Raw genomic sequence first — 122,291 nt, 5'->3', positions numbered from 1 at the left:
CCCAGGCAGCCCCCAGGAGCTCTTCCCTCTGTCATGGGCGGTGTGGCAGCTGCAGGCCAGACTGCGGTGTGGCAGAGGCTAGGTGGTACAGCAGAGAGGGCACAGTGGCTCCCAGCACAGGAGTCTGGCTGCTGTTGCTGAGTAGGTGGGGTGGGTGGGTATGCTTTCTAGACCTTGGGGTATCCGCAGACTTCCCCACTCCTTCAGGGGCTGTCAGAGTCCCCCTCTTGTTTTTTGCCTTAGAGTCTCCGCATGAACAGAGATGGCAGGTGAGGTCAGTGCCTGGCTGTTGTGGACCACCAAGGGGGGCCTGTGGGGCTTTTCCTCCCCCACCACACTAGAGCCCCCACATTTTCTGGCAACCCTCACACACTGCCATTCTTTTTTTTTTTTTTTTTTTTTTTAGAGACAGAGTCTCACTTTATGGCCCTCGGCAGAGTGCCGTGGCCTCACACAGCTCACAGCAATCTCCAACTCCTGGGCTTAAGCGATTCTCCTGCCTCAGCCTCCCGAGTAGCTGGGACTACAGGCGCCCGCCAGAACGCCCGGCTATTTTTTGGTTGCAGTTTGGCCGGGGCCGGGTTTGAACCCGCCACCCTCGGCATATGGGGCTGGCGCCTTACCGACTGAGCCACAGGCGCCGCCCACACACTGCCATTCTGATGCCAAGTTACTCACAGAGTCCCCAAGGGCCTGCTCCTGTTGGCCAAGCATAGGCCTCCAAAATCAGCCCCAAGGTGGAGGTGGTAAGACCCCCATGTCACCCCTGGGGCTGCCGTGGGAGGGGCTCTGACTCCCCAGAGTGAGCTGGGCCCAGGGTGGCTCTCAAGGACACAGCCAGGACTTGCTGCTTCCTGCCCAGGGTGGGTCCCGACATGTCCTTGCCAGTCCAGGGGCTGTCTACCTGGGGTCTCTGCCCAAGGCCCCCAGAGGCTGGTGAGCAGATGGTGCCTGTGTTGGGCAGAAGCCATGGGCCCCAGGTTTGGGCAGGGCCCCTTGATGGTAAGGCCTGCAAGGGCAGGGCAGAATGCCTCACCATGGGACTCTGAAGCCTTTCATGTTTTTTGTGCAGAAGTGCCTAAGAGCCCATGGTGTTCCTAATGGAGGCAGTCACTGTCACCCACTGTCAGGCCTGCATCCTCCTTAGATACTGCCACGTGAGGCTGCCAGGGTGTCACCCCTGTAAAAGTGGCTGTCAGACTCCTGAGAGATAGCCAGAGCTGAATGAACCAAACCTGCCCCCAGCATGGGGCTTCTGTGGTGCCCTCGAGAACTCAACGCTCTGCATGCCCAGGTGTTGAGAAGGGCAGCAGCCTCTGCACACGTCACATTCACGCCCTCTCGTGTGTGCACACGTGCTCATGAACACACAGCCCGCTTTCTGTCCTATAGAACAGTGGTCACCAGCCATTTTCGGCACCAGGAATGGGTTTCAATGGAAGACAATTTTTCCATTGACCAGGCTAAGGGGCGATCATTTCAGAATGAGTCTAGCACGTTCCGTTTACCTCTGATCATCAGGCCTTAGATTCTCATGACGAGCCACAGCCCAGATCCCCCGTGTGCATGGTGTACAGTTGCAGTCTCGGCCTGTGAGATGCTGATACCGCTGGTGGTGCTGGTGGTGATGGGAGTGGTGGATGCAGCTGTAAGTACAGACAGCTTGCCCACCACTTACCTCCATCCGCACTGATCTGTGGCCTGGTTCCTAATGGGCCACAGACCAGTCCGTAGCTGAGGCATGAGGACCTGTCCAAAAAGGTAACACCGGCCACATTGGCTACCAAGTACCAAGACATGGCTGAGGAACTAAATTTTTGGTTTTTGAGACAATCTTTCTCTGTCACCCAGAGTGCCATGGTGTCACCATACCTCCCAGCAACCTCAAACTCCTTGGCTCAAGCAATCTTCCTGCTTCAGCCCCCTGAGTAGTTGGGACCCACTACAGCCACCCACCACAATGCCTAGCTTTTTTTTTTTTTTCCATAGACACAGGGTCTCACTCTTGCTCAGGCTGGTCTTGAACTCCTGAGCTCAAATATCCTCTTACCTCATCCTCCCAGTGCTGGGATTACAGGCGGGAACCACTACGCCGGGCCTGAATTTCTCATTTAATTAACCTAAGTTTATACGGCCAGGGTGGCAGTGGTATTGGCGGTACTGGGAGCCACGGAGCCAAGTGGCTCTGTTAGGATCCCAAGTGTCATGGGCCTAGTAGAGTGTTGCAGGTGCAGAGGGGAGATACAGTGCTGCTCACGGACATCTGAGCAGAACCAAGGAGCTGTGAAAGCTCTGGCCACCTCCTGGGGCAGACCACATGTGGGTGGAGTTGGGGGCACGTTGGCCAGGAGGGTGTCGTCCCCATACAGTGGCTGCTGGCCAGGACAGGGAAAAGGGAGCTCCACATGCATGTCTCTGACAAGTGACCACAAGCTGCTGTCCCACGTCGACAGTCACGCACACTCCCAGTTTGGGGACACATGTCAGAAATCGAGGTGTTGCAGGACATGACACACCCCTCCCTGGAGCCTCCTTCCTGCCTTTTCTAGCTCCTGGTGGCTCCAGACACTGCCTCATGGCCACATCACTCCAGCCTCTGCCTCTTATAAGGATATTTGTCATTGAGTTTAAGGCCCATCATAATCCAGGATTATCTCAAGATCCTGGATCACATCTGCCAAGACCCCTGTTCTAAATAAAGTCACAGTCACAGGGTCTAGGATGTAATTTGGGGATCCCCATTCAGCCCCCAACACAGAGCACCTCTGTGGAACTCCCAGGAACCGGAAATGTGCTGTTGGCCTCTTCCCAGAGTCAAAGAGAGCCCCACGTGGAGGGGGACGTGGCGCCCAGGGTGGCTCCCTCTGGGCGTAGGCTGTGGGCAGGTCACATCTCTATCTGAGATTTTTCAAAATCTCCACACTGGGCCTGTGCGACTGCTGCAATCAGAACAGCTTGTTGGAGCAAACCAGTCTGCACACTTCACTATAAATTTATGATTTCCATGGAATGACACAGTTTTTTTGAGGCAGGTCTCCCTCTTTCTCCCAGGCTAGAGCACAATGGCATCATCACTGCTCACTGCAGCCTCAACCTCATGGCCTTAAAGGAGGGCTCTTCCTGCCTTGGCCTCCCAAAGTGCTGGGACTACATGGGTGAGCCACTGCACCTGGCCACCATGCGGCAGCACATTTCTAATACTGGAGTTTTAGGACGACCAGAAGGCACATCTCGGTCAGAGCGCTGCGTGTTTAGACTTGGCTGGAGACTGAAGATTGTCATACAGAGTGATAAAAGGCTCACTCAGGAGGGCCCAGGGCACCGGAGGTCACACCCCACATGCTCTGAAGCTGTGCAGTGTCCCCATGTGGGAGTGGCTGTCTGCCCCACTCCAGGGTGGGATAGGGAAGGAGGGATAGATGGCAGAAAGGGGTGAGAATGAGGGACGTCCTAAGGCACGACCAGCAATCTCACCTCAAGGTCGTGGGACAGCTCCTCTGGATAGGCCCACCCCATGATAAATGTGTTTAATTTCCAGTGACTTTAAAAGCAGAACCCAAAGCAAAAATGCACCTATCTAATATCGTTAAAATGCTATCATTAGAAAGGATGGTAATGTATTGAAATTACCTTCTTATAGAGAAGGGGCAGGCGTCAGCCACCTCCTGCCAACTCCAGTAACTTGGGTGAGCCTTGGGCAAGCTCAGCCCTCCTCAGGGGCAAGGGCCCACCTTGGACTACTTGAGTGACCTGACCTTTGCCAAGACTGGGTGTGACCATCACCAGGTGAGGGCCTCAGACTGCTTCTGCCCATCTGGCCATCCTAGGGCTATGGAGGGAGCAAAGGCCATGGGGACACAGTTAGGCAAGGGATCCTAGACCTCTGCCATGGCTCCCACTCCCCCAGCTGTGCCCAGGGCCATTTGCAGGGCTGGTGGGGGCAGTCCAGGGGCTGCAGGGGCCAGAGGTGCTGGTGGGTCTCTTGAAGCCTAGAGCTGGGGCCAGACAGCTCTGTGTGTGTCACTTGTGTCTAGGGCCACATGGAGCCAGAGTTGAGCCCGGGGCCTTGGGGAAGGCAGTGTGGAGGCCAGGGAGGAAGAACCCGGGAAGAATATAGGGAGAGATGATGCAGGTGAGGGGGGCCTCTCACCAGGGCCAGGAGGAACCTGAGGGACTGGGAGGACAGGTCACCACCATCAGGGACCCTGGCTGGCTCTCAGGTCTCACAGCCTCCACACCCACCTCAGGTCCCACCCACCCCACATTTATAAGCCTGGTTTTCCATGTGGGATGGCCCAGGCTAGTGGTCAGAAAGTGCCAGGGAATCATTCTCCTGGAGCCTTAGGGGGTCATGGAGCATAAACAAGGCCAGGATTGAAGTCCCATGGCCAGCTCTACCCAGAGGCCACAGGGTATGAGCCACACACCCCCTCCTGCGTCAGCCCAGCTGTCAGCCTCCTGTCCTCGACAGGGACTCAGCTCAGGCCCCTTGTCCTGGGCATCCCATCCTCAGGTCTCCCCTGTGAGTCCAACAGGATGATGTCCAGCTGGGCTGGATCTGGCCAAGGCTGTTACTGGGGGCTGGGGCCCCTGCTTGGCTGGATGAGCAGAGCTGATTCTACACACCCATATCTGCTGTGGCCCAGATGAGAGGTGTCCGCACCAGCTAGGTGAGGGCCATGGGGGTCAAAGGTCCAGGGGAGCAGGGGAGGATGCCTATAGGCCTGCGTGGGGCAGTGCCCACATGGAGGAAGAAGCTGGGGGTGGAAGGGGGTTCTTGGGGGGGGCCCTTAGGAGGGTTTCCAATAGTAGATAAGAGCAAGAGCTGGGGGAACAATTCTCAAGGATAGGGTAGGGGGGTCTCTTCCGAGGCCCAGGGCTCCTGTGTTTCAGGGGACGGGGCTCTGGCTGCTGAGTACAGGACTGGCCTCAGCTTGCTGGGTCATCTCTGATCAGCCGTGCATCCCAGGAAAGCTGCCCAGAGCCCAGGGCACCTTTGTCCTGACACTGTGACAAATGCCTGAACACAGCTGTGCAGGGCTAGATGCTGTCTCCTGCTGCCAGGTCAGTGGGTGCCCTGGAGTGGGGGTGCCTGTGCCTGAGAGAGGTGCCACGGGGAGGCTGGCCAGGCCAGGACTGGACAGATGCAGCCCCTGTGGGTGGGAGCAGCTCCCACTAGAAGGGGCCCGGCCGAGTGTGGTGAGGGAGGGGCTACCCCACATCTGCCTGTCCTTTGCCCTCCAGCCCTTCCTCCCAGCTTATCTCCAGCCCTTCTTGAGGGAGGCTGGGCCTCCTGCTGGGACACAGGAACATGAGCTCCCAGAGCCTAGCAGGGCAGACCCTGGGCCCCATGAGCACCCCCAGACTGTTACACCACAAACTGGTCCCCTTCCCCTCTGGGCCTCTGGTCCCATCCCTAAAGGAGGGGTTTTATTGGGACCTCAAAGGCCCCTCCTGGCTGAGAGGCCATGACCCCTGGTGTTAACTGTCCTTTCAGCCTCTTGGGAGCCCTCATGCTCCCTGCCCCTGGTGGCCAGTGTCCGGCCAGACCCCTAGATGGCCCCTTGGACAGTGCCGAAGACTGATGACACTTCTGAGTGTGTGGTGGACGTGGGAGCAGCCCCCCAGCAGCCCTGGCAGGCCCAGGCACCCTCTCCTCACAACAGCAGACTCAGGCCCTCAGGAGCAGCCCCTCAGGACCCCAGGCAGGGCCAGGCGTGCTCTTTTCACGGCAGCAGGCTCAGGCATTGTGCGTCTCCTTTCTACGAATAAAGAGGGGACCATGGACCTAGAAGTGTCCCCAAAGGGTTTTGACCAGTTTGTCCAGTCTCTAGCTGGAGCTGCTGGGAGGGGGCATCTGCAGACAGTCTTGGAAGGAGGCTGGGAGTTTGGGAGGGAAGCGGATAGTCTAGGAGGAAGGAGGGCAGTCTGGGAGGAAGGCGGGCAGTCTGGGAGGGAGATGGGCAGTCTGAGAAAAAGGCGGGCAGTCTGAGAGAAAGGTGGGTAGTCTGGGAGGAAGGCGGGCAGTCTGGGAGGAAGGCGGGCAGTCTGGGAGGAAGACGGGCAGTCCTGGAGGAACGTGGACAGTCTGGGAGAAAGGTGGGCAGTCTGGGAGGAAGGCGGGCAGTCTGGGAGGAAGGCGGGCAGTCTGGGAAGAAGGCAGACAATCTGAGAGAAAGGTGGGCTGTCTGAGAGAAAGGTGGGTTGTCTGGGAGGAAGGCAGGTAGTCTGGGAGGAATGTGGGCAGTCTGGGAGGAAGGTTGGTAGTCTGAGAGAAAGGTGGGCAGTCTGGGAGAGAGGAGGGTGGTCTGGGAGGAAGGCGGGCAGTGGGAGAGAAGTTGGACCGTCTGGGAGGGAGTTGGGCAGTCTGGGAGGGTCGTGGCAGTCTGGGAGGGAGGCAGCAGCCTCCACTGAGAGGCTCTGCCTTGGGTCTTTCTTCTTTTGAACTGCTCGGATGGATCCCACCTGCACCTCTGAGTCCCCTACAGCCCCAGGGCCGTGTCCTGCACTGTCCTGCCAAATGATGGTGAGGGGCTATTTCATTTCAGTGTGGGCCCCAGCCAAGTGCTGGAGGGTCTGCTCTGGGCCACCCGAAGCCAACCTCTGCATTACATTCTGGAGAATACCAAGTAGAATAGAATCCAATAGAATCCTTCTCAATAGCATCTTGCTCTCAAAATTCAGAAAACTCCAGAAAGTGGGCACAGCGAGTAGGCTTCCCAAATGACTTGCTTTCTGCACCCTGCCATCCCTGGGGTGGATCAGAGTCAGCTAGTGTCTATAATCCCAGCACTGTGGGAGGCCGAAGCAGGAGGACAACTGAGGCCAGGAGTTCAAGACCAATATATCAAGACCCCATGTGTAAAAAAAAAAAGTCCAATTACAAACACGAAATGCTTGTGCTTAAATCATGCAGAAGAGTGATATGACCAGAGACCAGGGCTCAAGAGATGCTGGTCCCGACTACGGGGTCCGGAGACCCCATCATTGGACTTGGGTGGTGAGGACTCAATCCATGTCCACCATCCTCTCTGGGCACTGCACTTGTCCCCCTGCTCCCTGCCATGGAGGCCAGACTGGGGGCTGGCGAGGGTGATAGCACAGCCATCCTGGGTCCAGGCTCTAGACAAATGAAGACACAGTGTCCCCTCCCTCCGTTTTGTAAAGAGGGTGACTGCAGGGGGGAAGGTCTGTGCAGCATGAAAATGAGGCTGGCTTGGTGGTGGGCAGTGGGCCCAGTACAGGGGGCAGGAGCTCACGTGGGTGTCTCGGGGGCTCCCAGAACCTCCACTGTGAATGCAGCAGCCCCTCTGCATGGAGGGCTTGGCTGTCATGGGCCTGCCTGTCCCCAGCACCTGAAGTTGGGCCAGGGGTGTTGACAAGCAGCAGTGGGAGAGAACGAAGAGCAGAGAGCAGGAGGGGACTGGGAGACCGCGTGGGGGACGCTCTGCTCCCACCAGCTTCTCAGCTGCTGCAATGTTGTGGCCACTCAGAGCTCAGCCCTGACAAAAAACTCATACTCTGTAACTTAACTTCTCTCGCAAGGGAGAAATTGAAATTAAATTAATTAATCCACTTAATTAAGTTTAAATTAGAGGAGTGTTTCCTCCTTGGGGGACCCCTGCTCGGGCACGTGCCACCTGCAGCTACAGGGTGTCCTGGGCGGGGTTGGGAGTGCTGTGATGGGCAGGGGTGGGTGTCCTGGGCAGGGGTGGGTCTCAGTGAAAACAGCCTCGCCTCAAGCACACAGAGCAACCTTCTTCAGTGGAAGCGCCACGGGTGGCCTCCCTGGTGGAGGGTGAGCTGTGGGATGGGGGTCCCTAAGCCACATGGCTAGGCTTGTATTCCCTCTTCTTCTGGGAGCTCCAGGTTGTTGGAGCAGCAGGAGTTGCCAGGGCCTGGATAGCATCCCAGGAGCAAGGCCGTGCCACTGGCATGAGGTCAGTGCGACTTCTGGGCATCCCAGCCTGGGTGCAGCCCTGCTGGCACGTGCCAAGTTCCCAGTGAACTTGGCAGCCTTTGCTCTATGCCAGGCTCTGGGTTGGCCCTGGAGTCCAGAGGAGGGACCCCGGCCTTGGAGGCTCCCAGTGCAGTGGACGCCCCAGTGTGTAAAATTCACAGGGTGGCATTTAGCCAGAGAGTGACTTGGTGGTGTCAGGGGCACCTCCACAGTCCCCAGAATAGCTCAGCTTCCGGGAGTACAGGCACCAGGCTCTAGTTTGATGCTGGGAGCTTCTGAGGCCAGAAGGGCCTCTTCCAAGCTCTCAATGTGGGTGACTCATCACAGGCCCAGCCAGGAGGCACTTGACTTTCCTGGGCCACGTGCCCTTTGGGGAACTGGGGAACACTCCTTCTTAGATAATGTTTCCTCCCTCTCTAGTTATTTTCTTTCTTTTTTTTTGAGACAGAGTCTCACTCTGTTGCCCAGGCTAGAGTCCTATGGCATCATAGTTCACAGCAACTTCAAACTCTTGGGTTCAAGAGATCCTTTTGTTCATTTGTTAATCAAGTGTTTTGTTTTTGTTTTTTTTTTAGATGGAGTCTCACTATGTCGCCCTGGTTAGAGTGCTATGGCGTTACAGCTCACAGCAACCTCAAACTCTTGGGCTTAAGCAATTCTCTTGCCTCAGCCTCCCGAGTAGCTGGGACTACAGGTGCCTGCCACAACGCCCAGCTATCTTTTTGTTGTTGTAGTCGTCATTGTTTAGCTGGCTCCAGCCAGGTTCCAACCCGCCATCCTCCATGCATGTGGCCAGCAACCATAACCACTGTGCTATGGGCACTGGGCCCTTTTTTTTTTTTTTTTGTAGAGACAGAGTTTCACTTTATGGCCCTAGGTAGAGTGCCATGGCATCACATAGCTCACAGCAACCTCCAACTCTTGGGCTTACGCGATTCTCTTGCCTCAGCCTCCCAAGTAGCTGGGACTACAGGTGCCCGCCACAACACCCGGCTATTTTTTTGTTGCAGTTTGGCTGGGGCTGGGTTTGAACCCACCACCCTCGGCATATGGGGCCGGCACCTTACCGACTGAGCCACAGGTGCCGCCCTGGGCCCTTTTTTTTTTAAAAAAAATTGTTTGTTTTTTTTTGTTATTGAGTTTTAGGTATTCTCTACTTTTTGGATATTAATCCCTTTTCAGATAAATTATTTGCAAATGGTCTCTCCCCTTTCCTGTGGACAGTGCCTTGATGTGCACAATGTTTTAATTTTCAAGAAGTCCAATTTGTCTCCTTTGTGTTGGCGCCTGTGCCCTTGGTGTCATCACCTAAGACATCTCTGCCCCATCACAAAGCTTTCGCCCTGTGTTTTCTTCTCACGGTTTTATCATTTTAGGTCTCACACTTAGGTCTTTGATCTCTTTGAGGTTAGTTTTTGTACATGGTGTTAGGTAACAGTCTAATTGCATTCTTGCTGCACGTGGAGAACCAGTTTTCCCAGCACTATTTGTTAAAAACATTGTCCTTTTCCTGTTGAATGGTCATGGCACCCTTGTCAATAATCATTTGAAGGCCAGGTGTGGTGGCTCACACCTCCCAGGGTTTTGGGAGGCTGTGGTGGGAGAATCGCCTGAGGTCAGGAGTTTGAGACTAGCCTGGGCAATATAGCAAGACCCCATCTCTAAAAAAATAAATAAAAAGAAAAAGAGTTCGCTGGGCATGGTGGAAGGCACCTGTAGTCCCAGCTACTTGGGAGGCTGAAACAGGAGAATCACTTGAGCCCAGGAGTTTAAGAGTGCAGTGAGCTGTGACTGTGCCACTGCACTCCAGCCTTGGTGACAGAGCAAGACCCTGTATCAAACCCCCCCCCCCAAAAAAAATCATCTGGCCATGTATGCAAGGGTTTGTTTCTGGACACTCTATTCTAGTCTACTGTTCTACACGTCTCTTTTTATGCCAAGGACCACATTGTTTGCTGACTGTAGTTGTGTAGTAAGTTTTGAAACCAGGCATCATGAGCCTTCACCTTTGCTCTTTTTTAGATTGTTTTGGCTATGGTCCCTTGTGATTCCATATTAAATTTAGGATGTTTTTCTATTTAGGCAAAAAGCATCATTGGGATTTTGATAGGGATTGCATTAAATATGTAGATCACGTTGGATAGTATTGACATCTTAACCACACTATGAACATAAAGTATATTTTGATTTATTTGTGTGTCCATTCTTTCAGCAATGTCACCTCCTTCCTGGGTTAATTCCTAAGACAAGGTGTCACTCCGTGGCCCGGGCTGCTGTCCATCCTGGACTCAAGCACTCCTGCCTGGCCTCCAGGGTAGCTGGGACTAAGGGCGCCACCACACCCAGCTGGTCAGTTCTTTAAGTGGCTGGTAGAATTCACCAGTGAAGCCATGGGGCCCAGGACTTTCTGGGAGATTCAGATAATGCTTTTCATGTCTACAGTAAAATTAAAAATGAAATCAATTATCGTGAAATACTTCCATGAAAATGCTAAATCATGGCACATTAGTACGCTGCTTCTTTATGAACATATGAATAAGATCATGCAATCCTGTCTAGTCGTCATTGTGATTTTGAAGCTGTGACGAGTAGAATGATGCTCTGTGACTTCTGGCGACCGTGGTGTGATAGGAAACACCCGCAGGGTCCCAGGCTGACACTGTTCCAGTGGTTGGTTGCCCAGACTCACAATTTAGAAAAATATTAACTTTCAGTTGGGGGCCAGTGATGATGAAGATGCCACTTTTCCCATCCAGGTCACAGGCACAGCCTTCCTGGTATACTGGGAATTGTAATCGTCCTGGGCCCTGTGACAACACTATGTCATGTGTGTGAACACCTGTCACATGTCTTTCCAGGAAAAAAATTGTTGAGAATGACAGAACTAAGAAGTGTTTGGCGTCACAGCCCCAACTGAGGCTGAGGCTGAGGAGGGAGGTGTGGGCAGCACCTGCCGGAGGTTGGCTCCAGCCCTCAGGTGCTAATGTGCCGCCCAGGGACTTGTGTCTGCAAAAGGGCTACCATAGTTACCTGCTTCCTGATGGATTTGAGGAAAGAAGAGTGTAAACCAGTTACTGTGTCAGTGTGTATGTGTATGTATGTGAGTGTGTGACAGTGAGTGTAAATGTGTGTGCGTGTGTGAACATGCATATGAGTGTATGTGTGTGACTGTGTGAGCGTGAATGTGAGTGTACCTGTGTGAGGGAGACTGTATGTGTGTGTGTGAGCATGTGTGTGACTGTGTGTATGTGTGTGTCTGAGTGTGAATGCGTGTCTGAGAGTGTGAGAGCGCCACAGTGTTAGCGAGTGTCCTGTGGCTGCTGTAGCAGACCACAGTGTCCTGTTTAAAGTGAGGCACATTTACCTTCGTGCAGCTCGGTGGGTGAGGAGCCTGAAGTGATCACACTGAGCTAAATTGAGGTCAGTGAGGTGGCTCCTCCCAGAGGCTCTGGGGAGACCTGCCCCCTTCCTTCTCCAGTGTTGAGGCCACCACATTTCCCAGCTTGGGGCCCCCTCCGCCATCATCAGTGTGGGCAGCGTCTCCCTCCTTCTACCCTGCCTTGTCACCTCTGCTGACTCTGGCCCAACTGTCCTCCTCGGTGGTGGTGGTGGGGGGCTTGTAATTATGTGGGGCTGACTCGGATGAGCCAGGACACTCGCCCATCTCCAGACCCTTAACAGAATGGAAGCTGCAGTCTCCTTGGCCTGAATGATGTCATCTCTCCAAAATTCATGCTGAAACGGTGAAAGCTGTCAGCATTGAATGGGAGCCAACAATGCTAAGAGCACTGACGAACAGAGCCCGGGAAGGCCACGATGACAGAGGTCTGCAACCACAACCTTGCTCAAAGGTCATCAGAAACTGGCACAAAAAACACTTGTCCAGCCCTGGACTAGTGTCACCTTGTTATTGATTTCTGTAGTCAACACCTCGTTGTCTTTTTAAAGCCTTTGTCTTGGCTGGGCGCCCATGGCACAGTGGTTATGGGCGCCAGCCACATACACCAAGGGTGACGGTTTCAAGCCTGGCTCTGGTCAGCTAAACAATAATGACAACTGCAACAAAAAATAGCCAGGTGTTGTGGCGGGTGTCTGTAATCCCAGCTACTTGGGAGGCTGAGGCAAGAGAATCCCTTGGGCCCTGGAGTTTGAGGTTGCTGTGAGCTGTGATGCCACAGCACTCTACTGATGGAAACCTAGTAAGACTCTGTCTCAAAAAAAAAAAAAAAAAAAAAGGAAAAGCCTTTGTCCTTCACCTCCCTGAGTGGCACACAACTTGCTATGGTATGCACACTCCCAGTGCAGCACCCTCTTCCAAAGACACATCTTGAGTCTTCTTGCTGTGTAGGTTGGCTGACGACAAGCTTATTCCCATTACAGTCATGTAAGAGATGCCTACATGTGAGGGCTCCTCCCTCATGAGTGGGATCCAGGCCTTGAAAGCGAGGCTACACATGCGGTTTGGCCTTCTCTTGCCCTCTGTCCCTCCCTTGTGGGGACTCAGCAACAAAGCACCCTCACTGGACACTGAACCCACCACTGCCTGCATTTTGGACTTCCCAGCCTCCAGAACCGTGAGAAATAGATTTCTGTTGTTTATAAACGAGCATCACAGCTGGACCAAGATTCCAGGTGAGGTCACTCGTTCGCAGGCTCTGGGAGTTACACGTGGACATCTCAGGGGGCCCTTGCTCTCCCTCTGCACCCTCCATCAGCATGGAGTCCAGGGCCCACGGCTGGGGACTCTGCCAGTCTACACCTGCTGGGCTCCCCGGATATGTCTAGGAGCAAGAGAGGGACAGCAGGATACATGGGTCGGGCCCCTGGAGGAACGTGTCCCTCACCTCCTAGAGGGCAGAGCCATGAGTCCTCCACATGTGGCCCCGTGGCCTGAGAGGGCTCAGAGCAAGGGCCATCAGTAGATGATCCATGTGATCCATGAGGCTTCACTCAATCGGTCAGTTAAGACTTTGCTGTCTGAATGGTGAAGGACCATTTCACCCTGGGACCTTCAGGGCAGGCTCTGGGGCTGGAGTTGGGGGCTGTGCAGGAGCAGCAGCTTCGCTGTGCTTATAGGACATTTTCCCATCGCCTTCACGCTGCCATCATCACATCCAATAATATTTTGACTTAGAGACTAGGTCCTAGTCTCAACATTACAAAAAAGAAAAAAACGAGAAGAAAGAAAAAGAGATTGGCCTGTTTTGCCTCAGCAAAGATATTTATCTTTCGTAATACTTTGTCTTCTATGTTTCGGAAGTCCACACATGCCCACAAGTGCAGTGACCCCTCCTTGGGCTATAACTGGTGGCATCTGTGTTGTCCTGAGAGGCTGTTCCTGCTCTGTGGTGATAGCGGTTTATGGAAGGGTGACCAGAGTCCTAGATGACACACCAGGAGCTTCAAGTTGAGAACTTGTCTGTGTCACACCATAACCCTTCTAGGCAGAGTTACTTGAGATTGAGGATGACCTTGAAAAGAGGCTTCTGTGTACAGAAAACGTGAGCCAGACATTTTAAAAATGGACATCAACTTATTGCAGTTTTAAATTTTAAAACCTAAAAACCAAAATCAAAACGCTTCATTGTGTGGACCACTCACTGTGTGTCCGTCATCTGTGGGTGGACAGCTGGACTGTTTCCACAGTTTGGCCACTGTGAATACTGGGGCTGCAGACATGGGTGTGCAAGCACCTGAGCCCCTGGTTTCAAGTCTAAATGGAAATATTTGCATATGGATGCATCTTACTTTCTATTGACAGTCAGCAAACTTAAGGTGGGGGCTGCACCCCTTAGGTTTAAATCCGTGAAAAGGGGGTGGCGCCTGTGGTTCAGCCGGTAGGGCGCCGGCCCCATATACCAAGGGTGGCAGGTTCAAACCCACCCCGGCTAAACTGTAACCAAAAAAAAAAAAAAAAAAATGGGGCAGCGCCTGTGGCTCAGTGAGTGAGGCCCCGGCCCCATATGCCGAGGGTGGCGGGTTCAAACCCAGCCCCGGCCAAACTGCAACAAAAAAATAGCCGGGCGTTGTGGCGGATGCCTGTAGTCCCAGCTGCTCGGGAGGCTGAGGCAAGAGAATCGCGTAAGCCCAAGACTTAGAGGTTGCTGTGAGCCGTGTGATGCCACGGCACTCTACCTGAGGGCGGTACAGTGAGACTCTGTCTCTACAAAAAAAAAAAATAAATAAATAAATAAATCCGTGAAAAGTCCTGTAACACTCCCTGCTTCCCTCCCCCAGCTCTGCATTCCCAGGTCCTGACTGCCGGTCTTTCTTCCTGCACCCAAAGCACTAAGACCTCCATGAAACTCTGAATTCTCCCAGCTCTTCCAGAGCACAGCAAAATCAGGGTGGGATTTGGGGTATCTGTCCTGGCTTTGTCTGGTCATAGCTTCCCTGCAAGGACAGGAATGGGTTAACCCTTCCTATGGTCACTGTTGCTCTCTCCTGTCCAGTGAGTGCAGCCCACACTCCAGCATGCCAGGCCTCTCAACCCACAGGGCAGCTCTGTGAGCTGGGGCCACTGAGGCGGGTGTGGTCTTGTGGCTGCCCAGGTCCCCAAGGACCAGCCTCCCCATGTGAGAGCTGGTGCCCGTGCTCGGGGGACTCATTGAAAGTAAATGTGTTTTAAACTGGGAAATGACCACATAAACTTACAAAGTGTTTGGGTGCCATTGCGACACGTGCAGGGGCAGGCTGGGGGTGCTCAGCACTTTCTCTCAGGATGGCACCCCAGTGCCCAGCCCGTAGACCCACCTGTAAACACATGCCCAGCCATGGCAGATGGTGGGTCTGCCTCTGCACTGCTGAGCACATCTGCTTTCGTTTTGGTGAATTGGTGGCAAGAGGTGGTGTTGGGTGGGAGGCTTCAGGAGGTGTGTGTTCTGGCCTGGTGACCCATCACGGCCTGCTCTTGCTCTGACTGGCCTGGGTGGGGACTGAGCGCCCTGGTGGGCGTGTCCATCCTCAGTGAGGACACAAGACCTCTTCTGTCAGCAGTTTACCAAGTGCTGCTAGAGGTGTCTGGATGCAGAGACAGAACATCTGTGTATGGCAGAATGCTCTGTGGAGGACCCAGCTACAAGGATGGAGAGTGGGCTCACTGGTTTGGGCCCAGAGGTCCATAACATGCTTGGGAGGCCACTCATGGTGCTGAAGCACCAGCAGACACTCCCGCAGCTCATACTTTCAGTGAACCTCCTTGCTGTCCAGAACAGGTAGTCACATGGTGATGCAGGCTGGCCTGTGAGGGACACTGGGTCTAGGGCCACAGTAGAGGTGCACTGGCCTTTCCTTCTTGCTCCTTCTTCTCGGGGTCTGTGTGAGGCTGCGTCTGCTCAAGCCCATAACCTGTTAAAAGGGAGCTCTCATGTGGTTTCCATTTTTCAGAAAGGATGAGCAGCTAGCCCTGGGAGGACGGCTCTTCTCGCCACACACAAAGGCCAAAGCCCTTTCACATTGCCTCTGTTTAGAGCCACCTGGGAGGGGGCTGGAAGTCTGACCACATGGGTTGCCTTCACTCACCTGTTCTCTGCCCCCCACATGCTGGTGCCTCCTATTTGTCAGGCCTGGTGTGGAGAGTGACTCCCCCATTCCAAGTAGGAGAGACCAGCTCCGTTTTACAGATGAGGGGCTAAGCCACATGGCATAGCACGTAGAGGGCACTACGTGCAGCCAGGTCTGGACACACTCGGCAGCGTTTTTTTTTTTTTTTTGAGACAGAGCCTCAAGCTGTTGCCCCAGGTAGAGTGCTATGACATCACAGCTCACAGCAACCACCAACTCCTGGGCTTAAGCAATTCTCCTGCCTCAGCCTCCCAAGTAGCTGGGACTACAGGCTCCTGCCACAACACCCAGCTATTTTTTGGCTGTAGTTGTCATTGTTGTTTAGCAGACCCGGGCCGGGCTTGAACCCACCAGCTTTGGTGTATGTGGCTGGTGCCATAGTCGCTTGAGCTATAGGCGGTGAGCTAACTCACTGGTTTAAGGTGCTCTGATGGTCAACCTACCAGCTGTCAAAACGTGGAGGAAACTAGCACGGACAGGGAGTGTGCGTGTACACCTGGTGTGTGCACGTGCATGTCCATATGCACGTTGTACAAGTTCCCATGCAGGATGGAACTCCCCTACCACACTACCCTGCAGAGGGCCCAGGGGGCTTTCCTACATCTGAAGGACCATACTGGGCCACTTTTAAAAAACTTTATTTTTTCTTAGATCTAGGAACAGCATGGAACTAGGTCCCTGAGAATCTGAGGCTGTAGCAGGTGACTGCTTCCGGTCAGCAGGACACTTTGCCTCTGTCTCTCTGCCTTTCCTATTACATATGTAGCTAGTGAAGACCAAGAAAGACTTTTTTTTCTTTCTTTTACCAGAAGGCCTCCCCCCCCCTTTTTTTGAGACAGAGTTTCACTTTCTTGTGCCAGTAGAGTGCTGTGGTGTCACAGTTCACAGCAACCTCAAACTCTTGGGCTCAAGTGATTCTCTTGCCTTAGCCTCCCAAGTAGCTGGGACTACAGGTGCCTGCCACAATGCCTGGCTATTTTTAGAGATGGGGTCTCACTCTTACTCACTCGCTCGAACTCCTGAGCTCAGGCAATTTACCTGCCTTGGCCTCCCTGAGTCCTGGGATTACAGATGGGAGCCACCAAGCCAAGCTACCTTTTTCTCCTTATCTAAATCTTTTAATTAAGGGGAAATTCAAACATATTTGAAAGTAAAAGGAATGCCATACCCTTCCCCATCCCTCTCACCTGTCAGCGTGGGCCAGCCCTGTTGTCCCCACCCAGATCTCAGACGTCATTCTTCCCTGTGTATCTTTTACTTATCTAATTTGGAGACAGTCTCACTCTGTCCCAGGCTAGAGTGCTGTAGTGTCATCACAGCTCACTGCAGCTTCCACCTCCTGAGCTCAAGAATCCTCCTGCTCAGCCTCGTGAGTAGCTGGGACTACAGGCGCCCGCCACAATGTTCGGCTAGTTTTTCTACTTTTAGCAGAGATGGGGTCTTGGTCTTGCTCAGGCTGGCCTTGAACTCCTGAGCTCAAGCAATCCCCACTCCTCGGCCTCCTAGAGTGCTGGGATTACTGGTGTGAGCTGATATGCCTGGCCTTTTGTTTTTTAGATAAATATTCTTGGCATAAAAACCTGTTATCACCCACCACTGCATCCAGTCTAAAAGGTCAGCACTAAAGCAGCCGTGCTGTGCCCACCAGCTTCCTTCACAGTCTTGGCACTGCTGTCAGGGCAAATGGCTCCAAAGGTTGGCCCTGCCAGGCCTTTGGGCACAGCCCGTCTGGCCATGGAGTTAGCCTGCCCTGTCTGTAATAAGCGTGAGGGAGACAAATGGTCATCAGAGACCCTGTGCTCTCCATGTGGTGTCTGATTCCTGCTCACATTAGAGGAAAACCAAATACCAAGCACTGAAGTTTACGGAATCAGGACTAAAAATAAGATGTCATTTTTTACTTCGGCAAATAAGAGACAACTGCCAAGTTAATAAAGAGGTTAAATTTGACTTTTCTGAGACTGTGCTTTCAGAAACGCAGTGTAACACAATGCTGCCTGTGTGCTTCACAGCCTGCACCAGGGACTCAGGTCAGTGGGCCTCCCAGACTGAGAACCAGCAACGAGGAGAAAAAGCGGAGTGCTGGAAGCCAGCCAGAGCCCGGGGGAGAGAGCGGCCAGGCCTAGTGGGCAGCATGGCCTCCTGGGAGGGCACCCTCGTTCTGAGGGGCTGCCGGAGCATTTGGGGCTCACTGAGTTTTCTGGAGTGGTATAGGGAGGAGCCTGGAACAGAAACTCGGAGGACAATGGAAGTCCCAGTGTCCCCATGCTGGAGAGAATGCCTGGCCTCTCTCCCCTTGGATGTTTGAGGGATCCAGTATAGCCACCTCTTCCCCTGCTCTGAGCCAGAGGGCTGGTGGGGGACCGTGAGGAAGCAGTTCTCATAGCCCCATAATGAAACTTTTTTTTTTTTTGTAGAGACAGAGTCTCACTGTACCGCCCTCGGGTAGAGTGCCGTGGCGTCACACGGCTCACAGCAACCTCTAACTCTTGGGCTTACGCGATTCTCTTGCCTCAGCCTCCAGAGCAGCTGGGACTACAGGCGCCTGCCACAACGCCCGGCTATTTTTTTTTTTTGGTGCAGTTTGGCCGGGGCTGGGTTTGAACCCACCACACTCGGCATATGGGGCCGGTGCCCTACTCACTGAGTCACAGGCGCCGCCCCATAATGAAACTTTTATGGCACAGACTTCTTTTTCCTCTCTTTGTGGTTGGCTCTTTAAGCCCACAGGGACCTCTGGTCCCTGGATGCTCCCACCTTGTCTCTCCCCTGGTCCAGCGTTGCCTGGATCCTCACACACATCCTTGACTCTGACCACATCCTGGCTTCTCTCCATGCTCTCAGTGAGGGGGTGTACAGTGGGACCTCCAGCCTTCCTACACTTATGGGAGGTGTCCAAGGAGGTGGGGAGTGCTGCCTGGTGCCATGTGTCATCTCTGCAGCCCAGACAACTGTCCAATGTCTGAGCCTTCTCACCTGCCCCTACCTGCAGGACCTCCAGCCACCGTCACGCCAGGCCTGGGGCCATCAGGGGAGAACCAGCCAGGCCGCACCCCACCCTACCCTTCCCTGGCCCGCATCCCACTGCCTTTTGTCCTGCAGCCAAGAGACAAGATACCAGCGACTTGCTTGGCTCTGGTGTATCACCCCAAGGCATCTGACAGGCTGTCATTTCTCCAAACAATTCTAAGGACCAAGTCATCCTTAACTAAGATGGGAAACACCAGTGCAGGGCAGTAAGGGGGTATCAGGAGTTTGGGGCGTGACTTTGGACACATTGAATTGGAGATGCCTATTGGGCCACAGGAAAGCAACCAGGGCTGGCAGGTGGACAAACAATTCAGAGGGGGCCAAGGAAGGAGGCCAGAGCCGGTCAGTGTTGCCACAGGGGAGCATGCCTCCCCTGCTTAGAGCACCATTTCTCTGCCCCCTCCTATGCAGTATTCCCAAAGGGGTGCAAGTTCTCCCCCTGGGAACTTCTGTCCTCTGTCCCTGCCACTCCACAAGGCTGCATGTCAAGGGATGCTCACCCAACCCAAGAGTCAGTTCCAGGGCCTCCCCTGCCCCTGCCGGGGCTCTGTCTCTGGGCCTTTCTGATTGGCTCCTCTGTCCACAGCCTCCTGTTCCCTCAGCCCAGTGGACAGTGGCCTCTCCTCCGTGCAGGCTCTGAAGGCTCCCCTGTGGCAACACTGACCGGCTCTGGCCTCCTTCCTTGGCCCCCTCTGAATTGTTTGTCCACCTGCCAGCCCTGGTTGCTTTCCTGTGGCCCAATAGGCATCTCCAATTCAATGTGTCCAAAGTCACGCCCCAAACTCCTGATACCCCCTTACTGCCCTGCACTGGTGTTTCCCATCTTAGTTAAGGATGACTTGGTCCTTAGAATTGTTTGGGCCCCAACCTTGGACTTAGAAAGACAGAGACCAGTGCACTGACTCAAGAGAAATAGACAAAATCTCAACAGACTCACAAGTCAAAAGCTGGAATTAGTAACCAAAGACTGCCCATGAAGTCTAGGCTCAGATGGCTTCAGTGATGAATTCTACCAGATATTTAAACAATTGATACCAATTCTTCACAAACTTTCCCCCCAAAAACAGAAAAGGAACATTTCCCACTTATTTTAGGCCAGTAGTTCCCTGATATCAAAAACCAGACAATGACATCACAGAACTTCAGACCAGTATTTACTACGAACACCGACACAAAAACCACTCAACAAAATAGCAGTAAACCAGATCTAGGTACAGCGATGGCCTTCTGCTTCCTTCCTACGCTCTAAACTTTGCCCAGAGGAACCAGAATGATCCTTTGAAAGGGTCAGTCATACCCTTCCTCCCGTCCGCAGCAGCTCCCCACCTTCCTTAGAGAAGGGGTCAAGGCTCTCACCATGCAGGGTCTGCATCCACCGCGCTGCTGCTCACCACTCATTTCCTGCCAGCCCCTGGCCCCTGGGCTCTGCACAGGTGGCTTAGACCGGCTTCTGGCGCTGACCGCCAAGCCCCTGCCCATCCAGCCGCCCTCAGCTCCCGCCGCGCCAGTGTCCGCTGTCCCCAGAGGTGCGCGCTTTCTCCAACTCCCGCCCAGCAGGAAGCGTGGCCGGCGGGGTCCTCCGAGCGCGCCCTCCACGTGGGCTTCCGAGCCAGGTGGAGAGGTCGGGCGCCTCGGACCTCTCCCCTCCGCCGGGCTGGGGACCCCACGCCAGCACCCCCGGAGGCAGCTTCGGAGACATTATGACCGACCCGTGGCCCTATTGTGGCGTGACTTGATTTCGGGACAGCACGATCCGCGCCCCGCCGACCCAGGAGGCGAACCTGCTTTTGCCTCAGACGCCACCTTACCGAACCTGACGGCGGCCTGGAGGCCAGGAGCGCTCCCAACTGCAGCCCACTGGCCACGCTTTCGCCTTCCGAGGCCGCCGCCACTTACACCCCCGGGGGCACCCAGACTCCAGGAATAGGCTCGGCCCGCCGGGAGGCGGCTAATGCCTGCGGGTGGACGAGCCTGGCGGAGACAAGGAGAAGGAGCAGTTCTGCTGGCTGGCAGGAGCGCACGGCCCTGCCCCGCCCCGCCCCGCCCCGCCCCGCCCCGCCCCGCCCCGCCCACCGCACAGTCACGGCCCACAAAGCCCCACCCACTCTAACCAGCCCCGCCCACTCCCTTCTCGGCCCACCAAAGCCCAGACCACTCACCAAAGCCCCGCCCACTACGCCCCGTCCTTCCCCGGTCCTCTCCTCTCGCCTGAGAGCCTGGGAAGGCAGTGGGACCGCTCAGGGCTCCTACTGCGCCTGCCGAAGGGGGCGGGGCGGGGCGACGGGCAGAGCCCACTGCGCCTGCGGAAAGAGGTGGTACGGGCGCAGGCCGGCCGGCGCCCAGCGCGCCTGCGCGAGGTCGCGGCGGTGCGCGCGCTCCCGCCCGTTGGCCTCCGCCTCAGCCGCCGCCGCCGCCTCCACGGGGCCGCGCACGCGTCGCCACCGCCCCCGGCCCGCGCCCGCCCCCGGCCCGCGCCCTCCCGCCGCCGCCTCGCTGGGTCGTGGCTCGGTGCCTCCTCGGCCTCGGCTCGGCGCCCGCAGCATGCAGCAGCAGTCGCGGCGGCGGCGGCGGTGGCGGCTGTGAGGCGAGGCGAGGCGGGTCCGCTCGGCCCCCCGGTGGCCGGCTGCGGGGCCGCGGAGCCTCGGGGCACACCGGGCTCGGCGGGCGAGGGGCGGCGGCGCCTTTGTTGAGGCCGGGCCCTTTGTCTGCAGATGGTGGACGCGGGCGGCCGGGCCGCCGCCGAGGGCTGGAGGAAGATGGAGGCCCCGCCGGACGGCGCCGCCGACCTCGTGCCGCTGGACCGCTACGACTCGGCGCGCGCCAAGATCGCGGCCAACCTGCAGTGGATCTGCGCCAAGGCCTACGGCCGAGGTGGGCGGGCCGGGGTCGGCGAGCGCCTTTGTGCCGTGTTCCTGCGGGGCTGGGACGCGCCCAGGGATCCCGCGGCGACCCGGGCGCGCGCCGAGCGCGGCGGTGTGAGGGAGGCCCGGGCGCGGGCGCGGGCGTCGGCCGGGCGGCAGGTGGGATGTGCGGGGGGCGGCTGCGGAGCCTGCGGCTGCCGGGCGGCCGCGGTCTCGGGGCGGTGGGGCTGGGTTGGGCGGCCGTCCGGGCGAGCCGCTCGTTCTAAGCGAATTTTGGTACCTACGAGACACGAGCTGTTGGATTTCCCAGATAGAAATCATCTCTTGCTGGGATTGCACCTGATAACGACGAGGCCCTGCGGTTAATTCCCGTTTTGGGGAGCTGGGTAACCTTGTTATCAGGTCTGGTCTGTTAGGCCCTAATGTGCTTAGTGGATTACGACGCGCCTAGTTCGTGCTTTGGGAACTTTACGCACCTGCTGAGTCTAATAATTGGCTGGCTTTATTAATTTCAGGTGCTTTGTTTCGGGTACGAAATTAAGGGTTGATACTTGTCATCCACTTTTAATTTGAAGTTTTAATATGAAAAATCCTTAAAAAAAACTGTCTTTACCCTGGCGAAAATCATTATCCTCTCTCCTCCAGTAAGACGAAAGAGGAGGGGGAACCCTTGCAGGAGAGTTTAGTTGACCAGTTTTGAAAGCTGTCTGAACAGGCGTTCCCCGAGTGACAAGGGCCTGTCCCCCAGCTGGGCTCAGTTAGTCATAAGGACAAACACGTTTTGTAAGTTTTAGGGATTAAATACATTGCTTTACTTTAAACCGGTTTTTGTACGGTGTAAGTAGTTAGGAACTGGTTTTTGCTTTTGTTTTACAATGCCTTTTTACAGGTTTAGGTGAACTTTATTGCGTTTTGCTGTAGGAGTGAGACACTGCTGCCTGGCTACATGTTAAAAATGGAGTTGATAACATACATAATTTGAAGTGTACAGAGAGCGGACAGTTGGGTGTCTAGCAGCTGGTCAGCATTAACACCGTTCACCTGTGTAGGCTGCAGGCCCCCTGTCCTCCCCCTCACCTCGCCCCTCGTGTTGGTCATTGCCCTTGCTGGGCTTTGCACACGTGCGTGTTTGCATCACTACACTATGCTGCTTAGTTTTTCCACCTTACAGAGTGATGTCTTTCTCATTATCCCATGTTACTCTCCTGGGTCTACCTCCTCCTGATTCGCCTGCGGTCTTCTCCACTGCTGGGCAGTAGTCACCCACCTGTGACTTGGGACCCACTGTAACTGCTCCCAAGACTGGACCCTAGTGCGTTCTGGGGCGTGACTCCTGAACCCCGTGTACTCTTGTGTGTGTTTAGATTTTATGTGTGGAAAGGGCTGAGGGTTTCTGGTAGTGGGTGTTACATAGGCTCTTGTTTGCTTTCCAATTTCTTTAGCAGGGTGAATCCATGTTAATTTTCTTGAGTTTGGCTCTGGCATTCGGCATGGGATGTGTCTGCTATCTAGAAATACCCATCTCTCTCAGTGTTAGTACTGGGTTAGTCTAGTTTTATTTCTAGTTCCAGATTATTCATTAATACTGACTCATCAGGTAATGAATTAAAATCTGATACTAAAATGGGCTTTAAAGTTTTGGAATTACTAAAAAGCAGGTATTTAAAGAGTAGAAACAAGAGTAGGAACTGAAGAAGATCGCATGCCTCTAAGGACCCTAGGGATCTGAGCATGGAGTGCATCTTGCTGTGGTGACGGTGCCTCAGCCTGCATGTGCACATCGAACTCCCATTTTAGGAGGAATGGTTTTCATTCATTTTTGCCACATGAGGAGACTTTTCCATTCCGTATCTTGCGTTAGAGGGGGAGCAGATGTAATTCTTAAAATATTAAGAATCTTTATTTTTTAGTGTTTTTCTTTTTTTGTTTGAGACAGAATCTCATTCTGTCAGCCTAGGTAGAGTGCCATTGCATCATAGCTCACAGCAACCTCAAATGATTCTCCTGCCTCGGTCTCCCTAGTAGCTGGGACTGCAGGTACCTGCCACTAGGCTGGGCTAATTTCTAATTTTAGTAGAGATGGGGGTGGGGAGTTGTGTCTCAATCTTGCTCAGGCTGGTCTTGAACTTCTGAGCCACTGGAGTTGGTTACGAGTTCCCAAAGTGCTAGGATTACAGGCAGGAGCCACCACACCTGGCCAAGCATCTTTCTTTAAAGTTACAAATTTGGAAGATCCCGATCCACATGACCCCCCAAAAAAATACCTGCTTCAGCTCAGCTGAAATGATTTATGTTGTTATGAGGGCCACAGCCTGGTGTGAGATTTGCTGCTACCCAGTGTGTACCTGGGTCTTTTAGGAGACCAGGTGGGGAAAAGGTTTGGCAAGATAATGTAAAATTTGTTTTTTTTAGACAGTCTCACTTTGTTGCCCTGGGTAGAGTGCTGTGGCTTTACCGCTCACAGCAGCCTCAAACTCTTGGGCTCAAGTGATACCCTTGCCTCAGCCTTCCAAGTAGCTGGGACTACAGGAGCCCACCACAATGCCCTGTTAGTTTTTCTACTGTTTGTAGAGACGGGCTTGCTCAGGCTGGTCTTGAACTCCTGAGCTCAAGAAATCCACCTGGACTCCCACAATTCCTCAATTGCAGGCGTGAGCCACTGTGCCCAGCCCCATAGTGTAGGTTTTATTTTTCCCCTGGAACTCTTTTCCTAATTTAGGAGCATATTCTTTTGTTTCTTTGGGGGGATATCTCCATGTACCGCTTCAACTTTTTGTTTTAATTTAAATTTTTTATTTTTTAGAGACAAGAGTCACCCTTTATCACAGGTGCTAGAATACAGTGACACAGTCATAGCTCACTGCTGCCTCAAATTCCTGGACTCAAGGATTCTTCCAACTCAGCCTCCTGAATAGCTGGGACTGTAGGCTAGGCCACCACATCTGGCTAATTTATTTATTTGTAGAGATGGGGTCTTGCTGTGTTGCCTAGGGCTAGTCTTGAACTTCTGGTTTCGAGTGGTCTTCCCACGTTGGCCTCCCAAAGTGCTAGGATTACATGTGTGAGCCACTGAGCTCAGCCACATCTCCAGCTTAGTTTTTAGTTAAATAGATGTGATTCTTTCAGTCAGGATGCTGTAAACGTAAATCAGTTTTGGGGGTGTATGTTTGTGAAAATGGCTTAAATATTTTACTTGTTTTGCAATTGTTTATGTTAGATTGCTAAATAAAATGGAATGGTTTTCCATTTGTACCAAGATTTGAAAGCATGCTGAATATCTGGGCTGGGTGCTCTGAGGATGCCTTCTTGTTTTGTATTTGCCTTTCTGGGTTCTAAGTGTCTCTGAGAGGCCACTGGTTTGCCTTTTGTAAGTGGGCAGGCTCTGGGAGGGCTCACCCTTGGCCAGGCCTTGTGGAATATGGCTGTGCAGAGACATTTTCTCCAGTTTTATTCCTCTCTGGTGCCATAGCCAAGAACTGTGGGCTGTCTTGTGCTTTTATTTTTAGAACCCCCCCCCTCCCTATTTTTGGTAACTCTCTTGTTTCATTGAGAGTGTTTTAATTATTTTTTTTTTTAGAAATAATATATTGGATGTGTTGAAAATTATTTGTTAAAAGTGTCTGCAAGAAGAGGCAGAACCTGCTTAGCTGGAAGATTTTGTGGTAACATTTGGGTGAAAGTTGTAATAGACTGGTGAAAGAGTAAAGGGTGCTGTCCATCCTGCACGGAATAAAATGCCTTGAGTCTTGTTCGTTGTGCACCTCACACGTGCCCTTGGGAGACTCCCTTGGTTTCTGGCCAGGGAAGTAATATCTTTTGTTATCTCTCAAGGACAGTGTTAAAAAACCAACCCAGAGAAAGTACTAGAAGACATTCAACTATTTGCAAGAATGTTGCTGTATAGCTCAGTGGAAACCAAATGTCCCTTTGCCGAGGGAACTGAGCTGCCTTGAATCCTAGGGCATTTGTCCTTTGCCCGCCTCCTCCCCCCTGCACTCACTGCAGCCCATTCACCTGGAGAAAGGCAACAGGGCCTGGCCAGAGTTGTGATGCAGGAAGTGCTGTATCTCAGACTTCTTTCTCCTTCCTCTGATCCCTTACTTTGGACCTTGAGTGATTTACACTGCTGATTTGGAAACAGTGTTTAAGCAGTATGAGGTGGTTGTGGCCTATGAGTCTTGAGTTTTACCTGAATTTTAAGGGCTACCTACACTAGAGCCGCGGCCAGCTGCCTCGTTATGTAGACAAGACTAGTGTAGACCAGGGGTGTCCAACCTTTTAGCCTCTGTGGGCTGCATTGGAAGAAGAGTTGTCTTGGGCCACACGTTAAATGGGCACACTAATGAAAGCTGTTGAGCAAAAAAAAAAAAAAGGTGCATGTATAATTTTTGTGATATTCATCGCCATAGGTAAGCAAAAAAAGTCATGTCTTAAAACCCTAATAATTTGGGCGACACCTGTGGCTCAAAGGAGTTGGGCGCTGGCCCCACCATATACCAGAGGTGGTGGTTTCAAACCTGACCCCGGCCAAAAACTGCAAAAAACAACAACAACAAAACCTAATCATTCAATGGTCCATGCATAGTCTTTTAAAATCGTGAAGTAGGTCCCAAGTTAGTGATCACTAGTACAGAAAATGTCATACCTAAGTAGTAAACCGGGTTTGGGGTTTTTTTTTTTTTTTTGTAGAGACAGAGTCTCAGTTTTATTGCCCTCGGTAGAGTGCTGTGACATCACACAGCTCACAGCAACCTTCAACTCCTGGGCTCAGGCGATTCTCTTGCTTCAGCCTCCCGGGCAGCTATTTTTGTTGTTGTTGTTGCAGGGGCCCGGCACAAAGCCCAGCTATTTTTGTTGTTGTTGTTGTTGCAGTTTGGCTGGGCCCGGTTTGAACCTGCCACTCTCGGTATATGGGGCCAGCGCCCTACCCACTGAGCCACAGGTGTTGCCCTTGGGTTTGGTTTATTAAAATATTTTTTATTTTAAGAGTAAAAGAAAAGTGGGCAACATAAAACTGCTGGGATACTTGACGTTGTATTTGAGAAGCTAATGCGTCAATATCTGGTTCAAGGAAAGTAGCTGCAATTTTCAGTGAGTTCTCAAGGTGCTCATCAAATGTTTTGGTTCTAGTTTTACTCTCTGTGCTTCATTTTTGAAAATGTTACATTCTCAGAATGAAGGTGCTGTCAAAAAGTGATGACATGAATAAGGCGTGACTGGGAAGTGAGAGATACTTGTTCCTGGGAAGATAGGGCCTAGAAAAGTCCAGGGAAGAGACATGATTAAGTTTTCCTTTCAGTTGACTGTCAGCTTGTAGCTCTATGCATTCCATGGCAGATAACATATTTTGTTGACTGAAAATGGAGTCACAAATGCATCAAAATATTGATTATTTTCCCTAGAATCTTGAAATTTGTTTTTGAATTCTTGTATTAGGTTGAAAAGCAAGGCTGCATATTTCTACTCCTCACAGAACTATGTTCAGCCAATGTGTTGAAATGCATAAAATTGTTTGCCTTTATTTGAGCTTGCCCTAATTTCAGTTTCATTTGGCTGGCTGTTATGGTTTGAAACATTGGTCATTTGGTTTTTTCATGTTGAAGACGCATGTTTAACTCATTTGAGTCAGTGGTTAAATATACTAAAAATGCTAAAATCTGTAAGCCAGTTTTCACGGTCAAGGTCTGGCACACATTTGGTTTTTGATACCGTAAATGACTTGATAATGTGTAGCAAATTACAAAATCCTTTCAGGTTTGGCCTTCACTTAGCCATCTTGCTTCTGAAAAGTAAATACTGATTAAGGCAGCATCAGTACTTTAAAAGGATTCTTGGAATTGGCAGTGATTTAATGAAATTCACAGTCTTGATGAAGATTTGATGACATCCATTTTTAAAGCTTTTGCACGTAAATTTTCTTGATGTACTATGTAGTGGTGCTTGATCAAACAGTTTTAGGTGGCAATTGAATGGTTTTATATTTATTTTACAAGTCCCTCTCTTTTACCTACCATCTTCAGGACACCATATCTGGTAACTGACTATACCAGATATATTGACAATAGACAAAATTTTTTTTAACATTTTTTGTTGCTTTGTTTAAATCTCTTGATTTAATTGTGTCTCTTAATGGCACTCAAGCCATTTTTTCAGTGACATATTTGTCATTAATATCTCTAATAAAAATGTCAGGTTGAGTCGTATTTGTAGCATCAGTGCTGGTGATACCTATGGCCAAAGCAAAAAATTTAAAATTAGCAACTTTACTCTCCAAACTTCTTTCGATAGATTTTTCTAATTTCTTTGGTTCTCATGGCTATAGTCTGATGAGACAAATTGATTTTAGAAATATCCAGCCTCTCTTTTTAGGGCAGATTGATATCTGCGCGGCTTTCCATATATTGCTTAATCAACTCACCATCAGTAAATGGTTTTGATTTTTTCTTTTTTGCTGTTAAATATACTAACACATAACTAGCTTTTACAATGTAATCTGAGTTTGTGACTTTGTAAAAAAATTTTTTGTTGAAGACAGATTTTTTTCAGTTCTGCTGTTTTGTCCTTACAGCGCAGTCCTTCACACTCATTGGATTTGGCAGCATGTTTTTGCCTGTGCCTTTTCAAATTATAGTCTTTGAGAACTTGCACAAATTTCCTACAAATTCAGCAGAGTGCCTTACTATTTGCCTTAACAAAAAAAAGTAGTCATCTGTCCACTTTTCATGGAGCAGTCTTCCTTCATTTATGATTTTTCTTTTTGGGAGTTCCGATTTATTTTGAGATGTAGAAGCCAGGCTGGGATTAAAAAAAAATAATAATAAGGGACTATATTTACTTTTATTATGAAAATTAATTGAGGCCAGGTGCATAATTCTGGCCTATGATTCCAGCACTCTGGGAGGCCAAGGCAGGAGGATTGCTTAAATTCAGTAGTTCCAGACAAGCCTGAGCAAAAGCGAGATCCCGTCTTTACTAAAAATAAAAAAATTAGCCGGGTGTTGTGGTGGGTGCCTGTAGTCCAAGTTCCTGGGGAGGTTGAGTCAGGAGGATCACTTGAGCCCCAAAATTTGAGGTTGCTGTGAGTTATGATGCTATGGCACTTTAGACTGGGGTAACAGAGTGAGACTCTGCCTCAAAAAAAAAAAAAAAAAGTTAATCGACAGGAAACTACAAACAAAGTTTGGGCCCTTCTCATCTTGGCTGTGGGTGTGGGGCGAGGCAAGGCAGAGGCCGATTGTAAAATGCCAGGGGCAATGTCTGAGGCACCGCCAGGGTGTGGAAGTACCTAAAAAATTAAATAAGGACATTCACCTGACTTCTGAACAATCAAATAGCTAACATTGCAAAGGTGGCTGAAATATTATTGGTAATTATTGCCTGGCCAAGTCACCATGAGCACATATGACGTCTGATGGTGTCAGTTTGACTGAGCTTGGAAGACTATACACTGGAAGCCGCATGCCGCGTAAAGTTAAAACTGTGCTTGTGTCTAAATAGTGGGAGTGCGCATTTATGGCACATTGTGACACTGACATTTCGTCTACACAGTTCACGCCTAAGAACCACTCAATTGAGTTCCACCACAAAATCCCAAAATCTCATGATGTTTACATAAGTTTACCATTTTGTGTTGGGCCACAATCATAGCCATCCTGGCCCGTGGATTGGACACCCCTTGTTTAGACTTTGATTTGCTTAATTGGTATCATGAACAAAACCTCCTTATAGTCAACTCCAGGGGTAGCCATTTTTTTGTTGTGACATTTGGTTACAATGAATTTTGTGCTGGGAACCCCTTTCCAGGACCACAGCTGGCCACGAAACCTTTACGCCTCTTAGAAACTCTCTGCATTGGACAGAGGGCTTGTGATGCCAGAATGCCTTATTCATTTTTCAGTTTCATAAGAATATTACCAAGTTTTTTTAGGTGGTGATTTGTTTATATTATTGGTTTATGAGTTTAGATTGTATTTTTAAATAGTCTTCTGTTCTTGGCAAGGGATTTGGATGTTTCTGAGGTGGGAGGTAACAAAGAAAAAACTTCCTACTTAGTGAGTACCTGTTAGGTGGTACTAGATCCTGTGGGGGTCTCTGGTTGGCCTTGGTAGTGTGGCCTTTCCTCTGCATAGGTGTCCTGAAGACCACCTGTTGTCTGCTTGTGTGCACATCTCTGTGTGGCATGTTTGGCTTAATGCTGTGTCAAATACTTATCCAGTGGATAAAGTGGTTGAAACACCTTTGAAACATGTGGAATAGAAAGATGTGTTTTATTATTCTGTTTTGGTGGCCATAGATGGATGAATTTATATTTCTAAAGAATAAGTTTGTACTGTCCTGATGACACAAACTAAGTATTAGCCCAAACATCAGAAATCTGTCTTTAAGGTCAAAGTGTTATAGTCCTTTACATTTGAGTGACCCTCAAGATGGTCAACCGCTATTGTGCTTTAGGATGTTAACTTTGCGCAGATGTTCTCCAAACAGCTCTTAATATTTTTTGTTACAATATTTACTCCCCCAATAGGTCATAGGCTTCTGCTATTGATTTTTTTCTTTTTGGTGGCTGTATCAACTTTCTACGTACCAGTGCCCTTTTTGCTCCCAAAGTGAATGGTAGAAAAACTCAGATCGCTGTAATTTTTCATCTAGTCTGAAGGTGCCCAGAAAGGAGGAAATATATTCTTTTAGCCAGTGATAATTCAATGGCTACCATCTGCATAATATTTTTTTCTCCATGTGGAATACAAAGGGGAGAATTATGTCACCATCTCTTATGTTGCTTATAATCTCCATGAAATACTGGCACGCACAGAAGAAAATGAAATAATACAAGGGTTGAGAATGACGTGACCTTGCTGCAGAGCTGCTGGCTGAGCAAATGGAGACTGGAGTCCTGGGGCTGCCGTGGGACACTTAGTGGTCGGCAGGCTCTGAGGGTTGGGTGGTGTTTAGGTGGTTTCCAGGAGCAGAGGGTCATCTGGCCGTGCCCTGTGCAGAGAAGAAAGGTCTTCAGGTGTGCTGAGGAGATTACCCTTGTTGAGGTGGCAGAGGATTTGTGGACTGAAATAGCAGGTGATTAGTTTGGAAACTAGTCTGGGGCCAGGTTGTTGATGGTGTTCGTGCTGGCTGGGGATGGCTTTGTTGGGGAAGGTTTTTAAGCAGGGGAGTGGCATGGCGGGGAGCAAGCCTGGAAGATGTTAGGTTGAAGTGGGTAGAGGTCAGAGACAGGGCAACATCTGGAAGCTGGTGCGGTGCTGTTTAGGCTCGAAGTGCCAAGGACCTGCCTTGATTGATTGTAGTGGGAAAGAGAAGGGTAGATTTAGCTGAAAGACACTGTAAAAGCAGAATCCATAGAACTGGATTGGTTGATGGCAGAGAGGGAGCTGGCCAGGGGTGGGTTGTGGTCCCCTAGACTGCATGTGGAGCCGAACATGGGAATGGTGGTGCCTTCGAGGGATATGTGTAGTCTTTATTTCACGGAGTTTTTCTACTTTCCATCAATTTTATCACAGAAAGGTGATCTTTGAGGATTTTTATTTTTGAAGACAGGATCTTGCTGTGTTGCTCAGGCTGGACTGTAGCTGTGCCATCATAGCTCACTGCAGCCTTGAACTCCAAGGCTTAAGCAATTCCCTCCTGAACAGCTAGGGCTACAGGCCACACCACCATACTGGGCTAGTGATCTTGGAATTTTTATTTCTATTTTTGACTTCTTTTCTGAGCTCCCACCTAACCCTCTTTTTCTTATACTAGTTCACTTCACTGTCCCCCAGTCACTTCTAACTCCTAGTCAAAGTTAAACACCTATCAGCCCAGTTGAGTATCATGTTGTGAATTGTGGAGTCCTCAACATGCTTCTCCATGGGTGGTGACGGGAACGGGCACATACAACAGAGGCTTGCAATGAGAGGCCCAGGAGGCTGGTGCTTTGTTTACAGAAGGGAAACAGCAACTGGTGGCACAGAACAGACAAGGGAGGAAGACAGACTCTTCTGAGGGACTTGGAATATTCCATTCAGGGGTCACAGCCTGCAGCGTTGAGGGGGGGCATATGTGGCCTGGACCCTTGAGTGCAGTGTTTTAACTGGATACAAATCCTTTTCATAAAGCTGTGCATCTGGCTTCTTTCATTCAGCATAGTATTTCTGAATTGCGTGCTATAGGTATTTTCCTTAGTGGTCCACTGTATGAGCAGCCCACATTTTACTTCTGCATTCATCTGTTGGTGATTATTTGGTTATTTTGCAGTTTGGGACCATTATGTATAGAGCTGATATGAAATCTCACTTGTGTGGGTAGATGTTTTCATTTATTTTAAATTGTTGGACATAGAATTACAGGGTTATAAGATAAAATTATGTTTAACTTTATAAGAAAGTACCCAGTTGTTTTCCAGAGTGACTCTCATTTATTTGTACCAGCTGCGTACAAGAGTCCAGTTGCTCTATGTGTTTGCCGGTGTTTGATATTGCCATTCTTTTTAATTTTAGTTGTTCCAATGGATAGGTTGTGGTGTTTCACTGTGGTTTTCATATGCATTTCCCTAGTGACTAATGATGGTGAGCATTTTCATATGCTTATTGATCATTTGAATTCTTTTTTTACTGTAAAATAAGTTTATTGGTGGTAACATGTCACTTATTCCTGATACTTGATGTTGCAAACTTTAGGGTCTTTGAGATACGCAGGATCCTTATATAGAACTGGCATGAACCACATTATTTGAGCTCTTTAAATTGCTTTTGTGATTTCTGTTTCTTTCCACAAAGACCTGTTATGGGCCTTCCATAAATGCATCCAGTAAATGGAGAAATACACTGGGACAAAAGCTGTACATTCTTAGAATCTACATGTTTTCCAGACAAGATACATTTTTTAAGAGGCTCCTTATAAGGATTTTCCATTGCAACAGGCATGTCCTCATTGCTGGGTACCTGTTTATACTGTGAACAACCTCTGCTCGACAGTGCTGAGGGATTGCCAGGATGCGTGAAACAGAAGCCATTTTACCAAGCTTGTCAACTATTCCCTGCAAACCATAGCTGCTGTGATTCCCCTTTCCTCCTCCGATCATTTGAATTCTTATATGAATTATCTTTTAAAATCTTTGTCCAATTAAACAATTTAATGTTTATTTTGAGGTAATTGTATATTAACATGCAGTTATAAGAAATACTACAGAGAAAGGTCCTGGGTACCCTTTACTTGGTTTTCCCAATAGTGACCTCTTGTAAAGCTGTGGCATAATATTATACCAAGATATTGATGTTTGTGTAATCTATGGACAGAGCTGTCCACCTACACTTGCCTGTCTCCCTCCTGCTTGCTTTGGGTTTATTTTGCTCTTCTTTTTCTAGTTTATTCAGCTACAAACTTATGTTATTGATTTGAGACTTTACTCTTTTCTCTTCTCTCCTCTTTTTTTAGAGACAGTATTGTGCTCTGTCACTCAGGCGGGAGTTCAGGGCACAATCATAGTTCAAACTCCTGGGCTCAAGCAATCCTCTTGCCTCAGTCTACTGAGTAGCTAGGACAATTGGCGTGCACCACCACACCTTATTTTTTGTAGAGATGGGGTCTCCATATTTTGCCCACTGTGGTCTTGAACTCTTGGCCTCTCAAAGTGCCCATTTTCTCTTTTCTAACGTAAGCCTTTAGTGCTATAAGTTTCCCACTGTGTACTGCCTTAGCTGCATCTTGGTTACAATGAGGTGTTGTCTCTTCATTTTCGTTCAGTTTCTGTATTTATTTATTTTTTATTGTTTGGGATTCATTGAGGGTACGAAGAATTAGGGTAAACTGATTGCATTTGTTAGATAAAGCCCCTCTTTTTGTTGAGACAGAGTCTCAAGCTGTTGCCCTGGGTAGAGTGCTATGATGTCATAGCTCACAGCAGCCTCCAACTCTTGGGCTCAAGTGATCCTCTTACCTCAGTTTTTCTATTTTTTAGTAGAGATGAGGTCTCACTCTTGCTCAGGCTGGTTTTGAACTGGTGAGCTCAAGCATTCCGCCCGCCCCAGCCTCCCAGAGTGCTAGGATTACAGGCATGAGCCACTGTGCTCAGCAAAGTCCCTCTTACTGTGTCCTGCCCCCCAAAGGTGTACCATATACCGTGACCCCCATCCCTCTCTCTTCTCCCCTCTCCCTTCTTCCCTCTCCCCACTTGCTCATTCCCCTACCCCTCCCAACCTCCTACCCCCATTAGCTCATATGCTGCCTTCATGTTAGAATAGAGTACATTGGATTCTTGCTTCTCCATTCTTGTGATGCTTTACTAAGAAGAATGTGTTTCAACTCAATACAGGTTAATACAAAAGATGTAAAGTCTCCATCTTTTTAGTGGCTGAATAGAATTTCATGGTATACATATACCACAGTTTGTTAATCCATTCCTGGGTTGGTGGGCATGTAGGCTGTTTCCACATTTTGGCAGTTATAAATTGAGCTGCAATAAACAGTCTAGTGTAAATGTCCTTATAACAAAGGGATTTTTTTTTTCTTCTGGGTAGATGCCTAGTAATGGGATTGCAGGATCAAACGGGAGGTCTAATTTGAGTTCTTTGAGGATTCTCCATACTTCCCAAAAGGTTGTATTACTTTGCATTCCCACCAGCAGTGTGAAAGTGTTCCCTTCTCTCCACATCCACACCAGCATCTGCAGCTTTGAGACTTTGTGAAGTGATTCTATCTGGGATTAGGCGAGATCTCAGGGTAGTTTTGATTTGCATTTCTTTGATGATTAGAGATGATGAGGATTTTTTTCATCTGTTTATTAGCCATTTGTCTTCTTTAGAGAAGGTTCTGTTCATCTCTCTTGCCCCGTGATTCATGGGATTGTTTGGTCTTTTTCTGTTGATTAATTTGAGTTCTTTATGGATCCTAGTTATCAAGTTGTCCAGTTCATAATATGCAAATATCTTTTCCCATTCTGAAGATTGTCTGTTTGCTTCGGTTGTTTCCTTAGCTGTATAGAAGCTTTTCAGTTTAATTAAGTCTTGTTTATTTTTGTTGTTGCAATTGCCACAGACGTCGTCTTCATAAAATCTTTCCCCAAGCCTATATCTTCAAGTGTTTTCCCCACACTTTCTTTGAGTATTTTTACTATTTCATGCATTAGGTTTCAATTTTTTTTGTGTGTGTGTGACAGTTTTGTTTTGTCGCCCTGGGTAGAGTGCCATGGTGTCACAACTCTCAGTGACCTCAAACTCTTGGGTTTAAGTGATTCTTCTGCCTCACTCTCCCAAGTAACTGGGACTATAGGCGCCTGCCACAACACCCAGCTTAGATTTAAATCTTTTATCCATCTTGAATCAATTTTTGTAGGTGGTAAGAGGTGTGGGTCCAGTTTCAGTATTTTACGTGTGTTTATCCAGTTCTTCCAGTACCATTTATTGAATAGGACTTCTTTTCCCCAGGGTATGTTCTTGTTTGGCTTATCAAAGGTTAGGTGGCTATAAGATGTTCATTTCATTTCATGGTTTTCTATTTAGTTCCAGATATCTGTGTCTCTGTTTTTGTGCTAGTACCATGCTGTTTTGATAACTATGGCCTTGTAGTATAGCTGAAAGTCAAGTAGGGTAATGTCCCTGCTTTGTTCTTTATTACTAAGACTTGCCTTGGCTATATGGGGTTTCTTCTGGTTCCATACAAAACGAAGAATTGTTTTTCCAAATCTTGAAAGTATAATGATGATGATTAATGGGGATTGCATTGAATCTGTAGATTGCTTTGGGTAGCATAGACATTTAAACAATGTTGATTATTCCCAGCCATGAGCATGGTATGTTCTTCCATTGTTAGTATGTTCTACTATTTCTTTTCTTAGGGTTTTGTAATTTTCTTTGTAGAAAGGGTCCTTCACCTCCTTTGTTATGTGTATTCCTAGGTATTTCTTTTTTTTTGAAGCTACTATGAAGGGAATTGTGTCCTTAATTAGCTTCTCATCTTGGCTGTTATCGGCATATACAAAGGCTACTGATTCGTGGACATTGATTTTATATCCTGAGACGTTACTGTATATATATATATATTTTTTGGAGAGACAGAGTCTCACTTTATGGCCCTCAGTAGAGTGCCATGGCATCACACAGCTCACAGCAACCTCCAACTCCTGGGCTTAAGTGATTCTCTTGCCTCAGCCTCCCGAGTAGCTGGGACTACAGGTACCCGCCACAACACCCAGCTATTTTTTGGTTGCAGTTCAGCCGGGGCCGGGTGAACCTGCCACCCTCGGTATATGGGGCCAGCACCTGACCGACTGAGCCACAGGCGCCGCCCCATTACTGTATTTTTTTATCACTTCAAGAGTCTGTGGTTGATTCTTTGAGGGTTCTCTAGTATGAGATCATATCATCGGCAAAGAGAGAGAGTTTGACCTCCTCTGCTCCCCTTTGGATGCCCTTTATTTCCTTCTCTTGCCTGATTATATTGGCTAGAACTTCCAGCACTGTGTTGAATAGTAACGGCCATAGAGGACAACCTCGTCTGGTTCCAGTTCTAAGTGGAAAAACTTTGTTTTACTCTATTCTGTATAATATTAGCTATCGGTTTGTCATAGAAGGCTTCAATCACATTAGGAAATGTGCTACCTATGCTTAAATTCTTTTTTTTTGTTTTTTACAATCCTTAGTATATTTTTAATTGTGGTAAAATACACATTACAGAAAATTTACCATTTTAAACTTTTTTTTATTGTAGAGTTCTGTGGCATTAAGTACATTCACACTGTTGTACAACCATTACCACCATCTATCCCCAGAACTCTTCCATTTTCCCCAGCTGCAACTCCGTACTATTAAACAATAGCTCCCTCTCCCGCCAGCCATCCTCTCTAATTTCGATTTCTATGAATCTGACAAACTTAAGTACTTAACATAAATGGAATCATAATATCTGTCTTTTTGTGCCTGGCTTATTTCACTTAGCATGATGTCTTCAAGGTTTATCCATGTTGTAGCACCTATCAGGACTGCCCTCCTTTTTAAGGCTGAGTACTATTCCACTGCGTGTGTAGACTTCATTTTGTCCTTCCATATGCTTAAATTCTTAAGTGTTCTAAGTAGAAAAGGATGCTGAGTTTTATCAAATGCTTTTTTTTTTTTGCATCTATCGAGAGAATCATACGGTCTTTGTTTTTGCTTCTGTTGATATGTTGAATAATGTTTATGGACTTGCATATGTTAAACCAGCCTTGCATCCATAGGGTGAACCCTACTTGATTGTGATGAATGATTTTTTTCATGTGTAGCTGTAATCTGTTGGCTAGAATTTGATTGAGAATTTTTGCATCTATATTCATCAGTGAAATTGGTCTGAAATTCTTCTTTTTACTTGGGTCTTTACCTGGTTTTGGTATCAGGGTGATGTATGCTTCATAGAACATTTTAGGGAAGAATTCCTTCCTTCTCAGTTTTTTGTAATAATTTCTGCAGTATGCGTATAAGCTCTTCTTTGAAGGTTTGATAGAATTCTGGTGTGAAGCCTTTTGGACCAGGGCTTTTTTTGGGGGGTGGGGGGGGTTGTTTCTTTGGTCTCAGTTCTTGAAATTGATCTGTTCAAGGGATCTGTTTCTTCTGGATTAAGTCTAGGGAGAGGATGTGATTCCAGGTATTGATCCATTTTCTCCACATTGTCAAATTTCTGGGCGTAGAGGTTCTTGTAGTACTCAGAGATGGTCTCTTGTATCTCTGTGGCATCGTTTCTAATTGAGGCGATTAGAGATTTTACTTTTCTGTTTCTAGTTGATCTGTCCGAAGGTTTATTGATTTTTATTATTTTTTCGAAAAACCAAATTTTTGTTTTGTTAATTTTCTGAATGATACTTTTGTTTTCAATTTCATTAATCTCTGATTTAATTTTGGTTATTTCTTTTCTTCTGTTGGGTTTGGGATTAGATTTTTCTTCTTTTTCCAAACCCATACGATGGTTCATGAGTTTGTTGATGTGCTTTCTTTCTGTTTTTCAAATGTAATCATGTAATGTGATAAATTTTTTCTCTTAATACTGCTTTTGCTGTATCCCACTGGTTTTGGTAACTTGTGTCTTCATTGTTGTTATGTAAAGAGGAATTTAATGATTGCCTCTTTTGTCTCTTTATAAACCTAACTATCATTCAGCATAAGGTTGTTTAATTTCCAAGTCTTTATGTGGGGATGAACGTTTTTGTCAAAGTTGAATTCCACCTTTATTGCCTATGGTTTAAGAAGATACAGGTGTAATTTTTATTCTTTTAATTTTGCTCAGGTTTGATTTGTATCCTAGGATGTGGTCAGTTCTGGAGTATGTATTGCAGGCTGATGAGAAAAATGTACATTCCTTAATTTGAGGATGGTGCATATGCCTATTAATCCCCTTTTTTCTAGGGTCACATTTAAGTCCTTTGCATCTTTGTTTAGTTTCTGTCAGAGGGGTGTTAAAGTTCCTGACTATGATGGTGTTATGGTATATTATATTGCTCACACCCATCCAGGTATGTTTTATAAATCTGGGAGTATTTAAATTGGCTGCATAAATATTTATGAAATGTCTTCTTGTTGTATTGGTCCTTTGACTAGTATAAAGTGTCCATCTTTGTCTGTCTGTCTTTTTTTTTATTGTTGGGGATTCAATGAGGGTACACTAAGCCAGGTTACACTGATTGCAATTGTTAGGTAAAGTCCCTCTTGCAATCATGTCTTGCCCCCATAAAGTGTGACACACACCAAGGCCCCACCTCTCTCCCTCCGTCCCTCTTTCTGCTCCCCCCCCATAACCTTAATTGTCATTAATTGTCCTCATATCAAAATTGAGTACATAGGATTCATGCTTCTCCATTCTTGTGATGCTTTACTAAGAATAATGTCTTCCACTTCCATCCAGGTTAATACGAAGGATGTAAAGTCTCCATTTTTTTTAATAGCTGAATAGTATTCCATGGTATACATATACCACAGCTTGTTCATCCATTCCTGGGTTGGTGGGCATTTAGGCTATTCCCACATTTTGGCGATTGTAAATTGAGCTGCAGTAAACAGTCTAGTACAAGTGTCCTTATGATAAAAGGATTTTTTTCCTTCTGGGTAGATGCCCAGTAATGGGATTGCGGGATCAAATGGGAGGTCTAGCTTGAGTGCTTTGAGGTTTCTCCATACTTCCTTCCAGAAAGGTTGTACTAGTTTGCAGTCCCACCAGCAGTGTAAAAGTGTTCCCTTCTCTCCACATCCACACGAGCATCTGCAGTTTTGAGATTTTGTGATGTGGGCCATTCTCACTGGGGTTAGATGGTATCTCAGGGTGGTTTTGATTTGCATTTCTCTAATATATAGAGATGATGAACATTTTTTCATGTGTTTGTTAGCCATTCGTCTGTCATCTTTAGAGAAGGTTCTATTTATGTCTCTTGCCCATTGATATATGGGATTGTTGGCTTTTTTCATGTGGATTAATTTGAGTTCTCTATAGATCCTAGTTATCAAGCTTTTGTCTGATTGAAAATATGCAAATATCCTTTCCCATTGTGTAGGTTGTCTCTTTGCTTTGGTTATTGTCTCCTTAGCTGTACAGAAGCTTTTCAGTTTAATGAAGTCCCATTTGTTTATTTTTGTTGTTGTTGCAATTGCCATGGCAGTCTTCTTCATGAAGTCTTTCCCCAGGCCAATATCTTCCAGTGTTTTTCCTATGCTTTCTTTGAGGATTTTTATTGTTTCATGCCTTAAATTTAAGTCCTTTATCCATTTTGAAACAATTTTTGTGAGTGGGGAAAGGTGTGGGTCCAGTTTCAGTCTTTCACATGTAGACATCCAGTTCTCCCAACACCATTTATTGAATAGGGAGTCTTTCCCCCAAGGTATGTTCTTGTTTGGTTTATCGAAGATTAGGTGGTTGTAAGATGTTAGTTTCATTTCTTGGTTTTCAATTCGATTCCAAGTGTCTATGTCTCTGTTTTTGTGCCAGTACCATGCTGTCTTGACCACTATGGCTTTGTAGTACAGCCTAAAATCTGGTATGCTGATGCCCCCAGCTTTATTTTTATTACCAAGAACTGCCTTAACTATACGGGGTTTTTTCCGGTTCCATACAAAACGCAGAATCATTTTCTCCAAATCTTGAAAGTATGATGTTGGTATTTTGATAGGAATGGCATTGAATAGGTAGATTGCTTTGGGAAGTATAGACATTTTAACAATGTGGATTCTTCCCATCCATGAGCATGGTATTTTCTTCCATTTGTTAATATCCTCTGCTATTTCCTTTCTGAGGATTTCACAATTTTCTTTATAGAGGTCCTTCACCTCCTTTGTTAAGTATATTCCTAGGTATTTCATTTTCTTTGAAACTATGGTGAAGGGAGTTGTGTCCTTAATTAGCTTCTCATCTTGACTGTTATTGGTGTACACAAAGGCTACTGACTTGTGGACATTGATTTTATATCCTGAAACATTGCTGTATTTTTTGATGACTTCTAGGAGTCTTGTGGTTGAGTCTTTGGGGTTCTCTAAGTATAAGATCATGTCATCAGCAAAGAGGGAGAGTTTGACCTCCTCTGCTCCCATTTGGATTCCCTTTATTTCCTTGTCTTGCCTAATTGTATTGTCTAGAACTTCCGGCACTATGTTGAATAGTAAAGGTGACAGAGGACAACCTTGTCTGGTTCCAGTTCTAAGAGGAAAAGCTTTCAGTTTTACTCCATTCAGTAAAATATTGGCTATGGGTTTGTCATAGATAGCTTCAATCAGTTTTAGAAATGTACCACCTATGCCTATACTCTTCAGTGTTCTAATTAGAAAAGGATGCTGGATTTTATTAAATGCTTTTTCTGCATCTGTTGAGAGGATCATGTGATCTTTATTTTTGCTCTGTTAATATGGTGGATAACGTTTATGGACTTGTGTATGTTAAACCAGCCTTGCATCCCTGGGATGAAGCCTACTTGATCATGATGAATGACTTTTTTTTTTTTTTTTTTTATTGTTGGGGATTCATTGAGGATGATGAATAACTTTTTTGATGATAAGCTGTAATCTGTTGGCTAGGATTTTGTTGAGAATTTTTACATCTATATTCATGAGTGAGATTGGTCTGAAATGCTCCTTTTTGGTTGGGTCTTTTCCTGGTTTTGGTATCAGGTTGATGTTTGCTTCATAGAATGTGTTGGGGAGGATTCCTTCTTCCTCAATTTTTTGGAAGAATTTCTGCAGTACAGGAATAAGCTCTTCCTTGAAGGTTTGATAGAATTCTGCTGTGAAGCCATCTGGACCAGGGCATTTTTTGGTTGGAAGATTTTGTATTGTTTCTTTGATCTCAGTGCTTGAAATTGGTCTGTTCAGGAGCTCTATTTCTTCCTGGCTAAGTCTAGGGAGAGGGTGTGATTCCAAATATTGATCCATTTCCTTCACATTGTCAAATTTCTGGGCATAGAGTTTCTGGTAGTATTCAGAGATGATCTCTTGTATCTCTGTGGGATCAGTTGTTATTTCCCCTTTATCATTTCTGATTGAGGTTACTAGAGATTTTACTTTTCTATTTCTCGTTAGTCTGGCCAATGGTTTATTTTATTTATTTATTTTTTCAAAAAGCCAACTTCTTGTTTCATTAATTTTCGGAATGATTCTTTTGTTTTCAATTTCATTGATCTCTGATTTGATTTTGGGTATTTCTTTTCTTCTACTGAGTTTAGGCTTAGATTGTTCTTCTTTTTCCAGTTCCATAAAATGGCTTGTGAGATTGTTGATGCGCTCTCTTTCTCTTTTCGAATGTAGGCATCTAAAGCGATGAATTTTCCTCTCAAAACTGCTTTTGCAGTATCCCACAGGTTTTGGTAGCTTGTGTCTTCATTGTTGTTATGCTCAAGGAAGTTAATGATTTCCTGTTTTATTTCTTCCTGCACCCATCTGTTATTCAAAAACAGATTAATTTCCATGCCTTTGTGTGGGGTGGAGCGTTTTTGTTAGAGTTGAGTTCCACCTTTAGTGCCTTATGGTCTGAGAAGATACAAGGTCAAATTTCAATTCTTTTGATTCTGTTGATATTTGTTTTGTGTCCCAGGATATGATCAATTTTGGGGAATGTTCCATGGGGTGATGAGAAGAATATATATTCTTTATCTTTGGGATGGAGTGTTCTATATGCGTCTTTCAAGCACAGTTGTTCTAGGGTCTCGTTTAAATCTCTTATATCTTTGTTTAATTTCTGTTTAGAGGATCTGTCCAGCTCTGTAAGAGGAGTGTTAAAGTCCCCTGTTATGATGGTATTATCAGATATCATATTGCTCAGACTGAGTAAAGTCTGTTTCAAGAATCTGGGAGCATTAAAATTGGGTGCATAAATATTTAGAATTGAAACATCTTCTTGTTGTATTTTTCCCTTAACCAATATAAAGTGACCATCTTTGTCTTTTTTGACTTTAGTTGCTTTAAATCGACATGAATCTGAAAAAAAGATTGCAACTCCTCTTTTCTTCTGAATGCCATTTGCCTGAAAAATTATCTTCCAACCCTTGACTCAGAGCTTTAATGTGTGTTTTGAAGCCAGGTGTGTTTCTTGCAGACAGCAAATGGATGGCTTGTGTTTTTTAATCCAGTCAACCAATCTATGTCTCTTCAGTGGGGAATTCAAGCCATTAACATTTATTGAGATAATTGATAATTGTGGTAGTATTCTATTCATCTTATTTTGTGAGAGTCCATTGCTTAGTTTTATCTTTTGCATCAGTGAGGAGGTTAGGTTCTGTCCTTTAATTTCTGAGTTCTTACTTTGCTGCTGATCCATTGTGGTGGTCAGTGTGCAGAACAGGTTGAAGTATTTCCTGTAGAGCTGGTCTTGTGGCGAATTTCTCAATGTTTGTATATCCGTAAATGATTTGATTTCTCCGTCAATTTTTAAGCTTAGCTTAGCAGGGTACAGAATTCTGGGCTGGAAATTGTTCTGTTTAAGTAGATTAAAGGTAGATGACCATTGTCTTCTTGCTTGGAAAGTTTCATTAGAGAAGTCTGCGGTCACTCTGATGGATTTGCCCCTGTAGGTCAACTGGCGCTTACTCCTGGCAGCTTGCAGAATCTTTGCTTTTGTCTTGACTTTGGACAGGTTCATCACAATGTGTCTTGGAGAAGCTTGGTTAGAGTTGAGGTGATCTGGGGTCCTTATCCCTCTGAAAGCAGTGTGTCAGAATCTTTGGTGATATTTGGGAAATTTTCTTTTATAATATTCTCTGGTATGGCTTCCATTCCTCTGGGGCATTCTTCTTCCCCTTCTGGGATTCCTATAACTCGTATGTTGGAACGCTTCATAAAGTCCCATAATTCTGACAGTGAACGTTCTGCTTTCTCTCTCTTCTTTTCTGCCTCTTTTACTATCTGAGTTATCTCAATAACTTTGTCTTCTACCTCTGAAATTCTTTCTTCTGCATGGTCTAACCTGTTGCTGATACTTTCCATTGCATCTTTAAGTTCCCTAATTGTCTGTTTCAGTTCCTTCAGCTCTGCTATATCCTTTTTATATTCTTCATATCGTTCATCTCTTATTTGATTCTGTTTTTGGATTTCCTTTTGGTTATTTTCCACTTTATTAGCAGTTTCCTTCATTGTTTCCATCATTTCTTTCATTGTTTTCATCATGTGTATTTTAAATTCCCTTTCTGTCATTCCTAACATTTCTTTATAGGTGTAATCCTCTGCAGTAGCTACCTCATGGTCCCTTGGCGGGGTTGTGCTGGACTGGTTCTTCATGTTGCCTGGAGTTTTCTGCTGATTCTTCCTCATGGGTGATTTCTTTTATCTGTTTCCTTGCCCTAATTTTCCTTTCACTTCCTCTTGCTCTTTAAGTTCTCGTGCCTGTGGACTAAGGGTTAGATGAGTCCTTTTGGTACAGGAGCAGAAGGGTGTGAAGGTTGAACAGCAAGAAAGGAATGAAAGAAAGGAGGACCGAGTGAAAAGAAAAAAAAATAGAGAAAGGAGAGCGGGTGGGTAAAAGGAATATTGACAAAAAGAAGAGAGGCACAGAAAGAGGGAGACAGAGCAGTATAGGTGTACAGTAGGGTACTTTGACACAACCTTATAAAAAAACCACCTTCTGGGGGTGCCCAGTTGGGTGGTTCCCTTGAGGTCAGCAGCTCTTTGCTAACCTGATCAGACACAGTACCCCACCTCCACCAAGTAGAGAGGAAAGACAAAAATGGTATAAATCAAACCAAAACAAGCAAACAGAAAACTTTACGGTGTAATATTGGGTGAAAAACCAAATAATAGCGGTAGAAACACTAGCAAAAATGAAGTTCTAGTTATTAAAAAAGGCAGCAATGGGAAATTATAATTAAACTAGAAAAATTGAGAAAGAAAAAAGATCTGTATGGAAAAGGTTGAAATTAAAAAACAAAACAACATCAACAACATCAAAATAAACAGAAAACAACCAAACAAAAAAAAAAGAAAAACCAAAAAAAACAAAACACAACCAAAAACAAAGCAGTATGTATAGGTTGTTTAATATTGTCTGCGCAACACGTGGTCTTCTCGGGTATGAGATGTCAATCACAGTTCTGATACGACTGGAGGCTGCTGATTTCTCAAACCCCAGCAGGTAGACACCCTAAATCTCTCTTCAGCCCACTTAAAAGGCACTTTGAACTTGTAAACTTGCTGAGCAGAAGCTTTCCCAGGAAAGTGCTTGTTGCTGGAATCACTGTTGAAGTGGCTATCCACTTACCCAGTGTGCCAAAACCGGTCTCACTCTGCCCCTGAGGGTTAAGGCTGCAAGGTGGCTCAGACCCCACCCATAGGCTACTCGGTTGCTGGGTTACCCGCTCCCACCCGATTCTAGCTCTACGACCCTGAGGGCAGAGCTTGCCTGGGCAGATTTCTCACAATGGCTCCCTGTGGCCCACAGCCAAACACTATTAGCTCCGTCTGGCTCAGCGGCTCAGACTGGGGCCCTAGACAACGGCCAAAGTTCTCCGCATTCCTGCTCAGGCTCTCCCCAAGACAGTTCAACTGAGTGCCAAGTCCAAAGACACCAAAACAGTTCACAGGTAAGGCCTTTCGGTTTGCAGTCTCGCTGCTACTGAACTTACAGTTGCTGGCGGGTTTAGACTGATTGAACACATGTGACCACTTGCTGGTTTTCCACTGTTTTAGTCCTCCTCTTGGGGTCCAGAAGTCTCTCGCTGACTCTCTGTATCCTCACAGGGGTGATGATGGGCAGATCCCACCAGCCAGAGATGCCTGTAGTCCTATCTCCCCAGACTCTTCGGTGCCCAGATGCAAGGAAGCTGTTACTCGGCCGCCATCTTGCTCTCCTCCCATCTTTGTCTTTCTTAACTTAAGTTGCTTTATATCCACTTGTATCTGAAAATAAGATTGCACCCCCTCCTTTTCTTTTGATTTCCATTTGCTTGAAAAACTGTTTTCCATCCCTTAACCCTGAATCTTGATTTGTCCTTCAAGGCTAGTGTGTCTCCTGGAGACTGAATGTGGATGACTTGTGCTTTTTTATCCAGTCTGGCAGCTTGTGCTTGCCTCTTCAGTGGTGAATTCAGTCCATTGACATTTATTGGGAGAATTGATAAGTGTGATGGAGTTCTATTCATCTTATTTTGTAAAAGTCTGTTGTGTAGTTTTATCCTTTGTGCCAGTGTGGAAGCTAAATTTTGATCTTTAGCTTCTGGGTATTTGCTGGTGATGATCAGTGTTGAGAATAGGTCTAGGTATTTCCTGTAGAGCTTGTTCTTGTTATGGCAAATTTCCTCAGTGCTTGTATATCCTCAAAACATTTGATTTCTCCATAAATTTTGAAGGTTAGTTTAGCGGGATACTGAATTCTGGGCTGGAAATTGTTTTGTTTTGAGAATGTTGAAGGTGGATGACCATGCTCTTCTGGCTTGGAAGGTTTTAGTTGAAAAGTCTGCTGTCATCCTAATGGCTCTGCCTCTGTAGGTCAGTTGGTGGTTACTCCTGGATGCTTGCAGAATTTTTTTCTTTCATTTTGACTTTGGACACGTTCATTACAGTGTGTCTTGGAGAGGCTCTGTTAGAGCTGAGATGACTCAAGGTTTGATATCCATCTGAAAGGAGTGTATTGGGGTCATTAGTAAAACTTGGGAAGTTTTCATTTATGATAGTCTCCAGTAAGGCTTCCATTTTTTTTGGACAATCTTTTTCCCTTTCAGGAATCCCTGTTATTCTTAGGTTTGAACACTTGATGGAGTCTCATAGTTCTCTAAGTTTCTGCTTGGTTTTCTTCCTCTTCTTTTCTGCCTCTTTAACTAACTGGGTTAACTTGAAAACTTTATCTTCTAGCTCTGAGGTTCTTTCTTTTCCATGGTCTACCCTATTTTTGATACTTCTACTGAACCTTTACATTCCCTGATTGTCTCCTTCATTTCCTTAAACTCTGCCATATTCTATGTATCTCTCATCCGACTTTTGGTTCTGTCTTTCCACTTTCTTGTCCATTCCTTTTATTGTTTTTATCATCCATAATTTAAATATCCTTTCTGTCAAGTCCATTAATTCTTTACAGGTAGAGTCTTCTGCAGTAGCTGCCTCATGGTCCCTTGAGGGAGTTCCTCTGTTTTTGGTTTTTCGTTTGCCTGAATTGTTCTGTTGGTTCCTCCTCATGTGTTCTTTCTTCTCGTTCACCTCCTTGTCGTCCTTTTTCCTTCTCACTGCCTCCTTTGTTTCCAACAAAAGTGCTTGGTCTTGAGACAGTATGTTGTAACATGTTGCCATGGCACCAAGGTGGCACTGTGGGCTTTATATTTGTAGAGACAGTTTCACTTTATTGCCCCTCGGTAGAGTGCTGTGACATCGCAGCTCACAGCAACCTCTAACTTCTGAGCTTAGGTGATTCCTTTGCCTCAGCTTCCCGAGTAGCTGGGACTACAGGTGCCCGCCACAATGCCTGGTGTTTTTTTGTTGCAGTTTGGCCGGGGCCGGGTTTGAACCTGCCTCCCTCAGTATATGGGGCAAGCGCCCTACCCACTGAGCCACAGGAGCCTCTGGTACTGTGTTTTTTTTAGGAGACAGCACAGCCATCAACCTCTGTGGTGATCGTCTGATTTTTTCCCTCAGTATTTAGGTTGAGATCGTAAAGCTCACAAGAATCCTTCAGGGGCAGGTCTCACAGTGCCCCTTGACTCCAGTTTCTGTGGCCTCCAGGAGTTCCTCAGCCTGTCCCAAGACTGGAGTTCTGATCTAGGCATGTGGAATTAAGATAGCCATGCTTTAGGCCCCTACTTAGACTTTCTCACAACCTTCCCACAATGGCAACCCCCTGGCTGCTGGAGTGTTTCAGTATGGCTGCCTTGCCAGCCACCAAACTGATAGCAGATCCACTTCAGCTGACATTCAAATCTGGTTGGTGTATACTGTTCAAGTCTGCCCACTCTTCCAAGCTTTCCACTCAACACACATCTTCCCCCAACAACTGAAAACTCTGGAAAGGCTTCCTCCCCTTCAGGGCCTCTGTGGCGTGCCAGTCGATCCCAGCTGGTCTCAATCGCTTGCCTAATTCATTAGATTTCCACTGCTCCAGATCACACTCTGTATCCAGCTCACTACCTCCTCCCTGTGATCTATGGGCTATGACTCTGGGTAAGGTCCCTGCACCAGGTATGGCTGAGTTCCCCAGTCATTCTAGGTGAGCTCAGGTGAAGGATCCTTCTGGCCCACCATCTTGCTCCACTCTCCAATTCTGTGTATTTAAAACAAAAATTTTTCTTTGCCTCATTGTTGTAGTTGGTTTAGAAAGTTTTAAATTGCATGCTGTTCTGAGTAGCATGATGAAATCTCATGCCGTCCTGCCCAGGATTTGAATCACCCCTTTGTCTGGCATATCTGCACTGTGTGCATCATTCCAGGACCTGCCCATTCCAGAGTCCTCCTCCTGAGGGGGTCTGAAGGTTGATAGTAGCCCCAAGTCACATCACAGCATCATGCACTTCACTTCATTTCTTCATGTGGGTACCTCGTCGTCTCACCTCTCCTCTGAAGGTTGAGTATAGTGCAGTGCAGTAAGACATTGAGAGGGTCGGGGCGAGCACACTCACAGAACTTTATGGTGTATTGTGATGATTGTTTTGTTTTATTATTACGAATCTTTTACCATGCCTGATTCATAAATTAAACTTTAGCATAGGTTATATAAAATCTAGGAAAAAATAAAGCATATATAGAGTTTCATACTATATTTCACTTCAGGATTCCACTGAGGGTCTTGGAATATATCTCTCTTGGGTAAACAGAGAGTACTGTAATTATAAATGACAGAGATTTGTTAGTCACTGTTATGGAGGCCAGGAAGTCTAAGATGAAGGCACTAGCAGATTTAGTATCTGGTGAGGGCCGGTTCCTCATAGATGGCAGAAGGGGGCAAACAGGTCCCCTCAAGCCTCTGTGTAAGGGCACCAATCTCACTGATGGGGGAGCACTGGGACCTCATTACCTAAAGGCACCCCCCCCTTAATACCACCACAGTGGGATTTGGTTTCAGTATGAATTTTGGAGGGACACATACATTTGGACTGTAGCACTTGTGATTTATTTAGAATTGTAATTTCCAAGTGTTTATAGAGAATATCCTGTTTTATTATTTTATTTCTAGTGTGATTTCATTATGGTAAGGTAACATAATCTGGTTTCTTTTATAATTGTTAACATTTGTTTTGTAGCCTATTTTGGTGAATGTTTCATGGGCATTTGAAAAGAATGGGTATTCTGTTGTTGGGTGGGGTATTCCGTATATTAGTCAGGCCCTGTTAGTGGTTTGTGTTGGCAGATTGATACCCTTTTTGATTTTATGTCTAATAATTCTGTCAGTTGCTCACAGAGGGTATTGACATGCCTAACTGTGCTTGTAGATTTGTCTGTTTCTTTTTTCAGCTCTGGTTAATTTTTTCCATCTATTTTGAGGCTCTGGAGTTTGGTGCATACACATGTATTTGGATTTTAAGGTCGTCTTGGTGGTTTGATCTTTTATAAAACACTATGTAATATATCTGTTTGTCTCTAGTAATTTTCTTTCTACTTTATTAGATATTAATAAACTCCTACTTTATTAAAAATATTGCATGGCATATCTTTCCATCCTTTCACTTTTTAACCTACTTAAGTCATTGAATTTGAAATGAAATTCTTTATTTTTTTGTAGTTTTTTTGGCTGGGGCTGGGTTTGAACTCACCACCTCCGGCATATGGTGCAGGCGCCCTACCCGTTTGAGCCACAGGTGCCGCCCTGAAATGAAATTCTTTTTTTTTTTGTGGTTTTCTTTTTTTGGCCGGGGCTAGGTTTGAACCCGCCACCTCTGGCATATGGGACCGGTGCCCTACCTGCTGAGCCACAGGCACCGCCCGAAATGAAATTCTTGTAAACAGTATGTAGTGCTTTGTGTTTTCTTAATCCACTCCATCAGTCTGTCTCTTACTTGGTATATTTAGAGTGTTTATATTTAATGTAATTATTGATACGTTAGGACTTAGTCTGACATTTTGTTTTTGGTTTCTTCTCTTTCTTGTTCCTGTTTTTCTTGACGAATTTTTAGGATTTCATCTTTATTTATTTATTTTTTGCAGTTTTTGGCCAGGGCTGGGTTTGAACCCGCCATCTCTGGCATATGGGGCTGGCGCCCTACTCCTTTAAGCCACAGGTGCTGCCCTCATCTTTATTTATTTATACTTTTTTGGGATATATTTCATTGTATAGTTTCTTAGTGGTTACTCTGGGTATTATACTCAAACAGTTTACTAGTAGTTTTTGCTGTTTTATTGTTTTGAGTAAAACAGCGGGAACCTTTTTTCCATTTAGGTCCTTTTATCTTCCCTCCTTTTAAAAACCATTGTCTTGAAGATCTGACAATGTCATAGTTTTTGTCATCATCTTACAAAACTCATAAGGAGGGTAGTCTTTTATTTACCCGTGTTACCCATGTCTTTGCATTATTTTCTTCCTAATGCACTAAGATTTTTTTTTTTTCGTATGGCCCTCGGTAGAGTGCTGTGGCATCACACAGCTCACAGCAACCTCCAACTCCGGGGCTTAGGGGATTCTCTTGCCTCAGCCTCCCGAGTAGCTGGGACCACATGCGCCTGCCACAATGCCCCTAATGCACTAAGATTTATTCTATCATTGTCTTCCTGTTTGAATGACTTCATTTAACCATTCTTTGTTAGAGACAACTTTTTTTAATTTTCCTTCATCTGAGAATGTCTTATTTCCCTTCACTCCCTAGGGATAGTTTTGTCAGGTGGACTTGTGATTGATAGTTAAATTCTCCTTCAGCCTTAAAAATGGGTGCTGCTTCTCTGTGGCCTCACAGCGTGGGGCGAGATGTCCATTGGCATTTGAGTGGTGTTCCCTGTGTGTATTTTGCTGGTTTTCTCCAGCTGCTTCAAAATATTTTCCTTGGGCCTTGTTTCACAAGTTTGATCATGATGTGTCTGGCATTGATTTCTTTCAGTCTTACTTGGGGTCACTCAGTTTCTTAAAGTCGGTTTCATTCATTTGTATCATTCGCCATAATGGGAGTTCTCAGCTGTTATTTTTTCAAATACTCCTTTAGCCACATTGTCTTCTCTTCTTGGACCCCAGGGACACAGCGTATCTTTCTTCATTCTCCCTGGGGTCTCTCATTGTATTTTCTGTCATTCAGATCATGTAATTTCTATTGATGTGACCTCAAGTTTGTCTTCTCCGCTGTACTGTTGAGCCCATCCAGTGAGTTTCTAAATGTATGTTACTGTATTTTTCCGTTCTGTGATTGGTTTGTGTTATGCCTTTTCTTTTTTTGTTGAAATTTTCTAGTTTTGTTTCAAGAGAATTTGTAATTATCTGTGGAATCATTTCATGATAGTTGCTTTGAAGACCCGGTCACATCCTTCCAACACCAAAATGATTGGTGATTGTGATTCATTTTGGTGTTTGAACTCGTGGCCTCAAGTGATACTTCTGTCTCAGCCTCCCAAAGTGCTGGAATTTACATGCACTAGCCACCATGCCTGGCTGTTTTGTTGAAGTAGTAATTTTTTATTGTTTCCTGATAATTTTGGCTATTATGTTAGCAGACTCTGGGTAATTTAGGAGTTTATTTTAGCAGAGAGTCACCCTGCTGTGGTTTGGCATGCAGACTTTGGCCTGCTTTGGTGGGCTATGGCTTCAGTGACAGGTTAGCATTCAGAACCTCTGTGATGCTATTTTAGTCAGCTTGATTTATTTGCTGCCACTGGGGGTCCCCCTATCCCTGTTGATGTTGCTTAGGGCAGAAGGAACTTTCTGGGGCTGGGCAGCCCAGTATGGCCTGTATTCCCTGGGTGGAGGTGGGGTTCTTTGCCCACAGGATGCAGAGCTTCCTGGATGCTCCCTGCTGCCTCGTGGGATAGAGCATGTTTTCCAGCCAGGTGCTTGCAGCCTTATTCTCTTTGCTGGTGGCGAATTCTCTCAGCTGCATGGAGTCCACTGGCTGTACTCTCTTGGCACATAGTGTTTCTGGTTGGGAGGAGGGGTGTCTTAGGCCCTGTGAGGATGGAGAGCGCTGCTCTGCTGGGTGTCTTGTTGTAGGATCCCTGGCTCTGACCCTGGTTTCATCTTGCTGGGAAGTTCGTCTTGCTGGAAAAGTCTCTTCTCTCCTATGTGTCTAAACAGTGTTCTGTCCCATTTTCTTCTCACCTGTCTTCCTGGGCCTCCACTTGGATTCTGTGACACACGTGGTGTCTGTTGCTATCTTCTCTGTGTTACTCTCCATTCTTTCATCTCCTCATTCAGGATGCTTTGGACTAATTTTCCAGTTTATTAATTCTCCCATCTCTACCTAATCTGTTCTTTGACAGTCCATTGTATACAATTAAGTTTAGTTACTGTTTTTTCTGTTCTAGAATTTTCTAGTCTGTCAAGTTCTTTTTTCTTTTCTTTGTTAAATAATTTCTACTTTTCTGCCCAACATTTTGATCATGTTTTTTCCCCTCCTTGTTCACATATAGAGAGTCTGTGGCTGACACCGCCAGTTGTGGGGCCCAGTTTTCAGGACTTTGATCAGCAAGTGTCCTGTATGGTCTTCTTTGAGTTTATCCTGTTTGGGGTTTGTGAGGCATTCTGGGCCTGTAAGTTGGTATCTTTCACCAGGTTCAGGAGATATCAGCCATGTTTAAATTCACCCACTGAATTTTGTGTTGATGTTGTATTTTTCAGTTCTGAAATTTTGGGTTTTTTTTTTGTAGTTTTTATTTCTCTGCTGAGAACTTCTGCTTTCCTGCTTACTCAATAGCTGCTTTAAAGCCTTTGGTAGCTCCAACATCTGGGTCTTTGTGGCGTTAGCCTTGTTGATTATCTTTTCCCTTGAAAACTGGGTCACATTTTCCTGGTTCTTTATATGTTGAGTGATTAGTAATCTGGGCATTTTGAACATTACATTGTGAGACTATTTTCTGGCTGCTTTTAAAATCTTTTTCGTGTTGTTTTATTTTGCCCCTGGGTTCCAGTAAGTCCATTAGGTCAGACCACATGTCTATTTTGACCTCTTACTAGCTTAGTTCTCGGAGACTTTGCAGCTGTGGGAGTCTGTCTCGAGGGAGCGCAAGATTGTGTGGGCTTAGACACATTAGGGCTCCCCTTGTCCATTCCTCCTTGCCTGGATTCCCCCCAACGTCCTGGCTCTTTCTTATCCTCTGCTTATGCTGTTCTGTGGTTCTGGAGCAGTTCTGTGACTGGCCAGCTGGTCTAGCATGTAAGAGAAAAAAAGATGAAACTCCAGCTTTTCCCTTCCCAATCCTGCAGCTTGTGGAGGCCCTTTTTTCCAGTTCTCTGGCTGGAGAAAGATGGAGTTTCTCTCAGTTTTGGCTGGGTGTGCTGCTGCATGGTTCCGGGACTGGGGCTGTCCTTGGGTCAAGCAGAGATAGGAAAGAGAAAACAAAATCAGGGGTTCTCCAGTCCTTGGGTCAAGCAGAGATAGGAAAGAGAAAACAAAATCAGGGGTTCTCCAGTGAGGGCTGCTGTTCCCCAGTATGTGTGCTGCTTGCTCTTCAGAACCCTCATGTGGTTGCCGTTTGTTTTGTCCATAGCTTTTGGCTGTGGTCAGTGGGGGACAGAGCTGTGCTAGACTCACTAATCTTGGCAGGCACTGGCAGCTGTGGGTCTGCTCCTGTCGTTTGTTGTTTCTGTGGTTTTTGTTCATCCTGGCCTGGCACTTTGCTGGTTTGCTTGTTTTTCGTTACACACCGAACATTTTATTTGAAAGATTTTAGGAATAATCTGAGGCCTAGGATGTTTTCTGTTTTTGAGACAGTTTCATTCTGTTGCATTGGGCTAGAGTGTAGTGGTATCGTCACAGCTCACAACAGTCTCCCACTCCTGGGTTCCAGTGATCCTCTGCCTCAGCCTTCCTGACCACTGGGACAATAGGTGCCCACCAACACCCAGCTAATTTTCTATTTTTAGTAGAAAATTTCTATTTTAGTAGAGATGGGGTCTCCCTCTTGCTTAGGCTGGTCTCCAAGGCCCGAGCTAAAGCAGTCCACCCACCTCAGCCTCCCAAAGTGCTGAGATTGTAGGTGTGAGCTATTGCACCTGGGCCTAAGATGTTTTCTTTCTCCAGGGGGAATTTGCCTTAGCTTCTAACAGTCACCTGGAGACAGTGGCACTCCTGGTCACCCTGTTCCAGTTCCCAGATCAGGTGCTTCAGAGCTGCACTCTAAGCCTTTGGAGGCGGGTCTAATTCAAGTTCACGCCTATTCTTAGGGTGTAGCCTTTGAGGAGTCCGACCCACCCACAATGTGTGGAAGGTTACATTTGGCAATCTCTAGAGTCCAGATTTTGTCCTTAGAAATTTGTGAGGTGACAGCAAAGCACTGTAAACTTCTTTTCTGGAATAGACAGATGCTCCCTGGAGAAAAGGCAAATGCCCTCAACCTGAGCGCTTTTGCCAAGGTCTGGTTCCCTGGATCGTGTCTTCTGGACCAGGCCCGGTGACTCTCCCTGTTATGTGAGCAGAAGCTCCATACTGGCGCTGCCTTGCGACCTGCTGTGACTTGAAGCAGAGATCCTGCCTTGTTAGTCAGTAAGGTCCTGCTTTGCTGCCTTGTCATTAGGTTGTCCCTCCCTGTCCTTGGTCAGATGTGGGCTGCACAAGTTTGTGTTTGGTGACTCTGGCTGTGTTCCTTAGGAGTGTCATTGTTTTTCTGTGAGCTTACACTGGAAACCCCGGGCATTGGCTGTGTGAGCCTTACGGGGAGAGGGATGAGGTGAGTGAGTGCTCTTCATGGGGACTCTGAGGTGTGAGAGGATGGCCTCTGTAGGGCCACGGTTTACTTTGTGCTCAGCTGTTCCTATTTGTCACCCTCCCAGCAACTGATCAGTCTTGCCCTTGTGAAATGTCCCTGTGCCTCCACCAGGCACTGTCCTTCTATTCTAGAACAGTGTTTTTCAACCTTTTTTATCTCACAGCACACTTGCACCTATAGTTAAACTTCTGTGGCACACTTGAATTATATTGATCAAAAAAAAAAAAGTAAAAAATAATACTTACTGTCCTTTAAACTTCTTTTAAAAATAATTTAATTAATGATCTTTAAAATTTTTTGTAGCAACACCCCAAGATCCTCTCATAGCCCACTGGTTGAAAATCACTGGTCTAGAAGAGCTGTCACCTGCATTGTGGCCACCAAGCCTGGAATAGCGGGGGTAGAGGTGTGCCACGAGACCTGGTGGTCTGCTGCCCACCCATCACAGTCATGGGGAAACTGGGGGAGGGGAGACGTGCGGGGGCGCTGTCCAGGGCTCTGCCAGCCTTTCTGTTCACCAGTGCCTGCCTCCTCCCCGGTTTTGGTTTCTGTCCATATAGGGCTTCTCTTTCCCTGGCGTCTTCTCAGCTTTCTGTTAATGCTTTCATGTTTTCCAAGTGTTTGTCCTTCCTTCCTGGAGCATAGTTATAATGATTGCTTTAAAGTCTTTATCAAACAATCCTGACATTTGGGTCATTGGGGTCTTACACTCTTTTTTTTTTTTTTTTTTTTTCTTTTGCAGTTTTTGGCCAGGGCTGGGTTTGAACCCGCCACCTCTGGCATATGGGGCTGGCGCCCTACTCCGCTGAGCCACAGGCGCTGCCTGGGTCATCGGGGTCTTTATTTGACTTTTCTCTAGAGAGTTGTAGGTTTTCCTGTTGGTAATTTTGGGTTGTGTGGTGGTTATTTAGAATATTATATTTTGAGAATCTGTGTCCTATTAGAAATCTAGATGATGTTGGCTTTTTTGTTTGTTTTGGTGGATAGTCCAACCCTGGTAGGCTGAGACAGCAAGTCCTGGCCTGCCTTCCATGGCTGGGGTTTGGGGCCAGGCACAGTGGCTCACTCCTGAAATCTCAGCATTCTGGGAGGCTCAGGAGGTTGAGACAAGCCTGAGCAAGAGTGCAGCCTACTAAAGTCTAAAAAAGAAAAACTAAAAGTTTTTCTACTAAAAATAGAAAAACCAGTCAGATGCAGTGGTAGGCATCTATAGTCCCAGCTACTTGGGAGGCTGAGATAGGAGGATCACTTGAGCCCAAGAGTTCAAGGTTGTTGTGAGCTATGACACCAGGGCACTTTACCCAGGGCAACAGAGTGAGACTCTATCTTGGAAAAACAAAAAAAACACACACACACCAAAAACAATCAAAGCCTTTTTGGTGCTGTTCTGGACTGTCTGTGGGACAGCAGACGGAAACCCAGGCGTGGCCTACACTGTAGTCACGGTCTCTGAGTTGCTGCTATGCCCAATGTGGTTGGTTTAACAGAAGGGCTGCCTGGAGGGTCTAGGCCATTACAGACTTAAAAGGACCCCTTCATCCATTCCGCTCTTCTCAGGGGTCCTGTCCCCTTGTTCTGGGCTCCCCCAGGGTCTGTCTCCTTCCTCGGCTGCCGGTGCACCCACACCTGCGCACGCCCATCCCTGCTGCTGTCGGGGCAGTTCTGTTCCCAGTTCTTCCTGTGTGTGGGTCAGAGGTCTCAGGCCTGCAGCAGCCACCGTGCCAGCTTTTCTTTTTTCATGTGCCTGGCATCTCCAGGGTAGAGTTGGAGTGTGGGTAGTAGTTGTCTGGAAAAAGACCTCTGTCGCTTAACCTTACATTGCAATTATCTGGGGAGGTGCCTTATTTCTCTAGTAGAAGAGTAACAGCCTTTTAGATGGAGACTGTTAAGGCTACCCCTGGAGCTTCTGCATAGGTGTCAAGTGGTGATGCCACAGGCCATCCTAAGTGAACTGGTCCTTGGGGGCCTGGATGTTCCTGTGGGTGGAGGAGAGCTCCTAGGTAATTCTTCTGAGCACAGGGCAGAGACCTGTTGGCTGCAGTAGGGAGGCAGGTGGGGAGAGTGGAAACCCAAGAAAAAGGGTTTCCTGAAGAAACCCTCCAGGGGGAGGAGGAGACAAGCATTTAGAGCTTGTCACACAGATAGTAACTGATGCCCATGGGCACATAAGAACAGTTGGTGAGGGCAAGCCTGGGTAGCACCAAGTGCACAGACATCGGAAGAGAAGCCAGGGGAGGAGACCATGGTGTGCCCAGAGAAGGGGCAGGCAGCAGGACGTGGTGCTGGCCAGAGAAGGAGGAGGGTTTTTCTTTCCTCAGTTGTGCCAATTTCCACAGGGGAGGGGTTAGTGGCTCAGACCAGGCCGATTGGGCTTGAGGTGCCCCCGGAACCTGTATGGAGATGTCAGGCCATTCAGGGAAGTGGCTGGGGCTAGAAATGTGCATTTAGGGGTCCCATGTGTCTGGTCTTTGAAGCCACCAGACTGAATTAGGTCCCCTGGGAAGTGAGGTGCGACATGCCCCTCCCAGCACATGTAGAAATGAGGGTGACTGGCAGAGGAGCCAGCAGCGACCACTTAGAAGAGAGCAGGGAGGTGTCTGACTGTCAGAGCAGGGAACCTTGCTAGGAGCCTAGGCCGACCAGCCTGTGGCTACTGGTCAGCCAAGAAAGGTGAAGGCCCGAACACCTAAAAATAGATTATGGGACTCTGGCTCAGGGCCCACCTGACACCCACTCATCCAGACTCAGCCTGTGGCTCTGCGGACGCATGCCTCACGGGCTGCCTGCCTATCTCTGGCCATCCCTGCCACTCTGCTCTGGTTCCCTGGGATGGCTCACTCTGGCAGGTGCACAGCCCTGTCCCTTCCTTCTTGCTCCCTGCTCATGTGTCACCCTGCATCTAACTAAGCTGAAATCTTCCCACCCCACATCAAGGTCTGTTCTATTATTATTGGTATTATCTTTTTTGTTTCAAATCAGGATGACTTTAGAGCATGAGGCTATATGATGCCCTTAAGTATGGGATTTATGGATTTGAGTGTAAGGTTTGAGTCTCCTAAGCTGGCTGTCCAAAGCTGGGGCTGACACGCACCCTGGCCATCTTGGGTTGCCATGGTTACCAAATTTGAAGTGCTATGAGTGGTGGCTGCTGCTGTTCAGACTAAGAAACTGGCTGTGCAGTGTTCAGACTGGGGAGTGACAAAGCTCCACAGACCTGTGATTAAATGACCCAGGGCCTAGAAACTAGCACCTGTGAAGAAAGTAGGAGATAGTGGAGGAAGAGAGGGACACTGGGGAATCATCTGCAGGGTCAGCTGTTGCCCTTAGCTTCGGGGTGCTTGGCCTGAGGGGTTTGTTGGCCTCGCGATGCCCCTGGTACTGCTGGTTTTCAACTTCAGGTGATAGTGGGTTTTCCTCTCTAGCTGTTCTCAGAGCTAGCTGGAGGTGGGGAGGGCTCCAGAAGCATCGCAGGAGATGAGGCACTCTGCATTTCCTCAGAGTCTTGGTGCAGAGCATGTCAGAGGCCTTGGGGTCTTCCTTCTGTGGGATTGTGTGTTTCCCAAATGCATCTGACTGCAGAGACCCCCTTCCCTCTTGTGGGACAGCTATTGGCATCGTGTAAGACGAGTGAGGATACGGCTGAGAGGTGCTGCCTGTGGAGTTGTGACCGTCTGGAAAAGGGGACAGAGCCAGCTTGGTGCAGGTGGCTGGTGTGTGTGTGTGTTTGGTCCTGGTGTTATTTGGGAGGCTGTGGTAGTTAGTGTACAGGATGCTCAGCTTTTGTGGGTTCAGGGCTGGTTTCCACTTCCTGTGGCTTTGAGTATGTCTCTTTCCTCTGTGCCTGTCTTGATTTGGGAGAATTGCAGAATTTCATGCAAAGAGTTTAATGCTGCTGGCTCAAAGATGGGTAAAGGCCCGGTTGCCTGTCTCGGTCATTCTGCTCTGCAGAGACCATGGGCTTTATTGTCACCTCCAATTTGATGTCACAGGACACTCTGGGCTCCCTCTCGAGGGCTGATGCTGGCTTTGCCCACACACCCTCTCCTTTGATGTCACCAAGCCCTGCACAGTCCCAGCCCAACTCCATCTCAGTTTCTCTTTAGCCTTGCTGACACTGTCTGGGCCTCCACATCTGCTGCTCGCCATTGCACATTAGGAGAGTTGTCCATGGGGCCGTGGTGGTGGGAGTCATGAAATGATTTGTGGCCCACCTCCCCAGGTCTGCAGTGCTGCGGTTTGCTTGGTCAGCGCAGATAGGACACGTTCATGGTGTTAGTTGCCTGTCTCATTGACTGCACTTTTGTCTAGGATTGCGCTGACAGGGGCGCCTGTGTGCTGCGGGGTCCTACTGGTGGTGCTCAGGGGAGTTTTGAACTGTGTGTTGTGCTCACAACATGATCTCTTTCTTGTTGTAGATAACATCCCCGAGGACCTCAGGGACCCTTTCTACATCGACCAGTATGAGCAGGAGCACATCAAACCCCCTGTCATCAAGCTTCTCTTGTCCAGTGAGCTGTACTGTCGAGTCTGCAGCCTCATTCTGAAAGGGGACCAGGCAGCTGCCTTGCAGGGACACCAGTCTGTTATCCAGGCCCTGTCTCGGAAAGGGATCTACGTGATGGAGAGTGATGACACCCCCGTGACAGACTCTGACCTCAGCCGTGCACCTATAAAGATGGTGAGTGCCTGTGACACGCTGATGGCGTCCGTAGCTGGGCTGTACGGCCAAGGCCCTCAGGCACAGGACAGTGGGGTGCACAGGGTGTTCACACATCATGTGAAATGTAATTGTTGAACTTGTTCTTTTAACATTAGATTGTTTAACTTTAGATTTTTTTAAAGCATAGTTTGTGTTTTTGTGACAAAATAAAGCAGTAAGTACACCTGTTCCTCCCCTAAGCACTAGAGGCTTTGAACCAGCAGCATTAAACTTCTTGCCTGAGGCCGTGCTCCAAAGTGACTTCCCTAGCACCTCTGGGTCTGTGTGGGGCTTGGTGCTCTTGGTTTAGGCTGTTCTCTGGTGCATGGTGTGGGTGAAGAGAATGTTGCTTGTGTTCTGTGAGGACAGACACACTGGGGTGGCTCAGTCTCAGGCTATAGAGCTGTATACTAGTAACCACAGACCTCTGATGGGCAGATGCTCTTGGGCAAGTCTCCCGTCTGTGCCTTTTCTGCAGTTGTCAAGTAGGACAGTAGGAATTTCACCATTGAGGGTGGGGGCTCTTGCAGGCTGGTTAGGGAGATAAATAAGGAACCCTGCACGGCTGCCTCCCTGTGGCGTGCTGCTTCCTCCCATCCTAAGGCTGTTTGGCCAACAACGCCAGGCTTGGCCCGTGAGGATAGAGAGCAGGCCCAGGTCTTAGTGTGACGGCATGTAGGAGGGTAGGGAATAATGAGGCCAGACTTCTGAGTCTGAGCAGGTGCCCTGCGTGGTACCCTGGGAAGACAGGTGGGCTTGGGGGTTAGCTGCTGCCTCTGTCCCCAGAGTGCCCACATGGCGATGGTGGACGCCCTGATGATGGCTTATACCGTGGAGATGATCAGCATTGAGAAGGTGGTGGCCAGTGTCAAGCGCTTCTCAACATTCAGCGCCTCAAAAGAACTTCCGTATGACCTCGAGGATGCCATGGTATTCTGGATCAACAAGGTGAGTGCCTCTCCGAGACACATCTTGCGTGGCCCTCATCCCAGGGTCAGTCTTCCTCTTCAGAGTAGCACTGAAACCCAGACCCCAGACCCTTCATTTGAGGGTATATAATATTATGTGTCCAAAAATGTGTCTGCTGTAGTGAAAAAACAAAGCAAACAGGCATTACTCCTGGACACCAAGAGTGGGGTGTGATGCATTTGTATTTGAAAATGTAATGCACATTTGTGGTTGACTGAGGGGTTTATTTTTCTTTTTATCTTACGTATTTCAACTTTAATTGGTGTCTTTCCAAATACTGTTTTCTTTCTTTACAGTTGGAAACTTATATTTTTATAGGGTAATTTTTATACCCTATATACAGAATGCCAAAAAAGTACACACATTTTAAGAAAGGAAAAAATTGTATTAAATTTGTAATACCCAAGTCGCATTTGACTTTTGCAATTACAAGAAGTGCCCATTGTGACTTGTGTTCATCTCTTGTTATCAGTATGTATCGAGTATTATAATTAAAGTTTTTTCTTTCTTAAAATGTATATACATGTTTTGGCACACTCTGTATATATATGTATATGTGTACACACGCAGGGTGTCCCAGTGGTCCCCCTGGGAAATGGGAAAATGGAAATTGTAGCTAAATGTACCTTTATTTACAAAATGTTCATTACAAAACCTTATAGAATATTCTGTAGGTGGCAGAGTGGGTCAGAGAGGGCAGTGGTCCGCACCAAAGTCCTCTTAGTAGTGGGCGCCATGTCTTGCTCTTGACGTTGTGCATGAAGAAGTATTGTCAGTAAGAATTCTCTTGAAGAATGGTGTACAGGATTGGTGCCATTTCCACAGGAGGCTAAGTTTCTGGGTGACAACTCTTGTATCCTAGCAGCAGCTTATTATGGTCAAATAAATAAAATTTTAACTTTTATTTAACATCTTTTGTGAAATTTTCCTCTCCATAAAAGATGATACAGTGGTTATAGAAAATTTAGAAACTATGGATGAGCAGAAAGAAAAACGTAAATTGCCCATCTTACCCCTAAGGAAAATAGTTCACATTTTGATTCTGATAGTTTTTAATTATTTGTTTGTAATAGGTAGTCTTAAACCACAGTTGGAGGCTCATTGCTTGTTGTGTCACATGCCAGGTCTGTACTTGGGGCACATGTTCCCCCGGCTGAGCCGCCCGAGCCAGCTGGACTGGGTGGCCTGCTGCGGAGCCCAGAGAGCTGGGGCTGAGCATCCCCTGCTGCTCTGCGGGGCAGTCCCTGTGCAGTCGCGACCATCATTGTTCTCAGGCCCCACTCCCGCTAGGGGGACGGTGGAAACATTAGTGTTTAAGGACTTGTGCCTTTGTTCTTTTCCCTTTTTTTTTTTGCCACACTGACCATATAGACTGTATTGTTTTCCTCACACTGTTAGTGGAGGTGTCTTTTTACTGTCTTCCTGTATAGCAGATGTTGTTAAAAATTATTTGCCAGTTTGGAAGGGGAAAAGCAGTGGCTTTTTTATTTCTTCATTCACTGGCAAGTTGAATTTTGAAATATAAAGTATGTGTTTTGGCCATTTATCGTTCTTCTCTGGTAAATTTCCTTGTTTGTGTGTCTTCACTCACATTTCTTAGGGGAGGTGTATCCCTTTCTCCCCTACTCAATGAGGTTTCTCATGTATTTGCTATGTATTTATGAGTAATTTCTCAGATTATTTCTGCCTGTTTCTGGAGTTGACAGGTACATGAAAACAATCTTCACGTACACCAGAGGTGGCCCTTTCCTCATTTTCACTTTGTTTCTTCCTCCTCTTTGTTCTTCGTCAGGGCCGGGGTTGGAACCTGCCACCTCCGGTATATGGGGCCAGTACCCTACTCCTTTGAGCCATAGGCGCTGCCCTGTTCTTTTTTCTTTTTTGAGACGGTGTCTTGCTGTGTTGTCCTGGTTAGAGTATAGTGGGCTCAGGCGATTTCCTGCCTCAGCCTCCCATGCAGCTGGGACAGCAAACACCACCACACCTGCCTGGTTTTCCTATTTTTTTGTAGAAATGGGTCTTGCTCTTGCTCAGGCTGGTCTTGGACTCCTGCCTTAGTCCTCCTGCCTGAGCCTTTCTTCCTCCTTTAAAGAAATACACTGTGTATCTGGCCCCCGATTTGTCACAGGTATATTAACTACTGACTTAGGGTTGTGACATCCGATGATTTCAGCTCATGCGCCCTCCCCCACTCCCTGTCCCATCATTCCCCTGTGGTCACATTGATCATTGTGAGCTCATCCATGGTCGGACTTTATGCTACGATGCTTAGGCGCCTATTTTCATAGCTTACTGTCCTTTTCTTGTTCCATGCTTGTCTTTTCTAGAGTTAATACTTCAGCTTTCATGGTCTTTTCTTTTTTTCTCCCCCAGTATTTACATTTGTTCAATGTTTCCCTCCCTGAGCATTTGCATGTGAATTTAAGTTCCTTGCAGGAATGGTTCCCCTAGTAACTTTCCTGATGCTGACTGACCAGGTTGTGGGTTCTGGGCAGTGCTGGGTGCTCTTCCCCCATTCCGTGCATCTGGAGCCTCATCCAGGGTGAAGTCCCTGGTGCCTGGGAGACCCTGCTCTGCCTGCAGCCTTTCCCTCAGGCTCTCGTTCTTAGGTCCTCTCCATTGTGGGTTCTCAGACACCTCCTGAGCTTCTGTCATGCCTCAGAGCTTTCCCAACTTCACCAGGCTGCTGGGTTTTCTCTCCACTGATAATCACTGCATGTTTAGTAAGCTTTGGGCTGTTGTGAGGTTTTCCAGAGGGTGAATTTTTTCTCTGGCCTTAATTCCTTGGTGCCTAATGAGATCTGAATTTTTTTTTAATAAGCTCTGGTCATAGGGACCATGTTCCCAAGAATTCCTACTGTGTGTGCAGGTTGAAGCCTCTCTCACACCCAGTCTGGGAGGCTGTTACCTTCCTGTGTTTGGCTCTGTGTCTAGGTGGTCTCATCCCCATCAGCTACTCCTTAGAGAATGGGCCACACATTGGTCTTATCTCGTGAGCCCCCCCCCCCCCCCAGTTTCTCTTTGTGGTGTCACTCTGGGACTCTGTCCCTGTCTAGATGGTTGCTGCCTTGGCCACCAGTGTGTCTACATCCTGGACTTCCCTTCCCCTCTGTGTGTTTCTGAGACTGCTTGGGAAAAGGCTGGCGCTGTGCAGCCCTGAGACGATGCGTTCTGTGCGAGCCTCCCTCCCTGCTCCCTGCGCTGACTGCGCACCTGGGGGAAGCCACTTCCCCCAGCTTTGGGGGCATTGTCCAGCTGTCTTCTCTCCTCCAGATGGAGGAGTTGGCCATCTGTGTTCTCTGTCCTTTATGGGGCCTGGAGGTGGTCCTCTATCCAGAGTGACTTGAAGTTTTACTGTGAGGACCTTGCTGGGCCTCTGTTTGTTTAGTAATGCTCAGCCGATTGCTTTTATCTATTTTTAGAAACAGCATTAATGAGGTATAACTTACCTGCAATACATGGATTGTAGTTCCTTGAGTTTTGGCAAGTGACTTTATTCGTTTGACTAGGCCGAAGGCAATGTTTCTGTCACCCTGAAAAGGCTCCTCGCGGTCCTTCCTGACCCAGGTAACTACTGATCTGCTTTTTTCACTGTGGATTGGTTCTGTCTCTTCCTCTAATTCTTCCACTGAGCAAAATGTTCTTGAGATTAACCCATGGCATTGCATCTGTTAGTAGTTTGATTCTATTTAGGCTTAGTAGAATTCTGTTATATGAATACACCCTAATTTGTTCATCTACCCACCTGTTGATGGACACGAGTCTTTTCCACTTTTTGCCCATTTTGTATAAAGCTGCTGGGAACATTTGTGTGGAAGTCGGTGGGCAGTTATGTTTCCGTTTCTTTGAGTAAATACTTAGAAGTAGAATGCTGGGTCATCTGATCAGTATATATAACTTAATTATGTAAGTCTATTTAAGTTAAATCTTTAGGATAAACTACCAAAATATTTTCCAAAGTGGTTGTATATTATCAAGGTAAGAGAATCCACTTGTGCTATACGTTTGTTAACCTTGGGTATTGCCGGTCTTTTGGTTTTAGCCATTTGAGCAGTCTCCCATAGTTTTACCGTTTTAATTTGCATTTGCCTGCTGAGTGGGGATGGCTTGGCTGCGTTCTTTTGTCAAATGTTTGTTCAGATATTTTGCCCAGATTTTAATTGGGTTGTCTTACCACATTGCAAAAATTTTCATGTCTATTTGGAAATGAGGTTCCTTATCAGATATGTGTGTGTGTATGTGAGAGAGAGCAGTGATTTTCAACCAGTATGCTGTCAGAGGATTGTAGATAACCCTGTGAAAATTTTTAAAGATTATTAATTAAATTATTTTCTTGTTTTTATTTTATTTTTTTGATCAACACAATTTAAGCATGCTGCCGAAGTTTAACTACAGGTTCAAGTGTGGTGAGAGAGAAAAAAGGTGGACAAACGCTGATAAGTACTGTGACTTACCTTCTCCAGTCCGGCATTGTTTGTGTTTCCATAACGGTGTCTGTGAAGGTGCAGAGGCTTTAAGCTTCTTGTAGCCTGGTTTATCAGTATTTTGATGGTTTTAAGCCTTTAGTGTCCTAAGAAATCTTTACTTGCTCCAAGGTTGTGAAGATTTCCCTTGTTTTCTTATGGAAGTTTTATAGTTTAGCTCTTAGATTTTTTTTTCTGTGGCCCACTTTGAGTTTTCTGTGAGCGATGTGAGGGAAGGTGTTTCATCCTTTCTTCATACAGATAGCAGTTCTCAAACCTTTCGTGGAAGAAATTTTTTTTCTACAATTATCTTGGCAGCTTTGTTGCAAATCAGTTAAGCCATGTATATGTGAGTCTATTTCTGGACTATATTCTGTTTCACTGGTCTTTATGTCTAGTTTTACGCCATCATCAGGCGGTCTTTCCTTTTCTTTTTTTTTTTTTTTTTTTTTTGAGACAGTCTCACTTTGTCACCAAGGATAGAATGCTGTGGCATCATAGCTCACAGCAACCTCAGACTCCTGGGTATAAGAGATCCTCTTGCCTCAGCTTCCCAAGTAGCTGGAACTATAGGCGCCCACCACAACACCTGGATATTTTTGATATGGGGTCTCCCTCTTGCTGAGGCTGGTCTCGAACTCCTGAGCTCAAGCAATCCACCCTCCTCAGCCTCCCAGAGTTCTGGGATTACAGGTGTGAGACACCGTGCCTAGCCAACCACCAGCAGTCTTGATGACTAATTTATAGTAAAATACTGAGGTTGGACAGTGTTAGATCTTTGAACTGCATCCTTTTTATTAAGAAAGAATTGCTGGATTGACGCCCCACCTTTCACTTCACACTGCTTTTACTGGCTACGCTGCTGCAGCTGCCAAGGTGAAGAATGACGTTGAAACAGATTTCCAGCATTAAGTGCTTTGGGGGATTGCAGAAAGTTTTTGCACATGACAGTGTTGAACTGAAATGCAAAATGAGATTTGCTGTCTACTTACCACCAAAGGCAGAAACTGGAAAGTGCCCTGCGCTATCTTGGCTGTTTGGTTTAACATGCACACAGCAAAATTTTTTATCAAAATCTGGTTCTCATCAAGCTGCCTCAGAACACAGCCTTGTCGTCATTGCTCCAGACACCAGCCCTCGTGGCTGCAATATTAAAGGAGAAGATGACAGCTGGGACTTTGGTACCGGAGCTGGGTTTTACGTGGACGCCACTGAAGATCCTTGGAAAACTAACTACAGAATGTACTCTTACATAACACAGGAACTTCCCCAACTCATAAATGCCAATTTTCCAGTGGACCCCCAAAGGATGTCCATTTTTGGCCACTCCATGGGAGGCCATGGAGCTCATATTTGTGCTTTGAAAAATCCTAATCTGTATCAGTGTTTGCTCCAATTTGCAACCCAGTTCTCTGTCCTTGGGACAAAAAAGCCTTTGGTGGATATTTAGGACCAGATCAAAATAAATGGAAGGCTTATGATGCTACCTTTCTTGTGAAGTCCTATCAAGGTTCTCAGCTGGACATACTAATCGATGAAAGAAAAGACCAGTTTCTTTTAGATGGACAGTTACTTCCTGATAACTTCATAGCTGCCTGCACAGAAAAGAAAATCCCTGTTGTTGTTAGATTACAACAGAGTTATGATCACAGCTTCTATTTCATTGCAGCCTTTATTGCTGATCACGTCAGACATCATGTAGAATACCTGAATGCACGAAAAACTTCAGTGTTGTAAAAGATGTAAGAACAGTATTGCCAACTACAAAAAGGTTTCAAAATGTTGGATTTTATAATGCTAAAAGAACTTTATTCTGTGGTTATATCATGTTCTGAATAAAGATATAAAACTTCAAAAAAAAATTGCTGTTCTAGGTTCTCCGCATGTGTGCCACGAATCTTAGAATCAGCTTGTTAGTTTCCACAAAAAATACCTTGTGGGATTTTTTTTTTTTGTAGAGACAGAGTCTCACTGTACTGCCCTCGGGTAGAGTGCCGTGGCGTCACACAGCTCACAGCAACCTCTAACTCCTGGGCTTACGCGATTCTCTTGCCTCAGCCTCCCGAGGAGCTGGGACTACAGGCGCCCACCACAACGCCCAGCTATTTTTCTGTTGCAGTTTGGCCGGGGCTGGGTCCGAACCCGCCACCCTCCGCATATGGGGCCGGCGCCCTACTCACTGAGCCACAGGCGCCGCCCACTTTGTGGGATTTTGACTGTGATGGTTGAAGCTAGTTAATTTGGGGAGAACTGATGTGTTGCTACTACGTATCCATTTTTGTAGATTTATGGTTTTTCTCAGCTGTGCTTTATAGTTTTCCTGGGTAAGGTCTTGTATATAATTTAACTTTATTCCTGTATTTTCCATGTTTTTTATTCTAAGTGGAGTTTTCCTACTTCATTTTCCAGTTCTTAGTTATTACTAATTAGAAATGTAATTAGTAATTTGTATATTGACCTTTGTGACCTTACTAAACTTATTCTAGTGGCCTTTAAAAAATTTCTAAAAATTTTCTATATGTAAGATCATGCTGTTCGTGGATGAAGTTGGTAGTACTACTTTCTAGTCCATATGCTCATTTTTCCATGGATGATGGCTCATGCCTGTGACTCCTAGCAATTTGGGAGATTGAGGCCAGGAATTCAAGAACATCTGGGCAACATAGTGAGACCCCCATCGCTACAAGAAGTAAAATAGGTGAGCTTAGATTTGTGTCTTGTAGTCCTAGCTACTTAAAAGGTTGAAGTAGCAGGATGGCTCGAGCGGAGGAGTTTGAGGCTACTGGTGAGTACTGATCACACCCTGCACTGCAGCTTGGGCAGCAGAGTGAGACCTTGTATCAGGGAGTGCGGGGCGGGGTGGGGGTGGGGGGGAATATATAATAGACCAGAAGGCCCTAACCCAGTGGTTCTTAACCTTCCTAATGCCGTGGCCCTTTAATATGGTTCTTGTGGTTGCGACCTACAGGTTGAGAACTGCTGCTGAACCAGCGCAAAAGGGGGAAAAAATTATATATATATATATCTATATATGTACACATACATATACACACACAAAATACAATATATACATTGTTGTGCAAAGTTCTTTCTGGTGGTTGATGATGCAGAGTATAGAGCTGCTTATTGAAATAGTATGGAATAAAGGAGGCTATGAGCTCTTATGGTGGCAAGTAGCAAACTTCTTTATTTCTACCTGGTTTATATAGCCGGTTCTGCACATACACACTGGTAATCAGTAATCACACAATCACTTCATAGGTATATTGTAAAAACAAATTAACCTTTCCCTGGAGTCTGCTAATCTACTGATGAACTGATACTCATTCTTCTAAACTTTCTATTATATTTAAAAATGGTAATCTTGGAAAAACATACTGTTAGCCATTTTCCCAGCAAACTGATAAGTCACAAGATTGCTGTGGGGGAAAAGGTTGATTGTTCACCTGGCCTCTGGGCCCTTCACCATCTGGAGGCAGTTAACACTATCTTGCTAGACACTGCCAGGCGATTCCTAAGATGTACCGCTTGCAGCCTCAGCCTCTGGGGCCAGCTTCTGACCACAGGAATTTCACCTCCTCAGTGATCAGGCTTAACGGCTTCCACAGGGTTCTGCCTCGGTTTCTTCCTGGCCGTGTAAAGAAAGACTGTCCCTGCTCACTCTCAGAATGGTGGGCACAGAGGCATATAGGCTTTTTGCCTATAATACATATATATTTTTTTATTGCACTGGTTAGGGCCTTCTGGTATTGAACAGAAGTGGTCAAACAAGATATTTTTGCTTGGGCTCAAAAAATGAGTGGGGGCTGTTTTCTCCTATGTGTGAAGTGGTTTGTGTCACCTCTTAAAATCTTCAATGCATTTCACTGGTAAAGCCGCCTGGGACTGGAGTTTTCCCAGTGGGAAGATTTTAATTGTGAGTTTATTTTATTTTATTTTTTTAAGTTTTGTTTTTCTTTTTCTTTTTTTGATTCAGAGTCTCAAGCTGTTGCCCTGGGTAGAGTGCCATGGTGTCATAGCTCATAGCAACCTCCAACTCTTGGGCTCAAGTGATTACCTCAGTTTTTCTATTTTTAGTAGAGGTGGAACCTCATTTTTGCTGAGGTTGGTCTTTTTTTTTTTTCCTTTTTAATTGAGATACAGTCTTATTTTGTCACCCTCGGTAGAGTGCTGTGGCATCACAGCTTACAGTGACCTCAAACTCTTGGGCTCAAGTGATTCTTTTACCTCAGCCTCCCTATAGCTGGGACTACAGGCACTTGCCACAATGCCCAGCAATTTTTTGTTTGTTTGTTTGTTTAGCAGGCCTGGGCAGGGTTCAAACCCACCAGGCCCAGAGCATGTGGCCGGCACCCTAACCACTGAGCTATAGGTGCCCAGCCTAATTGTGAATTTAAATTTCTTTAACATACATGGGTTTGGATTTTCTGTTAGATACTGTGTCAGTTCTGGTCATATGTGACTTTCAAGGGATATGTTAATTTTATTTAGTTGAGTTTATTGGCAAAAAGTTTGTATTATTTCCTTATTATTCTTTTAATGTATCTGTGATTTGTAGTGATAAGTTCCCCCTTTGTGTCCTGATATTGGTCATTTCTTTTTTCTTTTTCCTTCTCTTGATTGGTCTAATTACTTTGTTAATCATCTGAAAATCTTTAGTTTTTATTGATTTTCTCTATTGTTTAGTATATAATGTCTCCCTTCATCTTTATTATTTCTATTTATTGTGGATTTAGTTTGCTCTCCTTTTCTAGTTAGGGTAGGGGTCAGTTCATGTAAGACTTTCTTCATTGCTAACACAAGCGTTTTGATTCCTCTTTAAGCAGTGCTTGAGCTGTGCTGCATATACATTTTTATAGCTTTTTATCAATCCCTTTAAAATATTTATTTATTTTTGAGACAGAGTCTCACTGTGTCGTCCTGGATAGAATGCTATGGCATCACAGCTCACAGCAACCTCAAACTCTTGGGCTTAAGCAGTTCTCTTGCCTCATCCTCCCAAGTAGCTGGGACTATAGGCGCCCACCACAACGCCCAGCTATTTTTTTTGTCATAGTTGTCATTGTTGTTTGGCAGGCCTGTGCCGGGTTTGAACCTGCCAGCCCTAGTATATGTGGCTGGTGCCCTAGCTGCTGAGCTACAGGTGCCAAGCCATCTTTAAGACATTTAATATTTTCAGTTTCACTTGTGAATTCTCTTTTTTTTTTTTTTTTGAGACAGTCTTACTCTGTTGCCATGGCAACAGTGCAGTGGCCTAAGCCTAGTTCATAGCAACCTTAAACTCCTGGGCTCACATGTTCCTCCTACTTCATCCTCCCAAGTAGCTGGGACTACAGGTGTCCTCTGCAACAACTGGCTGGTTTTTCTATTTCTAGAAGAGATGGAGTTCCTGCTCTTTCTCAGGCTGGTCTCCAGCTCCTGAAATCAAGGGGTCCACCCGTCTCTGCCTCCCAGCATGCTGGGGTTACAGGAGTGAGCCACCGCACCAGACTCTCCCTTGTGGACTCTTGTTTTATTAGTGCATTATCTGGAAGTTTGATGTTTGATCTCCACATATTTGGAAGAAGGCTTTGGATAGCTTTCTGTGTTTTGATTTGTGCCTGACTTTGTTGTCAGAGAATATACAGTCTGTGTAATTTCAGTCATAAACTTACTGAGATCTGTTTTATGGTCCACCCCACCCCCTGTCTTGCAGAATGTTTCAGGTGCCCTGGGTAAGGATGGAATCTGCTGCGAAGGGGCACAGTGTTTCACGTGTCATTTCACACTCATCACTGGTGGTGGTGGTGGCATCTTCTGTAGTGTTACTGGAGTGTTCGTTCCGTCTTTTGTCTCAGTCACTCTGAGAGGAGAGTGGAAATCTTTAGGTGTGATTTTGTCTATTTCACCTTTCCATTTTGTTAGTTTGCTTTTTGTATTTTCAAAGTCTGTTATTCACACACTTTTAGGAATTTTTTTATCTCTTGATGAATTAACTTTTCTTGTCATTTTTTATGTCTCTTTATTGCTGGTGATAATCCTGTCCCCCAAGTTTATTTCATTTAATATTAATATAGCTGTTCCCACTTTCTTAAGAGTGGTGGTTACCTGGTACAACTTTCCTTTTGCTGTTAGCCTCTTGGTGTCTTTCTATTTGAAATGAATTGCCATATACCAATCTCTGACTGATTATTGGAGTGTTCAGATCAATTAAATTTAACACGATTATCCCTATGGCCAGGTTTTACCATCTTGTTTGATTTTTATCTTTCTTTTCCTCTTTCCTTTCTTTTTTTCCCTACCCTCCAGAGGGGCCCTTCTTTAAGAGGATCTCACTATATCCCCCAGACTGGGGCGGAACTCCTGGGTTCAGGCAGGACTTCCCAGCCCGTCTCCCAGGTAGCGGAGACTATAGGTACTAGCCACTGAGCCCTGCTCTGTTTATGTCTTTTCTGGCTAATTTTAGATTATTTTTTCTTATTCCATTTTATCTTAAGTATTTCTATGGATTACCTTAGTATTACAATCTGCATCTTTAGGTTATTGCAACCTGCCTGCAAGTGAAGTGATGCCGTTTCACCAATACTAGAAGACACGTCTTCCCCCTGCTGACCCTCCTATCACTGTTACTCATTTTACTATGGCGTTTATCTTTTAGAGTAGTTAAAAATTGAGAATAAAATCACTAATATATACACCCACATGTTTTCCACTTTTGTCATTCTTCATTCCCTTGTGCATATCAGGAGTTTAAAACATTTTGGTCTCAGGAAGTCCTTTTGAGGGGGCACTACAGACCCTTGCTCTGTTGCCCAGGCTGTAGTGCAGTGGCATCATTACAGCTCACAGCAACCTCGAACTTGTAGACTGCAGTGATCCTCCTGCCTTAGCCTCCTGAGTAGCTGGGACCACCACCCGGCCTGGGTCATTTTTCTATTTTTAGTAGGATGGGGTTTTGCTGTTGTTTAAGCTGGTCTCAAACTCTGAGCTCAAGCAATCCACTTGCCTCAGCCTCTCCAGGGTACTAGGATTACAGGTGTGAGACACTGCCCGGGGCCCCACCCACAGTTTTGTAACATGCATTGGTTATTTGGAAAATTGTTTCACTGAGTTATGTAGATCTTCCAAACGTCACATTTTGTGACAGAATATCTCTGATTACATTCATTAATATCACCACTAATATTATCAGAAACACCTTTATGTATTATGAAGCAGTTGCCTTATTAATGTGTTTTTTTTTCTATTTTTAGGTGAATCTTAAAATGAGAGAGATAACAGAGAAAGAAGTTAAATTAAAACAGCAGTTACTGGAAAGTCCAGCTCATCAAAAGGTAAAGAGCAAATTTTTCTGGAATGCACTAAGTTAACATTGGTCCTGATTTTAAAGAATTACATTAGTTACTGCTACTACTTGTGTGTTTATCCTTACTTACCAGAGAAGCAGCCTCTTGGATTTGCTTGGTGGGCTGGTTCTCTATGTCTCACTGAGCAGTAGTCACAGGCAGTCTGTCCCTTAGCCCTCCCTGGAAAGGGGTATTTTTTGTTGAATTGTCACAGAGGAAAGAGTCTGTTGGGAGGAATCCAGAAGCTCAAAAGTAAGGGACCTCAGGATTTGCCTGGGAGTTAGCCTGCAAAGTTGCCCATCACTTAAAGGTACCCTTAAAAACTTCTGCAGTTGCTGTGAGGTGCCCTGTGCAGGTGGCCCACCTGTGAGCCCCTGTGCTGTGACACAGGCAGGGCAGTGCCATGCATCTCATCAGTCATTGGTCTTCGTTTCCTCTGGTATTAGTTTCTCTTTTGCCAAGCACATGTGTCACTGACCCGCTCAGTTAAGTGCACATGTGATGTGGCCGCTGTAAGGGCCACTGTGGGAGGGCAGTGTGCCTTCTCCCCTGTCCCCACCTCACCTTCCGTGGGCACCAGGCAGGGGCCATGCTTTTGTTAGCCAGGTGGGTGGTGCATCCCTCCCCCTCAGATCTTAAGCTTTGCATTTCCTCCTTGTCCTCCGAGGAACATGTTTAAACTTGTCCCCTTCCTGAGTCAGGGCAGACTTCCTGCCAACTCAAACCAGGTTTCTGAAGTATTCTTTGCTACTATGAAGGATAATGTTGTGGAGATGACTTGTAGTCTTCCACTTTAATCATCTGGTAATACGATGTGCTCTTGGACGTGTGCACTTGAAAGACTTAGCTTATCAGAGGCTGTTCCGCCTCTGTCACATAAATGCCGTGGAAAGTGTGTGCTGGCTGCGCACACGTGGACCTGCCCTGCTGACGCTGCTCTCCTGCCTTCCTTCTCTCGCCTCCTGCACACGCAGTCTCCCTCCAAGTGGTATTGGAAGTTAGTGCCTGTAAGTGAACCCTGAGCCACCAGCTGCCGTCTGCAGAGCCATCCTGTCGCAATCACTTGCTTCCATGAAAAACTGCTCGCACCTAAGACTATTTCTCCTTTCATTTGTTTAAATGTCCACCTTGGCATTGTTGTTACACTTCATGTACTAGGAGCTTTTGGCCTGATTTTGAACTGAATAGGCTATGTAATACAGCATTTTAGAATTTTAAGTTACTTTTTACCCAGTTTCTTAGTAACTTCTTTAAGTGACCAACATATACATAAATGGCTGGGCACCATCTCTTTTCTAGTAGATACCAGAAGGAATGTAAGTGATCTAATTGCCCTAGTTACTCTTTGTTTTGTTCTTCCTGATGTTACCTTGCCTGACCGTGGGGTTTAACATCTGTCAGTTGCTGTGAACTGGATTGTCCACTCAGGGAGGTGGTGCCTGCTAAGAGACACCTGCAGGCTGCAGAGCAGGGCCCTCATGGTGTTGGGAGTCCCGTGTTCGTCTCGGGTGCTACATGGAGGAGCAGGGAGGGTCTGAGCTAGGTCAGCACAGGATTTCTGGAGTTCAGTGTGGGTTTTCACATAAAAATAAAAAGAAAGTTGAGAAACAGTGATTCAATATTACAGTTCTGGCTAGGCACCGCCTGGTGGCCCATCCCTATGGAGCAATGTTTGGCCTCCTTGGGGCCTTTTCACGTGGACTTTTGCAACACAGATCTTTTTGCAGACGGTTTTATATGTACTCCATTAATTGCCTGTGTCTTTTAGTTTCATTATTTGAGCCAGATTTTTTTTGACTTCTGTCATAAATGAGATACAGTGGAGATGAGCTGGTGGCTGACCATTTGAGTAGGGACATATTCTACTTCCTTAGGACAGGCTGTTGTGCTTCTCCTCGACATATATCAATAAGAAAGAAGGGGAAAGTTTTTAATGAATGTTGATAGATCTTTCAACTTCTTGAATCCCGAAGGACAAAGAACTACATATTAAAACAGTGACGTGGTTTAGGGGTTCACAGAATGCAGCTGTCCTGTGGGAAGTAAGGTTTCAGATGAGAGTTTTATAAAAACAGAAAAATGTGACCAAGAACAGTGACCCTTAAAATTTCTTTTATTAGATCGTTTATAACTGTCCTACTACAGTGTTCAGTAAATAGGCCAAGAGGATAAGTTTAGAAAGGTCTGATGAAGATTGTCAGGTTCTGAGGCTTAATTGAACACAGCTTAGAGTTTTAAAAGCACTGATTTGCAAGGCAGTGTACAAGCCACCCCAGACTCTTGTGGTTCAGGGAATGTTTTGCCTGATTTTAAACCCACACCATCCATCTTTAATCAAGAAACCATTTGCTTCACTGCATGGCTGTGGCCAATCACCATGTGTCTGCTGTCTCTGGAAGCCTGGCCTGGCGCATGCTGTGGTGCACTGCATGCTGGAACCCGTGGAGTTTGCACGCGTGGTACAGTATGAGGCGGGTTGTGTGTTGTAGAATGCGCTGTGGGTTCTGAGAAACAAGTTAAAGTGTGTTGAGACAGATTTTTCTGACATGAAGTAAGCCTTATCACTAAATTCAAAAGAATGTGTTGGAAATGTTTCATGTGAAACATCAATGTTGATTATCTGCACTGTGTTCCTACTGACATAGCAACTTGAAATCCTGATTCTAGGAACAATTTTCCTTCAAGTTGACTCACCTGGGTAACTCTCAGGAACTGACGTTTGTGCTACAACTGCTGGTTGTCTCCTCTAGTTGGCAGGGTCTGTCTCCATACTATGGAGAAACGTGCCTGTGGGAAGCCATTTTCCAAGCTGTGTCGTGGGCGTTAACACAGAACACTTGCGGGACTGGCAGGCTGTTTGGGAGCAGTGCCTGGGCCAGTGTCCTTCCCGGGCAGGCATGCGCGTGTCATGCTCTGGTAAATGGACACTTGCCCATGAGAGTGCGTCCAAGTGTGATGGGGCTTAGAGCACAAATGCAGTCCCTTTAAATGCCGAGGCTAGAAGCTGGGCACGATGGCTCATGCCTGAAATCCCTGCACTTTGGGAGGCTGAGGCAGGTGGATTGCCTGAGCTCACAGGTTCTAGAACAGCCTGAGCCAGAGCGAGACCCCATCTCTAAAAATAGCCAGGCGTGGTGGGCGCCTGTAGTCCCAGCTACTTGGGAGGCTGAGGCAAGAGAATCACTTGAGTCTAGGAGTTTGAGGTTGCCATGAGCTGTGACGCTATGACACTCTACTGTGGGCCACAAAGTGAGACTGTGTCTCAAAAAAAGAAAAAGAATAAATGCCGAAGCTGGAAGCCTGTGACAAATCTGACAAATTATCTGTTTTACAGCACACCATGCTGAGTTTAGTTTTCTGGTGCTTTGTTTCATTTCTTAGAGTGTGTAGTTGTTGTGTGATGAGAAATTTTGTCTACCTTGGTTTCTGAAATTTCTCAAACTATATATTAATGTTGTTTTGTGTTTTTTTTGTTGTTTGTTTTTTCTTTTTTTAATGGCTGAGGCTAATGATGATACTTAGAAAAGTCACAGTAACTTGGGTTTTCCAAGCATGAGGATACTCACCATTTAACTTGTTTCTCACTATTTATGGAGTGTCGGCTTTTGGTAGTATAGACGTGCGTGCTGTGTCCATTCCCATGTGCCTGCAAATGTGGCAGCCTCTACTTCCAGCGTCAGTTTAGAGTAAACTGGCCCTGGGTGTGTCTGGCAACTAATTGCTGTCATCCAGTGTAGCCATGAAGCCTAGTTCCCTGGTTCTTCACATACGTGTTCCAGGCAAAGTCCATAACCCAGACTTTGGGAACTCACGGGCGATTGTACTTGTTCTCCGTGTGTCCAGTCATGTTAATGTCAGCTCTCAACCCAGCCAGATGCCTCTGACATACACGGTCATGAAGAGGCATCCCACGCAGAGCCGTGTCCCTTTCATCAACTGCAGGTCCGCTACCGACGAGAGCACCTGTCTGCCAGGCAGTCACCCCACTTCCCGCTGCTGGAGGACCTGATGAGGGATGGCAGTGACGGTGCAGCTCTCTTAGCTGTGATCCACTATTACTGCCCTGAGCAGATGAAGCTGGATGGTGAGTGCAGTTCACGCCCCACCCCCCACAGTCTTGATGGCCTAGCAGCAAATCAGCGTGCCCCATCCACACATTACCATCAAAATAGAGAGCAACACTGGCCCCTCACTGTCAGGGGGATGTGCTCCCCTCTGCCCGCTGCCCATGTGTTATCTCTGAAGGAATCTATTTCCAGAGTATTTGGGTAGTGGGTTGTTAAAGTATTTATGACTTGACTTCTGTTTCAGAATGGGTAGGAATTTTTTTAATCCTTCCTAAATTGATTAAGAACACCTAGAACTTAGTTTGAGGATGGGAAAATTAATGCAAAATTCAGTCTGTTTACCAGCCATTTATACAGCTACCACACATTTGTTATTGGGGACAATCTGATGACAACATGTCTTTTTTGGGTGCTCAAACCTAATGGTCAGGAGAGAGGTGTGAACGAGAGTGTCAACAGTGTGACAGTGGGTGTCTGGGCAAGGGTGGTGGGAACATGAGTTCAGATTTAGGTTTTGCCAAGCACCTTTTGGAAGTAGGTAGATACAGGGCCGAGAGGGGCTCCCAGGCTAACACCCCATGGGGGAACATTTGTGCCAGACTTGGTCACTGGATGGCTTGAGCTGTGCTGCCACCCTCACTAGTTGCTCAGCTTGCAGATGGCATGTCCTGGGACTCCCCTGCCTTTATGACAATGTCATCACTTCTTCCCGAAGATCCCCCTGGTTCTGTGTCTCTGGAGAATCCTAACTAATACACTCCCCCTCTAAAGTCTCTAATGCCTAGAAACCAAAGGAGGAACTTTGAATGGTTTCATGAACTGTAGAGGAAATTATGGTGGGATTTGCTGATGTGGGCTTGACTGGGGCCAGGATTTTATCTGTGTTACTCACTGGTCTATCCCACCATCTGAAATAGGGTCTGGCATAAATTGGTGTTGAGTAGAAATTGAATAAGTGAATGGCAAACTTGAGAACGTTCTGGGATGTAGCTCACAGTGCCATGTAAAGGGAGGCCTATCACCTCAGTGTGCAGGCCAGGAAATAAAGAAGTTTGAAATTAATGAACTGGGCATTAGAAAAAGAACAGGAAAGTTGAGGAAGGAAAAATGAGTTTTTTGACCATTTCTCTAGTCAAAAGTCACTCCAGAACAAGAAGAAGGAACTAAATTACAGATTCCAGTTTGGACGAAAGCAGGATCTATCAGGACTCGAGCAACAAGTCCTCTGGTGGAGAAGTGGTGAATGAAGTGCAAGGAAACCAAGCCGGCCAGTAGGGCCACCCTGTGAGGCCCTGGGCAGCACGTGGCAGCACCAGGGGTAGGTGGGCCACCGCAGCTAAGCTAGGGGGATGCTGGGGGTGGGTTCCTCATGAGCAGTAAGAGCCCAGCTGTACATTTCTGCTCCCTGCACACCCTCGGGAGATAGGAGATGCTCTCTAGGGAACCTGAGGCAGACCCCAGGCCGAAGGGCAGGCTGGAATGAGGTGACTTAAAGAAATCAGGGCTGTCATGTAAAATTCTTCATACTGGGAGGTGAGAATGGCCCTCCTGGTTCACTCTGCTTAGCTCCACGGTGCCGATGTGCTCCACACACCGAGCAGGCTCCTCTGCAGGTGCTTGATGACCTCGGCAAAGCCTACGCCCCGCTGCTTCCCTCTTGACGGTGAATGGCTGCCAGAGAGCCCCTGATATTTGAGGAAAGCCACTGACTTGAATGAGAACCGAGGAGAGACAGATTGTACTGGTGGGCAGGAGAGGGCATCAGAGACAGGCACGGGGCCTGGAGCTGGAGCAGGCCCTGGGAAGAGCCTCTGAACCATGCCTGGAGTGATTGTACTTAGAGGAGCTCTGGGAGGAGACGTTTGGTTGCTGAAATGTGCTAAGGCACTAATGTGCTACATGGCAGAGCTGAAGAAATCTCTCATAAAGTGGAACAGACAAGCAGCGATGGGAAATAAGTAAGTGCGGTGAAAAAAATCAAAGGATCAGCCGAGGAAGAACGAGAACAGAAAAAGCAGGAGAGAAGAATGTAGCCAAGAGAAAGTACAGAATGTGCCCAAGTATACTCAAGGCAGGGTAGTAGGACCCACTGGGTAACAGGACTGCTGAAGAAGGCTGCAGCAGAGCATGCTAGGGTTACTGCGAGGGACCAAGCAGGTCACCAGGACAGGGCCCGATGATAGCAGGCAGCAGTCCAGGAAGCAGGACAGCTGGATGGCTCCCCCACCTCCCGTGCCGGGGAGAGTGACTCCGTCTAGGGTGGGTGACCATCACAGGGAGGTGGCTTGAAGCTCATGTACTGGCTTTTCTGGGGGTGATCCCAGGAGCACGCATGGACAAAAGCTAGGAAGGGGCAGGTGGGCCACCACAGCTAAGCTAGGAAGCAACAAAGTTTGTGGAAACTGTGGCAAACATTGAATCTCAGAGGGACAGAGCCATGCGGGCAGAAACAGGGATGCTGCAGGGCCCAGCGCGGGGACAGATGCAGAGACTGACTCTGAACTTGCACATGTCCTGCTGTGTGGACTGCAGGGAATGACTGGGACACCTGGGCAGCAGTCTTCCACATAGCCTGCCCCTCAGTGACAGGCTGGGGATGTGGCACAGTGTCCTCTTACCAAGGTGAGTGTCAGTCCACAAGCTGGAAGATAGTGGGGTGGAACGAGCAGAGAACTATTTTCTCAAGGTTGTTCAAAAACATTGCTTGGCTTTTTAAAGACAATATATACTATTAAAAAATAAAAACTTTTTTATGAATTCAATATCAAAAATTAATAAAATAAAAAAAAATAGGCTGGGTGTGGTGGCTCATTCCTGTAATTCCAGCACTCTGGGGGCCAAGACAGGTGGATCACTTGAGCTCAGGACTTCAAGACCAGCCTGAGCAAAAGAGCAAGACCTTGTCTCTAAAAATAGCTGGGTTTTGTGGCAGGGACCTGTAGTCCCAGCTACTTGGGAGGCTGAGGCAAGAGAATCACTTGAGCCCAAGAGTTTGAGGTTGCTGTGAGCTAAGACACCACGGCACTCTACCGAGGGTGACAAAGTAAGACTCTGTCTCGAAAAATAAATAAATAAAAATGGAAAACTGGGCAGCATCTGTGCTCAGTGGGTAGGGTGCCGGCCCCATATACCATGGGTGGTGGGTTCAAACCCGGCCCTGGCCAAACTGCAACAAAAAAATAGCCAGGCACTATGGCGGGTGCCTGTAGTCCCAGCTACTCGGGAGGCTGAGGCAGGAGAATCACCTAAGCCCAGGAGTTGGAGGTTACTGTGAGCTGTGTGATGCTACAGCACTCTACCAAGGGCAATAAAGTGAGACTTTGTCTCTACATACATAAATAAATAAATAAATAAATAAATAAATAAATAAATAAATAAAAATGGGAAACTTGTAGAGAATATATAAAGTTAAAAGCTACTTTTAGTAAAGGATTAATAAAGTAGATTATCTTCTGGAAAGATCAGGAAATGACAAAAATAATGTAGAGACTAAGAGGATATAAATACAGATTCAGTAGCTACTAAAATAAGGAAAGTACTGAGGATACTCACGTGTAGTGTACGTTTGAAATGTTAGATGACATGGACAATATTTTGTTGGACCCAGAAGAGATGGGGAACGTGACCAGGTGAGAACGTGACCAGGTGGGCCCGTAGCTGCTCAGTAAGTGGCCTCAGCAGTCACAGGGCATGTCCACATGGACTGACTTTTACTGGGCTGTTTCCCCAGAAACTGTCCCAGAGAATAGGAGAAGTTGGAGTTGCTGCTAGCTTTTTGTAAGAGGAGATTATTCCCTGATACCAAGAGCAGACTACAAGAAGAGAATTGTGGGCCAGTGTTCCTTATAAACGTGGAAAATCCCCCATGCGGTACTGCAAAGCAGGGATTCAGCAGTCGAGCAGGGTCCGAAGCACTCTCCTCAGTAAGCACAGAGAGAACGTTTTGGAAACCGCTCCCGCCCTGTGGGGTCCTGACTTGACTGACCCAGCAGTGTGTGGCCCTGGTGCACTGCAGGCGTTTGTGGGGGAGACCGCAGTTGGGGCTGGGGGAGGAGTCTGAGAACCCTGGTTTCAGCTTGTTGTGATGTCTGTCTACAGGGACTGAGATGTACTTGGGAATAGGTACGAGACAACAGAGATGGAAGGTAAAGGTGAAAGATGTAAAATATGTTTTTAAAATGTAAGAAAGAAACAAACTTTTCCGTAATTTTTGGATGAAGACTTAAATGATAGTCTTAGATGCCAAGAATGAGTATCACGAAAATTGTGATTTCTCCAGATTGTTTTGTAAAGTTGTTGCCAGTCCTAGAGATACTTTTGCCTTCACAGAAATTGACTTGGGATTGGACAGTTGGTATGGATGAGTGAGGGTCAAAAGAGCAAGGTTAACACATTGTAACATTCCGTTTTGACACCAGTTTAAGTATACAGGATTGTTCCGGGGCACTCGTGTTGCCCTTTGCCCAGATCTCCCGGTAGCTGCCTTGTCACACCGTCAGGGAGTGATAAGAGGGCAAAGGCATTGCTGCAGACCAGGAAAGCTGGCGGTGACCTCTCAGGTTAGCACTTGTCCCTTCTCATTCCGGGTCTTTGTGTTTCTTGACCTGGACGTTTTTGAAGAAAGGTTAGCCAGTTGGTTGAATGTCCCTTGACGGTCTGTCCCACGTTTCTTTGGATGTGTTCTGAGCGTGTCACTTGGGCACATACTTTTGGGACATCCCAGTGTCGTTGATACTACTTGTGCTCCTGTGGGTCAGGTGGTATGTGCTGGTTTTTTGCCCTTCTAAGGTTTCTATTTTTTGCTTTGTAGTGAATTAGTAACATGCGGGGAGAGGCTCACATTGCTCACACAGCCCTCACCTGCTGGTGCTGTCATCCGTGGATGGTTGCAGCCTCTGTGAGCACCCTAATGTGGGGAAGAGCTTTCCCCCCACCCGTTTTGTTTATGGGTTGATTTTATGTATCAGCATGGCTTCGTGGAGTCTTACTTTATTCAGTGGGTTATAATCCATTGCTTTTATAGTTTATTTTGTTGCTTAGTATCCCACTTTTCAGCCACATTAATTTTGAAGAACAAAAAAGGAAGGTACTTGCTGTACAAAAATATAAGTTGTGTTAAAGTTTATATTAGTTAGAACACTGAGGTTGCAGCTTGGGAATGGTCATGAGGACCAGAGGAACCACACATAGAAAAAGAAGAGAGATGCTAGTGGGGACCTGGTCCTGTGAGGTGAGCTCGCAGCCTGGTGGAGAGAAGGAATCTGGGCGGTTTGGACGTGTGGCAGGTGCTGTCTGCAGCCTCTCCCCATACGGGGCAGGATTAAAGAGGCAAACGGAACAGCAAGATCTAAGAACTTTGGGAAGAGAATATAGGAAAGTATTTTTGTGATGTTAATGTAGAGGTAGTTATTTAAATAGATTGTTATATTTAACATATTAAAATCTGTAACTTTTCTGTGACCAAAAGGACATTATAAACAAAATTAAATGATAAAAACTATTCCCATGAAAAATATTTGCAGCATATTTAAACTGATAAAGGATGGTCATACAATCCTTCTGTAACCATAGTACAGAAAGACTTCCTATCAGCCAATAAGAAAATAACACCTGAGAGGCAAAGGAAGAAGAGGCTTGCTTCCACAGAAGCTGTCTTAATAGCCTGTAAACATGGAGGAGTGAAACTACATAGGTAATCAGGGACCTGGTATTTCAGACACGAATTTCACACCTATTGAATTGGCAAAAATTAAAATGTACTACTGAGGTGGAGGGGTGCAGTGGTATCTGGGCCCAGCAGTGGAGAACAGTGTTGTGAGGTGCGTCTGGGAGGGGCGGGCGTGTGGCTCCTGGCCCAGCCAGTCCCTTTCTAGGCACACTCGGGCAGCAGGCACTCCCTGCATACACATGAGGGGCGCGTACGAGCTTGCTGTTGCAGCAGCTTTATCCTAGTGAAAGATTGTGAAATGCCACATGGCAGTTAGAATGAGTGACGAATTACCCCAGGGACATAGATCTACTTGAAAACATAATATTGAGTTTTGGGGGTAAAAACAGGTGATGCATTACAGAAATGGTAATGCATAGTTTGGTATCATTGCTGTAAATTTAGCAAAGCCAGGCAGCACTGCTGATAGGGACTGTGCGATGAGGTGCCTCAGCTGGAGGGGACAGGGACAGGGCCGGGGCTCCTGTAGTGTTTGCTACGTTTTATTTCTAAAACAAAAGATCTGAAATAGATATGATATGTGAGTAATATATCATAATCAGAATTTAAAAAAATATTCTTAGCAATATAAATGAGCACTGTTTGTTACTCGGCTTTTTAATAAGTTTTTCTTAGAAATAAAATTTAAGTTTTTTTCTTCAGATTCCTGTGTTTTAATGTGTGTATATTTACAAGCAGAAGAAGCTTAAGTCGCTGCTGTTAGTAACTTAGTCTTGAGCTGTGTCCTGCTGTCCTATCCGAGGCAGCCCCTACCCCTGAGGAGCAACTCCAGGCCCGACATCCCGCAGGGTGGTGTCGGTGCAGCATGGTCCTGCCCCAGGTGCCCACAGCCAGCTGCCCCCACTTCTTTACGGAAAGAGACTTGAGCTGTGCAGCCACTTAGTTTTTGTGGTTATTAAGATTCCTGTATCGTCACTGAATGGAATTGAACAAGCCCTCATTTAAATACATGGCTTTGCCTTCCCTCAACCCTTTGCAAACAAGGGAATGACCACCTGTGGGGGGGTTCTGATGGGTGAAAGAAATTTGGTTAAACATTGTTGCTCACATGTTGCAAGGCTCTTGTATAAACTAAAAATGGGATTGTTACTCATTTTGGAAGCTTAGTCTTAAAATCTAAGTGATTTCTGTTAGGTTTTATAGACTTTCCCCAGTTTTTTTCTTTGAGCATTTTTCTTTTATACTTAGTGTTAACTTGTAATATTTACTCGTAATGTTAACTTGTAATATTTACTATCCTCTTTAAATCTCTTAATGTCATTATTTTAAGTATCACTACTGCCTTTATTTAAAATGTTTTTGGTTCTGAATTTTATATATTTATACAGATACACATGCTTTTATGAAGTAGTATATCTTAATAATAAATTGTAATTTTCTTTTTATCTATTAGATATATGCTTAAAGGAGGTAACATCGATGGCTGACAGTTTGTATAATATTCGGCTTCTGAGGGAATTCTCCAATGAATATCTTAATAAATGTTTTTATCTTACGTTGGAAGACATGCTGTATGCTCCCTTAGTGTTGAAGGTAATAGTAAATTATTAAACACGCTGTTTAAAACTGTGTGTGTGAATAAGCTGCTTATCATGTTCTTGTTTATATTTTGTTTCTGTTTTTTCTTTTAGCCAAACGTCATGGTTTTTATTGCCGAGCTCTTCTGGTGGTTTGAGAATGTCAAACCAGATTTTGTTCAGCCCCGGGATGTTCAGGAGCTGAAAGACGGTAAGTGACAAACTTTCCATGAATTGGTAATGATTTCCTTGATAGGGTCCAAATACAGTATTCAGAAAGCATTCTTAAGTGGTTCCTCATTTTTTCTACAATGATGGTTTTTATATTTAGTTTCTTTTAGAAATACAGAGACCTGTGGCATAGCCTTAGTTTCTCGTTTGGTGCTTTTCCACTGTGGTCCACGCCACAGTCGCTCAGAGAGCAGTTTCCACTGTGCGGCCTGGGCCCCTTTCCTGGAGAGTCAGAATCCAAGGGATGGGCTTGAACAGTCTGGCGAAAAGCTTTCCAGGTGATTCTGATGAACTTCCTTGGTTAGGAAGTACCACTCTGCTTTATTCCGTGATGGCTGTTCTTGTTCTCCAGAATTCTTTTTCCCTCTAAATAAAACAAGGCCAAAAAAAAAAAAAAAAATTATCTGTTTATCACTGAGTGAAATAATCTGCCAGCCTTAACAATCTAGAAAGCTTTCAGGAGATAATAAAGGAGAGTGTCTTCACGATCTTGCATCAGGAAATGGTTTCTTATAAAGAATACAAAAATAGGCTCAGTGCCTATAGGTCAGCGACTCCAGCCAGGGCTGGCGGGTTCGAACCCAGACCAGGCCTGCCAAACAACAATGGCAACTACAACAAAAAATTGGGACCCCCCACTCCCACATACCCAATAACGTTATGGAAAGGTGCTCAACCTCCATAATCAGGGGTACACATGTTAACACAAGAGTGAGATGCTGATGATTCCAAACTTATGATGGTTTAACTTAAGATTTTTCGACTTTATGATGTATAAAAGCAGCATACATTCAGTCGCTACAGATGATTCTGTTTTTCACTTTCAGTTCAGTAACGTAAATGAGAAATTCAGCCCTTTATTAGGTAATAGGCTTTGTGTTGGGAATGTTAAGTGTTCTGAGCACATTTAAGCTCTGGTATTGTAGGTTAGGTGCATTAAATGCATTTTTGGTTTGCAGTATTTTTAACCAACAATGAGTTTATCAGGATATAACTCCAGTTCAGTTGAACATATTTTATATATATACACACATCCTCCAGGTTGGCAAAACAGCAATTGGGCAGTACTGGGTGTTGTAAAAAGTGTTCAGCAAGGCAACTTTCACCAAGAACGTGAATCAGAGCAGCCTCGTTGGAAAACGTTTACTGTTGCCTGGGCTGTGGTTGGTTTGCCTTTGGCTTAGCAAAGCCATCCCGTCGTGGACACTCAGAGAAGCATGCGTTTGTGCGTAGGGAGTTGGGGGTGGGGGGTGGCCATGCTCAGAGGGGCGGGCTCCTGGGCAGTGCGGGAGAAGCTCCCGAGTGTGCGTCTGTGGTCAGGTTGGGGTGAGCTGTGTTGCTGTCAAACTGCGGGGCACTGCCTGCCCTGGAAGCAGAGGCAACACAGCTGCAAGGCCGGCCTCAGGGATGTGGGGTTTTCTGTACCGAGAACTGGAAAGCAAGCAGAAGTATTTCTGAGGGAGAGAGACACATCACCCCTAGCCCTAACTGAGGGTGCTGAAAAAATGTACATACATTTTAAGAAAGGAAAAAACTATTAAAATTGTATTACTCAGTATATACCAGTAATAAAAGATGAACATAAGTCGTACTTAGCATGTCTTGTTGTAATTGCAGAAGTCTGATGTGATTTGAGTATTATAAATTTAATGCAGTTTTTCCCCCCTTTTAGCCTATCCCTAGGACATTTTGGTGTATGCTATGACAAATGCATGACCAAGGTGCTAGAGACCAGGAGAAAGAATTGGCTCCAAAGGAGAGTTATTTTCAGGCACAGTGGGGAGAGGGGGGGTACTTAGAGCCAGCGGGATAGCAGAGGAAACTGTGTCTGTGGAGCGGTCAGAGTTAGAGGGGTCTTGGCGGTGGTCCCTTCTCTTACCTATTGGTTCCTGGGAACAAGAAGTTGGAAGGGCCAGCAGTTTACTGTTTCCTCTGAGATGTGATACGGCCTCCCCTCTGCACCTCCTTGGCTGTGGTGTGTCCCTGGACTGACATAGCATTGTGGGTGACCCTGTGCCACTCCCTGCTCTGTCAGCCACGGGGCAGTGGTGTTGACTGGTGTTGACTGTGGCATGAAGGCCAATACATGGACACAGAACATCCATGGTCTTCTCTTGTCATGAGTTGCTGGCCCTTCCCAGCTGCTGCTGGGTAGATGGTTGGAGGTCAGCACTGGCCTCTAGTGGCTAATGGCATAGTCTGTGTGCATCTGAACAGACCCCATTAACCAGGCTGGGCTTTGTCCTTCGCTCTCCTGCAGGTGCTGTGGTGGTGGCTCATGGGGAGTCTGGGCCCTGTGCTTCTGCAGCTGGTGTCCCCTGGGCCTCTGCAGCCTCAGTCTGAGGGTGCTGCGTCTGTCTGTGGGCGCACTTGGTCTTATGTCCTGGAGTCAGTGGCTGGCAGAACAGGGTCCTGTTGTGCAGCTCTGGGCGTGAGATCAGTGGGTGTCCTGTGATCAAAGCCCTGGTCTTTGCCAGTGCCTATTCATTGCCCAGCAGCCTTCTTGTTGGAAGGTGTGTGATTCTCGTGGCCCCAGAGTCCCAGGATCCAGTGTCGTGTCCTCCCTCCAGACTTGCTGTAGACGCCACGTGTCATGGCGTCATGTGGCAGCTGTGATTCTATGGGGTCTGCTGGATTGCACGGCCCAGGGGCAGGGTTTCCCTGTGCCTTGGGCCAAGCCTTCTAGGCCTTTTTGGGTCAGAGCAGGATGCCCAGGTACAGTGTGCTCCCTCCAGATCCAGAGGCATCACAGGCAGTGCTGGGGAAACACTGATGAAGAGAGGCATGGGAGAGGCTTTTTTTTTTTTTTTTTTTTTTTTTTTTGAGACAGTCTCATTTTATTGTGCTTGGTAGAGTACTGTGGCGTCACAGCTCACAGCAAACTCAAACTCTTGGGCTCAAGTGACTCTCTTGCCTTAGCCTCCCAAGTAGCTGGGACTGTGGGCGCCTGTGATAGCACCCGGCTATTTTTAGAGATAGAATCTTGCTTTAGCTCAGGCTGGTCTCAAACTCACGAGCTCAGGTGATCTGCCCATCTTGGCCTCCCTAGGATTATAGGCGTGAGCACAGGGGCAGCTTCTGTGGGAAGGGTAAATGGGTTTGTTTCTTCAGGAACAAGGAGGTGGCTCGTGGGCAGGGCTGGTGGGGAGGTTTGCAGTGACCTGTGCTGTGCTTCCCTGCTGCTGGTGCCTTCCTAGGAAGTTTCTGCCTCTGGTCAGATAAGGGAAAGCTGCTTTCTGTGTCTGTTGGACAGTGTAAGTCTTCAGGTTGAAGTACCTTTTTATACCACTAGGGTGTGATCTGGATCCTTCCAGCATGGAGTTCTGAATTCCTGCCCGACATCTGTTGTAGCCAGGTCATCCTTCCTGGTCTCTTCTCATGGTACAGGCTAACTAGTGCCCTTCCCACTGTGTTCTCCCTGGGGAAGTGGTACTCTTTCCCATTTCCGTGACTGCTGGTCCCATGGCTGCCCCCCCAGCCCCCCCCACCCCCAGCCTGTCTCCTCCCCTGCCTGCCATTCATTTCAGTGATGGTGGCTACCTGGGTTTGGAGGGGTCCATGCAGCCGCCTGGCCTCTCTCTCAGGAAGCTCAGCTCCCGTGCTCGTGTCGCTCCCAGTGGTTACTGCCCCTGTGCCCTGCTGCTCAGGCAGCCCTGGTGCACGGAAGAGGCCACTGGGGGGCTGCGCACTAGTGCCCCTCCGGCCTCATGTCCCTTCCTCTGCAGGCTCACCATGTGTTCCAGGCACCACCCGCTCCTCTGAGCTTGCAGCCTGGCCTCTGAGGTCTGTGCTGGTTCGGTGGTTCCCCTTGCTTGGTAGGGGCCTCCTGTGAATGTGTGTACTGTGTGCTGGTGCTCATGCTGAGACTGATGCCCCGGCTGCTTCCTCTCGGTACCCTTACCCAGCCCTCAGAGGCCAGGCACACATGTCCTCCCTGGGCCGCTGCTTGGGCCTGCTGGCTGCATCCTGCAGCTTCTTGGAGGGGTGTCCCTTTCCTCCCTGGCACAGGTTTTGCTGGATGTCACCAGTTATAGGCCCAGTGACAGGGAGGGAAGATTAAAATTAAGATTAAAGTTGTGTCTATTTAATGTGCACAGATGATGATTTGATCTCCGTGTATCCTGTGTGCTAAGGACACTTCCGGGCTCCTTTAGCAGATTCCAAGTAGATAGTACAATGTTATTAACCATAGTCCCCATGCTGTTCTTTTGGTCCCAAGAAATTATTGGTTTTACAGCTGAACTTTGTACACCCTGACCCCTGCTTCCTGCTGCCCTGACCCCAGAGCAGCTGTTCCAGCCTCTGCTGCTCTGAGTTTCCAGGGCCCATGCGTGTGAGGTGCTCAGGCAGCATGTCTCTGTCTGTCATGTCCTCCAGGTCCCTTTGGGACAGGGTTTTCTCCTCTGTTTGAGTGTGTGCATCAGGTTCTTTCTCCATCACCACAGGCAGGCTGCGTGGTCTTGGTTGCATAGCACAGGTGACACTCATCTCCTTTGGGTGTGTACCTGAAGGAGGGATTGCTGGCTTGTATTTTTAATTTTTTGTGGAAGTTGCATAGTGTTTCTCATAATTGACTGTACAGATTTACATTCCCACAGTGTACAGGGGTTCCCTTTTTTCCTATATCCCCACCAATACTTATCTAATAATAGCCAGCCTGACAGGTGTGGTTCTGATTTGTATTTCCCCAGTTCCTGTACTATTGGCCATTCATATGTTTTCTTTGGCAAAATACGTATTTAATACCATAGGCTACCTTTAAGTCAGATTATTTGTGTTTTTGCTATTGAGTTGGTTATGTATTTGCTTTTTCTTTTTTTGTAGAGACAGAGTCTCACTGTACCGCCCTCGGGTAGAGTGCTGTGGCATCACACGGCTCACAGCAACCTCTAACTCTTGGGCTTACGCCATTCTCTTGCCTCAGCCTCCCAAGCAGCTGGGACTACAGGCGCCCGCCACAACGCCTGGCTATTTTTTTGTTGCGGTTTGGCCGGGGCTGGGTTTGAACCCGCCACCCTCAGCATATGGGACCGGTACCCTACTCACAGAGCCACAGGCGCTGCCCTATTTTATTTTTATTTTTCATTACAGCTTTGTAGTATGAAGTGTAGAGTGTAATCTGAAATCAGGAAGCATTGATCCCTTCCTCTTGTTCTTCCTGTTCAAGAGTGCCTTGGCTGTGTCAGGTCTTTTGTGGTTCCATAGGGATTTTTGTATTGTTTTTCTGTGAAAGTGCCATTGAAATTTTGATAGGGATTGCGTTGAATCTGTAGATCACATTTGATAGTATCGCTGTTTTAACAATATTAATTCTTTGAATCTATGAACATGGGGTATCTTTACATTTATCGTGTTATCTCTGTTTTATAGTTTTCAGTGTACAGATCTTTCATCTCTTTGGTTAAATTTATTCCTAAGCATTTTGTCCTTTTTGATGGTATCATAAATGGGATTGTTTTCTTAATTTCTTTTTCATATAATTCGTTATTAGCACATAGGAACATACTGATGTTTGAATGCTGATTTTGTAGCCTGCAGTTTTACTGAATTCATTTATTCTAGCAGTTACTTTATAGCTTTTGGGTTTTCTACATACAATATTGTCATCAGCAGAGACACTTTTATTTCTTCCTTTCTGGTTTGGATGCCTTTAACATTTTATTTGCTCTGACTCGAAGTTGCAGGACTCTGTTGCATAGAAGTGGGAGAGTGAGCACCTCACCTGTCCATGACCTCAGAGGAAAGCTTGCCCTCTCTCCCATCAGTCATGCTGTGTTGAAATAAGCTTGCTCTGTATCTGCTTTGTGTTGCTTTTTCTCTTTTATTATGAATAGATGTTGAACTTTGTCAAATGCTTTATGTGCGTCCTATTGAGATGTTTGTATGGTTTTTATCTTTTATTCTGTTAATGTATTTCGCAATGATTTGCATGTATTGAACCAACCTTGCATCCAAGGGGCACATCCCATATGGTCATAGTATAGAATCTTTTGGAGGAGGTGTCGAATTTGGTTTGCTGGCATTTTATTGAGGCTCTTTACATCTGTGGTCATCAGAAATAATGGCACACCTCCTTAGTGCTGCCTGAGCCTCGTTCTGTGTGAGTCTTGGTATGTTGTGTTTTCATTTTCATTTGTCTTGAGTGGTTTTTTAAATGTCCTCTTGGTTTCCTTTTGCCACGACAGTTGTTTAAGAGTGTGTTGTTTTGTTTCCACATATTTGTGGATTTTCCTGTTTTCTTGCAGTTATTGATTAGTAGTTTAATTCCATTGTGTCTGGAAATGATACTTTGTGTGATTTTGATCTTAAATTTTTAAAGACTTGTGTCCTAATACGGGGTCTCTCCTGGAGCTAGGGCAGTGGGCTGGCAGGTCTGCAAGGCTCAAGGCCAGCCTCCTGTACTCTGACGGATGTTGTACCCTAGTCAGTGGCCCTGAAGTCTCCTGCTTTCAGTATGTAAAGTGTTGCTTTATGTGCGCAGTCTGATGTTGCAGTTGTCCATCTTGTTGTTGAATCGACCCTACTTCACAAAGACCTCTGTCTCTAGACACAGTTTTGACTTGAAGTCTGTTCTGTCTGGGTAGAGTCATTCCTGCTCTCTCGGTTACCATTTGCCCACAGCGTCTTTTTAATCCTTCCCTTTGAGCCTCTCTGTGTCCCTCAGTCTGAGTGAGTTTCTTGTAGGCAGTGTGGATATTGTTGGGTCTAGGATTTTGATCTATTTGTCCACTCAATATTTTATGATTGGTGAGTCTAACCCATTTACATTTAAAGTAATTATCGCTAGGGAAGGACTTACCATACCATTTTGGTATCTGTTTTCTATTTGTCGCTTTTTAATCTCATGAAGTGAAACAGCATCTCTTGTAGTTTTTTTATTCCTCTTTCTTTCCTGGCGTCTTCATTTGTGGTGGTTTTTGTTGTTGTTGGTTTTCTGTAGATAACCTTTGTTTCATTTTTTTATTATGTGTAACTTTTATAGGTATTTTTGTAGTTCTACAGGGCTTACATAAGATCTCCTATAACAATCTTTTTGTTTTTGGAGACAGAGTCTCACTTTGTCGCCTGGGTAGAGTGCTGTGGTATCATAGCAACCTCAAATTCTTGGGCTTAAGTTGATTCTCTTGCCTCAGCCTCCCGAGTAGCTGGGAACAGGTGCCCGCCACAGTGCCTGGCTAGTTTTCCTGTTTTTAGCAGAGACAGGGTCTTGCTCTTGGTCAGGCTGGTCTTGAACTCCTGAGCTCAAGGGATCACTCACCTTGGCCTCCGGGTGTGAGCCACTGTGCCTGGCCATAATAGTATTTTAAATTGGTAATAACTTCACTTTTATACAAGAACACTCAGCTTATCCCTTCTACATTGCATACTATTAATGTCGTAATTCATAGCTATGTTATGGAACCATTAACATAATTTAGAGTTGTTTAAAAATTGTTTTGTCTTGGGTGGCGCCTATGGCTCAGTGAGCAGGGCGCCGGCCCCGTATACTGAGGGTGGCGGGTTCAAACCCAGTCCTGGCCAAACTGCAACAAAAAAATAGCTGGGCGTTGTGGCGGGCGCCTGTAGTCCCAGCTACTCAGGAGGCTGAGGCAAGAGAATCACCTAAGCCCAGGAGTTGGAGGTTGCTGTGAGCTGTGTGACACCATGGCACTCTACCGAGGGCAATAAAGTGAAACTGTGTCTCTACAAAAAAAAAAAAAAAATTGTTTTGTCTTTTAACTTTTATAATTAAAAGCAGTTTATCCACTGTGGTCATTCGGTTTTTTACTTTGCCAATGTATTTCACACTTTGCTGTCTGGTACCCTCTTGTCTCAACTCGAAGAGCCTCCTGAGCCTGTCTTGCTGTGCGGTCCAGTGATGAGCCCTCTCATCTCTGCTGGGTGCAGTGTTCTTGACTGGGCTTGCTTTTCCTTTCGGCACTTTGAATATATTCATTCTCTTCTGGCCTGCAGATTTCTACTGAGAAATCTACTGATGGTCTGACAGTGGTCCCCATCTATGTGACGAGTTGCTTTTCTCTTGTTGGTTTCAAAATTCTCTTTGTCTTTGACTTTTGACAACTTGATTATACTGTATCTTGTGGCAGGGGCACCTGTCACCTTGAGAGAGAAGCCTTAGTGTCATCGACAGGCATGGGGCCAGTAGGGATGCTGAACTCTTAATATAAGAGAGGGGAGCCATGTTTTATAGGTACAGAGTTCCAGGGAATCGGGAACTTGAGATTTTCAGGGCCTAGAAGTCCATGTCTCACGCCCTTCTATCCAGGGCCAGCCTCCCTGGGTGTCACTCATTTCTAGTCCTGGCCAGCTGCTGGAGGGCACGTCTCAGTGCCCTTGGCTCTGTCCCTAGTGTCTGGTCATCTGTTCTGCCTCAGCCTTCCTTATCTCTTTGCTTAGTGCAAGCACTTGCCCCGTCGTCCTTCCCCTGCCTTCTCTTGTCTACGACACACCAGGTAGGATGTTCTCTCCACTGGTCACCACTAGTGGGGCCTCGGTCCTGGTTGGTCAGAGGGCTCCATCTCTTACCTTCTTGAGCTGTTCCTGACACTCCACCTGCCACAGGCCAGTTGTGGGAAGGAGCTCCAGAGACAGAGTCAGTGCTCAGGTCTGAGCCTGCAGCGGGTGGACCAGCAGGCCTGGGCCTCAGGAGAGTGGGGTATAAGCCACCAAGTGCCTTCCCAACCCCTCAGGTGGCAGGGGCTGTAGCTACCTGCCACAGCAGCCACCTGTTGCTGGCCCAGGTGAGGCCTTTCTGACCCTGCCGAGGCAATGGGCCTCCCTTAAGAGGGCTGGGTTGTGTGGCGTCTGGTCCAGCATCAGGCCTGCTCGGGGCGGCACACTGGTTTGGAGCGGTCCACCAATGGAGAGCTTTGGGGTGGGCACTGGGTGCTGGAGATCAAGACGGAACCTGTCAGCTGGGCCATGTCACCTGTCAGTTCTTCTCGTTCTAGTCTGTGCTGCATCTTTTAATTTCGATATTTATTGTGGTATATTTATTGTATTATTATAGAATACATTTATTAAACTTGAAACCAATTGTTATGGAGAAGTTTGGTTTCTGGTAGAAGTTAAATTACTTTAATGCTTGTAAATGCTGCAGGGCTTTTTCTGTGCTTCTTGCTAGCTTTGTAAATAACTGTAAATAACATATTTTTGTAAAATTGCTATTTCTGTAGCTAAAACAGTGTTACATCAAAAAAGCACCCGGCCTCCTGTACCTATCTCCAACGCAACCAAACGCAGTTTCCTGGGCAGCCCTGCTGCGGGGAGCCCAGCAGACCTGCAGCCCCCCTTGCAGCAGGTGGAAGGCTGCCCCAGACACTCCCTGCACCCCGAGGAGCCTGAGTACCTGTAAGTCTGTCCACTTTCAGGGTTAGTTCACCATCTGGTGTCTCTTTTTGTGTTAGTCTAAAATCTTAACTGATACTATCTTTTTGTAAATAAGTAACAAAAAATACAAAGAGTAGCTTGTGGAAGTGTGTCCTCCTGTCCTGCCCACTCGGTCCCCTCCCAGAGGCTGGGAAGGATTCTGGCCTTTTATGTCCGCTGGCTCAAAATTCTTTAAAGGCTGTACACCCAGTTCTAGCACTATTTATAGAAAAGGCATTTCTCTATTCTCTTTCCCCACCGAGTATCACACTTTTTAAAAAGTCATCTAAAGATCAGAAAAGTTGAATTGATACTTTAAATTTGCTTTGTATAGTCTAGTAGATTATAAGGAGTGAAATGTTTTTGCATTTCAAGTAATGTAAATTTTTTGCTCTCAAAGATTACCAATAAAGAATATCAATTTCCTTCATTGACTTCAGGGAACGGTTTGATTCTGGTGAAAAAATATATAGAGCTGTTCAAAGGCTGGTTTAAAAACGTGTTTCTTGAAAATGAGTCATCATCATCAAGACCTAATTTGGATGACTATCTGGAGTAGATGGCTCCCAGAGTGCAGGAACCTGCCCTAGGAGCAGGCGTGACCTTCACTACTGTGTGGCCGGCTGTGTGCTCAGGAGCCTCTGAGGCTCCTTCCAGCCAGAAGCCCAACCTGCGTGGGTAGGAGATGCTTCTAAAATGGAAAAACATTGTTAACACGTGGAGATAGAGTTGGGGTTTAAGATTAAAACAACATTTGTAAGCAACTTTAAATGAACGATTCAGTGAGGCAGTGTGGTGTAATGTAGATTCTGCTGTTGCAGGTTGTGTGAGAGGGCAGGCTGACCCCATGTGGCAGGGTCAGGTGTGGTGCTGTCGGAGTGAGGACGGAGGGGTCTTGAGAAGCCCTAGGTTTGCGTCTTGAGAAGTGGCACAGGCAGTGCTATTTCTTGAGGGCTGAGATTTTGAGGGGGCACAGGCCTGGGTGTAGGTTGCTACCAAGGTAGGAGTTTAGACATGTTTGGTGAGGAGGTGCTTTGAGACAGGCTGTCCCCAGACACGGAGCAGAAGTGGAGGCCATGGCTTCTAGAGGCCAGAGCTGCACGCACACGTGGAGGATCACTGTGGACACTCAGCGTCCTTTCTCTGCCTTTTGCTTTTCCATTATCACGTCCAGCACGTGCATTATGTAAAGGAAGCTGTCGTATACACATGCTGCTTCGGGACCTGCTGTTCCCACCTCCCAGCACATGGCACGCGTTTCCCATTCTGAGTACCTTCCATGGTCTCACCAGCTGCATGCCTTCTGCAGCGTGGGGTGCCCACACAGCCGGCAGGGGTCATGCTGCTCCACCCACACACACGGCCCCGAGTTGTGATGCCTGTCCTCTGCCTGGCTGCTTGGGGTTTTCCAGGCCCTTGACTCTCTTTGCAGGCCCCCATCCCACTTCAGGCCTAGATGAGGTAGCAATAGCCCAGGGTGCTAAGCCATCTCCTACAAATCCCACCTTTGTGAATTATTCATTTACTATATTCTCTCCAAAGTGAAATGGAGTAACTTCCCTGTGGTGTGAATGTGCAGACTTCTGGGCACTGGTTCTGTGGGTGTCACCTTGATGAGGCTGGACCGGGCTGGGCACTTGTGGTCAGTACCCTCTGTGCAGACGCCATCCTCACTGTGGGGTGGCGTCTTCTTGCAGCCAGGGCATGCCTCTGCACTCCTGGGATGTAGTCCAAGAAGTAAAAAGGGGTTAATGCTTCAGAGCTTTTCTTGGGTGTTGCCAAGTTGTCCTCTCAAAACTCACATTTTTACATCCCCACCAGTACTGTGGGGGCATTCCTGCTTTTCTGTGAAGGGCTCACGTCCAGGTTTCTATTTTGTATTTTCAAAGCTGTGGTTAACACAGTGGGCTACTATCATACTCTGCCTCATCTCAAAGTTCTCTTTTTTAAAGTAGTAATGAGCATTTTTCAAAATCATGCTTTTTGGGTGATGATTTTTTTTTTCTTTCTTTTTTTTTGCTTATCTCAAGGGTAACCTTAATTGCATACTTGAATTTACTATTAAAATCTGAAACTGGCGGTATCACACATTAAAACCAGGAGGCAGTATGTCTCTATTTGCTGTTTGGGGATATCCATCCCAAGTTTGAAGTCCTTGGTATTCTCTTGATTTGTTTTTATGGTAATTAATTTTTCCCAAAGAATCTGGGTTACTCCCAGCTTGATGTGAGCTCGTGGTGGGCTCCGTCATTTCTTCTGCATTTGCTTTTGGACTTGCAGTTTGACAAGCCAGTGATTTTTCTCTCAACTTCTTCCCCCATTTAGTGGAAAAGGCACTTCTGCCTTTAACCCGCCTCACCCGTTGCTGCCACTGAGACAGAAACAGCAAAAGATGGCTCAGGGGGAGGACGCCCCGGGTAAGAGTGCTGTTTCCTCCTTAGCGTCCTTGTCCTCGATTGTTTTTCTTTTTACTGGTTAGTAAAATAGTAACTTCTCAAAGTTAAATAATCTTATTATGATACAGTAATTTTATTTAAAAAGACTATAGCAGAATAAATTTTAATTTGTATTGATGTACCTTAGAACTTATAGGCTAATAACCCTATATTTAAGCTAATAAATAAGTAGTATATACGAAATCGCTGTGTTTACATAAGCCACGGAACTTATATATATTGAAGTTTATTTATAGTTCTGGTTTTTTCATCATTGTGTTTTGGATTGATTACGACTGAATCACACGTTACTTACTGAACTGTTTTCCTCGGGGTATCGAATCATGATTCATTTCCTGGAGAAATGGTTGTCATACTGAAAGAATTTCACGTGGTGTAAAGTGGCTCCCTGACACTGACCGCGAGTGTTGTTTCCTTCCAACTGCAGATCAGCGGCATCGATCTAATTCTTTGACCCGAGTCGATGGTCAGCCTCGAGGTACAGCAATAGCGTGGCCAGAAAAAAAAACCAGGTGATTCTCTATATTTCTAAGATGTTTCTGCTTGGATTTTCCTTAGACTAAACAGCAATTCTGAGGATGTGGTCCAGGGATTTCTGAGGACCTCAGAGACCCTTTCAGGGAGCATCAAAATTATTATCGTAACAATACCAGAATGTTAATACGCCTTTTCCATTCCAAAGCTCTTGTGAGTGCACCATGGAATTTTCCAGAGGCTACACATGACGTGGTATTACAGTAGATAGAATCAGGTATGATGGTCCAGCCAGATACAAGAGTTATCAAAGTATAAAATAGTGCCACTCTGTGCTATAAACTTTTTTGGTTTAAGAAAATACATTTGGGGCAGCCCCCATACTCAGTGAGTAGGGCACCGGCCACATACACCAAGGCTGGCAGGTTCAAACCCAGCTCAGGCCGGCTAAAATAATAATGACAACCACAACAAAAAGATAGCCGGGTGTTGTGGGCGCCTGTAGTCCCAGCTGCTTGGGAGGCCAAGGCAAGAGAATCGCCTAAGCCCAGGAGTTGGAGGTTGCTGTGAGTTGTGATGCCACGGTACTCTACCCAGGGTGACAGCTTGAGACTCTGTCTCGAAAAAAAATGCATGCGTTTTTCACACAATGGACTTATTACTGTAATTTTTAATCAGTGTTTTAAAAAGTCTGAGTTTTAATTTGTAGTATGAGAGATTCTTATTGATGAATATGATAGTCAGAAGCTCTTTGGGGTCCTCAGTTATTTGTAAGGGTGTCCAGGGGTTCTGGGACTGTAATGTTTAAGAATCACAAAACTGGGCAGCACCTGTGGCTCAGTTGGTAAGGTGCCGGCCCCATATACCGAGGGTGGCAGGTTCAAACCCGTCCCCAGCCAAACTGCAACCAAAAAAAAAAAAAAAAAAAAATAGCCGGGCGTTGTGGTGGGCGCCTGTAGTCCCAGCTTCTTGGGAGGCTGAGGCAAGAGAATCGCCTAAGCCCAGGAGTTGGAGGTTACTGTGAGCTGTGTGATGCCACGGCACTCTACCAAGGGTGATAAAGTGTGACTCTGTCTCTACCAAAAAAAAAAAAAGGAATCACTAAACTAAAATTGTCGCTGGTTTTCTTCCCCCCTGGGATGGAGTTTGTTTTAAATCTTCTGCATGTGTGATCCACATTCTCTCTGCATAGACTGCGCCCGCCCTCCCAGTCCATGTCGTATCCAATGCTTTCTCTCCCCGCAATCCAGGCCTGTGTCCCAGCCAACACCCTTTGTGCTCCATCATGCTGCAAGTTGCGATATGGACCCTGGCTCTGGTGACAGTGTCAGCTTGGCCCGCTCCATCAGCAAAGACAGTTTGGCATCCAATGTTGTTAATCTGACCCCACAGAACCAGCCACACCCTGCAGCCCTGAAGGCCAACGGGAAGAGCCTCCTGAATAATGTCAATATTGAGGATGAGGAGGAAGAACTTGTGGCCATCATTAGAACAGACATGGCTCCCCACCGTGGTGACCCAGAAGCCCCCAGGGTCTCACCTTGGGCCTCTGGCCTGATAGCACGTGCTAGGTCTCCCCAGGGGCAGCTGGATACGTCAGACAGTAAGCCTGACAGTTTTTTCTTGGAGCCCTTGATGCCAGCAGTGCTTAAGCCAGCAAAAGAGAAACAGGTTATTACTAAGGAGGACGAGCGTGGAGAAGGGAGACCAAGGAGCCTCACAGCCAGGAGGGCCAATGAGGGCCACCAGCCTTTAGTACGGAAGAAAGTCACCAGCAGTCGTGATTTGAGTAGGACTTTTACCCCCATTCCCTGTTCGGAATTCCCCACAGGTGCTGACCCTGCAGAGGCAGGACCACAGTCGGTGGAAGCTGCGGGAGCAGTGCATGGCGGGCCTCTGTCAGTGGGTGGATTCGACCCGTCACCTCAGGGACAGTCTGCCGATGGCTTCTTCCTGCACACAGGCAGGACTGATGAGGACACGGAGGGAAGGTTCTACATCAGCTGTTCAAAGAGCCCCAACTCTCATGATTCAGAGCCATGGGCTGCTCTGAGGCAGGATTCTGACTCTGACGTCGTGGACATGGAAGAAGTGGAGCACGATTTTATTGGCGAGGACCATCATGTGATCATCACCAAATACACTGGAGAGGAGGAATCAGCCAAGCTCCAGGAGGACATGAAAGTGAAGGAGCACGAGGACAAGGATGACGCCAGCGGCCGCTCCAGCCCATGTCTAAGCACAACCTCGCAGATCAGCAGCGTCTCCATGGCTAGTGGAAGTGTGAAGATGACCAGCTTCGCAGAGAGGAAGCTCCAGAGACTCAACAGCTGCGAGACCAAGTCCAGCACCAGCAGCTCCCAGAAGACCACGCCAGATGCATCAGAAAGCTGCCCAGCCCCTCTGACCACGTGGAGACAGAAGAGAGAGCAGAGCCCCGGCAGGCACAGCAAAGACCCCGCCAGCCTCCTGGCGTCGGAGCTGGTGCAGCTGCACATGCAGCTGGAGGAGAAGCGCAGGGCTATTGAGACCCAGAAGAAGAAGGTGGAGGCGCTGTCTGCCCGGCAGCGCCTAAAGCTGGGCAAGGCGGCCTTCCTGCACGTGGTGAAGAGGGGGAAGGCCGATGCGCTCGCCCAGCCACTGAAGCCAGAACCCTTTGCAGAAGAGTACTCCCAGCACAATGGAGAGGATTTCGATGACAGTGTTTCTAAGACAGAAGATTTTCTCACCAAGGGTGGGCAGGGAGAAAGTCTCCTCAGCGAGGCCCAGGATGTGGACAGGGCAGGCCCGGCGTTCGTCCAGCACCATAAACCAAAAGACCTCGCCGTGCTGCACGACACGGAGAGAAACAAGGCGATTCCTGCCGTTCTGTTGGAAGATGGCGTCGGCGAGGTCATGGAGATCAGTGAGTGTGACCTTTCCATCGAGAAACTTAACGAAACCATTAGTACCCTACAGCAGGCTATATTAAAGATTTCTCAGCAGCAAGAGCAGCTGCTTATGAAGTCCCCTACGGTACCAACTCCAAGTTCTAAAAACAGCCCACAGGACCAGAAAGTGAAGGCATCGCTGCACTTGGTGGAGCCGCTATCCCCGACAGCAGCGACTGGCCACCGTAAGCCCCCTCGTCTCGGTCAGGGTCGGAATTCCCGTTCTGGAAGGCCGGCTGAGCTGAAGGTCCCAAAAGACAGGCAGCAGGGCTCCTCCCGAAGTAAAACGCCCACACCCAGTATAGAGACACTCCCACATCTGAGATCCTTCCCCCCAAACACCCGTCCTCGGACACCCTCTGATGCCAGCCTGGAGAGTGCAGAGCCCAGTGGTGACCCACACGGGAAGTGTCTCTTTGACAGCTACAGGCTCCATGACGAAAGCAACCAGCGGACGTTGGTTCTGTCCTCTTCTAAAGATGCCAATATTGTATCAGAGCAGGGGAGCCTCAGAGAGGCGCTGGATGCTAATGTGAAGGAGTTAGGGCCAGGCTGCCCAGATGTCCTGGGAGGCGAGAGCATCTCCGCGGAGGAGCCACTGCGGGGCAGGGCCAGCCTGATTGAGGTTGACCTCTCAGGCCTGACAGCCCCAGATGAGGATGGGGAGGCAGCAAGTCTCGACGTCTCTGCAGATCTCATGGGCGAAGGTGACCTGAAGCCAGGGGTCGGCTTCTTCTTCAAGGTAGGTGAGCCACTGGTGTGTATGTGACGCAGCTCTGAGAGGTGAGAGCAGGGGCCCGCCGGGGAGGGGTGTGAGGACTCAGCTCTGCCAGCAGTGGCCGTGGGCTACCCGTAGGCCATGAGCATAGCTATGAATTGATAGGACTTTCCTGTGGACCCCAGAATTTGAATTCCATGTGATTTCCAAGTAGCATAAAATCATAAAATTAGTTGGGTGTTTTTTCTTTTTTTTTTTTTGAGACAGTCTTACTTGGTCACCCTCGGTAGAATGCTGTGGCATCTTAGCTCACAGCAACCTCAAACTCTTGGGTTCAAGTGATCTCTTGCTTCAGCCTCCCGAGTAGCTGGGACTACAGGCACCTGCCAAAACATCCAGCTATTTTTTAGAGATGGGGTCTCACTCTGGCTCAGGCTGGTCTCAAACCTGTGAGCTCAGGCAATCCACCCACCTTGGCCTCGCAGTGCTGGGATTATAGGTGTGAGCCACCGTGCCTGGACTGGTTTGGGTGGTTTTTTCAACCGCTTAAAAATGTAAAGAAAAATTTATAGCCTGAAGGCTCTACACAATCTGGTGGTGAGCCTGTAACCCAGCACTCTGGGAGACCGAGGCAGGTGGATTGCCTGAGCTCACGAGTTCAAGACCAGCCTGAACTAGAATGAGACCCCATCTCTAAAAATAGCCAGGCATTGTGGCAGGCACCATAGTCCTAGTTACTCGGGAGTCTGAAGCAAGAGGATCACTTGAGGCCAAGAGTCTGAGGTTGCTGTGAGCCAAAGATACATAGATAAATAAACAAACAAATACATAAAATGAACAAATAAAAAGTGATGGCCAGACTTGGCTTCTGGGCTAAAGTTTGCCAGCCCCTGATACAAACACCCTGCACAGAAAAAGGAATTTTTTTTTTTTTTTTTGTGAGACGGAGTCTCACTTTGTTGCTCTTGGTAGAGTGCTGTGACTTCACAGCTCACAGCAACCTCAGACTTTTGGGCTCAAGTGATTCTCTTGCCTCAGCCTCCTGAGTAGCTGGGACTATAGACGTCCACCACAGCGTTGGCTATTTTTTAGAAACCGGGTCTCACTCTTGTTGGGGCTGGTCTCAAGCCTGTAAATAAGCTCAGGCAATCCACTGCCTCAACCTCCCAGAGTGCTAGGATTACAGGTGTGAGCCACCACACCCAGCCCACAAAAAGGAACTTAAAAAAAAATTGGTTTTCCTTTTTCTCTGTATCTATGCCTTTCTTGCAATTTTTTTGTTTGAGATGAAGAGAAACATAAATTGTGAGAACTACTTTTCTGTTTTAATCATACAGGTAGGTGCCTCATAATGACATCTGGTCGATGACATTGGTCCCATGAGATCATCACATTGTGTGTTTGCTGAGCCTTTTGTGTGTTTGACATTCAGTATGTGTGTGCACACGTGCTCACCACTGTCTGGTAGCTGCTTGCAGCTTTCCACAGGCACCTGCTGTCCAGCCGTGTTGCCCAGGAGCACCAGGCTGCCCGGACACCCTACGTCAGGGGTTCTCAACCTTCCTAATGCTGCAGCCGTTTAATACAGTTCCTGTGGGTCATGACCCACAGGTTGAGAACCGTTGCCCTACAGGGTAGCAGCTCACACCACCTCATCTGTGCAGGTTACTCTGTGACATTTGCACAGCCATGAATCCACCTAATGACGACTGTGTCAGGATATTGTCCTGTTGTCAAGTCGCACACAGCTGTTTGCTTTTTGTCTGGGAAGTTATGAATGTGGATGATATAATACAAATCATTGGGTGATCTTATCAAATATGTGTGCTTTATTTGGTATTTGTACTTTTAAAATGTAAAATTAATAATCAACTTGGATATTAGGTCATATTTTCAGGCAAACTGAACTCAGTCTGAGACATTTGGAACATTGGCTGACTGTAAATGATAAATGCCATGGTTTCTTTTCCATTTATGTTTAGAAGCTATAAAAATACGCTTACTCATCAGTTAAGAGCAAAACATCTTTGGGACTATGTGCAGCAGGCTTGTCTGAATATAAAGTCTGCTTCTGGGTCGAAATGAGGCTGTGCTGGGCTTTGTGAGATATTGCCTGTCACCTTATGCGTGATGTCTGTCTTGTAGGATGAACAGAAAGCAGAAGACGAACTTGCCAAGAGGCGGGCGGCCTTCCTCCTCAAGCAGCAGCGCAAGGCCGAGGAGGCTCGCGTGCGCAAGCAGCAACTGGGTGCGGAAGTTGAGCTCAAGAGAGATGAGGCCCGGTAACCGTTCCCTCTCTGTGTCCAGGAGGGCAGTGGGCCATGGGGGAAGCAGACTGAGCAGGGGAGTGGCCAGACATGGAAAGCCAGACGAGTTCTGGTCAGCGGGGTGTCCCGTACTGACATCACTCCACCCTTCACGCCTGCTGGCATCTGGGGAGGTGTTGTGTGCCGAGTTCTGGCATAAGCACTTCCCCTGGACGATGGCCTTTAACTCTCTCTGCCCCACAGGCTATGTGTGTCTTAGCCTGTTTCTGTGCCAAGGCCATTGCTGTGTAGCTGGGGAAGCTGCCTTGGTTATACTGCCCTTCGGGTCTGCCCTTTAGCCCCTGTACCCTGCCTCATGGAAACGGACCCATTCTCAGGCCAGTGACTAGGGGAGAGAGTCCTGGGGGAGGGCCCGGACGAGCCGGTGCTGCAGAAGGTGACGTGCCTGCTCTGTGTGCTCTGTGCAGATCCACCTAGTTTGGGGTTGTTCCAAACATGTTTTTCTCTCAGGCGCAAAGCTGAAGAAGATCGCATACGGAAAGAGGAGGAGAAGGCACGCCGAGAGCTTATTAAACAGGAATACCTGCGGAGGAAGCAGCAGCAGATTTTAGAAGAACAAGGACTCGGCAAACCTAAATCAAAGCCGAAAAAGCCACGGCCCAAGTCAGTCCATCGGGAAGAGTCGTGCAGCGACTCCGGAACCAAGTGCTCCTCCACGCGTAAGCTCTGGGCTGTGGGACACCCAACCCTCGTGCCCTGTGGGCACAGCTCCCTGCACACATGGAGCTCACATTCATCATCTCACTCTGATTTTCTCCAGAACTGTGGCGGGGGCGGGTGGGGGGCGGGAGGATTGTCCCCGATTACAGATGAGAAAGCTGACCCAGGGGCTGGTGCTCTGAGATGGTGAGATGATCTGGTACAGAGTGGCCCCTGGGGCAGGTTCCCTGCTGCTTTGTGGTGCCAGGGGCAGTAGGCGGCTCTGCGGCTGTGAGGTCAGGGGAGCTGGTGGTGTCCAACAAGAGCTTTTCCTGCACTGACGTCTCTTTCTGTCTCTGGCAGCTGATAACTTGAGCCAGACGCATTCTGGGTCCAGCCTGTCCTTGGCCTCTGCAGCGACGACAGAAGCAGAGAGCATTCATTCAGGGGGCACGCCTTCGCAGCGGTAAGCAGGCCTAGAGGGGCTGCCCGGCTCAGAGCCAGAGGACATTCGGGAGGGAGAGTAGAACTTTGAGAGCGAAAGCTATGTGAAAGAGGCTTTTATTTTGTTAACTTTAATTTTGATGTAATTTCACATTTACAAACTAGTTGCAGTGATTTCCCAGGGAACTCCTGAGTGGCCTGCACCCAGGTCTGACTGTTTAACTCACTTTGTCATCTCTGCCCTCTACCTTCTTTCTCATTGCTAGTAAGGTGGCAATACCTGGCCCTCCAAGCTTGTGCCTTTGCTAAAGCAAGGACATTTTCTTAGGGAATCAGGGTATGAAACCAGCACTTTGACCTGGTCTGAGGCCCACACCCTGACCTGGTCAACTGCCTTGCTGTCTTGGTAATGGTGCTGCTCTGGGCCCTGGCAGGCATGGGGCTCGTGTACACTGCAGCCACGTCTTGGCACCTCCTGTGCTGAGCATGGGCCATTTGTCTTGCAGACGGCCTCCCAGTTCTGGTTTCCCATGACACACTCCACGTGGGTGCAGCCGAGGGTGAGGGCACAGCATGTCAGAGTGCCCTACACTGGTTGTGTGGTTGAGGAGGCATTTTTGAGGGTGAGCCAGGGACCCACCTGGGCCTTGCTGGGCACTTCTCCAGGGAAGAAGCTCCGCTGGCCCTTGCTGAGCCCTGCTGGTGCTGCTGTCAGTCTCCTGCAGCAGTATGGGCTTCCTTGCCCCTTTGTTGGCACATGTGTGTCCATGCAGCTGCTGTGGTGGGAACTAGAGGCTGTTTTTCCCTGCTTCCCTATGTCTCATGGCATCTCATCGTCCCTTGAGCTTTTTTGTGGATACCTTTGTGGGACACTGGGTTCAATTTGGATTTTGGCTCTGGGGACTCCTATGCTGCAGCTAACAACTCTGAGCAATTGTGTCCGTCCTAGTGCTGGCGTCTGCTGTGCTTACTGGGGACTTCCCAGAGGATACAGCTCAGACCTGTCCCAAGCAGGAGTCTCTAAGGCCTGGGTCTTTGGACTCAGCCCACCATGGCTTCTACTTCCCTGTGTCCCTTCTCTTGGCAGCAACACAGGCAGCCCAGACGGCATCCTCTGGCTTCCTGAGCTGGCAGCACTGGGGTTCAGTGCCCTCAGGCAAAGGCTGCTTGAAGGCGACCCCCTTGGTGGAGGGCTGACTCGCCTCACATGTCTGTACTCTTATCAGTCTGCAGTGTCGGAAGAGTTTGGTTTTTGTCACCCACAGTATTGATGCTGTGTGGGGTCAGTACTGCCACAGCCTCCACGTGGGCTCCTTTGGTGCGTTTCCTGTGAGGGAGCAGCTGCAGCCCCTGCTAACTGCAGGTGACGGGCGTGATCTGTGGCTAAACTTTCCCAACCTTTGTCCTTTTCTGTCTGTAGAGTTGAGTCGATGGAGGCCTTGCCCATACTAAGCCGCAACCCCAGCAGAAGCACGGACCGAGACTGGGAGACCGCCTCGGCAGCCTCCTCCCTGGCCTCGGTGGCCGAGTACACAGGTGACAGACCCACACCTCCCTCAGAGGTCACTATTCACATGACCACACATTTTCATTGGTGCTTTTCAAAATATCTGCTCTTTATTTTAGTCTAAAATACATTTTTCTAATATGTTTTATTTAGTGAAGAGAGCTATGTTTGAAGCAGGTGCATTGTCAGTGTGGAAGCTCTCTGGCCCACCTGGGCCTCCTGCTGTCTCCCTGAGCTGGGCACTGGGCTGTCACCTACTCCTACAGAGCCAGCGCACTCCTGGGCTTCAGCAGTGCGTCGTCCTGGGGTCGTTGAACCTGAGACTTTAAAAAATTATTTCCTTCTTTTGTCTTTTTTTAATAGTAAAGAAACTGAAATCAGAAAGGAGATAAATCTGTATAAAAAGTTTTTTTTCTGACTTGGCGCCTGTAACACAGTGGTTATGGTGCTGATCACATGCACCAAGGCTGGCAGGTTCAAATCCAGCCTGGGCCTACTAAACAGCAATGACAACTGCAACCAAAAAATAGCCGGACATTGTGGTGGACTTGGGAGGCTGAGGCAAGAGAATCGCTTAAGCCCAAGAGCTGGAGGTTGCTATGAGCTGTGACACCAAGGGCAACATACTTCTTTTTTTTTTTTTTTTTGTAGTGACAGAGTCTCACTTTACCGCCCTCAGTAGAGTGCCATGACATCACATGGCTCATAGCAACCTCCAAGCTTTTGGGCTTATGCGATTCTCTTGCCTCAGCCTCCCGAGCAGCTGGGACTACAGGTGCCCGCCACAACGCCCGGCTATTTTTTGGTTGCAGTTTGGCCGAGGCCGGGTTTGAACCCGCTACCCTCGGTATATGGGGCCGGTGCCCTACTCACTGAGCCACAGACGCCACCCCATACTTCTTTTTTCTTTCCTTTTTTTTTGTTTTGAGACTGTCTTGCTCGCTCTGTCACCCAAGGTGGAGTGGTGGCAGGATCACAGCTTATGCAGCCCGGAACTCCTGGGCTCTAGGGATCCTGCTTTGGCCTACCTCAGTGCTGGGATTAGAGGCATGAGCTACCGTGCCTGACCTAGTTGTTGTAAAATTTTAAACTTGAAATTCTTTAAAATAAATTCAAAGATTTGAAGTGGCTCTTACTTCCCATTTTCAAAAAAACCATAAATAATAATTCAGCCCACTCATTGCTTGTTTCTGAGAAATTATTGGTTTTATGTGTGTGTTCATGCCTTTAGAATATTAATTTTGCAAATTTTGGCCTTTTTGCTTAGGTCCCAAGCTCTTTAAGGAACCCAGTAGCAAATCAAACAAGCCGATTATTCACAACGCTATATCCCATTGTTGTCTGGCTGGAAAAGTGAATGAACCTCACAAGAATTCAATATTGGAGGCAAGTATCAGGTTGTTTCTAATAGAAAACATCCCCAGTTACTTATACACGAGGGTCCTTTCAGAAGGACATGTGGGAGGGAGAGTGGAGCTTGGAGAGTGAAAGTAAGCGGTTTACTCTGCTGTGAAAGGGTGACCAAGGACTTATGTGGGCATGTCCTAAGTTGTGTACAGAATTCCCAGTTCCTGTGGACCGGGCAGTGGGGGTGCATGAAGGCCAGTGGCTGACAGGCCCCAGTGGGCGTGGACCCCTCCGGGACATGGTTGATTGTGGAACGTTTGGGACCTCTTCATTTTAGAAGGGGTCGGAGACCAGAGAGTGACGGGGGTGGTGGCTAAAGTGGGAGGCGAGGCAGGTCAGGTGTACTTGAGTCTGTAGACTTCGGGGCGCTCAAGCAGGTGCACACACCCAGGAGGGGCTTGGAAACAGGCCCCGAAGTGGGGTGGGTTCCTGTTACCACCTCAAATTGGTGGGAGGGGACTATGGGATTAATATTTATTTATTATTATTATTTTTTTAATTTAATTTTTTATTTTTTTTTTAATATTTTTTTAAAGTGGAGAAAAATAGTAAAACTAGTTTGGTAGCTGAGCTCTGTGGTCCGGAAGAGGCTGCAACAGGAAGGACAGAGAGAGCACAGCGGTCACGGCAGGAAGGACTCCAGAGTTGGGTCTGGATCAGGGGGTGGGAGGCTTGTCTTGGGGTCTCTGTTTTGTTGACTCTCCCCTGCCCCAGGGCAGCACTGCCTGTGTCGGCTGCTGGAACGGGGTCCAGCTTGTCATTGGAATGGTGGCGAACTTACCAAGTACAAAGGTCCAGCATGTAGCTGGACCCGGAGGGTTGGGGTTGGGGCCTGATGTGCCCCTGGCAGTTGAAAGTCAGAGCCACAGGTGAAGGGTTTGGGAGGACTTGGTGTACATCAGTGATGTGAGTCATCACCTGGTGGTGGAATCGCAGGTGACTTCCAGGCAGGGCCTGGCAGTGAGTGTCCATAGCTCTGTGGGCCACTTGGCCTGTCACGGTTGCCTGAAAACAGCCACAGTGTGAAGGCGCATGGACGCGGCTGGTATCCTGAGTTACAGTGCAGGGCTGGCTGTGGAGCTCTGTGGGTTGGTAATAGTAGCTCTCAGTGAGAAAGGAACATTCGAGCGGGGACTTGCAGGAAGGGAAGGAGGGGCATGCAGACATGGAGGAAGGATGTTCTAGGCAGTAGGAATATCCAGAGGCCAGTGGGGAGAGCAGGGTCAGAGGTCATGGGACAGATCACTTGGGGGCTCTGTGGGCTGAGGGAAGACTTGGGCTTTGCTCTTAGTGAACAGCAGGCACGGATGTGGGCAGAGGCGGGTGGTGATAGGCCTACCCTCCAAATAGGTCAGAACTGTGGGAAAGCGACCGGGCAGTGGGGGCGCGTGAGGGCCACTGGGCACGGACCCCTCGGGGACGTGGCTGAGTTTGGAACCTTTAGGACCTCTTCATTTTTACAAGGGGGCGGAGGCCAGCGAGTGACGGGGGTGGTGGCTGGAGTGGGAGGCAAGGCAGGTCAGGCGTGGTTGAGCCTGCAGTTGAGCCTTCGGGGCGCTCAAGCAGGTGCACACACCCAGGAAGGGCTTGGAAACAGGCCCTGAAGCAGGATGGGCTTCTGCCACCTCAGACTGGCGGGAGGGGACTTTGGGGAAGGAGTAGCAGAGCCCACCGCCCAGGGCACAGGGACTGTGGGGAAGGAGCAGCAGAGCCCACTGTCCAGGGCTTGGGCTTCTGGCCTTGGACGCAACACTTCTTGTCAGAAATTCTGCCTTTTAATAATTAAGGTCAACCCCTGGTTCTCATTCGGTTTTAGCTGAAAAAATTAAAATGGCATGTGGAATTTGTGTCTCCCCCAAAATAAACAAGTATTGCGTGTCCTTGCTGACGTGGATGGAGTGTCAGACTGAGAATGTTGCCCCGTGCCCATTGGGTTTTCTTCATTTGACTAGGCACAGAAGCAACCTGGGATCATGTCCTTCCTGACTAGATTCCCATGCAGAGGAGATGGTCGACCACATGGAATCCCCAGAGTCTCCCCCACACAGAGGTGCCTGAAGCACTCCTGGGCCTCTGAGATGGTCAGCACTCATAGCCCAGAATTCAGGGAGAAGACGCCAGAGGGGTCAGAGCCCCGTGTGTAGGCGGCTGTGCTCTGCCTCCCTGGGGTCGTGTGGTGCACACGCTTCTGCAGCAGCAGCTTGCGTGCCGTGTTCCTGCACAGGACAGCTCCTTAGAGCTAGATGACCAGAGCCCATACTGGGGCAGGGCACCCCTCCCCTGCACACACAGGTCCTTCCTGGGAAGGACAGCAGGGCCAGCATGGAGACAAGCAGCTCAGCCTCGGGGAGCCCCTCCTGCCTGTTGGTGACGGGACTCTGCCAGCAGTCAGCGTGCTCCCTTCTTCACCGGGGCGGCACTGGCAAGGGACAGGACGGTGTCCTCCACCCTCACACTTGGCCTCTGGTGCTGCTCAAACTGAGCTTGTGTGTGTAGTTGACATCAGCATTGTCTGTACAGTTTTGGATTCTGCTTTTCCACTTAATCTTTTAAATATCTATTTAAAATAATAAACCCATTATATGTGACAAAAACCACATTTGTAAAAATTTTTTCTAAACAAAAATACAAGAATGGCATTGTTTTATGTTTTTATAAATCTTCTAATTCCTGGTTTTATAGGAGAGAGAGATGGAACCTTAGCTGCTTCTCCATTCATCAGTTACAACCTCACATGTCACGTGGCCTCTGGAAAACTCCATCAGACACTCACATCTGACCTTTACCGAGAACGTTATAGGAACCCCTGGCCTGTACTTTGAGAACCACTGGTGGTAGCGTGAAATCTGACCGCTGTGCTCAGGTTTCCCAGCATGAGGAGGACTCATTTTTAAAAACAATTAAAACATTTAAAAACGTGTTTCAAGTTTCAGGACATGCTGTGACAAACACCATGACAGGTTATCAGCAGTTTACTGTGTTTACTTAAGATTTCTCTGTTTTTTTGGTAACAACTGTATTAAGATACAGTTCACATACCATAAAAGCCCCCCTTAGGTGTACAGTTTGGTGCTTTTTAGTGGATTTGCAGAATAGTGCAGCCACCACGACCGTCTCATTCCAGAATGTTTTCATTTCCCAAAGCCCCACCCGGTCGCACTCACTCACCTCCTACCTCCCCAGCTCTGGTCACTGAACCATCCTCGGTCTCTCTCAGACTTGTCCCGTGGATGGAGTCATGAGATAGGTGATCTTTTGGTCTTGGCTTCCTTCACTGGGCATTCAAAGTTATTGTTGGTGTCATGATGTGTATCAGAATCTCATTTATTTTTATGGCTACGTAATATTCCATTGTTTGGACAGTCCATATTGTTTCGTTACTCGTTGATGGACACTTGTATTTGTAAAAAAAATGTTTTCACTCATATGTAATAGATGTGCGTGTTTTTGGAGTACATGTGATGCTTTTATCTGCTTCTGTTAGGGTGGTGGTGCTGTCGGTGGTCACATGGGGCCAGCAGAAGTCCACGCCTGTGTACTCACGTGTGACACTGGTGTCACAGAATCCCATGCTTATGATTTTGTAATATGGGACTGGTGTACATCATCAGCTCGTAAAAAATGGGCATCATTTGTGCCATTATTTGTAATTTGTATTTTTTGCATGTAATTCTGTAACATAACAGTATCACGTCAGCACAAAATAGTGTTACTTCTGCCCGACCCTGTATAAAAGTTTCCATGTGGACATGCATTTTGATTTCTCTTAAATATGTATGTGAGAAAAGAATTGCTGGGTCACACGGTAACTGCGTTTCTAAATAATTTGGAGCATTGTCAGGCGGTGTTACCGTCCACCAGCAGTAGGGGAGTGCTCCTGCTGCCGCCACTCGTCACTGTGTGAGGTGGCCTCTCACTGGGGTCTGGATGGCATTTCTCTGCCGGTTGATGGTGTGGAATGCCTACTCACGTCACTTCTCCCGTGTAATCTTAACAGGTCCCTTGCCCACCCAGACTTCTGAAGTAAAATTTCAGCGGCATAGACTGTCCCATGAGGTGGACACACCCTAATTTTTAAAACAGGAAGACTAGCTAAAGTATAAGAAAGCTTTCCTTGTGGGTGCGGGTTGCCTGGCTGTCACCTCTCAGGGTGTGGGGACCTGTGAGGGTTGGGGTGACTGAGTAACTGTCTTTTCTCCCCTCCGTGCAGGAGCTGGAGAAGTGTGATGCCAACCATTACATCATCCTGTTCCGCGACGCTGGCTGCCAGTTCCGGGCCCTCTACTGCTACTACCCTGACACTGAGGAGATCTACAAACTCACTGGCACGGGGCCAAAGAGCATCACCAAGAAAATGATTGACAAACTGTATAAATACAGCTCGGACCGAAAGCAGTTTAACTTGATCCCAGCCAAAACCATGTCCGTCAGTGTGGACGCGCTCACCATCCATAACCACTTGTGGCAGCCCAAGCGGCCCGCGATGCCAAAGAAGACCCAGACTCGCAAATGACAGGGCGGCTGAGGCTGCAGGGGCCGTGGGCTGATTTATTATCTCCATCATTTGGTACGAGGCGCGTGAAGTCACAGGCCTTTTGCAAAGAGACTTCTAGACAACAAAAGAAAACCCGTCTCTGCCCTCAGCTCACACAGGGCTGCCAGGTGGAGCGAGGCTGGAAGAGCAGGCACCGGGCTCCCAGCATCCTGTGCTGCGGTCACTGCTGCCACCGAGGCTCTCCGAGGACAGGCATCCACGGGCAAGATGCCAGGTGCCAGCCCCCTTTACTTGAAGCTCTCCTTCAGTGTGAGTTGAGCGTGGCCCACTTGGCTTTCTGCCTCCACCTCGCCCCTTTGCACATCCCGTGACACCCTTGTGCCAGCTGGCTGAGACCTGCGGTTACAGGAGAGATTCACTCTTGGGTCGGGGTATTTGAATGTCTTAAGAGAAGGAATTCATAATGGGAAATCTTTTTCATTTGAGAAATTGTACGATATTTATTGATTGTGTCTACTGCCAACATTTATATCCAAGTCTAAGATTTCTGAAAAAATTCTTGTCCCTTGCTGCTTAGAAAAAGTTGACTGAAAATCCCAGTTCATTGAAAGCACTGAAGTCCGTGGTCTGTCTCCTGCGACACGTGAGGGCTGTTTCCGACACGCAATCATGAGGGCGCTGAACGGTACGACTCGTGGCATTCACCTTGTTTAAAGTAGGCGAACGGAGCCAGCTGCGCATCGCTGGTTCAGTCGGGATAGTGCGCTAATGATTTGTTCACTTTAATAAAGACAGATTTTGGTAAAGTAGAATATTTTTCACTCTGAGCATGTTTCTCCTAAAAGATGATGCACTCCAGCTGACAGCTCTTTCCGTGGTTCTGTTACGTTGCTGTTTGTCCCGTCTTGATTCCTCCTCTGGGAGAGCAGCATCCTCTCAGGAGCAGTGTGCTGCTCTCTGTTTAGAATGATAATTTTGTTTTGTTGCCTATTTAAAAGCAATTAAGTGGTTATTTGCAGTTAGTTCAGAACTCCAAGTAAGTGGAATGGTTTTGGGTTCTTTCCATGGTGGTCCCAGTAGTGGCCAACGCCTCTCCAGAGCAGACATTCCCCGGCACAAGGGTGTGCCGGACACAGCTGCAGGACACCTCTGTAACTGGCCAGCTGCTGGAAGCCATTCTGGAGCCACTTAATGTTAGTTTTGCACATATTTTCTTGGGAGTGTTACTTGAACCTATCTTGAACTGCAGAAAAAAATTAAAGATCAATGAAGAAAGACAAGTGTAACCGTTACATAATTTAGATAGACGTGAAGGTGTGTGTGCTGTGTACATAGGAAGGTGGGACATGGAGCAGGACACGAGAAGGGGCTCACGGCTCTGTGTGTGTTGTTAGACACGGCCGCTCTGCCCTGTACATGGTCCTCACACGCTGAGCACTGAAGACTCCCGAGTGGACTCTCGCCACGCTCCTTCACCCGTATGCTTCATTTCCCACTGTGTGTGTGATATGTTTTTGCCATATTTATTTTAAGGAAGCACTAAAATGTAATAAAGTAAAGAGCTTTATATTAATTGTGTGTGAGGTTGTTATGGTTCATTTGGCTGGTCACCACTGCTTGCTGTGGAACAGTTTCACATTGTTTTTATTTCACATGGTTGTAATAAGTGAAATTTGATTATTTTTAATGAAGAGTTAAAGGTATTTCTGGTACAGATCTGAAAAATTGCATTCCCTGTGAACTTGGAGTAAGCTCTGAATTTTCTTGGTGTAATTCCTCAAGTGTAGAGCATGCTGGGCATAGCTCTTGAGCATACAGGGGGTTTGCCGTTTGCCTTGATGGGAGATGCTAAGGTGGCAAGTGCCATCCCTGGGCTTGGGTCTCCAGGCTAGCATGTGCGGTGGAGGTGCCCCAGTAGAGGTGTCCTGTGTCCTGTGGGCATTGACATAACTTTTCTGTTTAGTATGAAAAGTTCGAAACACGAGATCCATTTTTGTGGTGATGGTTTTAGGCCTTTCTGGCTTCGGTAGTGGCATAGTCATTATTATTTTTCAGTCTATGACATTGAGTTGTTCCTTTTCTGCAAAGCACCTGCTGTGTTCGTATTGTGCTGAGAGTCCTCGTGGTGGAAGGGGTGCGCCTCCCACTGCCCTGAGCATCCGGCATCCAGACAAGGCGCTGTGCCTATGGGGAGCACAGCTCTGTGAGCACAACAGCCAGATGGTCCAGCCTGTGAGTCCGTGACGATGCTAAAATGCTGGGGCCCAGAGGGTTGGTTTAAGGTGAATGAGGCCTGGAATGGCGGGCCGTTCAGTGTCCTTCGATATGATTCTGATGAGCACGTCACTGCCGTGCAGTTCTCATCAGGTTTCTCAGGCCTGTTTTCACTCATGCAAAACTGGAAAGTGGAATTATTTTAAAGATACTTCAAGGTTTGTAGATGATACTTTTGTTTTTCATCTTAAATTTTTTTGAGACAGTGTCTTAATCCTGGCTGGAGTGCTGTGGCAGCAGCAGCTCGTGGGCTCTAGCCACCCTTATGCCTCAGTCTCCCACTAGCTGGCTACTCCACACCTGGCTGATTTTTATACAGCTGGGGTCTCATCTGCTCAGGCTGGCCTTGACTCCTGGGATCAAGAGATCCTCCCACCTTAGCCTCCCAAAGTGCTGGGATTTACAGGCGTGAGCCACTGTGCCCAGCTCTAGGCTATACTTTTATTCCCTGAAATTATTGTGACTTGGAGGAAAAAGTATTTATTGAAACAAAATTTCCTATTAAAAATTAACCAACTCAGGTAAATTGATTCTGCAGACAGGGGTCTGTGTGGGAGGTGTAACTGGGCGTCTTTAGAGGGTCTCATCCTGCACGCGCATTTCTAGTCACTCCTGTTATTTGGAAAGGATAGTAGCTGTATTTCTGCACCATTTTGTGCATGAAATCCATGAGCATTGGCTGGAAGACAGACACGTCCAGGATCCATTTCTTTGCCTTTTGTACCATACATGCCTTTCCTTGGAAGAATTACGAGTTTTTTTCTGGTGCCAAAAGTGGAGGGATGTTTCCAAGGGCACTGTAGAGTGCTGGCAGCGCCAGCAGAGCCATGGCAGGTGTCCCCTCACCAGTGGCTGTCCCCTCACCATCATCTCCAGTTGCCATGAAGGAGGTCCCTGGGGAGTTGAGAGGCAGAGCGTGCTTTGGAAAGAAGTTCTGGCTCCCTGAAGTGTCCCCTGCACGATGCAGGCTCCTCTGCTGCCCCTCTTGCTGCTTCCCAGGACGGGAAGTCAGGGTGCTGCTGCCTGGTGCCTAGCCAGGGTTGGGCCCTGCCAGCAGATCCCTCTGTAGACACCTGTCAAATTAAATTTTCTGAATTCTCTATCTCTCATGTATTGAGGGGGGTGATATGTTGTCAACGTGAAGTGCTATGGAATGGGTGACGGGAGAGAGATGTCACAGGCCACGTGGTCACGCCCACGTGTGCAGTTTACAAATAGTTTGTTTCAGGGCCAAGCGGATCATGCAATGAAAAGTTCAGGTTGCTTCTGATTTAAAAAAACTCAACAGTATTAAAGCCACGTTTGCCATAAAAATGAAGTTGAGGCTGGAGTTACTGTAACAGTGAGCAGCTAACAAGTGTGACCTTGGAGCCAATTCTCTGGGCCTGTGTTTTTGAAATTGATATTCTTGAACTAGAAACTCTAAGGTATTTTGGCTCTGGAAGCCTGCAGTCAGCTGCGCAGCTGCCCTTCAGGTGAGCACGGTGTGTCGGCTTCCTCTTCGCAGGGATAGAGGCTCTACCCAAACTGGGGTTCCTGAGATGTGCTGGGGGCCACATGTGCCATGCTGACAGCACAGGGGACGGTGCTCTCAGGGCCAATGCTGCTGCCCCCACAGGACAAGGTCGAGAAAAGTCCACACAACCCGGGGCTGGCAATGATCTGGTGTCATCTCTTTCTCCTTGTTCTAGAGAGAGTAACACACACTCCCATTGCCTTGTGCGTGCTGTCACCATGAGCAAGCTACTGTGAGCTTTGGGGGGATTGCTGACACAGTGGGTTGAAGTGACAGGTAGAGAGCCCCATGGCGTTGGTGGCCGGCGACCGGGATGGTGTGCAGTCTCGTCCTCAGGTGCACCATGACCACATTGATGGGCACATTGAGGATGTGAATTTAAGGTGTTGGGTTTTTGGAGGTTTTTTTTTTTAAGCTTTTATTTTTACTTGAACTGATAAAGCTCTCTAATCTTCATGTTTTCTCAGGAAATAGAATTTATTTTTTTTATTCCAGGTGGCAAATTTTTGTTTTCATTACAACACAATTCTTGTGTTTTTGTTTTGTTTTGGGGGGCACTCAAGTGATCCTCTTGCAGCAGCCTCCTGAGTTGCTAGGACTATAGGCGCCCACATAGTTTTTGTTTTCAGTACAGACAGGGTCTCTTGCTCATGCTGGTCTTGAACTCCTGAGCTCAGACAATCCACTGGCCTTGGCCTCCCAGAGTGCCCGGCCAATTCTTGTTCTTTTAAAAAAATGAAGTAGCACATACCTGTAGGAAAGAACAGGAATGCTAAGTATGCAGCCTGATGAATTTTCACAAAGTATTTATCTTAATTTTTAAATCAGTGGCTCCCAGTATTTATCAACAAAATTATCCCTAGGATATTTTACTCCTAAATCATATTTATTAATGCATATTTTGCCCGTTTAGGAGACATACAACCGCTAGCGCAGTGAGGGAGGCAGTGGCCACAATGGCCATGGGCTTGGCCCCAGCTGTGTGTCCTCCAGGGCAGTGCTTGCTGCTGTTCTAAAGTTCTGTCTGCAGCCTGGCATTTAAAGGCAAAGGACAAACTGGCGCCAGAGCCATGGGTAGCCAGGTCAGGGGACATAGGGACACACTGCTCTAGTGCAGAGGAAGGCCTCTTCCTGTGTGTCTCTGGCCAGCCTGGGCTATTACTGCTGGTGCTGAGCTCCCACCCGTGGAAGGTGGTTACACTTGGTGCTGGACAAGGCCACTGCTGAGCCCTTGCTGTCCACCCTGATCAGAATTGGCCATGGGGAAGCAAGATGGCGGCTGAGTAACAGCTTCCTTGCAGCTGGGCACAGTGAGATTAGGGAGAGAGGACTCCAGACATCCCTGGCTTGTGGGATCTGCCCAGAAGTATCCCTTTCAGGACACAGGGAGACAGCAAGAGACCTCTGGACCCCAGTAGGAGGACAGAAGCTATGGAGAACCGGCAAGTGGTTGTGTTCGTTTGGTCTGAGGCCGCCTGCAGCTGTAACTACAGCAGCAGTGAGATTGCAAACAGGGAAGGCTTTCCCTGTGGGCTGTTTTGATTTTTTGGATGTGAGCACTCAGTTGAACTACCTTGGGAGAACTTGGGCGAGAGTGTGGAGGACTTTAAGCATTGTCTAGGGCCCCAGACTGAGCCAGACGGAGTTAATAGTGTTCGGCTGTGGGCTGTGTGGAGCCACTGTGGGGGGAACTGCGCCAGCAAGCTCCACCCTCAGGGTTGCAGAGCGAGGATTAAGTGGGAGACCTTGGGCAAGTAACTCAGTGACTGAGCAGCCTAAAGGCAGGGACTGAGATGCCATACAGCCTTGGCCTTCAGGGGCATAGAGCGAGACTGGTTTTGGGACACTGGGTAACGGGCAGCCACTTCAGAAGTGATCCCAGCAACAAGTGCTTTCCCGGGAGAGCTGCTTAGCCACAGTTTAAAGTGCCTTTTAAGTGGGCTGAGGAGAGATTTAGGGTCTCCACCCTGCAGTGTTTGAGAAATCAGCAGAGGCCTTCAGTCTCCACCTTGTATAGCTGTATCAGCATTGTGATTACCATCTCATACCCCAGAAGATCACCTGTTGCCCGGACAACATTCAACAAGATTATATATATATAAGAATATAGAAAGGATATAGCAGAGCTGGAGGAACTGAAGCAGTGAATTAGGGAACTTAAAGATGTAATAGAAAGTATCAACAACAGATTAGACCATGCAGAAGAAAGAATCTCAGAGGCAGAGGACAAAGCTCTTGAGATAACTCAGATAGTTAAAGAGGCAGAAAAGAAGAGAGAGAAAGCAGAATGTTCACTGATAATTATGGGAGCAATTTATGAAGCATTCAAACATACAAGTTATAAGTATCCCAGAAGGGGAAGAAGAATGATCCAGAGGAATGGAAGCTATACTAGAGAGTATTATAAATGAAAATTTCCCAAATATCATCAAAGATTCTGACACACTCCTTTCAGAGGGTAATCGGACTCCAGGTCACCTTAACTCTAACTGAGCTTCTTCAAGACACGTTGTGATGAACCTGTCCAAAGTCAAGACAAAAGATTCTTCAAGCTGCCAGGAGTAAGCGCCAGTTGACCTACAGGGGCAGATCCATCAGGGTGACTGCAGACTTCTCTAATGAAACTTTCCAAGCCAGAAGACAATGGTCATCTACCTTTAATCTTTTAATCTACTTAAACAGAACAATTTCCAGCCCAGAACTCTATACCCTGCTAAGCTAAGCTTTAAAATTGACGGAGAAATCAAATCATTTACTGTTACACAAACACTGAGGAAATTTGCCACAAAGAGACCAGCTCTACAAGAAATACTTCAACCTGTTGTGCACACTGACCATCACAATGGGTCAGCAGCAAAGTAAGAACTCAGAAATTAAAGGACAGAACCTAACTTCCACACTGATGCCAAAGATAAAACTAAGCAGTGGACTCTCACAAAATAAGATTAATAGAATGCTACCACACTTATCAATTATCTCAATAAGTATTAATGGCTTGAATTCCCCACTGAAGAGGCATAGATTGGCTGATTGGATTAAAAAACACAATCCATCCATTTGCTGTCTACAGGAAACACAGCTTCAAAAGACAAAACTCTGAGTTAAGGGTTGGAAGACAATTTTCCAGGCAAACGGAATTCAGAAGAAAAGAGGGGTTGCAATCTTATTTTCAGATACATGTGGACTTAAAGCAACTAAAGTCAAAGAAAGACAAAGATGGTCACTTTATATTGGTCAAGGGAAAAATACAACAAAAGACATTTCAATTCTAAATATTTATGCATCAAACTTAAATGCTCCCAGAGTCTCGAAACAGACCTTAGTCAGAGCAACATGATATCCTATAACACCATAATAACAGGGGACTTTAACACTTCTCTTACAGAGCTGGACAGATCCTCTAAACAGAAATTAAACAAAGATATAAGGGACTTAAATGAGACCCCAGAACAGCTATGCTTGATAGACGCATATAGAACACTGCATCCCAAAGATAAAGAATATACATTCTTCTCATCACCCTGTGGAACATTCTCCAAAATGGATCATATCCTGGGACACAAAACAAACCTCAACAGAATCAAAAGAATTGAAATTTTACCTTGTATCTTGTCAGACCACAAAGCACTAAAGGTGGAACTCAACTCCAACAAAAACGTTCAACCCCACACAAAGGCATGGAAATTAAACAACCTTCTGTTAAATGAAGTTGGGTGCAGGAAGAAATAAAAGAGGAAATCATTAACTTCCTTGAACATAAAAACAAGACACAAGCTACCAAAATCTGTGGGATATAGCAAAAGCAGTTCTGAGAGGAAAATGTATCGCTTTAGATGCTTACATTTGAAAAACAGAAAGAGCGCGCATCAACAAACTTACAAGCCATCTTATGGAATTGGAAAAAGAACAATGTAAGCCTGAACCCAGCAGAAGAAAAGAAATATCCAAAATTAAATCAGAGATCAATGAAATTGAAAACAAAAGAATCATTCAGAAAATTAATGAAACAAGGATTTTTTTTTTAAATAAATAAAATAGATTAACCTTTGGCCAGACTAACTAGAAATAGAAAAATAAAATCTCCAGTAACCTCAACCAGAAATGATAAAGGGGAAATAACTGATGCCACAGAGATACAAGAGATCATCTCTGAATACTACCAGAAACTCTATGCCCAGAAATTTGACAATGTGAAGGAAATGGATCATTATTTGGAATCACACCCTCTCCCTAGACTTAGCCAGGAAGAAATAGAACTCCTGAAAAGACCAATTTCAAGCACTGAGATCGAAGAAACAATAAAAAATCTTCTAACAAAAAAATGCCCTGGTCCGGATGGCTTCGCACCAGAATTCTATCAAACCTTCAAAGAAGAGCTTATTCCTGTAGTGCAGAAATTATTCCAAAAAATTGAGGAGGAAGGAATCTTCCCCCAACACGTTCTACAAAGCAAACATCACCCTGATACCAAAACCAGGAAAAGACTAGACTAAAAAGGAGAACTTCAGACCATTTTCGCTAATGAATATAGATGCAAAAATTCTCAACAAAATCCTAAACAAAAATTACAGCTTATCAAAAAAGTCATACATCATGATCAAGTAGGTTTCATCCCAGAGATGTAAGGCTGGTTTAATATATGCAAGTCCATAAACTTTATTCACTGTATCAACAGAAGCAAAAACAAAGACCATATGATCCTCTCAATAGATGCAGAAAAGGCATTCGATAAAATCCAGCATCCTTTTCTAATTAGAACACTGAAGAGTATAGGCATAGGTGGCACATTTCTTAAACTGATCGAAGCTATCTATGACAAACCCACAGCTAATATTTTACTGAATGGAGTAAACCTGAAAGCTTTTTCACTTAGAAGTGGAACGACAAAAGGTTGTCCTCTGTCACCATTACTATTCAACATAGTGCTGGAAGTTCTAGCCAATACAGTTAGACAAGACAAGGAAATAAAGGGAATTCAAATGGGAGCAGAGGCAATCAAACTCTCTTTGCTGATGACATGATCTTACACTTAGAGAACCCCAAAGACTCAAACCACAAGATTCCTGAAAGTCATGAAAAAATACAGCAATGTCTCAGGATATGAAATCAATGTCCACAAGTCAGTAGCCTTTGTATATGCCAATAATAGCCAAGATGAGAGGCTAATTAAGGACACAACTCCCTTCACCATAGCTTCAAAGAAAATGGAATACCTAGGAATATACCTAACAAAAGAGGTGAAGGACCTCTATAAGAAAATTTATGAAATCCTAAGAAAGGAAATAACAGAGATTAACAAATGGAAGAAAATACCATGCTCATGGCTGGGAAGAATCAACACTGTTAAAATGTCTGTACTTCCGGGGCGGCGCCTGTGGCTCAAGGAGTAGGGCGCTGGTCCCATATGCTGGAGGTGGAGGTGGCAGGTTCAAACCCAGCCCCGGCCAAAAACCACAAAAAAAAAAAAAAAATGTCTGTACTTCCCAGAGCAATCTACCAATTCAATGCCATCCCTATTAAAACACCAACATCATACTTTCAAAACTTGGAAAAAACCATTCTTCGTTTTGTATGGAACCAGAAAAAAAACCCTGTATAGCTGAGGCAATTCTTACTAATAAAAACAAAGACAGGGCATCAGCACACCAGATTTTAGGCTGTACTACAAGCCCATCGTGGTCAAAATGGCATAGTATTGGCACAAAATTAGAGACAGACATTTGGAATCAAATAGAAAACCATTTGATTTTCTAATTGTTGATCAGGTGATCTTACAACCACCTAATCTTCCATAAACCAAAGAAGAACATACACTGGGGGAAAGACTCCCTTTTCAATAAATGATGCTGGGAGAACTGGATATCCACATTTAAAGACTGAAACTGGGGCGGCACCTGTGGCTCAAAGGAGTAGGGCGCCAGCCCCATATGCCGGGGATGGCGGGTTCAAACCCAGCCCCAGCCAAAAACTGCCAAAAAAAAAAAAAAAGAGAGAGCAATACTCTGAGCATAAAGACTGAAACTGGACCTGCACCTTTCTCCACTCAACAAAAATTGATTCAAGATGGATAAAGGAGTTAAATTTAAGGCATAAAGCAATAAAAATCCTCAAAGCATAGGAAAATCACTGGAAGATACTGGCCTGGGGAAAGACTTTGTGAAGAAGACTGCCATGGCAATTGCCAACAATAACAAAAAAACCAAATGGGACTGTAATTCTGTACAGCTAAGGAGACAACAACCAAAGCAAATAGACAACCTACACAATGGGAAAGGATATTTGCATATTTTGAATCAGACAAAAGCTTGATAACTAGGATCTGTAGAGAACTCAAATTAATCCACATGAAAAAAGCCAACAATCCCATATATCAATGGGCAAAAGACATGAATAGAATCTTCTCTAAAGACAGATGAATGGCTAGCAAACATGAAAAACTGTTCATCATCCCTATCTATTAGAGAAATGCAAATCAAAACTAACCCTGAGATACCATCTAACCCCAGCGAGAATGGCCCACATAACAAAATCTCAAAACTGCTGATGCAGGCGTGGATGTGGAGAGAAAGGAACACTTTTACACTGCTGGTGGGACTGCAAACTAATGCAACCTTTTTGGAAGGAAGTATGGAAAACCCTCAAAGAACTCAAGCTAGACCTCCCATTTGATCCTGCAATCCCATTACTGGGCATCTGATCAGAAGGAAAAAAAATCCTTTTATCATAAGGACACTTGCACTAGACTGTTTATTGCAGCTCAATTTACAATCACCAAAATGTGGAAACAGCCTAAATGCCCAGCAACCCAGGAATGGATTAACAAGCTGTGGTATATGTATACCATGGAATACTATTCAGCTATTAAAAAAATGGAGACTTTTACATCCTTTGTATTAACCTGGATGGAAGTGGAAGACATTATTCTTAGTAAAGCATCAGAAGAATGGAGAAGCAGGGATCCTATGTACTCAATTTTGATATGAGGACAATTAATAACCTAGTACATGGTCGGGGTGGGGGAAAGGGAGAGCAGAGAGAGAGAAGGAGGGACGGGTGGGGAAAAGAAAGGGTAGAGAGAGGGAAGGAGGGAGGGGGGATGGGACCTTGGTGTGTGACACACCTTTTGGAGGCAAGACATATTTTTAAGAGGGACTTTACCTAATAAATGCAATCAGTATAACCTGGTTTCTTGTTCAATGAATCCCCAACAATAAAAATAAAATAAAAAGTTAAACTCTCAGTGGAAAAAAAAAAAAAACTTAAAAAAGTGGCCATGGGGAAAGCTATAAGGGTGAGAGCTCAGGTGGGTGACCACTGAATCTTCGGGGGGTGGGAGGTAGGTGGGGCTACAGCTCACTGGCAGCCACATCCTGTGCAGGGACAGGTCTGTTCCAGGACGGGGGCACAGAATCCTCAAAGTCTCTTGTCATGTGGAGGGGGACATCTGTTTGAAAAAAAAAGTCACAGCTGTGTGTCAGTATTTGGGTTACAAGTAGGGGTTTTAAGCTGCTTGAAGCACTCAGATAACTGGGACAGTGGGAAGGGTCATGGGTGTCAGGCCTGCATTCGGGGACAGGCACCTGTGGGAGACGGGAAACCACAGGGCTCGTGCCCCAGCCCTGGGCAGCACTGTGGCACAGCCACTTGCATACTCTGGGAGCTGAGGAGGGCTGGCCCTGCATGTCCTGGTGCAGTGGGGCTGGGGGTGAGCAGAGACCTGAGAGTGGACAGCTGAGTGCCCTGCAGTGAATAGCATTGCCTGTAGAAGACAGTGGTGCTTACCCAGACTTTCTGTAAACATTCTTAGGAAGGGATATGCAGGGCCTGGGGCATGCGGTATTAGCAGTGAACTTCACCTGATGCTTGAAGTCGAGTGGCAGCAGGTGATTGTCAGAGGCCACGCCAGGCTCACCCCTCCCTGCAGCACCCAAGTTACCTGGTGGGCTGATGGCTGCTCTAGTGAACTGTCAGAGGCCGTGCCAGGCTTGCCCTCCCTGCAACACACCTCAATCACCAGCTGGGCCGACTGCTGCTCTGGTGACATCTGTGTTCTTTCTGGGGGACACCTCTGGAAAGCGAGTGCCTGAGGTTTCATTGCTCTTTAAAAATGAATTGCTTTTTTGGCCTGAGAATTTCTAAGCGAATGGGTTTTCCTCCTTTTCTTGGGGAGCCGCAGGCCTGACTTCTGTGCTTTTGAATAAAATCTGGTTTCAGAAGCTCCCAAAGGAGGGGACCAGCCTCAGAATCAGGGCTCAGCGCAGAGGCCAGGCTCTGCCCTGCCCTGCTGGTGGGAGCAAGGGGTATACCCATGAGGGTGGGGGGCTGTGTAGGGGTCAGGACAGAACCCTATCCTCTGGAATCACATTGGAGTACATGGCCCTGCTCTGAAAGGACATGTCCACTAAGGCACTGGTTGTGCAAGCAGCCTGAGTGTGCAGCTGAGGACGGATAGCTGCCTGCCTAGTTGGCCTCACCTGGCACCGGGGCTGCTGTGTCAGGAGGGGCGGTGTGACCAGGTGTGCCCATGCACTCCGCTAGTGGCTCACAAGCACCCTGTCTTCTTGGAGCGGATGTCTGATGAGAAGGCCAAGCACATCACAGGCAATACCTCATTTCCCTGAAGCACAGAGGTCCTTAATTTTAAGATGCACCATTATTTTGCATCACCAAGGAAGAAACTGCAGATTAAGCGTGCCATGCTGTTGGTGTCAAAGAAGGTAAAATGGGGGCACGTCCCAGATGCAGCAATGCTGGGGGAGGCCAGCCCAGAGCCAGCCCCAGGTCAGACAGGGTCCAAGGCCACCAGTGCACAGTGGGTCACAGGTGCTTGTCAGGGGTGTGGGATTGGCCCTTGTGGGTGGGGTGGGCTGTTGGGGTTTCCCAGACACCAAGAAGGGTGGCTTAGCTTCCACAGGTGTGTGCCTGACATGCTTCCTCTGCCGCGGGGTCTCTGTCATGTCCCTGCTCACTTTTAATTAGGTTGCTTTAGTTGGGTAGTTGTTTTCTTGCTGATTCATAGAAACCCAGAGTAGCCTGGGGCGGTGGGATGGGGGGGTGCCTTCTTTCCACGAGCAGCAGACAGCAAGTT

The 122,291-nt window shown here is 46.9% G+C and overlaps 1 protein-coding gene and 1 pseudogene across 3 annotated transcripts; both read left to right on the top strand.

Moving 5' to 3' along the window:
* Positions 1-20,985: 20,985 nt before the first annotated feature.
* On the top strand, positions 20,986-110,980 carry CAMSAP1 (calmodulin regulated spectrin associated protein 1). Of its 3 annotated transcripts, XM_053563935.1 has the most exons (18): positions 20,986-21,424; positions 58,064-58,326; positions 59,134-59,295; positions 71,012-71,092; positions 72,079-72,111; positions 75,047-75,188; positions 82,293-82,432; positions 82,531-82,627; positions 91,824-91,998; positions 94,342-94,433; positions 94,900-94,984; positions 96,197-98,618; positions 100,740-100,876; positions 101,372-101,580; positions 101,924-102,026; positions 103,425-103,540; positions 104,779-104,897; positions 109,129-110,980. In XM_053563935.1, the coding sequence occupies exons 1-18, from the start codon at positions 21,265-21,267 to the stop codon at positions 109,429-109,431; spliced, it is 4,839 nt and encodes a 1,612-aa protein (XP_053419910.1). In that variant the 5' UTR covers positions 20,986-21,264; the 3' UTR covers positions 109,432-110,980. The 3 variants fall into 3 exon arrangements, with proteins under 3 accessions (XP_053419910.1, XP_053419920.1, XP_053419931.1); XM_053563945.1 differs by lacking the exon at positions 72,079-72,111; XM_053563956.1 differs by lacking the exons at positions 20,986-21,424; positions 58,064-58,326; positions 59,134-59,295; positions 72,079-72,111; positions 75,047-75,188.
* LOC128566861 (S-formylglutathione hydrolase-like) lies at positions 64,534-65,300 on the top strand (annotated as a pseudogene).
* Positions 110,981-122,291: the final 11,311 nt, after the last annotated feature.

The sequence above is a fragment of the Nycticebus coucang genome, chromosome 2, assembly GCF_027406575.1.
Source record: "Nycticebus coucang isolate mNycCou1 chromosome 2, mNycCou1.pri, whole genome shotgun sequence".
NCBI lineage: Eukaryota > Metazoa > Chordata > Mammalia > Primates > Lorisidae > Nycticebus > Nycticebus coucang.
Note: the sequence above shows the minus strand (reverse complement) of the source record. Positions and strands in the feature narration are given on the sequence as shown.

What these genes read in the sequence shown, in the direction of transcription:
- CAMSAP1 (XM_053563935.1), top strand. Translation starts at nt 21,265, where the DNA reads ATGGTGGACGCGGGCGGCCGGGCCGCCGCCGAGGGCTGGAGGAAGATG. An exon ending in CGCCAAGGCCTACGGCCGAG is followed by an intron (nt 21,425 to 58,063) that starts GTGGGCGGGCCG and finishes TTCTTGTTGTAG; the next exon opens with ATAACATCCCCGAGGACCTC. An exon ending in AAAGTCCAGCTCATCAAAAG is followed by an intron (nt 71,093 to 72,078) that starts GTAAAGAGCAAA and finishes CTGCACACGCAG; the next exon opens with TCTCCCTCCAAGTGGTATTG.